Here is a 137186-nt window from a genome sequence, read left to right on the forward strand (position 1 = left end):
CACTGTTATCCAGTCATTCAACAGCTAGAAATTTTCCTGAAGAAATGGAAACATTTGTCTATACAAAGACTTACACAGGATGTTCATGGTAGATTTATTTGTTACTGCCCCAAACTGTAAGCAACTCAAATGTCCATCAACAGGTGAGTGGATAAACAAGTTGTCCTAGATCCATAAAATGGAATTCTACTATGCAATGAAAAGGAATGAATCCTGATAGAGGTATCAAAATGGATGAATCTCAAAATAATTGTACTGAATGAAAAAAGCCAGTAGGGAAAAAAATGCCACTGTATGATTTCATCTTTATAGAAATCCTAGAAAATGCAAATTAACCTATAAGTGACAAAGCAGATCCATTCTTGTAGGGACCAAATGGGAGGCAAGAGGGAGGGAGGCATTGCAATGAGGCATGAGGACACTTTTGGGTGATGCATATATTCATTATTTCAGTTGTGATGATGGTATCCCATAATAGAAAGGGAGGGAGGAATCCCTGTCTTTATTAAAGATCCCTACAAATCAGAGCCATAGTCCCACTAGATTGTGGGAAATTCAATCTCATCCAGTGCCAGCCTCACCCTGAGGGTTGTGCAAGAATCTAGGAGCTACCCCCAAACCAACCCTCTTGCCCACCCCCATCCCACCCAACCGCAAAGCATGGGATCTCCCTCCCCCAGAATCAGTCCTCTGTTCCCACCCTGTGAAGTTCAGCTCCACGGTGAAGGTCACTGGTCTTATTTACCAAATAGAATTTGTGGAAGATGCTAAGAACTGACAAATTCCCAGTAACTCTGGCAAGACCTTAGCTCCCAACTGTTCCTCTCCTTCCCAAATGCTAAACCCAGATTCAGCAAATCATAGCTCAGGGGCTCCCTGCATCCTCTCTAGATTAACACACCTCTGTTTCCCCAGACCTTGAGAATTTGAACAGTGTCTAATTATCTGAGCAAGGTGAATTCTGACTGATTTCCACAATCTACCTATGAACCTCTCAGTTCCTGGCTCCCTATAGAACATTCTGAGGCTCCTCTCACTTTGCAACATCTTAATACAGGCTTAAACTAATGGGGATTGAATGATTGTTCCTCTCTTTTCACAGTCTGCATGTGATGTTCCTTCTAAGCCCAGAAACATAAGTATCCTTCCCAGGAGGAAATCAGTCTCAGCAGGGGCCTGGGGACATGCCCCCAACCTGGAATACTGTCAGGGCAGGTGAGCTCAAGGCCCAGCCCTGGCCACCTCACACCCACCTGGCCCACTCTGTCACCTGTGTCTCCACAGGCTGATTCAGCTAAAAGGCACTTTTTACTCTGGGCTACCAGAGTCTCAGAGCCAAGGGACACACTAACAGAGTTTGCCCTGAAGGACATTTCTCAGCTTTTATAATGCTTCTGAAACCAGAGCCGCTGGCATTGAGGGTCCTTTAGTGCTTGTTTTTTACAGACCCAGCTCATCACAGTCCTGGCTTGAGGTTTCTTGATGTCTGTGCTTCTGCAGCTTCCTCCACTGCACACAGAAGGCAGTTATTTCCAGTTCTTCTGGGTCTGGGGAAGGTTGTCTCAAGCCCTGGAGGAGAGAGAGATTATTAAGTCCAGGAAGGATGTGGTGCTACTCTCCCAGTGTCAGCTGATTGGAGCACTTTCTTAGGGGATCCTGCTGGGTGAGGTTCTAGCCCTAATTTAAGAGAGATCATGGAATCATGTTTGGAGAGGTCCTCTGAGTCGGAGCCCACTCATTCTGAAAGGAGAAGCACAACAGAGCAAAGGGTCTTATGTTTGTCACCACTGAATGTTCTGAGCGTGAAACCAATTAAACATTTTCTCCACCCCATATTCTGCCTCCTTTTGGATCTCACTTAATGCAAACTATCCACTGGTCTTTGGCCAACAGCCTCCACAGAGACAGGACACAGGTGCACTCTGCAGCCCTCAGCCTCACTCTCAGGTTCTCTGGCATTTAAAAGGCCTGGAGATTGGGGTGTGGGGACTGGCCCTGCCTTGGGAGGTACATCAGGATCAGTAGGATACTCACTGTGGCCATGCCATCAGGGAGGAAGACGCAGTTCCACAGGGGCCAGGCCTCAGTTTCCTCTCAGCCTTCTTTATAGTCAAGAAGTTCTGGAACTTCTAGAAAAAATATGCGCACTTCCAAATGCTTTTCACTGAGTGTATCTATTCTATATACTCTTTGAGCTTAACTGGTATAAAGTTTCCTAAACTTGAAATGAAAATGTTCATTCTATATATACATGAGCAACTTTTTTCTGAATGCATCTCCTCTGACAAGAGAAACAAAAGCAAAAATGAACTCATCAAACTAAAAAGCTTCTGTACAGCAAAGGACACCATTAACAGAACAAAAAGGCAGCCTACAGTATGGGAGCATATATTTGTAAATGACGTATCCAAAAAGGGGTTAACATCCAAAATATATAAAGAACTCACATGCCTCAACACCCAAAAAGCAAATAACCCGATTAAAAAAATGGAGGATATGAACAGCCAATTCTCCAAAGAAGAAATTCAGATGGCCAAGAGGCACATGAAAAGATGCTCCACATCACTAATTATCAGGGAAATGCAAATTAAAACCACAATGAGATATCAACTCACACCAGTTAGTATGGCCAGTATTGAAAAGACTAAGAACAACAAATGCTGGCAAGGATGCAGAGAAAGGGGAACCCTCCTACACTGCTGGTGGGAATGTAAATTAGTTCAACCATTGTGGAAAGCAATATGGAGGTTCCTCAAAAAGCTCAAAATAGAAATACCATTTGACCCAGGAATTCCACTCCTGGGAATTTACCCTAAGAATGCAGGCACCCAATTTGAAAAAGACGTTTGCACTCTTATGTTTATCACAGCAGCACTATTTACAATAGCCAAGAAATGGAAACAACCTAAGTGTCCATCAGTAGATGAATGGATAAAGAAGATGTGGTACATATACACAATGGAATATTATTCAGCCATAAGAAGAAAACAAATCCTACCATTTGCAACAACATGGATGGAGCTAGAGGGTATTATGCTCAGTGAAATAAGCCAGGCGGAGAAAGACAAGTACCAGATGATTTCACTCATGTGTGGAGTATAAGAACAAAGAAAAACTGAAGGAACAAAACAGCAGCATAATCACGGAACCCAGGAATGGACTAACAATTACCAAAGGGAAAGGGACTGGGGAGGATGGGTGGGAAGGAGGGATAAGGGCAGGGAAAAAGAAAGGGGGCATGACGATTAGCATGTATAATGTGGGGGAGGGGGCATGGAGAGGGCTGTGCAACACAGAGAAAACAAGTATTGATTCTACAGCATCTTACTATGCTGATGGACAGTGACTGAAATTGGGACTGTGGGGGGGCTTGGTGAAGGGGGGAACCTACTAAACATAATGCTCTGCATGTAATTGTAGATCAATGAAAGCAAAATTTTTAAAATGGAGATAGTAGTAACTACATCAAAGGTTTGTTGTGTTAAATGAGATGAAATACAGAAAGAGCTCACTATGTCACCAGAGATTTAGAATGCTCAGTTCATATATTCATTCACCTAACAATAGCTGCTATCATTTTTACTTAGTGAATGTGTCCCTGAGAGAGTAATCCGCAATCAAGATACTAATTAAGTCAAGTTCCTGATCCTATAAAGAGAAGATTGGAATCTACGTGAAGGTAGACATTCTGCAAACCATCAAGTGAAGCCTCTTGACCAGCCTGTCCACTATCCTTGGTGACTTCAATCTAGACAACTTCTTTCCAACTTCTACATTATATTTCATTTTGATCTCATTCAATAACCAAAGAATGTAGGAGAGTGTGCACAAGTGACTCTGTTGCTCCAAAGAACAAGGCGCAATGAGCAAGAGGCTTATTTGAGCTCAAATCCTTAAACATAGAGTTGCCATATGTCCTAGTAATTCTACTCCTAAAGTGGAAAACATTTTCCCAAAGTGTGGAAAACATATATCTACACAATAACTTGCACATAGTTGTTCATAGCAGCATTACTCACAATAACCAAAAAGTGGAAAAACCCATATGTTTATTAACTGATGAATGGGTAAATAAAGTGTGGTGTATTTATACAATGGAATGTTATCCAGTCATAAAAAGGAATGAAGAACTGACACGTGCTACAACATGGTGAATCTCAGAAACAGGCTAAGTGAAAGAAGCCCATCATAGGCCACATATTGGATGATTTCATGTGTATGAAATGTCCAGAAGGGGCAAATCCACAGAGACAGAAGTAGATTAGAATTTTCCAAGGACTAAGAAGAGGGAATGGAGAGTGACTGGCTGCCAATGGGTAGGAGGTTTCTTAGGGTGATGAAAATGTTTTAAAATTGGATTGTACACTTTAAGAGAATGAATTATATGGTCTGTGTGAATATCTCAACAGAGCTGTTATAATTAACTAGGAAAAAGAGAGAGTGATGATTGAGTTCCCGGAAAGAAGAGTATAGAAAGGAATGAAGAAACAAACAGCATGACTGACTACAGTGAGCAAGGGGAGAATAGTAGGAGCTGAAGCTAAACAAGCAGACTAGGCCCTGTGGGGATTTGTAGGACATTAGCCTGCAAGCAAGAGAAGCCACTGAAGCCACGGGAGAACTGTGGTGGAGAGTTTGATTGATGAGTTGAGAATTGTGAAGCCTGCCTAGCTTCCTTTCCACTCTTTGTGTTCTACAAAATAGTCCTTCAAATATTCCAAGAATGTAGAAGAGGGTGCAGAAGCGGCTTCTGTTGCTCCAAAGAACTAGGACTAATGAGCAAAAGGCTTTTTTGAGCTCATGATCCCTTCCTCAGCTAATGAAGTCAAATCAAACACATAGATTCCATACTGAAAACAGTATGGCAGTTCCTCAAAATATTAAAAATTAAATTATCATATAATCCAACAATGCTACTTCTAGATGTATAACCAAAATAATGAAAAGCAGGGACTCCAACAGATAGGTGTACACTTGCATTCATCTCAGCGTCATTCACAGGAGCCAAAAGACAGAAGCAACCCAACTGTGACAGATGAAGGTATAAACAAAATAGGGCACATAAACATCATGGAATATTTTCAGTCTAGGAAGCTAATCTGAGACATGCTGCAACATGAATGAATCTTGAGGACTCAATGTTAAATGAAGTAAGCCAGCCACAGAAAGACAAATGCTATCCCATTCCACTTCAATGGGATTCCGAGAGTCATCAAAATCCTGGGCAGCAGATGTGTGTTCACAAGTCCGATGGCAGGCCCAAGTGGGCCAGTTGGGATGGGAAAGCACATCCATAAGGAAAGACCCAGAGATGCCAGATGAGACAAGAGAGTTTCTTGGGACTCATACAGGAAAACCAGGAGCACCAGCTGGAGGAGGCTGCCCATCACTAACACAGACGGGAGGGAACTACTTATATGGGGTGAGGGGCACCAACTACAGGAGTGCCAGGGGTGAGGGGACAGTGACTACATGTGTGCCAGGGGCAAGAGGACACAGACTACCTATGTGCCAGGGGTGAGGGTGTTGGGGAGGAACTCGGTTCAGAGTCACAGGGAAATCAGACAGAGTGAGACATGAAACCAAAGTCAGGAAGGCAAAGTAAATTTTATTTCACTCTGTATGGGGTAACAGAGTGGGCCTGCCTAAGATTAGACAGGCAAGCTGTTTACTGTGAGGATTCTTTTTATGGGGTTTTTGGCAGGGCAGAGACATCCTTGACTGACAGTCTTTGGCTTTTGGCCTTGGTGGCCTGGTTAATTGGTAAAAAGGAGACATGGGCAGCACTCTGATGTTTGCTGTGCCTGGTCTCTGATGTTTTCTTTATCTGGGGGAGTGTCTGTGCTTGGAAGCTTCTCATCTGGGAAGCTGTTTTTCATCTGGGGAGTGTCTGGACATTCCAAGTCACTCTTGGCCCTTGAAACTTCAACTAATTGACTCTGTGAGCCCTTTCTGCCTCTCTGTTTTTATCTGCTTAACTCTTTGAGTCCCTTTTAATGGGCTTTACTGGCTTTATTCTCTCTCCACCTAGCTCATATCTGTCTTTCTGCCTAACGAGGGGACAGCCACTACCTGCATGCTGGGGTGAAGAGGCAGAGACTAGTGTCAGCCAGGGGCAAGGAGACAGACGGTGTGCTTTGCGAGCAGAGCCCCAAGGAACACGACCTTGGTCAGGAGTCTGCGTCCCAAGGAGATGATTCTGTGGATAAGGGGCCCAGGCCATCCACAAACCCGACACTTAGCTCGCAGCTCCAGGGAGGGACTCTGTGGACCGACCGTTACAAGCGGCGGTGCCCGTTCCATGGGGGACCAGAGGGTGCAGGGCAGGGAGGGAGGCCAGTGAACGGGGATGAAAAGGTTGAAGAGCTGCATGGCGACGGAGTTTGTTCACTATGTATTGCTGGATGCGACTGCACCGCACGCCTGAAAAGAGTAAAACGTTCAGTTGTATTTTACACAACTAAACTCAAAACAGGACCCACAGCGCAGCACTGAAAGCCTGAGCGCGGAGACCGTGACCTGCAGCTCCGCGCTGGCGAGCGCCAGAATTCCCCCGGTCTGGGGGCCTTATTCTCCGTAGGTCGGTGGACCTTGGGGGAGAGAGGAATAAGGGTACGGAGGGTGAAGCAGGGGCAGCCCTGGCGCCCTGAGCCTCCGCCCCGCGGGCCCCACCGCCTCTCCCCACCAAGGTGGTGCAGTTCTTCCAAACCACGGGCCCCGGGGGGCGGGCTCCAAGGGGAAGACCGATCGCAAGGGCCCCTTTCCTGTGGTCCCGCTGTCCCGCCCCTCCGACTGGCGGGTTTCAAACCCACAGGGGCCAATGAGAGCAGGTGGACGCACACAAGGCTCGGCTTCAGCTGCGAGCGCGACCTTTGAAGAAAACTGTTGCTGAGGAGCAATGGAGAGGCCGCGGCCAGCCGCCGCCGCCGCTGCGGGTGAGTCCGCGGGCCCCTGGGTCCAGTCGGCGTCGGAGTGCGGCCGGGAGGGAAGGAGCCGCCGATGGCGCACTTTCGGCGGAAGAGGCCCTGCCGCCGCGGCGTCTTCAGCCCGGAGGCGGGCCGCCAGAGCGGGTTCGTGTGCTGTGCCGCTCGCCTCCCGGCGCCTTCCCTGCGCTTGCGCGGCGGCGCCGCCGAGACCGCCTGTCACCTCTCCGGGTACGCTTGCCCGGCTTCTCCAGAAGGAAGCCAAGCGTTCCTGCGGCCCGGATTTGTCTTCAGGCAGAGCCCTGGGTCCCAGGGCTGCGCCCCCCGCGAACTCTGACAGCTGCTCCGGGGCTGGTCTGACCCTAACGCCATCGCCTCTCCGGTCCGCCCGCGCCTGGGGGCTGACGGCTAAGGGTCCTGCGTTACCTGCCCTTCGGATGCGCCCGGGGCCCCTGCTGCCTGGCAGATTCCTCCAGCTCAGATGACCTGCCCCGAAATGCACGCGGTGTTTCCACAGCTCCAGTGGGAACCACTGTGGGCTCTGCTCCGGGTCCTGGGCGCTGTCCCGGCACTCACACCATTTTAGGAGTTTTGTTTTGTTTTGTTTTGGTTTTTCTACAGAAGTTACTTATTTTGTGTAACCAAATGCCATTCTTTCCTTTTTAAGTTATTCAGATCTAAGTTAAGAAAGTAAACTTCAGCAATAGAATAGTCACTCTCTTTTTTATTTTTTAAAGGATACATAACTCAATTCATTTAAAATTCATATTGGTATATAAGGTATCGTAGTGCTCACTTTTTTCACTAGGTTTCTCTCTGAGAATGACATTAGAAAGCATTAGAATCACAAAGATCTCCCTCTTGAAGATAATGACATATGCCAAAGGATCACATTTGTTTGAAAGCTTTCAAGAATACACAAATCCAAATGTGGCAAACTAACAGTAAAAAGGAGAAAGAATTTGAGTGTGATTGTAACTGAGAAATGTAAATCATGCCTAGAAGTAGGAAAACAATAACCAAAGGTAGGATCTCCATGACAGCTACAAAAGAGCATAAAGAGGGAATATTGTCAGTAGATCCAGCGCATTGTCTAGGCAATAGGTTGTTCGGACGCAGAAATCTCTTTGGAAATGAACTGCCATCCATCTGTTTCTGACGCAAAAATCTCTTTGGAGATGAACTGCCAATTATACAAGCTATGAATCCTCCGTCCCCATAGCCAATCTGTTGGAGGTGATCAGTTTGTTCTCTTTGGTTCCTGTCCCTACTGCGACAAAGAATTGAAGGGCAGAGACACAGTAGTGAAGCAGAATGAAAGTTATTTAAATATACTCTAAGGGAGGACCAAAGCCAAGGTAGATAAAGGCAGGTTTACTTGCTTATCTGGAGTAGGACAGAGAGAGTCAAGACTTATGCTTAAAGTCTGGAAGATAGAATGGAATAGCAAAGTGACAAAGACATCACTGAAAGAGCAGAGAGACAAAGTACAGTAAATTGAGCAGTAAAAAAGTCATTTGAAAATGCACACTTCAAGGAAGGGGAGTGTGGGCAATCCCAGAGAGGAGGAGGAGCACCCAAAGCCTGGGATTGTGTCTTCTAAGGCTTTCAAGAATGGGGCAAAGGTATAGGGGTCAGGGGTGTAGGCTTGTCAGGCAGTCTCATCTCATGATTCTATCTCTGGTGAGAAACAGTATGTCATTGCCTATAGCCAGTTTTCTAGGTTATTCTGTAGGACAAACCTTTTGTTCCTCTCTAAGTTAGTGGCTACCCCAAGTACTGGGAACACATTAGTTAAGACTGCATGCCTTGCTGTAAGAGAGTCGTTGGGTGAATCTAACTTCCCAATTCTCTTTCAAAAGTGGAAATTCAGCTTTAAGATAAGTCTCTCCTGTTAATATGCTAATCTCAACATTTTTTTAGGAAAATTTATCATAACGCTTGTCCTTTGTCTCTGCCCTATCTCACCTGCATTAGAGCAAGTCTCAAGGTCAGCCCAGATTCAGAGCATGTGGAATGAACTCACATTGAAAGGGTGTGAGTCCTTTCTAGCTCTCTGGCTTAAACGGATTAACTCCCTGAGTTCTTGGTGGGCCTCACTCTTTTCATCCCATTCATATAATTAGGTAGGAGCGAGTAAGCAGACAGACCCATTCCTCCGCCTTCCCGATCTCCGCCCCCTAAGCCCTGGCAACCATCCTGGGCGCTAGCTAGGTAGGGGCCGGCCACCGCAGCAGCTGCAGCGAGCGCGCGCCCGCGCCCGCGCCCGCCGCCAAGGTCTGCTCATACAGGTATCGCTCATACAGCTTCGCTCATACAGTGGTTTTCTTACGTCACAATCCAGAGGCTTCGGCGCGGGAGGGGCGGAGAGTCGGAGGAGGGAGCAGCGCGCTCTCATTGACTGCGGTCTCCCGCTATTGGTTGGTCGGCGAGGAGCGGGGTGTCCTTCGGTTCTGCGGTTCTGAGAGCGTTTCTCCAGCCACTCCAGAGGGCGGAGGAGGAGGAGGCTAGAGCGCGGCGGTGATTTTTTACAGAGGCGCACTGAAAAGGCTGGCGGGGCTCAAGAAACTGAGGGGTTAGGAACACACGTACAAGCCCCCTCCCCTCGGGGAGGGGACGAGCCCTGCCTGTCGTTGGTAAGGGGCTGCGGGCAGGGAAGGCTCCGCGGGTCGAAGCGGTTCTATGCCCACTGGTGGCTGGAACGTTTTGAGCACGGGGGCCCCTTTGAATTCTTAGCGTGGTATCTAACGTATTTCATTGATTTCTTCCTACTTAAGCGTATTTTTGTGATAGTTCCTTTTACAAATATCCGTAAAATGGAGAACGAGATTTTTACGCCCCTTGTGGAGCAGTTCATGACCAGCCCCTTGGTCACTTGGGTAAGTGGGGTGTTATTTATCGTATTATTTTGCTGCATTATTTGTGGCTGCAGAGATGGAGGTGGGCGTTCGTATCGTGATGATCGTTCTGTTCCAGGTTAAAACGTTTGGACCTCTGGTTGAAGGAAATGGTACCAACCTGGATGATTATGTGGCTTTGGTGGATGGGGTATTCTTGAACCAGGTCATGTTCCAAATGTAAGTGTCTTTTTCTTTTCTAGATAACTTGTTTTATTGAAAAATTGCATACTGTAAACTTAGAATTTATGTTTTAAGCTCCTGATTTGGTTCTTTGGCCAGAAAAATTCAAGTGGCTCAAGAATTGGACCTTGAAAGGAGCAAGAGTCTTACATGCCCAGCCCATTTATCATAATCCAGTAATTATACTTGTTAAAATTGTGAAGCTTAAGTTTTTCATTCTGCAAACCAAGTATTGTCATTTATTGTCTTCCGTGCTGAAATCCAAACCACACTGTAACCACTTTGATTAGTAGTAAAATGAGAGAGAGAATGAGAATAGTTTCCTAAGGGGAAAATACCTTTACTGTGAAGTTATGTATATTTGATGCAGAAATGTTTCTCATTAACCTCTGTGTCTAAAAATAAATGGCTCAAATTTTGAAACTGGTGAAGTAATAACACATTTTAGAAGCGAGAATTTCAAACAGTTCTGATTGGTGAGGACTGTTGCTGCAGCAAGTAATTTAAATGTGTAAAATGACCGAAGTCACATGTGATTTATTAGATTAATATTTGTGGGATTATTTTAAGGTACTCTTAGAGCTAAGTTTGACATGCAGGTTAGTGAAATCTTGGTGACAACTAGATAATGATTTAGTAGGAAAATCTTGGTCTTTTATGCTTATGATATTGGGTTCATATTAAGTAGGAATGTGTTTTTGAGATGTAATTGAATATCAAAATCATACTGGTAGCTGGACCAGTGAAATAAAACTCCATTTTATCATTTTAGTTAGTGTAGCATACATACATTCTAAATACATCACTATAGGTTCTCAAGCTGAATATTACAGTTATGTTCAAAATAACATGTATTTAGCTTTATTTCTTTTGAATAATGCTGATAACAAGAGTAATGTAGAGCTTTCAATTTCAGGAGATAATTATCTTTTACATATGTGGGAATTTAATGCATTTTAATAATTGTTACTAGACAATAAGTCTAATAGACTACATAAATTCTGTATTTTATTGGAAATTCTTTTTTAAATTTCTTTATTTAAAAGTGAGTAGAAGTCAAATCCATAAATAATTATTTCAGAGGCAACTTCTCAGTCTGTGTGCTCAAAGAGATTTGTGTTATTTTTCATGTATGTGTCAATCCTACAAGGATGTCTTATACTACTATGTTCTCCAAAAGTGTATAGGCAGCCAAAGAAATATATTCATTGCCTAAATGTGTGTGTATATTTTTTCTTAGAAAAAAGAAATGTGGACATTAGTTATTTAAAAGGATAGTGAATACTTTTTTGCCACCTCTCCTACTGTAACTATTTTTTATCTTTGAAATATCCCACTATTTCCTCAACAAAATGGTAGAATAATTTAATTGATTTCTGTTTTAGGTCATGCATTTCAGGAAGGGTAGCCATTACAGTAGATACTCAGATCTTGTTCCTCTGTCTTTTATTTTTAGACAAAAAATTTTTAATTTGTGTGCTGAACCCTAAAAAAGCAGGTGTGTTTACAAAAATAGGAAAACAATTTTCCACTTTAATGTTTTTTATTTGAATGATTCTTTTTCCAAGAAATACTTAGGTTTTTTTGAGTCCTATTTATAGTTACGAAGGTGCTAAAAACTGACACTTTAGCTTGTTTCCACTTTGAGTACAGTTCTATATTTTTTAAAAAAGTATATGTATATTTTGAAAGTAATGATATTCCAAAATAGTGGTTGTCAGGTTGTTTTTTGAGAGGACTAGCTCCATTCCAAACCTCAAATCTGCTTCTATTTTCAGTTTCACCTCCCATTTACTTTAGAAGTTTTTTCAGTGTCCTAATTCTGTTCTCAATGACCTATATAGATTAAAGGAAAAAAGTAAGAAGTATGCTTTCGCTTTAAAAAAATTTTTTGCTAAAATATGATCAACACAAATTTAGTTTAATGAATTATTTACCTAGTAAAGCAGCAACTTATACTTTGTTTTAAAAGCTGTATTTTGCTAGTTTTGAAGTCATTAAGATTTCGGTTAAATACTTTACTCAAATTAATATTTGATTTAATGTACTCTATTAAATGGTCAGTTGAAACTGCACCCAGAAACTTAATCTAAAAGTTAGCCTTAGTCTAAGTAATTTCTAGATTACATTTGGTTAGGTATTTTGTGAGTTTTCTTCATATTTCTTATGCTTGGATTGTTGAGTTTCTTAGGTCTATGAATTTATAGTTTATATCAAATTTGGAAAATTTTTTACCACTTCTTTAAATACATGAAGAATATGTGTAATATATTAACATATATTTAATATATATTTATGTAAGAATATATAAATGTGTGTGTGTGTGTGTGTGTGTGTGTGTGTGTGTGTGTGTGTGTGTGTGTGTTGACCCCCTTCTCCCTTTTGGAAGTCCAGTTAACTGTTTATCAGGCTGCTTGATGTTTATTGATGTTCTGTTCAAAGTTTTTTTTTGCAGTCTTTTCTGCTCTGTGTCATTTTGGATAATCTTGTTATGTGTCTAAATTAATTAGTATTTTTCTCAGTAATGTTTAATCTGCTGTTAATCCCATCCACCATATTTTTCGTTTCAGACATTCTAGTTTCATCTCTAGAAATTCAGTCTTTTTTTGTATCTTCCAGTTTCATAGCTTTCATGCTCTGTCTTTTCCCCAGTTCTTGCACTTGTGTAATACAGTTACAACTGTATTAGTGTTCATGTCCACAAATTCTGTCTGTGTCATTTCTGGGTTGGCTTTGATTTCTCTTCATTATGGATTAACTTTTCTTGCTTTTTCATACCTGGTACGTTTTGATAGGATGCCAGACATTTTGAATTTTACCTTGTTGGGTGCTAGATGTTTTATGTTTCATTAAATATTGAACTTTATTCTGGACAAAATTAAGTTACTTGGAAAGAATTTAATCTTTCAAGTCCTTGCTTCTAAATTGTGTTAGGCAGTACCATCTTGTCCCACTATAGTGGCAAAACCTTTCTGAGTACACTGGCTTGTGGGAACAGGAACTGTACCTGGACCTGTGTGAGCTCTGGGTGGTCTTCCCTCTCATCCTGTTTGGTGGTGCTGTTCTGCCCTATATACTGGTAAGTATTCAGCTGAAGGCTTGTTGGATACCTTCTGCAGGTCTCAGGATCTTCTGTGCGACTCTCTCCTCGTAGGCACTCTGCCTTGTATATGACAGTCACCTTGCTGTCTCTAGAGTAGAGTCTCTAGCATCTTCTTAACTCAGACCTCTCTTCTCTTCCTGGGTTCCCTATCCCTGTTTTGTGGCCTACAAATTCTTCCAAGGCAATAAGCTGGGGCAACTGTAGGACTCATCTTGTGTGTTTCTGTCTTACTACAAATCTACTATCCTTTGTTGCCTGATGTCCATTTAAAAAATGCTTCGTATTTTTTTATTAAGGTATCATTGATACACAATCTTATGAAGGTTTCACGTGAGCAACATTGTGGTTAGTAGATTCCCCCCATTATCAAGTCACCACCACATAACCCATTACAGTCACTGTCCATCAGCAAAGTAAGATGCTATAGAGTCACTACTTGTCTTCTCTGTGCTGTACTGCCTTCCCTGTGCCCCCCTACATTATGTGTGTTAATCATAATACCTTTTAATCCCCTTCTCCCTCCCTCCCCACCTGCTTCCCTTTGGTAAGTCTCTTCTTGGAGTCTGTGAGTCTCCTGTTGTTTCGTTCCTTCAGTTTTGCTTCGTTGTTATACTCCACAAATGAGGGGAATCATTTGGTACTTGTCTCTCTACGCCTGGCTTATTTCACTGAGCATAATACCCTCTAGCTCCATCCATGTTGCAAATGATAGGATTTGTTTTCTTCTTATGGCTGAATAATATTCCATTATGTATATGTTGCACATCTTCTTTATCTATTTGTCTACTGATGGACACTTAGTTTGCTTCCACATCTTGGCTATTGTAAATAGTGCTGCGATAAACATAGGGGTGCATATGTATTTTTGAATCTTGGATCTTGTTTTCTTCAGGTAAATTCCTAGAAATTCCTGGGTCAAATGGTATTTCTGCTGTTAGTTTTTTGAGGCAGCTCCATATTGCTTTACACAATGGTTGGACTAATTTACAGTCCCACCAGCAGTGTAGGAAGGTTCCCCATTCTTTGCATCTTTACCAGCGTTTGTTTTTCCTTGTCTTTTGGATGCTGGCCACCCTGACTGGTGTGAGGTGACAGCTCACTGTGGTTTTAATTTGCATTTCCCTGATAATTAGTGATGAAAATGCTTCATGTATTTTGGCTTTTATTTTCCAGTTGTTTTAGACAGAGGGGTAAATCTGGCTCCTGTTATTCTATCTTGGCCAGAAGTGGAAATCTGTTTATATAATTACAATTACATTTTTGCTGTGCCAATCTTGTATTCCTGCTTTCAAATGTAACATAAAGTTTTATTAGAGGAGCCTTATGATAGAATTTTTTTTCATTTAAATTGTTTAGAGTCAGAGTATTTGTTAACTTAGTGACTCTGGATTTGCCTTTTTGGACACAGAATTTCAGAGTAAAGAGTTGACTTATTCATACCAGTTTACTGTCTCTGCCTTATAATTTTAGAGTCTGTTCACGAGGTGGGACCTGGATTTCATTGAGTAGCTCCTTGACTCAAAGAATCTCTGTAAGAGCTTGTGACATGACATTAGTCCTCTTTAACTGATGGGAAAGGGAAGCTATTTAGAGATCTGGAATGATGGGCCAGCTCTACTGCATGCTGCAGGGCATTTTCCTTCTTCAGTGGAATGAAATCTTTTTTCTTCAGTGCTAGTTATCAGACATAGGGCTTGGGGAGAGGGAAGTGGAAATAGTCATCTTGTTTGAGACGTCATGCAGTTCTGTAATCAACTTTGAATACTACTTGCTGTGAATTGTTTAAGGAACTTGTGACATTGTAGTTAATTTTATAATCTTAGTTTAAAAAGGACGCTGTTCATATTACCTAAGCATTGAAAATATGGATGTTAGTGTTTTAAGTACTTATTAAAATTGTTAATAGTAGCATCAGATCAATATTTGGAATTACTCCCTATGGTTCAACCCCATTAGATAGCTATGGAGATCTATACTTGAAATACTTGATAATTGTGATTCTTGTTATGGCTTTTTTTCTTTTAGAATCTTGAGTTTGAAGGGGCCTTAGGAGTCACCTTCTATGAAAATAATTTTTAATTAAGCCCTTAACACATGGTTATCCAACTTTTGCTTAAGTATTTCCTGAGAAGAAGCTTCATAAAGAATACCTAAAGAAGCCATTTATCTAAAAGAAGAAGTTGAGAAATGTTCCTTAGTTCTGTCAGTGCTTAAGCTTAAAAAGTAGATTATGTTAACTTTATGATTGTAAGAACCGATATCTAGGTTATCTTACCAAGTATGGCATTGACTCTGAATGGTCGGTCACTCTCAGGTTTTCTCATTGGGCCTGACAGTTTTTGTTTAGTTCTGTTTTGTTTGCTGCTTCTTTAAATACACACTCATGATGTTGTTATCTTATTACCATTTTTTGTGATTTACTTCCCATATATTTCTTGGATGTGCCCCTGACTCCCTGACTTTGGACTAATTTAGTATCCCCTGATTGGTTTTCTTACCTTTGGGCTTGCCGCCTTTAAAGCTGTCTTCTCATCTGTGATTGTATGAAACTTTCTAAAACATTGATTTTATCATGTCACTCCTGTCTTTAAAACGGTTCAATAGCTTTTTTCTGCCTTCAGAATAAAACACATTTAAGCATCTAGACTCCTGAAATCTAGCTGCTGCCCAAATTCATAGTTTCATCTTTGTGTAGTACCACTCCTCAGTGTATGGCCTAAAATTGAGCAAATTTATAGTTCTCAAAGACCAGCTCTATTCTTACATCTCTGTGCTTTTCTACATACTGTTCCTTTCCCTAGAACACTTGCTTTAACCGATTCCTGCTTTATCATTGCTTTTCTGCCATTCCCTGTCTCATCCTAGGCTTAGAACTCCTTGTGCTTCTATAGGATCTGTGAATACTTTGGTGATAGCATTTATCTCACTGGGTTGCACTTCTTCATATGCTTGACTCTTCTGACTAACCTATACGTTTCTTGAACCCACTTTATCTTTCATCTCTCTATTCCTAGAATAGTGTTTGACATACACTGGTAAGGTCTTGATACACTTCTGTTGAATGAATCAGTAAGAGAGAGATGACATTGGGCTTTGAGTCAGACTTGGGTTCAGTTTTCACTGTGGCACTTGTACTGTGTGACCTTAAACAATATCCCCAAATCTCAGTTCCTACATCTGTAAGATGGAGGATGGTATTTCCTTCCGGAAGTAGACAAAATCTCTTCTGAGACAGGTATAGTAACTTCTGAGACAGTCTGTTGTGTAGACCACTGTATCCCCAGTGCTAGAAAATGTCATTATTATTATTATGGGCTATACCATACCTACCTATTTATGTTTCCTCAAATAAGTCATGATCATTCACAGCTTTGTTTTGTATGATCTCTGCTGGTGTCACCTCTTTATAGCTGTGTGGTCTGTAACAAGTTACTTCTCATTTTCCTCATTTATAAAGAGTAAAAAGAGAATCACAGAGTTATGAAAATCAAATAGAATAATATGAGCACAATGCTTAGCATATAGCAAGAGTTTAATAAATATTGGTTCTTGATATCCTTGTTTTATTTCTATTATGTGGCAATTTCTTAAAATAAGACAACAATGAAGTTTGCCACACTGACAGACTCTTCCTTTCGTGGCTGGTTTCCCTGGAGTGTGTTATGCTGTTTGATAGCGTTTCACCCACTGTGGAACATCTCTCGAAGCTGGAGTCAGTCCTCTCAAACTCCGCTGCTGCTTTATCAACTCAGTTTATGTAGTAGCCTAAACCGTTTGTTGTCATTTCAACAGTCTTCACAGCATCTTCGGCAGGAATGGATAGCATCTCAAGAAACCACTTTCTTTGCTCATCCACAAGACGGAAATCCTCATCCATTCAAGTTTTACCATGAGGTTGCAGCCATTCAGTCACATTTCCTGGCTCCACTTGTAATTCTAGTTCTCTTTCTATTTTTGTGACATCTGCAGTTACTTCCTCCTCAGAGTCTTGAACCCCTCAAAGTCATCCACGAAGGCTGGAATTAACTTCTTCCAAAGTCTGTTAATATTGACATTTTGAGCTCTCTCCACGAATCACAAATGTTCTTAATGGCATCTAAAATAGTGACTACTTTCCAGGTTTTCAGTTTACTTTGGCCAGATCCATCAAAGGAATCTATCTATGGCAGCTATAGCCTTATGAAATGTATTTCTTAAATAATAAGACTTGCAAGTCAGAATTACTCCTTGATCCATGGGCTGCAGAATGGCTGTTGTGTAAGCAGACATGCAAACACATTACTCTTGTTGCACATCTCCAGCAGAGCTGTTGGGTGAGCAGGTGCGTTGCCAATGAGCAGTAATGTTTTGAAAGGAATCTTTTTTCTGAGCGGTCAGTCTCAACAATGAGCCTGACATAAACAGATACGCTGTCATCCAGGCTTTGTTGTTCCGTATATGGAGAACAGGTAGAGTAGACTTAGCATAATTCTTAAGGGCCCTAGGGTTTCAGAATGGTCAATGAACACTGGCTTGAACTTCAAGTCACCAGCTGCATTACCCCCTAACAAGAGAGCCAGCCTGTCCTTTGAAGCTTTGAAGGCAGGCTTTGACTTCTCCTTTCTAGGTATGGAAGTCCCAGGTAGCAAGTTCTTCTGATACAAGGCTGTTTTGTTTACATAGAAAATCCACTGCTCAGTGCAGCACCTTCAAGAGTTGCCTTAGCCAGATCTTCTGGATAACTTGTTGCAGCTTCTGTGTCAGCACTTGCTGCTTCACCTGCACTTAGATGTGTTTTGGAGACAGCTTCCTTCTTAAAACCTTAAGAACCAACCTCTGCTAGCTTCAAACTTTTCTTCTGCCCCTTCCTTACCTCTATTGGCCTTTATAGAACTGAAGATAGTTAGGGCCTTGCTCTGGATGAGGCTTTGGCTTTAAGGAATGTGGTGGCTGGTTTGGTCTTCTATCCAGACCACTAAACCTTTCTCCAGATCAGCAGTAAGGCTGTTCCACTTTCTTTTCATCCATGGGTTAACCAGAGTAGCGCTTTTAATATCCTTCAAGGACTCTTCCTTTGCGTTCACAACCTGGCTAACTGGCGCCAGAGGCCTAGCTTTCAGCCTGCCTCTGTTGTTGACATGCCTTCCTCGCTAAGCTTAACCATTTCTACCTTTTGATTTAAAGTGAGAGATGTGCAACTCTCCTTTCACTTGAACACTTTAGAGCCCATCGTAGGGTCATTAACTGGCCTAATTTCAATATTGTTGTGTCTTGGGGAATGGGGAGGCCTGAGAACACAAAGAGAGATGGGTATGGCCGGTTGTTACAGCAATCAGAACATGCCCACTATTTATGGATTAAGTTTGCTGTCTTATATGGGTGTGTTTCTGATACCCCAAAACAATTACAGTAGTAGCCTTAAAGATCACTGACAAAGGTCACCACAGCATATATAATAAATGCTTTTGGAAATATTGTGCTGATAGACTTGACACAGGATTGCCACAAACCTTCAACTTGTAAAATACACAGTATCTATAATAAAGCCTAGCACAGTGAAACAAGATACTCCTATGTTCTTTTTATTCCTTATTTTATTCTTTTTTTTATTAAGGTATCATTGATATACAATCACATGAGCAAAACTGTGGATACTAGATTTCCCCCATTATCAACTCCCCACCACATACCCCATTAGAGTCACTGTCCATCAGCTTAGTAAGATGCTATAGAGTCACTACATGTCTTCTCTGTACTATACTGCCTTCCCCATGGCTCCCTTACATTATGAGTGCAAATCATAATGCACCTTAATCCCCTTATCCGTATCTTCCCACCCACCATTCGTTGCTAACCGTTCTTCCATTCTTGGGTTCTGTTGAGTCAGCTGCCGTTTTTTTCCTTCAGTTTTTGCTTTGTTGTTATACTCCACAGATGAGGGAAATCATTTGATACTTGTCTTTCTCCACCTGGCTTATATTTCACTGAGCATAATACCCTCTAGCTCTATCCATGTTGTTGCAGATGGTAGGATTTCTTTTCCTCTTATGGCTGAATAATACTCAATTGTGTATATGTACCACATCTTTATCCATTTATCTATAGATGAACCCTTAAGTTGCTTCCATTTCTTGGCTATAGTAAATAGTGCTGCAGTAAACATAGGGGTGCATATGTCTTTTTGAATTTGGTGCCCTGTATTCTTAGGGTAAATTCCTGGGAGTAGAATTCTTGGTGTATTTCTGCTATTAGTTTTTTGAGGAACCTCCATACCGCTTTCCACAATGGTTTCCTTCCCCAGATTGGGAAAGTTTTCAGCAATTATTTCTTCAAAGACACTTTCCCTTTTTCTCTCTCTTCTTCTGGTACCTCTATAATGCAAATATTGTTCCATTTGGATTGGTCAAAGAGTTCTCTTAATATTCTTTAATTCCTAGAGATCCTTTTTTTGCTCTGTGCCTCAGCTCTGTATTCCTGTTCTCTGATTTATATTCCATTTATTGGCTCCTCTATACCTCACCTACTATGCTTTTAAATCCCTCCATTATTTGTTTCATTTTCATTGCCTCCCTTCTCAATTCATCCCTTTCCTCTTAAATATTTTTCTGTAGCTCCATCAGCATGCCCATGAGTTTTTTTTTTAATTCTTTTTCAGGAAGATTGGTGATTTCAGTCTCACAGAGCCCTCTTTCTGGTGTTTGAATGGTTTTGGATTGAAAAAGGTTCCAGTTTAATCAAGTGAAAAGGGAATGTCAACAAAATGGGACAAATCCAAGTCATGTACTACTTCTTAGGATGCATTAAGAACACAAGATCTCTTATCTGTTTTTCTTGACACTGATATATAACCTGAACTTGAGTCAGACACAGACTAATCAGACAAATTCAATTGAAGAATGTTCTATGAAATAACTGGCTTGTAACCTTTTTAGGGGGGGTATCATTAATGTACATGAGCAGCATTATGGTTACTGGACCCCCCCCATTATCAAGTCCCCACCACATACCCCATTACAGTCACTGTCCATCAGCATAGTAAGATGCTATAGAATCACCACTTGTCTTCTCTGTGTTGTACTGCCTTCCCCGTGCTCCCCCTCTCCCACATTATGTGTGCTTCATTATGTGGAGAGAAAATGAGAATGAAGGGTAACATCTTACTTAATGTTTCAGATTTGTTTTGTAGGTCTTAGAAATGTCAGGTACATTTATATTAATTAGAAGCACAGAATACATGTCAAAGTAATCATTTGTCCTTTTTTGGATTCTCTGTTAATACAGCTGAATGCACAAATTAAAAAATGTATTATATGGTTATTTTTTGTCATCTATAGGCTGATAGGTGTATGTCAATATAATTGTAGCTTGAAACATTTAAAAATTTTTTCTTAATTTCTTTAATTTCTTGTTTTAGTAATCCTAAATTGGAGAGTCAGAGGGTCAATAAAAAAGTCAACAATGATGCCTCACTTAGAATTCATAATCTATCCATTTTGGTGAGACAGATAAAATTTTATTACCAGGTAAGTGGTCCCTTTTTTCATCTGTTAATTTCATAATTGCTTCATATCCATATTTTTGTGATATTTAGTATCAATCACATAATATATATTAAATTCTTATTATATACCAGATCTGGTCTTTTTGCTGGGGAGAGCAGGAATAATATAGTTTATTTCTTATGCAATGTTAAAAATACAAGCAAGCACTTCATAATCATCTAATTCCACAAATAATTGATAAATTTTTAAAACCAGTTCCCAGTTTCCTGAGAATTCACATAGTGTAACATTTTGCAGCTTACTTGAATTTGCCTTTGAAAAATGTACTTTCTGTCATCCTTTTTAAAACTTAAGTTGGTTGCATATTTCAGAGTTTAAATATGAGCATTTGTAAGGCTATCAGTATGCCTCTTAGAATTGCTATAGCTGCATCACACACATTTTGATGTTATATTTTTTAAAGTGTTTATGCATTTTCTAATTTTTGTTATGATTTCTTATTTTATTTAATGTTATTTGGAAATACGCTTTTAGATTCCAAACATTTGGTATTTTTCAAGCAGTCTTTTTGGTTTTATTTTTATCAAAGAATATAGTTTGTATGGTACTGATTTTCTCTTCTCTTTTTTTAGAGGCCTCTATAGTTTTATGGTGCTGATTTTCTCTTCTCTTTTTTTAGAGGCCACTCTCAAAATTTTACCTTTCATACTTAACATAGCAAAGGCCAAAATTAATCAAGATTTTTTCTCTTTGATAGAGTAGTACTATGACCTTTAAATGCTTTAAGTCCAGTCATTCCCCTGTGACTTTTAATGAGTTCTTTTCTTATACTTTCTTTTTTTGAACTCATAAATTAGATATTGAAAGTACTATTAAATACATAAAGTCAGTGTTTCTTTAGATCAAGCTCCATGTCTTCCTTTTTTCAGCATCTCCTGGTTTTCTTATGTATCTCAGGCCTGCCTTTGTATAAGTTTCTTACTGAAGCACATCCTTAAATGTTTGTTTAGAGAGAGCTTGTTGATAGTAAAGTTTCTAAGTGTTCATTTGTCCTGAGAATGTCTTTATTTTACCCTTGTTTGTGAAAGATAATTTTACTGGGTATGCAGTTCTTTGTTAATTTCTTTTCTCTCAGTGTTTTGTAGATTTTATTCTTCTATCTCTGGATTACTTTTTGTTTTGGAGAAGTCAGCTATAAGCATAATTTTTGTTTTAAGGTTAAATTTCTTATTTATCTCCATACTAGCTGCTAATATTCTCTCTTTTAAAGGCATCTTTCCTATTCTGTTAACCTCAACTCATTCAGATATTGATATTACATGTGTATTAGATTTTCTTACTTTCTAGTTTAATAAATGTCTTCCACATTTATTAAACTTTCTTTTACACTATGAGTCTTCTGCTTCATTGAGTATTTTTTTCAGGACTTTCTCTCCACTTTGCTAATTTGCCCTTTGTGTGTCAAAGCTTCTGTTTTATTCATTGGTTAAGTTTTGACTCTGAGTAACTGTATCTTTCATTCCTAGAAGCTGTGCTTGATTCTTTTTATGTCTGCTTTTTCGTTTTGTTTATTAGTCATTCTTTTTATTCCTTCCTGTATTTCCTCAGAATTTAAACATTTTTTGTTTTGGGTTTTATACCTGATAATTCCAAAAATCTAAAATCAGATCTGTGGGGGTCTGAATCTCACCTTTATTTCTGCTTGCTGTTTCTCAAGATGATGGTGGCAGTGGTGTGTATGTATGTTTTAATTGTGAGCTCATTTTGTGTGGGAAATTTATTTGTGGGAGCACAGTTTATACTTTGTCTGGATCAAAAATGCATTGCTTCAGAGAGGATTTATTTCTTTTTGTGTAGCCTACCCAGAACCACTTTTAATTTATTTTAAGCAACTTTGTGTTATTTTAGAAGCAACACTTGTATTCTGTAGAAAAATTTTTAAAAAAGTACAAAGTCCAAACACAGTTACAGTTACAGTGCCAGGAGACTGCCACTATTAGAACCTGCGTATTTGGGCTCCTGGATCTCTTTTTCTGCGTTTCTGTATATGTAAGTTATATATTTATGTGTTGACAATTTTTTTTAAGATTGGGACTACATTATTGCAAATCATTAGGGAAACAACCCTCCTCAGTCTGTACCAAAAGCCAAGAAAAATGATGTCTTCCTTGTCTTCCTTTGCAGAGTTCAGGTTTTTTATTTTGTTTTGTTTTAGCTGAGTATTATTTTTTTACTTTGTTGAGTTCACTCATATATTTCAAAAGATTTAAAAAAAATTATCCAGCATTTTTGAATTCCTTTCTAATGTCTAGCACTTATTGTTGCCAGAAATAAAAACCTGTTAGGTTTTTTTTTAAACTTTATTTAATAGTTGCCAATATTCTGGCTTTCATTTTCCTCCAGATTATTTGAGTGAATTAGGTTTTACAGTGTTATCTTTTGTTTTTTATTGTTTTTTCATATCATATGTCTAGATAGTTTAAACAAAAGACTAGATTAAGTGGTACAGTGACTTATCTTGACAACCTTTATCAGTTTTGTCCTTATTAGAGAAAGAAGCTGGATTTTTAGTTTCATACTATTTTTAGGGAGGTGGAAATTTCCCTTAAAAATTTCAGTGAAACTTTTTTTGGGGGAAAAGTCATAACATGGATGGGTTTAGAGGGTGTTATACTCAGTGAAAAACGCCAGGTGGAGAAAGACAAATACTATACAATTTCATTTATTTGTGGAGTATAAAAACAAAGCAAAACAGAAGCAACTAAATAGCGGTAGACGCAGACACAAAGAAGGGAATAGTGGTTACCAAGGGGGAAGGGTTGGGATGGGTGGTGGGGGAGGGTGAAGGGAATAAAGGGGCACAATAATTTGCAATCACAATACAAGCTGGTCATGGGGTTGGTAGTTCAGCATGGAGAATATAGCCAATGTTTCTGTAACATCTTACTATGTTGATAAATAGTAACTGCACTAGAGAGGGTGAGGATTTAACAATATGGGTAACTTTAACCACTGTGTTGTATATCTGAAACCAACATAAGATTATATGTCAACAATACTTGAATAAAAAAAAAGGCAAAGGAATTTCTGCATCAGAATCTTAAATCCATTGTCAATACAATCTACTTCTATATTGTATACTTAATGTTTTCTTTTAACAGTTTTATTGAGATAAAATTCATATACCATAATAATAACCCCTCTTTCTTGTCCAATTCAATAGTAAATTTACAGAGTTGTGCAAGCATCAACACAACCAATTTTAGGACATTTTTATCACTGCCTAAAACATTGTATCTATTAGCAGTCACTCTCCATTTCCACCAACCCTGCATACACATCTGCCACCATCCTTACCTGCCTCTACCACCACCACCCCAGCCTTAGGCAGCTGAGCTGTTTTGTTTCTGTAGTTTTCCCTATTCTGGATATTTCATAAAAATGGAATTATACACTGGTCTTTTGTTACTGACTTCTTTCACTTCACATAATGATTTCAAGGTTCATCGATGTCGTAGAATGTGGTAGTATTTAATTCTTTTTTATTAAACTACTACTTTCTTGTTCGTCTTCTCATGCCCAAGGCAACTGTTGAAGTTATCTTTGTATTAGTCATGTTAATCTAATGAATTTATAGCTGTAAAAAAATTTGATTTGAGGAAGAGAGAATTGTGAAATCTATCAGTTCAGCAGTTTAATGAAGTGGTTCTCAATGTAAGGTGATTTTATTCCCTGGGAGGCATTTAGTAATGACTGGAGATAGTTTGGGTTGTCACACTAGAGGTACTACTGATTTAATGGATAGAAGCCAGGAATGCACCTAAGCATCTTATAGTGCACAGGACAATTCTCCATAACTATGAATTATGCAGCCCAAAATATTAGTAGTGCCAATGTTGAGAAGCCAAATGTTAATAGTGCCAAGACGATACTATTATTTTTAGCAATTTGACTTGACTGTCAACTTTGTTTTAAACAGATCTAAGTTTTTCATTAACGTTTGCTGAACGACCAAGTTATACCCTTTTCATTAATCTAAGTTTGAATAGCAGTGGACTAAGTAAAGTCTGGAAGGGATCAAATATCTTAACATTTTGTCAATTTTGTTTAAGATGTTTAAAACACAAAATATTACCAAGGGTTGAATTTTCTTTTGTACCACTACAGTTTACCATACAATCTCTAGCCTGCCTCATGCTTCAGATTCTTAGATAAAATGTTTCTGAGGTACTTCTAAAGAAATAGGTTAACCATCTCATTTACATACTTAATTGACTTATTAAAATAATGTTTTATTCTCATGTTTATTGCCCAGACACACATGGCATGGTTTAATAGATGACAGGTTTCAAGTTAACGAAGTCTAAAATATTGCTGTTCTTACCATCTCTTAAATTACCCATCTCTTGGAAAAATCCAGTTTTCTACAAAAGTCTTTCTAAAAGTATTAATAATATTTTTTTATATCTTACACATCTCTCAGAAAAAGCATTTAAGGTAAAATATTTTAATACATTTTGATATTCTGACTCACAAAAGGAAAATGAATTTGGGTCGGTTAAAATTCACAAGATATGCTTCCAATTTTTTTTTAATGAGCTGGTAAGCATCAAGGTTACCTTGCAAAAAGGATTCCCAGGGTGACAGGAAACTTGACAGAATACTCTTAAGAAGATTGTTAGTGGGGAGAATTATTTACATAATAACAAAGGGTTTTGTTTCATGAAATGTAAATTACCTAAGAACTTTGTAATATGTAAAATTACCCAGGCAATCAAAACAAATCATGAATTTGATTATCAGAGACACAGTTTACAAGTAAAAATCTTAGTCCTTTTTTTTGAACTCTGTGGAGAGCTATTGTTTGGAATGACTGCACTGGCTGCAGTTTAAATAAGGACTAAAAGCAGTATGGTAGTGTTTCAGCCACCATTAAAATAATGATCTGAATCATTTCATGGTCAAAAAGAAAGAATACTTTACAATTAGGAAATTTAAATTTATTAGGAAGCTTTTGCATGATTGATGTATCTAATATTAAAAACAAAAACCAAGTCTAGTATGATTAATCTAGTTGTCAGAAAAATGATTTCTTTAAAGTTTTTTCTTTAACATCTATAACAAGCAACATTTGCAGTAATAATAAAACTCAGTAGTCGAGGAAATGAGACCCTTTGCTCTACAACAAATGCTTTATTTTTCATCATATTTTTGACACTTTGGTCAGATGTTCTTTCCCTTAATGCTATACATTTAATTTTTTTCTATAGTCTGCTAAAATTATGGTAACAATTTTAAATCTTTTCACTAGTAGTACAAATAAAAGGACAAATACAAATAGTATGAGATGTAATTATGTTCAAAATTTTAAAATAGATTTTAAGAGTCTCAAAGGAGAGACTGTCATTCCAGTATATTGTAGAAACTTTTAAAACCCATATTTAGTACTATAGAAGTGAACTTATAGTAATAATATTTTGCTTGGTGTGTGATTCAGGAAAGGAAAATAAGCTCAGACCTTTGCTAGCAATATCATTTGACTTCTTACTGTGAAGGAAGTGTTACAGATAACTTACAGGAAGAAGGAGAAGGCTAGTTTAAGTTATCTTTGAATAGTAGTTAAATAATGTCTGTGTTTGGCACAAACATGAAATAGCCTTTCTTACAATGGTTTAGTAGCATGAGCTTTAAAACACAGAAACTTGTAATGTATATTAATAAAGTTTTTAGGTGGTCAACTAAAAATTAGAGTAATATAACATTTTTTTTATAGAGAAATTATACAAAGCAACTAAAAGTAATAGAAATTAAATTACCTGTATTATGTTTCAAAGCACCTCTATTATTTTCCTATTAACATAGTTTCTGCTAGCTTTCTTGTCCTTTTTCTTTTTATAAAGTATTGCTATTCTCCAAATCTTTCTCAACTGTCTTCCTACCAGGGTAGAATTTCAACCTATTCAGTGAGTCAGCTTTAGTGGTCCTGGAAACACTCCAATTCTCTGTATTTGAATGCTTGCATACTTTTAAAAAACTACAACCTTCTTATCTTCACCTCCACCAACACTCCTCATTCTCTGCTTTGTTTTTATCCTTAGCAGTTATCAACAAAACCATTTACTTACTTATTTTCTGTCTACCCCTTTAGTAAATTTACTAATACATAAATTCCATGAACAAGGGTTTTGTTGGTTCATTGATGTATCTCCAGAGTCAAGAACAATGTCTGTCAGAAAATGAACATGCAATAAATATTTCTTAGATGAATGACTGTTCTGATTTTCTCAAAACTTTCTCCTTTTTCAATTGTATTGCTAAAATTCTTTTCTCTATACACTTTTTCTAAGTTTTTATCACTTTAGTAACCAATTCAAGAAGTATCTTTACTACTTCATGTACATGTATTATCCTTAACCCATCAACTAATTAGTTCCATCTACTTAAAATCATTTATCTTGAGCTCATTTATATATTATTTTTCCATTTGTTTAGCACCTTAATAATGAACATCTTTAGAACTAGGTGAAGTCTGGGGATGATACAATAGAGCTTTAACAATACCCATCAGTTTTTTTTAGCCTCTGATCTCTTATGTCTTGTATATTTTTTAATGTCACCTATAAGACTGCAATAAAGAAATAGGACTTTTTTTTACAAAAATGTAGCTAGAAACCTCTGAAGAACCAATAGAACGAAATACAAGATTTAGAATAAGTAGGGTTTCTAAAATTTGTATAATTTTTACCTGTCTTACCTAATATCAGTTGTTCAGAGATAACTTAAAATTAATACTTGAAAGTAAGTTAAAAGGTAGACCTTCCCCCCCACCAGTCTTCATCATAGTAACTTGCTACTTTTATATCACTTCCTACTCTTCCCAACAAAAGTCATACACATAATAAGTCATGGAGCTGATTTGAGCCTAGGCATTCTGGTTCTGCTTTACCAGAGTACTCTTTACTAATTCATTCAATTTCATTGCACTAGGGTACATTGTTAGATACAGAGAGGTAAGTTTGAATTTAGCAATTTACAAGAGCAATTTGCATCATCCAGATAAAATCGAACTTCATAGTGTAAAGGTCAGCTGTATTAACACATGATGTCATCGATGGTGCCCTATGGTGAAAGGATATATGAGATTGCTTTCATCTTTGTGGGGAGACTGAGCTAGCATGAGAGCATGGGTTAACATAGTAGGCAGGAAGTGGGGAGCCAGCTGAGGAAGAGGGTGGAGGAAAGAGAGTGGACCTTATTGAAGATTCCTAACCACTTTGGACAGTTCCCTCATAAAAGTGTAACAACATAGAAAAATACATAGTAATCAGTTACAGAATTGCCTTGGAAATGTAAGCTGATGTTTTCTAGCTGACTCATCAATTTTGACTGTTAACCCCCAAAAAAGTGGTGTGAATAAGAATTATCTTTTATCTTGGAAGGTGAGATAAAGCTTTTCTTCTGGTAATTCTGGTTCTGTTAAAAGTTAAAGCCTCTATGAGAATGAATTTGACTGTTCTTTGTTCAGGCTGAGACTATCTCCACTAAATGGGATATAGACAAAGCACTGATTACTTTTTATACGTATCTTTTCTTTATGATTTCTTTTAAATATCTACAGTGATAGTCCTGATAATTTTGCTTCCAGGCAAGGAAGCTAAAAATTAGAATGAATTAGAAATATATTCCTGTAAGTCCATTTAGCTGCTGCAGGCTTAGCTATAGCACATTCCCTATTGAGATAAATTGCTTTTAACTGGAAAATTCATTTATTAAATAGCAAATTCACTATAAATCTTTAGAGTAAGTGATTTTAGCAGTTTTTAATACTCTTAATATTCTTAATTGTACTTACCTAAATGATGCACATACTGAGTATACTTTTCTTTAAATGTATGTATATTTTTGGTGATATTTTTTTTAAAGAGCTAGTATATATAATGCTGGATAAAATTTTTTGAAACTTTCTAATACTTATCTATGAATAATTATAGATGAAAGATTAATTCTAATTAGCCACTGGTGTCTTGCCACACACTGGCTATAGGAAAATGCTTTAGTGGATCTAGAATTACACATCTTTCAAAAAACAACACAAATTAACTTTTCATGGTTATTATGCTTCCTCATCATAGTATTAAGAATGATTTAGAAAGAATTGAATACTTTCAAAAACTCATTCCTCAGTAACTAGTTATGATGTATTAGAAGCTAGATTGTAAAGACCCTTACAGTTATTTCTGTAATCTTGCAAAGAATCAGTGTCATCTATAGCCTAATTTATCCCAGATCCTTTGTAGCAAATCATTGTAATGGTTGTAATGACAGACACCATGTGTTCCTTTATTTCCTCAAAGGAAAGGTAGCATAAACAGAAGGTATGTACTTGATGTATTACCTAAAATGAGTAATTTGAAAGTGTTCAATTCTTTCTGAATCATCCTGACATCAAATTGTGCATATATTCTTGTCTAAAAATTTGACAGAAGTCAAAAAAAGATAAAACATCTGTTGTAGATAGAGGAGAAAAAAAAATTCACTGAGGAAGAGCTCACTTGCATGAAATGATCATAAGATAGAGTTTCAAATAAAGTAGCTTTCTTAATTTTATTTATTTTAGCTTTCTTAATTTTAATATCAGTTGACATTTTTAGTTCCCTCAGAGAGAAGTAACAAAAAGAGAGTACACATGATTGAACTTATATTGAAGAATGTTATTTAATTGTTTAACACCTAAAACTTAGATTTCCAAATTATAAATATTAGACCACTTCTACTTGGACACTTTTATTTTGTGGGCAATTGATATATAATTACTGTAGTCTATCTGATATTATCATCTTAGTTATTTAATACATTAACTTAAAGGTACAAAAGACTTAAGACCTCGGATATCTTTTTTCACATTTATTTTTTTTTAAGCTTTTAAATTGCAGTATAGCATACCTACAGAGAAGTGCACAAAAGTTAAGAAAAGTGTGGCTTACTGAGTCATTACCTAATCAGTATTACCCATATAACAACCTTTGGGTATCTTTTTTTACAGGAGACTTTGCAGCAGTTGATCATGATGTCATTGCCAAATGTCTTAGTCATTGGCAAAAATCCCTTTTCTGGTAAGTATTAAAATTAGTATAATGTGATAATAGAGTCCTCTCTTTATGCAATACTGTATGCTTACCAAGATCTTGTTTATTTACATTAACACACTAGGTCTTTTATGACTTTATAGGGAAAGTTGGAGGTGATAATCTGTTTTATAGAGAGAAAATAAACCTAGAATATTTGTAAGTTGTATATGGGATCAGATACACATTATACATTAAGTCCAGAGTTTCTTTTTTACTACCAAATTGATACTTTTTTGTGATGATTTTTAGTGTCTCATAATAAACAAAAATAGAAGATAATGTAGTTACAACCTTAGAAAAGTGATTTTGAAGTAATTTCTAGGTTGCTGTGTGTATATATACTCTCTACCATTGCCACATTTGTCTGAATCTAAAGTTTTACTGCCTGATAGGTTGTAATTTATATTAAACTTCTTCTGCATGGAAAGCTAAGAAGCAGTTTCTTGGATCATTTAATTTACTTTTTTGAGACTTTTCTGCCCTTTACCAGATTTTAAATGTGACATGTTCAGAGTTTTCATTTTGAACAGTTGGAGAAATTAGCAGTAACCACAGAGTTTCAACAAAGGACTTACTCTTCCTACAAGCTACGTGTAACCCAAATCAAGTATATTTTCCCCAAACCTCACCCCCACCCTCAGTCAAACAAACAAAAATAAAACCAAAAGAAATTTTAGAAAATGAAAAAAAAATTTATTTGGGGAAGGGTGATTAGGATGGTTCAGTGTGGCTAAGAAGGTAGGTCGTTTCATTTAAAAAGATTTTGACTTTATCTTGATCTTTTATAGAGGAATGTTGTTTAATTATTGCCCTGTGGTAAAATTTTGGGCCAAAGAAGTGACTTATTTTATCAGCTGAATGTTCTAAGAAAAATCTGATATGAATGCTGTTGGACAGTGAATGAACTCTCTAGTTCTATTACAGATCATTAACTTTTTCCAGCATTATTTATTTTACCAGTGTCCTTGTAACTCACTGCTTTTGAGGTTTTTGTCCTCATGAATCTACACAGTGGAAAGCCATGTAAATTTTATAGATAGATAAATCTGTATATAAGATATGTTTTAGAAAGAAAACACTAATAGACCTAAAAAAAGCCAGACCTGTTAGGAACCATTTTGGCTTTGTGACATATCCCTATATAAGCAGCTCTTCATTTGGTATGCTCGTGTGGTATAATTTATGGAAAAGTAGTGGATTTATAGTGACCATACTTTTTTGCACAGAGCCTGGCATTCTATTTTATCTATACTGCAGCCCTTTAAAAAACTGAGATCCTTGCCCATGTCTTCTGCTGTTACTTCGTTGTGCACATTCAGAGCTGCTTTTTAAAATTCTTCACTGTACTTTCAGACCTAATCCTTTGGTCAAATTATGACTCTTACTTCTAGAAGTGATTCTGCCAATACTAAGGAAGAGTGTTGAAGTGAAGTAAAATGTTGTACTTAGTAATTGTTTTTATTTCAGAACAAGGCACAGAAGAAGTTAAAAAGTTGCTTTTACTTTTACTGGGTTGTGCAGTTCAGGCAAGTTAAAATATTTCTTCATATTTTCATTTAAATAACTTTCTTATATGTTTTTTCAGGCTCTGGTTTCTAAAAGACTTACAGATAGGCCATTGGTTTTCAGTCTGTTAGAAAGTTTTAAATAGCTGTATAACCTCCCAAGGAGAATTTGGAGAAAAATACTTGTTTTGTTATCTAATTTCAAACTTTATATTATCAGATAGTCATAGCATTTAAAATCTTTGTTTTTTTTTATTCTGAGGCTTCTAATGGCCCCAAGTTTTTCAAATTTCCGTAGAAGTACCCTTAAAAACCTCCCCCAAAACATAATCCTTATGATTTAAACAGATGTATTTGTATTATAGAAAGGAAGCAGAATTAACAATTAAAAAGAGTCAGAATTATGAAAACTAATTTAGGAGTCTGAGTTATAATTATATCGCCCTTTTTGGTCAATGATTATAATAATAGAAACTGTGATTTATTGAATGCCTACTTTGTGTCAGATATAATACCTTACATAGGTTTTCTCATATTTTTCAGATAAGGAGACTGATATTTAGATAGGGTGATATTTAAGTTATCAAAATTAAGTCACTTGTGAGAGTCAAGAAGGGTTCTCTCAGCAATTACAGTGGAACTCCATGTGCATGTGTCACTGGGGCTATCCTGACAAGCCAAGGGGCCCCTTTGGGTTTAAGTTATATTGCTAGCAGGCCAAAGAGTTGAGATTCACTTCTGGTCTGACTTCAAAACCTATTATACTATGTTGATTTTCCTTTAATTTGCCGTTATTTGGATGAGTGATTACAATGTTACTTTAAACTATCTTTGTTCTTTGTGGAATAAAGTCATTTGTAAACAAATAAATAATGTGGCCACTAATGATTTTTTATTACATATGCCAGAAGTCATATATTCAAGAGTATTGACTTTTAGAGCTGACTACAGGACTATGTATTTTTATGTTATTAAAGCTTCATGATATGTAATGTATAGGTGTTTACTTCATAATTGACTAAATATGAAGTTGGATATAGTATTTATATTTATTGCTCTTCTTATTTGGCCACCAACTCTTGAGTTATAAACACAGCCGTTAATTATTTACATCCTTTCTGTACTCTATTTGCTTTAAAAATACTCTGTTGATGAATGTTATGTAAATTTAGGCAACACAGTGATGGCATAAATTTGGTTGTTATTTCTGGTTACTATGTGGTTGTTATTGCTGGTTGGTAAAATTAACAGTGAATAAAGCAGAACCAAGGACTTTTTTATGAACACTTTAGGGAAAGGTTCAATATTAAGGAAACCAATGTTATTACCATCTCTAAGAGTAACAAAGAAAGATTATGAAATCTTAACTGCTTCCCCCCTACCCTATCATTTTCTATAACTCACATAATAGTGTCCCAGATGCTGGAAAATGAAAAGGATGGCATGAAAATAACATTCTTTTTCTAATAAGCTAAAGCTTTAGGTAGGTTAACCTATGTAAACCAGAAGTCTCTTCTAGTTTCTTCTAGACTTAAGAAAATATTCCTTCTGTGTACTAATATATTGTATACCAATATATCGGTGATTTCCTAAAGAAATTTACAAATAATTTTTGACATTTGAATGACTATTGATACATACGTTTTAAAACAACTTCCTTCATTTTACTTTACTATTGAAATAGAGCACCTCTATGTAATGGGCAAATTTTTCTTAAAATTACTTAATAGCCATTCTAGAAATCATCAATTATAATGTCAGATATATACATTCCTTTTTATTAATGCACAGAACTACATGTGCATAGACGTACTCTTGTAAGGAGCCCACTTTCTAAAATAGTTTCCATTAGTGTCTGCATGTAATTAAAACAAGAAGATTTTCTAGTGATGTTAAAGTATTCTTAAATTTTTCTATTAATTTATTAGCTGGTGATGATTACCTGTACTTTAGACTCACTTAGCAGGGAAGGGCTTGTTAGGTAGTTGTTATTTCAAATCGTCATTGGAGAAAGGAAGAAGAATATTTGGGTATATTAAGGTTTAAGAGAAGGCACAAAGTGGGAAATTGTGTAAAAGAATAATTAAATATGCATTGGTGTGACGTAAATAAAGTAACCTAGAAAATAAAGGCAATTTTAAGATGTTTTGAGAGAGCAGGGCAGTGTGAAGGTAGGTTTTAAGGTTGACGGAAGGAGTTTATTAGCTTTATAATTTTTTTCCTAAACTTGAGAATAGTTTAAAGAGCCACTAAATGAAATGTATCAGCCACGTGAAAGTGTGACTCTTGGGAAGTATGAGTGGAGTCAGTGAAGAGTAATTTGTAGCACTATGTTTGGAAGATGCCTAGGACCCAAAGTAGCAAACGCATTTGAAAATAAAGAAAGAATAAATACAAGGAAGTTCATTTTTCATAGAAGGATAGATTTTACCAGTTGTAAAAAACAAAGCAAAGACTCAAAGAGACCATCATTCTAATCTTAACCTGTGTCAGCATCATTCAGAGTTTTTATAGAAATGAGGAGGTGGCAGGGTTGTCAGACCTTCGTCTTTGATGTGAAATGATGTAAACCAGTCATAGTATATATCTTATGTATTTGCAGTCATGGCAGAATTTTTTTTTTCACTTGAAAGTCCTTGAGACGCATCTGTTGTGCCAAAATGTCAGATCTACCAAGAAGTAAGGAAGAAAGGAAGGATCCAATTCTGAAAAAAATACTGTTATTTTTTCATTCTGTATTTTTAAAATGTTAATGATTTGGGTTTTTTTTTCCCCCAAATGTACACTATGTACCAGATGCTGTAGTTAGGAACAGGAACAGGGATTTTTTTTTAAAATACAAATCTCAGGGAGTTTAAATTTTAGAGACAGACCAAACAATAAACAGTACACGCTAATAATTACCATAATGCAAGATATATTGGTACACAGAAGGAATATTTTCTTAAGTCTGCTTGTGTAAGGGAACTTTCTTTTTTTCCAAAACTGAAATTCTATACCTACTGAATAGTAACTCCCCATCCCTTTTGCTCCCAGCCTTTAACAGCCACCATTCCACTTTCTGTCTCTATGAATTTGACTGCTCTAGGGCCTCACATAAGTAGAGTCCTATACTATCTGTCCTTTTATAGATGGACACTTAGTATAATCTCTTTAAGATTCACTCAATTTGTGAAATGTGTCATAATTTCCTTTTCAAGAGTAAATAGTATTCCATTGTACATATATACCACATTTTGTTTCTCCATTCATTGATGGACACTTGGGTTGCTTCTGTTTTTTGGCTACTGTGAATAACACTGCTATGAACATGGGTGCACAAATAGCACAAGCTCCTGCTTTCTATTCTTTTGCTATGTATTCAGAAGGAGAACTACTGTATCATATGGTAGTTCTGTTTGTAATTTTTTTAGCAACTGCTACTGTTTTCCATAGTATCTGTACCACTTCACATTCCCACCAATACACAAGGGTTCCAATTTCTCCACATCCTCTCCAACATTTATTATTTTCTGGGTTTTTTTTGTAATACCCATCTTTTAAGGAGAGAATTTTAGTTTCCCTATATTTCTTTTATTGTGGCTTATTTTTGGTGTTACTTAGATAGAACTATGATTTAGTGATTGGTGTTTTTATTATTGAAAGCACTATAATGTATTCCTTGCTTTATTATTTTCAGTATCTTGTTTTGGGTATTCCTTCCTCTATTTTAGTGTAATTTTTCCACATAAGCCTGTCTTCTTCCTTTAAGAAGTGAAAGCACTGAATATGAGGAATCTGAGGAATAATGTATTAAGAACTTAAACTTTCTGCTGGAAAAAAGTCAATTTTAGGGTTAATGCAATTCTCCTTCCCACACCTTGCCACCCAAATAACTTTTCTGTTCTTTTCCTGTTATTCCAGTGTCCATATCATATTCTTGGAATATCATGGTATTTTGCAGGCTTAGGAATCCGTTACTGTAATAATTAGAAGTAACTTTAGTGCTCATAACCCTTGAAGAGCTTTATATACAGGCAAAATAGAGCTTACTTTTAAGTGGAAAAAATTTGCTGATGATTATTCAGTCTTCACCAGAGTCTTTATAGCTGAAAGTGAAACTACTTTTATGTCTTTTTTTAACATCAGACTTTTTTATGCTCTTGAGCTAGGCTTGTTTGTACAATAGCCACTGAACATGTAGCTATTTAAATTAAAATTAACTACAGTCAAATAAAATTAAAATTCAATTTCTCAGAAATGTAGCACTAGCTACATTTTAAAACTCAGTAACCACATGTAGCTAGTAATTACAGTATGTGACAACACTGGTATAAAACATGGTCTGATGATTTAACTTCAAAGTTTGAATCTTCTCTCATTCTCTTTTCCATCTTTTAATAGTCTTTCTTTTTTCTATCCTTCAAGATCCTATAAACTTCATTCTGTATTCTTGAAGAAAACCTATTTATAAAGCATTTTCAGAATTTTTACAACATTTAAAACATTTACAGTTTGAATAAAGATGAAGTTTAGTAGAAATTGTAGGTATTTTAAGGGTAAAGGAAGAATTCTTACTGATTTGTGTTGATACTGTGTTAGAGGTTGAGCTCCTAAAGATAGTTTAAGTAAAGAAACAATGGCTATGGGACTTAGAAAAGGGAAGTTATATGTGTTTGGTTTAAACTGAAGTCAAAGATATGACAGTTGAATTGGAGGACCCTTCAATGATTCAGTCTTAACCATGCCATTTTATATGCTCATTGGCTCAGAAACTATGCATAGGTCAACATTTTTGGAAGCATTAAATTTAAAAATTGGGGTTATCATACCTAAAAAGTTAGTTTTTATGTATGCTACAAATGTACTATCAGAAAGTCATTCTTAATTATTTTCATTAGGCCTGTCAAATATAATTTACCGGACAAAAATATTCTTGTTTTAAAAATCCATGATTTTCATCCCCATTTCCCCCAAACTTCTGACTTTCTAGTCACAGCTGGGAAATGTACATTCCTAGTAACTTAATTTTAAATATTATTATATCATCCTAATAATTGTGTTTTTACAACATAGATATAGAACTTTTTGCACTGATGGGAGGGAATGTGTTTGATTAAGCTGAATTGTGTGGCAATAGAAACAGAATGTTATGATTTGATGTGATGTGTAGAGTATAAATCAGAACCTTGCTAAATTTCTTGATCAGAGAGCCAGTTTTTCTTTTTTGAGTATATTGTCTTCACTAGTAGTTCAGAAATTGGCTCAGGAGATGCAGCTAAGCTAGACAAGGCAATGCTGTCTACTTTGTATGCACTTCTCATTTGGTAACTGTAAGAATACAGTTATACTAGCAGTTGGATTGCAGTGGAAGAGATGCGGACAGGAGGCAGAGATTAAGATGCATGTTAAATCTTTATTCAATACTGACTGCAAAGAAAGGGATTACATTTGCATTGTAATATTTTTTATTTTTTTAAAGCTTTCTAAAAGTTACACAATAAAGAATACTGCCTTTATTCTGCTTGATATATATTTACTTATATATATATGCATTCTTAAATTTTGCCCCTGGTAACTTTATGTAATGGTAGAAACAAATTAAACATTTGTTGTATTACCTTATAAATGTTGAACTGGGCCTCAGAAGTAGGTCTTTTATTAAGATTGATAGGATGAAGATGTGAGAATGAATTATAAACTTGAAATAAAAATTGCTTGAATTTTTTTCCAAGAAGAAAGGATGTGTTGTTTGATGATAGCCAAAGACTGAACATTTGGGCTGTATTCCGAATTCTGCCAGTGACTCACTGTGTTTTTTGGCAGTAACCCACTCTCCCTGAAACAAGTTCTTGATTCTTTACTTCTGTTTGTAACGTTAGCATAATAATAATACTGCATTGACCTCAGATAGGTTGTGTAATGGTTTCCCACTTTAGAACTTGCCAGCATAAAAATAGTATGGATTTTCAGTGACTTGCTTTTTAAATAAATATTTCTGCATTCTTATCTTTTTATTAGGTAAGTATATTAGAGACCATTTAAATACAAAGTAAAACAAACCCTCATTGTACTGTTCAAAACATAGCTAGGCTTTTTGACCTGATGAGTTTTAGTTAAAGCATATCAATGACTTTACCTGTTAAGTGTGAATGATGGTTTTATTCATTTCTTTTAGTGTCAGAAAAAAGAAGAATTTATTGGAAGAATTCAAAGCTTAAATTTTGACACAAAAGCAGCAGTTGCTGCACATATTCAAGAGGTAATATAACCTGCATACAATTTTATGTACTTTTTATGAAGCCTGTGGTGTATTTGAATATGTCCCAAAATACTCAAAGAATAAGCATGAACACATGAAGGTCAAATACTGATGAACTCTGCTTTTAGGCATATTGTTTTCTTCTTGTCAGAAATAGTTTCTTAACTGAATTATCTTATATATGGCACAGTGCTTAACTACAGATGTACTGTGGTAGGGACATAGGCACAAAGTGTTAATTTGATGAAGTGTATGTCTTTGTTAGCACAGAGTGAGTAATGTAGTAAATGGAAGCAGCAGAAAGTGGATCACTTCCTGTAATTCAAAACTAAAGTGAGGTAAGGTAAGATAACCTTAGTATTATGTTCTTCAGTGCTTTTCTTTTGAATGAATAGTCAGCATAATTTTTGTTGAAAATATTACTTGAATAATAAATTCCTTAGTGATTTGTAGTATCCATATAAAACTTAAATCTAGGACATACTGTGCAATGTCAAATAATTAAAGTTAAGATAATTCATCTTAAAGTTAAGATGGATTTTAAAAGCTGCCATTTCCGCCTCTATCCAGTGATAGGCTTTTAATCTTGCATGCTTAACAAGACTTTAGAACTAGAGCATATGAGATTTCCCATGTTAAGTAGAAAAAGAACTGAAAAGGGAGAGGAACAAATTTTTAAATGGTGAAAGTCAGTGGTAGTGTTTAAAAATGTTATCTAAATGACTTTGTATTCCATCTATCATCTTTTCTCATAGTTAACATTCACAGAGCCCAGCTTTCTTGTCTGTAATATTGTTGTCACCAGTAAGCATATTAGTACTCTATAAAATACAGTTTTGTTGGTATTGGTTTATGTATGTGTGTATATATATGCACATACATATATGTTTGTTTATGCTAGCTTTGTGGTTTGTATTTTATTTTGAATAAATGCTAAATATTGCAAGTTATGAAATTTGCCACCATTCTTGAAAGTGTTATTCTTTCTGTTTATTATGAGTGTTAAAGGAAAATATTAGAATCATGGTGAGAAATGGAAAGAAATAAGTATTTTACTTATATAGCTTTTCCATTCTTAAAAATACTTTTCATACTTTAATATATAAGTATGAATTTTATAATATAAATATGAATACATAAATATGAATATTATATTTCTCAACAAATATTGTACTAAAATGAAACCAGTTTTGAAGTATTAGCCATTTTTTAATTGTTTAATTGGTTTGCCTTCCTAAAGGTCATCAATAATCAGGACAATGTGTTTAATCTTCAGTGGATGGAAGAGACTGATATGTCTCAGGAGGAACTAGAACCACTCTTGAAAAATATGGCATTTCATCTCAAAAGACTTATAGATGAAAGAGATGAACATTCAGAGGTTTGTGGATTTCTTTCAGTATATTATAAAAGTTGCTTTCCAAAAAAGAAAAAAGTAGCTTCAGAGAGTTTTTAGAATTGATACTCTGTTCCTTAGGGGCAGTAATAAAGTACTGTATATCTTTTTTTGTGCAACACAGGAGCTAATCATAATGCCCCCTTTCTTTTTCCCCCCCCCTGATCTCTTCCTTCCCACCCAGTCCCTTTCCCTTTGGTAACTGTTAGTCCATTCTTGGGTTCTGTGATTCTGTGATTCTGCTGCAATTTTGTTCCTTCAGTTTTTTCTTTGTTCTTATACTTCACATAAGAGTGAAATCATTTGGTACTTGTCTTTCTCCACCTGGCTTATTTCACTGAGCATAATACCCTCCAGCTCCATCCATATTGTTGCAAATGGTAGGATTTGTTTTCTTCTTATGGCTGAATAATATTCCATTATATACCACCTCTTCTTTATCCATTCATCTACTGATGGACACTTAGGTTGCTTCCATTTCTTGGCTATTGTAAATAGTGCTGCGATAAACATAGGGGTGCATATGTCTTTTTCAAACTGGGCCGCTGCATTCTTAGGGTAAATTCCTAGAAGTGGAATTCCTGGGACAAATGGTATTTCTATTTTGAGCATTTTGAGGAACCTCCATACTGCTTTCCACAATCGTTGAACTAGTTTACATTCCCAGAGAGTACTTTCCTTTTTAAGGAGAACAAAATTACACAGATTTTTTTGCCTGCACACTCTGAAAGCAGCTTATAATTTTTAGAGGAGTCTAGACTTTGTGGCAAATGATGGTGAGTAATGTTTTCTTAATAGCTGACCAGAGTACTCTGCCTTTCAGGAGAATGTGTCGCTTTGATCAGATGTTCTGTTTACATGGGAGAGGCAGTTTTGAACTTATTTATAGAAAATTTTATCACTCGTGGGACTAATAAAAGACTACATCAAAGAAATTCCTAACAATTTTTATTTTCTGAACCAAAACTCTGTGTTGCTATACAGTGTATTTATTTCTGATAAGAATTTTCAGTTTTATTTGGACATTAAAAGAGAAAAAGTATAGGAAATAAGTAAATATTTTAGAGCAACAACTAAATTTAAAAAAAAACTAAGACATTGAGACTGAAGAAAGAAAACAGTGAACTAAAAAGTATCCTGAATATATGTCAAACTTATTCTGAGGTACTCAGGTCATTTCATTTTCAATCTGAATTTTGAATCATATTTACTGTATGTGTGTATATATATATATATATATATACTGAATATACTGTATAGTCTTTTAATATTAGTGCATTTTACTGCTTTATCAATTCTCTAGAACATTCTTCTATTTTTATTTCAGGGTATTAAAAGTATTTTGATAAGGTGTCCTCCAACTTCTGAGGAATTATTTCCAAAAATCTATACTTTAGTTTCATGTAACTGGTGGATATGTATAAATTGACCTCACATGAAATGATTAATATGGGGTGAAGGAAGACATTATTTTTGGAGAAATGTGAAAAAAATACTTGTCATTACATGATCTGTGTCAAAATATAAAAACATAGAGTGATGAAAAATCTTTTAAAATCTATTATCTTGACTGATTAAGGAACATTTTAAATGAATTTGTTTTTCTAACAAGAAAAAAGAAGTCACATTCTCATATCACGTATCTGGAAAGCTTGTTTAAACCCAGTTTTCTGGGGTAAAATTTTTTCAATTCGGGTTGCCAGTGGACTAATTAGAAAAGATAATTTAAGATAATTGTGAAAAACATTAGACAAATGTAAATATAATTCTTTATCATTCTTTTGGATTCAATCAAGCTGTTTAGATTTTTCCTTTAAGTTTTTTTGACTTTTTTCTCCGAAATATTTCATTAATAAAAATTTTATGTAAAAAGCAACATAGAAAAAAGTTATATATGTCACACTGATAACACCAGCAAAGATGGAATAAGGAAAGAAAGAGTAACTACCATATTTATATCATTTTTGGGAACACTTCAAAGTACGAAAAGCATTATGCTAATTTTTAAGTACAAAGAAGGCTTATAAAATAGACTTAAAACTTATCAATAAAAATCTGCATATCAAAGATTTTCAAGGCCTTTCTGTGTGCATAGCACCATGTAGAAAGAAAAGTGGAACTGCCAAGTGTTAGAAATAGGGTGTTACAGATTTGGCCCATTTCAGCTTGTAGGACCACCTCCTCTTTCTCAAGGGGAAAGCCTCAGTCAAGTTGAAGAGAGTCATAGGGTTCACCAGAGAGACCTTATGCTCCTTGTCTGTGCCATCCTTATCCTCTAGCACCACACTGAAGGAGCAGAGTGGAATTTGCAGTAACAGCTTGAGCTGTAGCACTAGTGCTGGAGGCATAATCTTTGCTCCTGTCCTGCTGACATGCCTACCAGCTCCAGCACTGTGAGGTATCAAAGATCCAGGCCATGCTGTGCTTGCTGTAGCATTCCCAGCTGCAGCCAGAAGTGGTTTCCAGCTATGGGTGTGGACACTGTGAGGACCCTCCTTTTCTGATAAAACTGATCCAGGAGTCAGAAAACTGCTATTCTGACACCCACATTGACATTCATGGCTGTACACGTGGGCTCTGTGCCAGACCAAGCCAGGTTGGACTGACAGACTTGGTCAGGGATACCCTGTAGTTCATAGCCAATAATGGAGAAGGTCTGTAGCAGTAGGACCCACAGGTGGGGTCTGTAATTATGGCTGTTGCTGGGGCACTTTATGTTACCATTCTCTGGAGAGTTGAGTTTCTGCTAGTGTGTCTTCCTTGCAAATACCCTTCTTCTTGGCCCTGTTCTGAACTGTGTACTGAATCTTGAAACTTCAAGTGGTCTCCTTGAAACTTCAAGTCTGGGAGGATGCCTTTCAGAATAACATCAGTTAAAATGTTGTCTGATGTGGTTGTTCCCTCAGGAGTCTCCCTGGACACATGGACTGTCAGTTTATTTGGTTGCATTAGTGGGCATTTGATTCTAGGAGGTTCCATATGAACACAAGAGACTGGTCGACAGCTCCTCCCTATCCATACACATGACTGCTTCCACTTAAATATATTTCAACAAATAAATATTGAAGGTCTACTCCATACTCTATACAAACCTATAATGTGTGTACCCTGGTGAGCAGTAGTTGTCTCACTGGGAGTTAAAATAGGCACCATCTATGCACTTAAGAACCCTACATTTGCAGGCATGGCATGAGTGAGACGTCACTTTTCAGTCAGTATTGGCAACTACAAGCTGCCCACTGGGGATGCTCTCTCTGTTTAGAACAGAGAGCCCTTTTCTTCTGTTCTAATTGATCTTTTGTCTTAATTGTCTCTTCAATCTAGAAAGTATAGTTTGGTCATCCTGTTTTTAATTACTCTTCACTTTTTTATTCTTACTGCTGTAGAACAAGTATCTTTTTAATCATCTCCTTTTATTAAGAACCAAATAGGAGAGCTTAATAAATTTAAGATCTCTTTATTATTGCTGTTTATTTTTTTGCCAAGCTTTGTGTTACAAGTTTATCCAATACTGTCTTATCAATTCTATGCAATAGCCCCATTTTATAGATGAGGATATTCAAACTCAGAGAAGTTAAATAACTTGCCGAGTCTAATTCCAATGCTTGTGTTCCTAACCATTATAATACCTTTGCCTAAATCCACCTTAACCTAAAACATATCTTTGATTATTTTCCTTAATGATGAGTGCTATAAGTAGAATTATTAGGTCACCTGAATTTTGTTCTCAGCCTTGATATATCTTTTTGTGTTCATTCTAATATATTAGTAAGCCCCTGCTTTTTGCAAGATCTTGTACTAAGAGTGCGTTGGAGCAACAAACTAACTTTCAAAAAGAAGCATAGATTGTTACAATCAAATAGGGAAGTTATTTTAATAAAATAATTGACTGTAATAAAATTTTAAAAGTGATAATTACCAAATGAGACATCTATCTAAATACTGTAGGAATTTAAAGAAAGAAGATGTGATTTGCAACTGCTAGTAGAATGTCTAGGGTCAGAAGGATGAGAAGCAACTTATGAAATTAAAGTTATGCTTTAATACCATTTCCTCTCAGATTTTTTTGAAATGTTTGGAAGGAAGCTTTGAGCTCAAGAAACTGTCACTATTAGAAGTCAAAATGCTATGTAATCTTAGTTGAAAATACTTCTGGATACTCTTAATTCTTAGTACCAGGTTTCTTTCTTTTTTTTATTTTTAAAAAAGAGTTTGCTGTCCATAGTTCTTTTGTACTCTGTTGGCATCTGGAAGCTCTCAATAATCTCTATTTCACTACTTAACCAAGTTCAAATGTACTATATGTCTTCAGTACTTCTCTTGAGTTTTCCATTTTGTGAGTCATTTAGTTAAGTAATTATGAACAACTCTTTTTGTGCCCACTACTATGCTGGATAAGGACATTTGCCAGGAACTGAGCAAGATTTCCACTAAAATAATTGATGGGCATTACAAAGAACATAATTGAAAATGGATGTCGTGATCTGTATCAGTGCTGTGTAGTTTTTTGTTTTTGTTTTTCTTATAGAGTTCTTTATCATCTTGGAGCAAGAATAGAAAAACTAATGATAGAAAAATAACATAGTGTTTTAGTCAAACTTTAATTTTAATTCCTGTTAACTACCATTAGATATGTGACTTTGGTTATTTAATCTATATGAACCTCAGTTTCTTTATATGTACAGACATAATATCTCAATTGCAGACTATAATACTGAATGAGCTCTTATAGGAAAATCCCCTAGCTAAAAGTTCTCTAAATATTCATTCCCTTTTATTTGTTCCCCAATGTGATTCAGTCAAAGAATGGAATGATAGTATTAAATTCAAAAGTAAGGGAGATACTTAGGGGCTAAATTGTAGTTTCAGGCTAAGTAGGAACTCTAGAGTAAAAGAATAATCTTTTTGAGTGGGTAAAAAGCAGGGAATTGAGTGATTAAAGGTTTAGGATAGATACATTGACTTGGGAGTAATCCTAGTAGGAAACATGGCACAAAAGGGGAATGGTTCTCTCATGGAGAAACCTCTATTTATTGAATAGCGAGTGGATGTGGAGTTGTAGAGAGAAAAGGGACTGGGAAGCCGCACTCTGTGGTTTATTAGTAGGCATACTGGAATCTGTAAAAGCAATAGTTGGACAGACCTTGATTCAGGTGCTGAAAAAAAAAATCCAAAGGATAAAGAAATGGATTGTGATGACTGGTTAAAAAAAGAAGAAAAGTAATGATTCAGTGAGGGCATTATAAGACTTGGTGATGAGAAACAAAGTGAGGATTGTGATTTCATGGCCCCAAGGTGGTATTCCCACCCATTCTGGAGCAGGACAGTTGAAGTTGCTGTTGAAGACAATTTCTGTTTGCCTGCGAAGTTTGAAAGAAAACCTGAGAAGTTAGTTTAGAATAAAGAGAGTTTTCAAAAAGAGGAAAATTAGAGGAGAATATGATTGAATGAAGTACATGTAGGTTAAATAGCCCTTTAAAGTTCAGGTCTAGGATAAGTAGAAGGAGATTGGTGTCCCATAGAGGGTCTTTAGACAAAGAAAGAAAAGTAGCACTGACATGGGAAGCAGATTGGACCAGTACTGTAAGAGGAGAGCATAGGATATGGAGTCAAGAGACTGGCCTAGAGTCTTGGCATTGCTTGCTACTAGCTTGTGTGATCATAAGCAAATCAATTTCTGTGACTCACTTAACTTACTTGCAGAATTAAGAAATTGAACTAAACTTCTGAGGTCTTATTAGGTCCCTGTCAGGCCCCTGTTAGGTCAGTTCTAGAGCATTGTCCAGTTCTGCAGTGATGGTAAGATTGTATTTCTGCTCTGTGCAGTACGGTAACCACTTGTTATATATGGCCATTATTCACTTGAAAGGTGGCTAGTATGACAAGGAAGGAACCTTGTTTTTAACTTGAGAACATTTTAATTAAATAGCTACTTGTGCTATTGGCTACAATATTGGCCAGGACAGTTGTAGACCTATCACTCTTGGGTTAATTTTTTTTCTATGTCATTTTCCTATGCCTTTCCAACATTGCTATCGGAATAGTTACTTTTATCACAATTGATTTCTTAAAAGAACTAGGAAGGAAAGAAATAGTAGGTTGTCTTCTAGTATTGTCAACTAAATAGCTTATCCATGAACTGTTGAGTGAAACTTTTAAAAATGAGACCTACATATCACAAAGTTAAGATATTTTTTGACCAATAAGTTGTTTTTCATATTGTAGTACAGTACTACATGCAGTGAATCATGTTGATGTTCTCATAACCTCGAATACTAAAAGTGAATCTGTGTTTATTTCTGTATTTCCTTAGACTATCATAGAACTCTCTGAAGAGCAAGATGGTCTTTACTTTCTACCCCATGCCTCTTCATTTGCACAGTCACCCTGTGGTTCTCCAGGCATGAAGCAAACGGAAAGTCGACAACTGGCAGATGCTAAATCCAAGATAAGAAGGCTTAGGGAGGAATTGTAAGTTGCTGATTTTCAAGTTTCATTGAATTTATATGGTCACAGAGTTGAGCTAAGTAATGTTTATAGACCTATGGCATATACAGCAATGGTTCCTTCCCATTAACTAGCCTGTGTCAGAGTTTTACTAGTATTTGTCAAAATGAGAAAAATAAGGAAACTGGCATAAGGATTCCTAATGCTTAATCTTACCAGTCTAAAGTATGTCCTTTATTCTGGATTTTTGTCCTTCCTGTCTTTCTAGTTTTAAAATATCCTTTCATTTATAAAATAATGTTCCTCCTTGGCATTTTGGGGTCTTCTTAATTCTTTTTATTTTAACATCCCTTGAAATCCAAAATACTAGCATCCACCAAATCAGATCAACAAGTCTAGCTCTTAAAATTAATGTTATAAAAGACTGAATTGTTAGCATAAAGTATTACAAAAAATTATATTGTGTCTGTATTCTCTGCACTGAGTAACGGAAATGCTTGAGTCATGTACTTAGAAATGGTAAATACTCAGATTGGTTAGTGCTCATGAAATTATATTTATTTAATCTTCAAAGATCATTATAGAAAAGTCAGTATAAATGTCACATAAGCATTCCTTGGTGAAGAAAATGTCGAGGCATACCTCATTCTATTGTTCTTTAATTGCGTACTTGGCTTTACTGCGCTCACAGATACTGCTTTCTTTACAAATTGAAGGTTTGTGGCAATCCTGTGTCAAGTAAGTCTATCGGTGCCATTTTCCAAAAGCATTTGCTCACTTCATGTTTGTGTCACATTTTGGAAATTCTCACAATATTTCAACTTTTTCATTATTGTTAAGTTCGTTACAGTGATCTGTGATCGCTGATCTTTAAGGCTACTGTAATTGTTTTGGGGTATCACAAACACACCCCAAAGTTAATCCATAAGTGTTGTGCATGTTCTGATTGCTCTAACAACCAGCCATTCCCGTCTCTCTCCATGTTCTCGGGCCTCCCCATTCCCCGAGACACAACAATATTGAAATTAGGCCAGTTAATGACCCTACGATGGGCTCTAAAGTGTCCAAGTGAAAGGAAGAGTTGCACATCTCCCACTTTAAATCAAAAGGTAGAAATGGTTAAGCTTAGCGAGGAAGGCACATCAACAACCGAGGCAGGCTGAAAGCTAGGCCTCTGGCGCCAGTTAGCCAGGTTGTGAACGCAAAGGAAGAGTTCTTGAAGGATATTAAAAGCGCTACTCTGGTTAACCCATGGGTGAAAAGAAAGTGGAGCAGCCTTACTGCTGATCTGGAGAAATGTTTAGTGGTCTGGATAGAAGACCAAACCAGCCACCACATTCCTTAAAGCCAAAGCCTCATCCAGAGAAAGGCCCTAACTATCTTCAGTTCTATAAAGGCCGACAGAGGTAAGGAAGGGGCAGAAGAAAAGTTTGAAGCTAGCAGAGGTTGGTTCTTAAGGTTTTAAGAAGGAAGCTGTCTCCAAAACACATCTAGGTGCAGGTGAAGCAGCAAGTGCTGGTGCAGAAGCTGCAACAAGTTATCCAGAAGATCTGGCTAAGGCAACTCTTGAAGGTGCTGCACTGAGCAGTGGATTTTCTATGTAAACAAAACAGCCTTGTATCAGAAGAGCTTGCCACCTGGGACTTCCATACCTAGAAAGGAGAAGTCAAAGCCTGCCTTCAAAGCTTCAAAGGACAGGCTGGCTCTCTTGTTAGGGGGTAATGCAGCTGGTGACTTGAAGTTCAAGCCAGTGTTCATTGACCATTCTGAAACCCTAGGGCCCTTAAGAATTATGCTAAGTCTACTCTACCTGTTCTCCATATACGGAACAACAAAGCCTGGATGACAGCGTATCTGTTTATGTCAGGCTCATTGTTGAGACTGACCGCTCAGAAAAAAGATTCCTTTCAAAACATTACTGCTCATTGGCAACGCACCTGCTCACCCAACAGCTCTGCTGGAGATGTGCAACAAGAGTAATGTGTTTGCATGTCTGCTTACACAACAACCATTCTGCAGCCCATGGATCAAGGAGTAATTCTGACTTGCAAGTCTTATTATTTAAGAAATACATTTCATAAGGCTATAGCTGCCATAGATAGATTCCTTTGATGGATCTGGCCAAAGTAAACTGAAAACCTGGAAAGTAGTCACTATTTTAGATGCCATTAAGAACATTTGTGATTCGTGGAGAGAGCTCAAAATGTCAATATTAACAGACTTTGGAAGAAGTTAATTCCAGCCTTCGTGGATGACTTTGAGGGGTTCAAGACTCTGAGGAGGAAGTAACTGCAGATGTCACAAAAATAGAAAGAGAACTAGAATTACAAGTGGAGCCAGGAAATGTGACTGAATGGCTGCAACCTCATGGTAAAACTTGAATGGATGAGGATTTCCGTCTTGTGGATGAGCAAAGAAAGTGGTTTCTTGAGATGCTATCCATTCCTGCTGAAGATGCTGTGAAGATTGTTGAAATGACAACAAACGGTTTAGACTACGACATAAACTGAGTTGATAAAGCAGCAGCGGAGTTTGAGAGGACTGACTCCAGCTTCGAGAGATGTTCCACGGTGGGTGAAATGCTATCAAACAGCATAACACGCTCCAGAGAAACCAGCCACGAAAGGAAGAGTCTGTCAGTGTGGACAACTTCATTGTTGTTTTAAGAAGTTGCCCCAGCCAGCCCAACCTTCAGCAAGCACCACCCTGAGCAGTCAGCAGCCAGCACCATGGAGGCAAGAGACTCCACCAGCAAAAAGATGATAACTTGCTGAAAACTCGGGTGATGGTTAGCATTTTTTAGCAATAAGTATTTTAAAGTTAACATATGTATATATTTTTAGACATAATGCTATTGCACACTTTTAACTACATTGTAGTGTAAACCTGACTTTTACATGCATTGGGAAAGCAAGAAATTCATTTGACTTGCCTTTTTGTGATATTCACTTTATTGTGATATTTGCTTAATTGGGGTGGTTTGGAACCCCAGACCACCCCAAATAAAATTGAGAGTCTCATATGCTGGTGGAAAAATGTAAATGAGGATTTTAAGTGAGTAAATAAATGTGCCAGATATAACAGGTATTCCCAGTAACTAACATTTTTTCCAAATGCCATATTTGTTATTCTTTGAAAATGCATTCCTTCATGGATTTCTTCTATTAACATTAGTTTTATGTATTTTTCTTGGGACAGATCTTTAAAAGTGATAAGGTATGGGAATCATGGTAGGTAAAAATAGTTCAGGTTGCCTTATACCTAATGGAAATAAATAATTGTAATGAGAACATGCAATGGATAGCATAATTACTTATGGGTAGTACATTGTAATATAATTGCTTTTGATTTATTAATATACAGAATAAAAGAATAATTTATTAATTGGATGGAAGAATACATAATTCCTTATAAATTTCACCATTTGCATTAGTTAACATCAAAAACTTCATTTTTTTCTTCTCTTTTTTATTGAAACATAGTTGACATACAGTATTATATTGTTTTCAATTATACAACACAGTGATTCAACAGTTACTCACATTGTTAAATCCTCACCCCAACTAATGCAGTTACTATCTGTCAACATAGAAAGATTTTACAGAATCATTGACTGTATTCTCCATGGTGCACTTCATCCCTGCAACCAACTTACATTATGATTTAGATTTTGTGCCTCATTATCTCTTTTACCTACCGGTCCTAACCCCGCCCCCATGGTAATTACCAGTCACTTCTCAGTTATCAAAGACTTTCTTTAATAATTTTCTCTGCTTCCTTGTATCTCATGCATTCAGAGTTTTTCTTTCACACAAATTATGTATTTTTTAAATAGATTTATTGAGATATAATGCACAAATCAGAAAATTCATGTTTCTAATGTATACAATTCAGTGATTTTTATGTAATTCATTGAGCTGGGCAACCATCACATACCATCTAATATCAAGTAATTTTTAACACCACACAAATAAACTGCATACTCATTAGCAGCCGTTCCCTGTCCCTTTTGCCCAAGGCTCTTGGGAACCATTAATCGACTTTCTAGTCCATGAATTTGCCTATTCCGGACATTTCATATAAATGAAATTATATATTATGTGGCCTTTTGTTACTGGCTTCTTTCACTTAGCATAATGTTGTCAAGGTTCGTCCTCATTCTAGTATGTTTCAGTACTTCATTCATTTTTATGGCTGAATAATATTCCATTACATGGATATATCATATTTTAGTTATCCATTTATGAGTTCTACATTTGGATTGTTTCTCCTTTTTGGCTTTATAAAACAATGTTACTATGATCATTCATATCCAAGTCTGTATGTGGGCATTTGTTTTCATTTATTTTGGTGGCTGTATACCAAGAAGGAGAAATGCTGTGTTATATGGTAGCTCTATGTTTAGCCTTTTGAGGAACTGTCAGACTGTCTGCACTATTTTACATTTGCACCAGCAATGTCTGAGGGCCTTGGTTTTTCCGTATCCTCACCAATACTAATTATTATATTCCTTTTTGGTTACAGCCATGCTAGTAAGTGTGAAGTGATACCTCACTGTGGTTTTGACTTGCATTTCCCTGACGGCTAATGATGTGGAGCATCTTTTCCTGTGCTTATTGGTCATATGTGTGTCATCTTTGGAGAAATGTTTATTCAGTTCCTTTGCCCATTTTTAAATTGACTTTTGAGATAAACTTTTAATCAGTGAAGTTACATGAAACTGGAGTTATGTAAGAAGTCCATGTAGCCTGCAGTTGAAACCTAAAGAACTGTTGGTCATTTCTGACTTGGTAGCAAAAAGGGAGGGTGTAAAGAAGTTTTCATAGAGATAGTCACATTTCAGCTTTATTAGACATTAACTATGTTGAAAAAGCTTATTTGGGTGTTGTGAGCAGAAGGTGAAGTTGAAGAATTTCAATACAATTTAAGGAGGGCAATGGCAAGAAGTGAAGTTGAAAATGATGGAGTGAATACCAATGGAATATTATTCAGCCATAAAAAGAAAAGAAATTGTACTATTTGCAACAACATGGATGGAGCTCGAGGGTATTTTTCTCAGTGAAATAAGCCAGGCAGAGAAAGACAAGTATCAAATGATTTCACTCATCTGTGGAGTATAACAATAAAACAAAACTGAAGGAACAAAACAGCAGCAGACTCACAGACTCCAAGAAGGGACTAGCAGTTACCAAAGGGAAGGGGTTGGGGTGGAGAGAGTGGGAGAAGGGGATTAAGGGGCATTATGATTAACACACATAATGTAGTCGGGGGCACGGGGAAGGCAGTATAGCCAGAGAAGACAAGTAATGACTCTATAGCATCTTACTATGCTGATAGACAGTGACTGCAATGGGGTCAGGGCAGGGGGACTTGATAATATGGGTGAATGTTGAAACCACAATGTTATTCATGTGAAACCTTCATAAGATTGTGTATCAATGATACATTAATTAAAAAAGAGGTAGGAAGGGAAGGAAAGGAAGGAAATGATGGAGGGAATACATTGAGGGTCATATATGTAGTACTCAGAAGTTCAAACTTTAAATAGCAGGGACCAATTGAAGATTTTTTGTGTAGGAGTATAATATGATCCGATTTGTGTTTTACTAAAAACATACTAGTCTTAATAACTGACTCTTAGTGAATTTTTAGACTAAAAAATTCTGTTGACAATGTGAAGCTCGACTGAAGGGCAGTCCAGGCATATAGTGTGGGTCTGATGCAAAGCTGTAACAGTGAAGTTATAGAGGAGGTAAGGGAGAAGGCAGGATCTTAGGTATAATTCCTGGTTTCTTACAATTGGTTTCTGTTGGGATGGTGATGCCATTTACTCAGATGGGGAACATAAGAGGGAAGAAGAATATTAAGGTAAAAGACAAATTTAGTTTTTGACATTTTCAGTTTGAGGTACCTTTGATATATCTCCATGGAGATGATCCCTGGATGATTAGTTCAAATTCAGAATAGAGAGTTGGAATTATTAAGATATACCTGATGCAGAATAAAAGCAGCATTGTACATAGGAGTTGAACCTTGGGAGTGGTATGACTGCCCGAGAAGACTGTGATCTGAAGAACACAATATAAAGGTGTTTAAGTGGTTAAGGGCAGACTTCACCATTTTTTAGCCACATTACTGTGTTTCTTCACACATATTATTCAACCATATTATAGATGTATTCATACATATGCATTACTCTATCTCTTCATAAAAATGAAACTTCTAATATGTACCCTGGAGAGAGGCTGCCTGTAGCCTATGATCAAGTGCATGAACTTGAGAGGCATTCTGCCTGAGTGGGAATCCTGGCCCACCACTTAACTGAGTGACTACGGCCAAGTTACTTAATCTCTCTAAGATCAGTTTCTGTCCCGACCTGCAGGACTATCAATGGGGGTCGACGACCTGGAGGAGGGAATTGGGAAAAAAAAAAATGGGGCAAGGGACACAAAGAACGACCAGCAAGACAGGATGTCTGATCAAGCTGGCACAGTTTATAGTTTGTGTATTGTTTATACAGGTTAGCAAGTAAGGGGTGGGTCAGGAGATAATTGGACCTTAGGTGGCGCCCGCGGGGAGGTGTAGAGGGGTGATTGGGTCTTGGTTGGCGCCAGTGGGAACGGAGGACCCGGAAGTGAAGCGGGGAGTTTGCCATTTTGGGGGTGGGGGCCCTTGGGAGGGAGGTTTTAAGGGAGGGGCTTTCCCCTGGGGCAGAGGGTGTTTCTTGATTAACAAAGGACAGAAAAAGCACATGTTGCAAGGTAACCTAGCCACTAGCTCTAACGTAGGAGTTCACTAAATGCATTTCTTAGTAATAGGGGAAAACTTGTTTCTAACGTGTGGATGGATTCATTGTTGCTGACTTTACAGGAAAGACTTTACTCAAACGTTGCTGTTGTCTTAAGGCTTTTGTGACCGAGTCTGCCTAAAGGCCCACAGGTTTGCTCCCAACGTTTCCTAGCCTATTAAGTAGGAATAATAATTGTGCCTATTGTAAGGTTGTTGTGTGAGGTAAATTGTCAAGTGAACAGTGTCTAGTACATTAGTGCTCAATAAATGTAAGCTGCTATCACTGCTACTGTTTCTTTAGAGGGCGCTTGTGAGGATTAAGTGCTTGGCAAAGTGAAAAGTGCTTAACCAAAGTGGTTGGTACAGATAATTCGAGTTTGATAATTTTGGCCAAAAGATGGGCACAAAACATGAAATCAGTGAAAGGGCTAGAGTTAATGTGTAGAGGAGTAGAGACACCTGAGTGTGGAGTCAGGAAGTCAAAGGAGAGTGTTTTAAGGAAAAGAATGGAGTTGATTATATTAAATTCTGCTAAAAGATCCAAAAATAATCCATTGGATTTGGCAGTAAGGAAGTGATCAGCTCTTGAAAAACAGTGTCAGTGGGGAAGTGTGGATGAAAGCCTCATTGCTATAGATAGTCAAATGAGTGCAGAAAGAAATGATTATTGAGGCTGGAAATCCTGGATAAGTCTTGGAAAAATTATTTAAATTAATATTCCACATAAACCTAATTGAATTTCAGATGGATTAAAGAGCTAAATGTAAAAAATTAAATAATGATGAAAGAACCAAAAAAAATATGGAAATATATATATATATATATATATATATATATATATATATATATATATATATATATATATATATATTTGTCCTCTAGGTAGGGGATATCTTTTCACAAAGCAAAAGAATTGGTTGCTCTTTTTTTTTTTGATATACAGTCTTATATTAGCTTCAGGTATACACTACAGTGGTTCAACAGTTACCCATATTAAATCCTCACCCACACTAGTACAGCTACTATCTGTCAACATAGGAAGATGTTACAGAATCATTGGCTATATTCTCCATGTTGTATTAATATCCCCAGGACCAACTTACATTATGATTGAGAGTTTTTGTGCTGCTTTATCCCCCTCACACTCCCCACCCACCCACTCCAATGCCACCCCCATAGTAAACACCAGTCCCTTCTCAGTGTCTATGACACTACTGCTGTTTTGTTCATTCTGTGCTTTGTATTTATATTCCACAAATAAGTGAAATCGTATGGTATTTGTCTTTCTCCATCCAGTTTATTTCACTGAGCATAATACTCTATAGCTCCATCCATGTTGTTGCAAATGGGAAGATTACTTTTCTTTTTATGGCTGAATAATATTCCATTGTGTATATGTACCACGTACTCTTTATCCATTCATCTGTTGATGAATACTTAGGTTGCTTCCATATCTTGGCCATTGTAAATAATACAGCAATAAATGGGTGCATATGTCTTTTTGGATCAAGGATTTTGTTGATTCAAAATTCCTAGGGTAAATTCCTAGATGTGGAATTACTTTGTTGATAGGTGTTTCTATTTCTAATTTTTTGAAGAAACTCCACGCTGCTTTGCACAGTAGCTGCACCAATTGACATTCCCATCAACAGTGTAGGAGGCATCCCATTTCTTCACATCCTCACCAACACTTATTTCTTGTCTTTCGGATAGTGGCCCTTCTGCTGGTGTGAGGTGATACCTCATCGTGGTTTTGATTTACATTTCCCTGATGATTAGTGATGTAAAACATCTTTTCATGTGCCTGTTTGCCATCTGTATTTCTTCTTCTTTGGAGAAATGTCTGTTTTGGTCCTCCACCCATTTTGTAATGAGGTTATGTTTTTTTTGTGTGTTTAGGTGTATGAGCTCTTTATGTATTTTGGATATTAACCCCTTATTAGATAAATCATTTACAGATATATTCTCCCATACTGTAGGTCACTTCTTTCTTCTGCCGATAGTGTCCTTCGCTGTACAGAAGCTTTTTCATCTGATGTAGTTCTGCTTGTTCATTTTCAATTTTGTTTCCCTTGCCTGAAGGGATGTGTCCAGGAAAAAATTGCTTATATTTATGTTCAAGAGATTTTTGCCTTTGTTTTCTTCAAAGAGTATCACAGTTTCATACCTTATATTCAGGTCTTTGATCCATTTTGAATTTACTGTTGTGTATGAAGTTTGGCAGTAATCCAGTTTCATTCTATTGTATGAGGCTGTCTTTCCCCCATTGTATATTCATGGCTCCTTTATGGTATATTAATTGACCGTATATTTGTGGGTTTATATCTGGGCTCTCTATTCTGTTCCACTGGTCTGTGGCTCTGTTCTTGTGCCAGTACCAAATTGTCTTGATTACTGTGGCTTTGTAGTAGAGCTTGAAGTCAGGGAGCGTAATCCCCCCAGCTTTGTTCTTGTTTCTCAGGATTGCTTTGGCTCTTCACTGTCTTTTGTGGTTCCATATGTGTTTTAGAACTAGTTGTTCTAGTTCACTGTAAAATGCTGTTGGTATTTTGATAGGAATTGCATTGAATCTGTAGATTCCTTTGGGCAAGATTGTCATTTTGACTACATTCTTCCTATCTATGAGCACGGGATAGATTTCCACTTATTTGTGTCTTTAATTTCTCTCATGAGTGTTTTAGAGTCTAGGTCTTTCACTTCCTTGGTAAGGTTTATTCCTAGATATTTTATTCTTTTCAATGCAATTATAAATGGAATTGTTTTCCTGATTTCTCTTTTGGCTAGTTCATTGTTAGTATATAGGAGTGTAACAGATTTCTGTCTGTTAATTTTATGTTCTGCAACTTTGCTGAATCCAGTTATTAGTTCTAGTAGTTTTTTCATGGATTCTTTAGGGTTTTCTATTTATAATATGTCATCTGGAAATAGTGACTTTAATTTTGAAATATTTATCAAGATGATTTGTGATCTGTTTCATTTAGCCCTCTTTCTGGTGTCTTAATCTGTTGTTTTGTTTGGAACATAGTTCTCTGTGTCCTCATTTTGTCAGGGTTCTGTGTTTTTTCTTTTGTAGTAGATGGATCTGTTATGCTTCCTGATGTAGAGAGTAAAGGCTTTATAAAGAAGGTGTCTTGTGGTGCCCAGAAGCTCAGGACTCTTTCCTCTCAAGTGCCTACTTGTCCTTTCCTGTGGAGCCCCAGCTGCTTTTGGTGGGCAATGGGTGGGGTTGCCTTCCTGTATGGCTTCTGGCCATGGTTTATCTCAGTCTGCTGAGGCCCAGCAGTTTTCCTCAGCCAGGCCTATGTGATCAGACCAGTGGTTTCTGCTGGGATTGTTGTGGGCAGGGCTGCCCTCCACCTGCCCTGCAGCAATGGTGCGGCTGCTGCCTTAACAGGGTGTGTCGAGTGGTTTCAGGGGTAGTCGTACTATGTCAGGGTGTGGGCAGTGTCAAATCACCTGGTTGTGGAGTGCAGGGGTGCTCAGCAGTGGCTTAGTTGTGTGATTGGAGGGTGTGGGGCATGTAGCAGCTGTGGTGGGGTGCTGCGGTGCTGGGAGGGGTGTAGGTGTGCTGAGTCAGTTAGTCCAGTGGTGGGTGTGTGGGGTTATGCAGGTGAACAGTGGGAGCGAGGTGTGCAGTGGGAGCCCATATCAGCAGTGGAGGCAGCTGGTCATGCTGCCATGGCACACAGCTGCTAGAGCTGCGAGTCCTGTGGGTGCTCTCTAGCAACAGTGGGGCACCATTACCCAGCTTGGCCACCCTTGGGGAGGAAGATACTCTCATATCTGGCTCCTGCAGGCACCTCCCCAGTTGGGCTGAAACAGGGCTGTGAAAGCTGGGAGAGTCTCCCTCTGCCTGCCAGGCAGCAAGGTCCATGGTGCTGGGCTGAGTGGGCTGTCGCATTGGTGGGGTACAGGAAGGCACTTCAGAGTGAGGCCAGCAAAGAGAATGGCATATCTAGGGTTCCCATGTGTGCCCAAGCTGTTGGGCCAAGGGAGTGTTAGGGAGGTGTTGTCCACCTGCCCTTCCTCCTGCAGAGATACCTCCATCCAGCCCTTGCTCCTCTGGCTCCCCTCCCACTGCTGGCAGGTTTTTCAAACTGCTGCCTCTGCTTTTGGGCCTCAGCAGGACAAATGGAGCATGTCTGTCCTCCACAGGTGGCTGGTATCTCATCTCTCAGAGTATTCCAGCTGTCCCTGGTGTCTGCTCCCTCTAATCAGCTGAACACAGTGCAGTGTGGACTCGTGTCCCCAGAGCAGATCTCCAGGGCCAGGTGTGCAGAGTTCCTGGGCACCTGTCCCCTCCCTGCTCTGTTCCTCTTCCTCCTGCCCGTGGGCTGGGACGGGTGAAGGGCTTGGGTCCCACTCCATTGGTGCTCTGCCACTTTACCCTTTTCTGTGTGGTCTTCTCTTCTCCCCCGGGTGTAGATGGTCTGTTCTGCAGTCTTCAGTTCATTTTGGGGTTTAATTGGATTTGCTGTAGTTGCTTCGTGTGTGTGTGTGTGTGTGTGTGTGTGTGTGTAGATGTCTGTCTTGCCTTCCTGCTCCTCCATATTGAGCCTCCCCTCCTGGTTGCTCTATTTTTATAAAAAATATTAAATATATAGACATCCAGAAAGAAACGAGTAAAATTAAAACATTTGAATATTAATCATAAAGATAAACATAGAACTTTCATATGACCTAGATACTGTGCCTAGGTGTGTTCCCTCAGAATTGAAAACAGGGACTCAGAACAGGTATTTGTTATGCCTGTGTTCGTTGCCGCGTTCCTCCCGATAGCCAAAAGGTGGAAACAAGCCAAGTGTCCATGTACAGATGGATTCATAAACAAAATGTGCTATAAGCATATGAGAGAATATTATTCAGCCAAAAAAGGATGAAATTCTCTTATCTGCTACACCATGAATGAGCTCTGAAAACAATTTGCTAAGTCAGATAAGACAGATACAAAGGATAAATATTGTATGATTCCACTTAAATGAATGATCTTTAATAGGTAAATTTAGAGAAGCAGAATGTACTTTAGAGGTAAGGGGTTGGAATGGGAGAGTTATTGCTTAATGGTTTCAAAATTGGGATGATGATGATGTTTTTGGGAATAAATAGTGGTGATAATTTAACAAAATTGTAAATATAATTAATACCCCTGAATCATATATTTGAAATGGTTAAAATTACAATTTTATGTTATATATATAATATATATATTGAAAGGAAAGGATCAACACACAGCAGCAATTCACCGGAGAATTCCGCTTTATTAGGGAAAGGTGCTGGGTTATATAGGAAGGGGCATGAATTGATTGAGGTGTCACTTCTACGGGGCTGTTGGCTGTTGGCTAGGTGCTGGGATTGGGAGGGGGGCGAGAGGTGATTGGGCTTCAGGTGGCGCTGGCGGGAACCAAGGACCCCGAAGAGAAGCTGGAAATTTGCCATCTTACTGGTGGGGGCCCTTCATTCCCCCCTTTCTCCTCTATGGGGTTGGGGACGTTGCTGTCTCTCTGGCTGCTTCCTGCTGAACAGGGGCGGAGAAGGGAGTGAGGGCTTGAGGATTGGGAGGAAAGGGTTGATAGGACTCCCCACAGTAAGGATGAGTAGATGTGGACTTCTTCAGGTTGGAAATCAATGAAGGTTCCCTGTAACCATAGGTTGAGGACCTGTTGATTCCAATGATGCCAAGAGGATATGGGTGTCAGGAGCCAGGCGTGTGCAGCCATTGTTTCCAGGAACAGTTTCCAGCGGAGAGAGGGGTCCATCTCAGCGTGTGGTGAGGAGGTCACGTGAGGGTGAGGGATCTTCTGTGGCCAGAAGCTGATAGTTCCTGAGTAAAAGCTGGTTGAAAGCTTGATTAGAGATTTTTCCGACTTGGGATTTGATGAACTTTATTATACAGGGTAAGAAGAGACAGGCAAGAAGAATGATTATTATGGGGCCTGCAATGGGCCAGAGCCAGGTGAGGAGCGGGTTTGTTAGTATTGTAGAGAATGGGTTGGAATTGGAAGCAGAGTGAAGGCTGGAGGCAAGGTCAGTGAGTTTGGTGATGTCAGTTTCTACAATGCCGGATTTGTTGATGTAATAGCAGCACTCTTCCCGGAGGAAGACGCAGGTGCCGCCCTTCTCGGCTGTAAGCAGATCTAGGGCCTGCCGGTTTTGAAGGGTGACCTTTGCTAGCGAAGTGACCTGTCTTTGGAGAGAGGCTAGGGAATTGGCAGTGGATATCAGGGCTCCCTCAAGTTTGGTGTTGAGATCTCTAACTGCCCATAGAGACTGACCCAAGGCTTCTCCCGAAAACCCTGCTCCAATGGCTGAGGTGATCCAAGAGATACCGACCATGATGGGAAGGAAAGCAGCTCTTTTTGTGCGTGAGGGCAAGGGAGGTTGGAGCTCAAGAAATTCTGCCATGCTGTCAAGTGTAAGCTGTGGGATTAGGATGATGAGAATGCAGGGTGTATCAGAGTTGAGAGGCAGTGAGTTGAAAAGACTGCCATTACACTAAAAGAAGTGTCCTGGTTGTGTGAAAGTCTTAAAGCCGGAGGTAGGGGTGTAGATAGAGAGGCAGTGAAGTGCGCCGGAGGGGGGTGGAGTTGGGCCTACACAGTGGTGGATGGTGAGATTATCTGCGTATTCTGGTTCCCATAGGGGTATGTCTGCCAGGGGGCAGAGGGGTTGTCTTTCTGCATGGAAGGAGTAGTTGGAAATATTAAGGGGCACGGCGGCCAGCAGTGGGCGCTGTAGTGATGCGTACAAGAAACAATTAGCGGTGTTAAGGGTGTGGTAGAGAAAGATGGTGGTGTCCTGAATGAGCTGTAACGAAGAGTAGGAGAAATGGGAAGAGGGGCAGGGATAAGAAGATGAAGAGGCGCCGTCAAGAGTTTGGATAATGACTTTTTCGGAATGTCTGATATCTGATGCAACTTGAGAGATCTGGGAATGAGAGGGAACATACTTTCGAGAGATATGAAGGGTACCGTGGGGGGTCAAGGATCCCCCATAGTAAACTGAGGCTGTGACCCCAGCAGCCCATCGAGAGTCCCAGGGATCTGGGATCGATGAGGAGAATGAGCTGTTGGGATATTTTATGAAACAGTTGGAGGAGTAATACTGTGGATATGGAGAGTTACCCATGTAGTGAATGGCGCAAGACCAGTAGGGACATCCCCCATAGGTGTCTGGCCATTGCCTGCAATAGGCTTGTTTTTGGTCATAGAGGAAGCAGAGGTAGGGAGAATAAAGGTAGCTGCTAGTGAACACTTCGGTGGAGGGAGGAAAGTGGAGGTATAAAGGCTCAGAGCAGCTTTTCAGAGGGCAGTCTGGTGTGGCAATGAGGGCAGTAACTTTTGTTTAATGCTGTGTGTAAGTCTCTCTGAGGCTGGGGTGGTGGAGAAGACAATTGGAATGAGGAAAAAAAGCGAGAGAGCAGTAAAGGAGGAAAAAGTCATGATTCGCGTATGGATGGCAAAGGGGGTGAATGGGATTTTGGAGGAAAGAGGACAGTAAGGTGAGGAGTCTGGAGGGAGGGAGAGTCTGTAAACTTTTGTAGGTTAAGAGATCTTTTAGGTGATGTGGGGACAGAATGGTAAGGGGTGCCCTGAATGTCAGTTTATGAGCTTCTTTCTGCAAGAGCTGTCTAGTGGCTAATGCTCGTAGGCAGGTGGCCCATCCCTGAACTGTGGGGTCTAATTGCTTGGAGAGATAAGCTACTGCGGCAAAGGATGGGCCATAAGATTGGCTTAGGACTCCTAGAGCTTGACTGGACCTCTCATGAATGTATAATGAGAAGGCCTTCGACAAATCAGGAAGATGGAGAGCTGGTGCTTCCACAAGGGCTTGACGGAGCTTAATGAAGGAGTGTTGGGGTGAGGAGGATAATGGTTTTTTAGGGGGGCTCTTGCTGAGGTCGTATAGGGGTCTTGCCAACAGGGAGCAGGGAGAAGTTAGGGATCTATGCTCTAAAATATCTAGCCAGGCCTAGAAAGGAAAGGATTTCTGTCTTGGTTTTGGGAACGGGCAGGTCAGAGAGGAGTCATTTTCTGTCTAAGGTAATGGACTTTCTTTGTTGAGATAGAAGGAATCTGAGGTAAGTGACAGGAGGGGAAGGGATTTGAGCTTTGACGGGGGATACTTGGTAACTTCTGGAAGCTAGAAGGTTAAGTAGGGAGGCAGTGTCAAGTTGAGACTGTTCCCATGAGAGACTGCAGAGTAGAAGATTGTCCATGTATTATAATAAGGTGGACTTGGAGTGATCATGATGAAACTGTTTGAGGTTCTGAGCTAGGACCTGTCTAAAAATATGGGGACTATCTCGGAAGCTTTGTGGCAAAACTGTCCAAGTGAGTTGTTCAGAATGTCTTGTGTATGGGTCCGTCCAGGTGAAGATGAAAAAATCTTGGGAGCAGGGGTCTAGAGGGATAGAAAAATGGGTCCTTGAGATCTAGGACTGAGAAGTGGGATGCTGAGGCAGGGATCTGCGATAAAAGGCTGTATGGATTTGGAACTAAGGGATGGATAGGGACAACGGCTATGTTGATGAGGCAAAGGTCTTGGACAAGGCGTAAAGATCCATTGGTTTTTTTAACAGCTAATATGGGGGTATTAAATGGGGAGTGAGTGGGTCTGAGGTAATTTTTGTTTAAGAGATCTTGAATGATGGGTTGGAGGCCTATGAGGGCTGAAGTGGTTAGGGGGTATTGGGCCTGACAGATATACTGAGAGGGGTCACATAATTTGATAGAGGCAGGGGGACATAGGGGCTTGTAATGTCCCAAACTTTGGGATTTACAGGGTGTATGAGGGCAGAACCGGAGCTTTCATTGGGTAGAGGGGGGTCGTCGGCTATGAGGGCTGTCAGAAAGGGAGTACTGGGGGCTGTGGGAGTGGATATAGTTATGGAAACATGGAGGAGAGAAAGGATGTCCCATCCTAGTAAAGGGATGGGACACTGGGGCATAACCAGGAAGGAGTGGGAGAAAGGTATGGGATTGTCTTGGATTGTACATAAAAGGGGGGGGGGTTTAATGGGAAAATCTGTTTACTTCTTACCCCGTCTATAGGAGTAATGGCTGGCGTGGTAGGGCCCCGGTATTCTCGCAAGACTGAGAAGGTGGCTCCTGTATCTAGGAGGAAGGAGATGGGGCAACCGTCTACTATTAAAGTAACCCTGGGCTCCTGTTTGGTGATGGAAATGGTCGGGCAAGAAGCCCCCGGGCCCCGTCAATCTTCTTCTGCCAGCCCCACTATGGCGGGCTTAGGATGGGGGTTGTTCGTCCAGCCTCCCCTTTGGGTGCTTGGGCAATCAGACCCCCAGTGACCCTATTTGTGGCATCTGGGGCATGGGGTGGTAGGAGATCTGGGGGAAGGGCACGCCCTTGACCAATGTTCCTCTTTTCCTCACTTGAAACAAGCTCCTGGGGAGGGGGCTTGTTTGTAGAGGGGCGCCCAGGTTGTGGTTTTATCAGCTGAGCCAACATTTGGAAATTGGCCTGATCAGCCTTTTGTTTATGGCGTTCTTTCTCCTCCTCCCACTTATGGAAGACTTTAAAGGCCACTGTTAGGATCTCAGTCTGTGGGGTAGCGGGGCCCTGTTCTAACTTTTTGAGTTTAGCTTTAATGTCGGGGTAGCGTTGAGCTAGGAAGTATGTCATGAGCTAGGAAGGACATGTTTTCCTTCAGGTGTTTCTGGGTCTAGGCTGGTATACTGTAATGGGGCTTGAGTGAGTCTGTCTAAGACCTCGGGGGGCGTTTCATCTCTCTTTTGAATTATGTCTTGGAGCTTTTGAAAATTGACTACTTTACGAGCTGCCTTTTTCAGACCTGCTATTAAGCAGGAGGCAAAAATATCTCGAGAGCAGAGACCTACGGTGGTGTTATAATCCCAGTGTGGGTCTTGTTCGGGGATAGCAGTGGGGCTAGGGGAATAGGTGGGGTCAGTCCTGTGGGTTTCGGTAGCGTGCATTTGGGCGAAGTCCCAAACTCGTCTACGCTCTTCAGGGAGGAGAGTATTGACCAGGAGCATGAAAATGTCATGATGCATGAGGCTGTAAGACTGGAGGGTCCATTGAAACTCTCTGATGTATGTCGTGGGATCAGTGGAAAAGGAACCTAGGCATTTCTCTAGTTGGGCTAAATCTCCTAAATGCCTTTGGATCCTGCTACCTCCTGGAGGGGGGCAATAATTTTGGGAGGCTCTAGGGACCAAGTCTGAGGGGGACTGAAGGGTTCTGGCTCAGTCTGTGGGGGAGTGACGCGGTCTAGCTGCGCCTATTCAAGCAAGTCCTGAAGTGTGGAAGGGGGCAAAGAAAATAAAGAAAGATAGAATCAGACCCATGTGTTGCCAGCCTGCAGCCCAGCTGCTTGCCTTTGCTGCTTTAGTTGGGCTTGAACTCATGACTCTGAGGTTAAGAGTCCCATGCTCTACTAACTGAGCTACAGCAGGGCTCCAGTTAATTGCTTATGGAATGCGTAAACAGAATGTTCTTTATTCTCCATTCCTGCCACATCGGCAAGTGGGGGAAGGGCATAGCTAGAAGCAGGGGTGGTGTTTCTACACATCTTCAAGGTCTCCCTATTTTCAGAGTGAGGAGTCTTGGCTCGTCTTTGAGGACAAGATATGTTTTTGTGGACAGATAACTTCCAAGGACTGCACCGGTTGTTCTCTAGCTTGTGCTTCCCATGCTGCGTTCAGACATGGGGGAAGGTGCTTTCCCATTCTCCCTACAAACATGTGAGCAGACAAAGGCGGTCCCTAACAGGGGAGAAATAGGTGATGAGGGCAAAGACGGAGGAGGCCCCTGGGACCTAGTTAAAGGGGGGGCTGAAAGGCTCGGGCTTAATCTGCAGGGGACGAAGGCGGAGGAGGTGAGATGGGGAGGAGATGGTGGGGGAGGAAGGGAGAAGGGCTGTTGTAGGAGAAGAAGGGGAAGGGAGTGAACGGGAGGCTTCTGCGGGGGCAGCGGCTTGCAGGCTAGGAGAACTTGGGAGGGGGCGGGGAGAGGAGGAGGCGGAAAGCTTCGATATAGGGAATCTCCTTCCATTTTCTCAGGCGCTGGCAGTAGTTAAAGAGATTGCGAGTGATGTTAGGATCAAGAGTTCCCCCTGCAGGCCATTGGTTATTGTCTAGGGGGTATGTCGGCCAATCTTGGGAGCAATATTTACGGAGAAGTTTTGGTTTTATATCAGGCGTCAGGGAGAGGGTAGCCAGATGCTTAAGCAGGCATTCAAGAGGTGAACTTTCAGGGAGGGATGAGGAGGCTCCCATGGCTAAAGGACAGAGAAGGAGACAAACAGGGGAAGACGAACGGAGATCCTCGGACTGGAAGCAGACCCCAAGGAGACAAAGGGCGTCCCCGATGATCCTTGGTGGTCTTCGGAAACTCATACACGAGTCGGAATTTCTTAGGAAGTGTGGGTCATCACCCAGACTTCCTAAGAAGGCAGAGTGCCGGAGTCACGAGGTACCTAGCACTAGGAGTTTTCGGCAGACAGAACAGATTTCGGCAGACGGAGCAGAAGGAGGAGGGGGCGGGGAAAGGGAGCGTTCTCATCCGCAAAGGAGTCACTTCGTTTATGGCTGTCGGAGGGGGTGCCTGAGAGTCTGCCACAGCCGTGAAGGCCTGAGGCAGGGATTTATGGCTTTCGGAGGAGGGGCCTGAGGGTCCAGCCGTGAAGGCCTGAGGCGGGGAGAGTTCCCTCCTCATGCCCGAGCGTCAGGGCCTTGCCGGACGATCACGGTCAATGGCACTGCGATAGCTTGGGGAAGAGTGGCCCACTCCCGGGGGAAAACTTACCTAAAGGCCAGAGAGGAGTGGTGAGTGTGATGAGCCAGCGCCAGAAAAAGAGGACAAGGGCAAGCTGCTGGTGGTCTCGGGGGGAAGATGGGGCCCAGTTGGGGTGTCCCATCTCCCGGATTTTGGCACCAATGAAAGGAAAGGATCGACACACAGCAGCAATTCACCGGAGAATTCCGCTTTATTAGGGAAAGGTGCTGGGTTATATAGGAAGGGGCATGAATTGATTGAGGTGTCACTTCTACGGGGCTGGTGGCTGTTGGCTAGGTGCTGGGATTGGGAGGGGAGCGAGAGGTGATTGGGCTTCAGGTGGCGCCGGCGGGAACCGAGAACCCCCCCCCGCCCAAGAGAAGCCAGAAGGTTGCCATCTTACTGGTGGGGGCCCTTCATATATAGCCACAATAAAAAAATTCTTAATTTTTAAAAAGCATTCAACAACAACAACAAAAAAAGCATTCAACAAACTATAAAGAAATATTTGTAAGAAAGATCTTATCAATCACAAAAGTAATAGCTTTTTTTCAGTTAAAAGACTTAAAACAATAGCTTTTTATCAGAAGAAATTTTAGTGGCATAAAAGACAGCACAGTGATTCTTTCTTTGTATTCAAATAAATACAACTTACAACAATATCAGCACTTTTCAGTTGTTAAATTTTGTCACATATAGGCATTTTTATCCTCTGCTGGGTGTATTAGAAATTGGTAATGACCTTTCTGAAGATCATTTTGACAGTATATATCAAAAACTTTCAAACCTGTAATGTGTTTTTAGAAATCTGGAATATGTAGGTTTTATGTATAATTTTATTCACCAGACCATTATTCATTACAGTGAAAAATGGAATCCACTTAAATAAATTATAGTTTCTCTATCAAAGGGAATATTTCTCCATTAAAAATTATTGTTTTAAAAAAATGTATTGGTATGAGGGGATGTCAACAACAGATTGTTTTTTTACAATAAACATTTACCCTTTATAAAAATTGAAATACAGTTCATATACATGAACATTTTATTAAGGAACAGATGGCGGAAAGCCTCTCCCAGTTCCACCAACCCCTGGGAGTTTCAGTTGCTGCTCTGGACTCCCACAGACCCCAGTGCCTCCCCTATCACAGCACCAGTCACATTGTGTCTCCAGACAAACTGTAGGTTCAGCAAGGGCAGAGCCTTTGCTTCACCCATGTGACTATCCAACCCACAGGAACTTGGGAAATGCTTTCTCAAGGACCCAGATGCCTGGTTCCCTTACCTTCCTGCCTCTGCACTGTTGTCCCTGGATTGTCTTTTCTTTCTATCTCAGCCCATGCAACTCTGTTTTTATTGTGCAAGTCCTAGCACAGATGCCAGCTTCCCCGGGATGTCCTTCCTGACAAACTGATGCTGTGACTTGTCTCCCTATAAAGCTTCAAGCTCTCACTGCTTCTACCACCAACTTGCCACTTTCACATAAGCTCTCCAGCTTGGTACCTTTAGGTTTTTTGCTTGTTTTGTTGGATACTTCTTTTCTTTTCATGTTACATTCCCAGTGAAATTTTGTTTTCTAGTGAGGCTGTTGACATTTGCCAACATTTATCATTAGGGAAAGCTAGTTCCTTTAGACAGGTATGCATAGCATGTGGAACATGGTATGTACATGTAAAATCATGCTATTTGTTTCCTGTCTACTTCAGAAATGGATTTTAAAATGAAATAAGGTCGTAAATTTAGTTAATGGTATTGTACCAATGCCATATCCCTGCTTTTGATAATATACTGCCAATATATAAAATGTCACCATTGAGGAAAGCTGTATGAAGGGTACATGAGAACAGGTACTATTTTTGCAATTTCCCTTAAGTCTATAACTATTTCAAAATAAAAATTCCTATGAAAACGATTTGAGGCTGATTAAAAATATAAAACCACATTAAGTATTACAATAATATGTAGATTAGACAGGACATACAGATTTGGCTGTGCAAGCTTATTTATTAAGTTTTGTAATATTAAAAGACTGCTAACAACCTAAGTGTATGACTATTGGTGATTGTTTTTTGAGAACAGCACCATATAGAAATGGATTGATGGTATTTATGTATTATGCTTTTTCTTGTATGTATTGTTTTGTGAAAGTTTTTCCAATATCCTGTTGAGTTAAAAATATCAAATGATAAGAAAAAAAAAGAACAGGTGGTGGAAAAGTAGAGATAATGAGTGGAGACTTTATTTATGAGCGTGGCCTTGAAGCAGAGATAGAAAGTGGGAGGTAGAAGTAAAGCAATTTAAAGAGAAAAAAAAATAGCAGAAATTTGCAGATGTTTATAGACTACAGGGAAGAAACCAATAGAGATATAAAGATTTTAGGAATCTGTGTGGCAGTGTATGATTTCCTTTAGGCCATTGACTATGTTGAAAATAGTTTGGAGAACCTTGTAAGTCTCAGACCCGGATAGTATTGCCTTGCATGAAAACTCTTCCAGCTTATTTGTTTTTGACTACGCAGAGGAAGAGAGCGAGAAGGGAAGTGAGAATGGAGGTTGGCAGGAAGGGTGAAGAGAGAGAAACTACCTTGTGAACTAGGAGGGCATTAATCCCTGAGGTTATTAGCCTTTGGAAAACTTTAAGGGGTAGTTTGATTAATGACATCCGATCACAAATTCCCAATGCCCATTTCTTTCTCTTTCTCCCCTTGGTTGGGGTTATGGCTAATGCTGTGTTCAACTAGATATTTAGTAATAATAATAATATGTTTGTATTAAGGCAGATGATGATCATAGTTTTCAAAAGCAGTAAGCTTATTATATAATAAATATTTTTTGCATTTAAGAGATGAAAATACTGAAGAGTTATTGGACTGCAAAGAAGAACTTGAGCAAATGGAAATAGAATTAAAAAGGCTGCAACAAGAGGTTTGTACCTGTAACTTTTATTATGTAGGACTGCTAAGTAACTGGGAATTAATTTTTCTCCTTATAATTTATAAATTTTACTTTAATGAATTATGAGGTTGCTGATGCTTAAAGAAAAAATGTGATGACTTTTCAGTGTCTCTCTTCACAAATGCTAGAGCCAAGATTAGAAATCAAGGTCTTTGGACTTTTCTTTTTTCTACGTCAGTGTTACTCCAACCTCACTAAGATTCAGAGGAGCCTCTTAGGCCGAGGGCAGTTCCAAGTTTCTCTTTTATGTGCATTTGACTTCAGTGGGCTTGGAAGCTGGAGCACCTGTAACCTGTGCTGGTTATATGTGTCTCCTTAGGTCTCTGCTCTTTGTTGGTGCTTTATGTTAACTTATATATGATAGAATGTTTTTTGCTTTTTCACTTTTTTCTTACTAAGATAAAAATTTTTTACTTTAAAAAAACTATTTTTAGTTTACTAAAGCTTTGTGTTTTTTAATCTTGAACCAAGATTGTTTAAGAGTTCACTTATTTTAATAACTATAAGATTTCATTTCCATTTGGAGGTAGTGCTTGAAGTCTTCTTTAACCATAAACGGTAGGACTGTGGTAAGCTGGACAATTATTTCTTTCCCTTACCCTAACGTGCCATTTTAAATTGAGAGAATATTCTACTTGCAGGATCATAAACTGAAACCTTGCTAGATGAATGACACTGGGAATCATGATATTTATTTCTAAATATGCTGTGGTTGTTTCTACTTTTGGTAGCACAATTCTTTATGTATGTTCTGTCTAAAACAGTGATTCTCAATCTTTTTGATCTCAAGACTCTTTTCCACTCTTGAAAATCAATAAGGATGTTTAATGTGGATTGTATCTACTGGTATTTACTATACTTGAAATTAAAACTTAAAATAACTAAATATTAATTCATTCAAAAAGAATATACAACCCATTCTATGCTAAAATTTATGTTAACCAAATAACCATATTCCCCCTTCTCCCCAAATTAAGAAGACTGGTACTTTTACATTTTTGCAAAATCTTTAATGCCTGGCTTAATTGAAGACTACCAGATTCTCATATCTGTTTTGTGTATTGAGTCTCTTAAGATTTCACATGCTATGTAGTCTCTGGAAAAACTCCACTGCACTCTTGTGAGAGAATGAGAGCAAAAGGGCAAATAATGTTTTAGTATTATTTTGAAAATAGTTTTCAACTCAACTCCCTGAAAGGGTTTCAAGGACCCACAGATGTCCCTGGATCACACTGTGGTAACTGCTGTTCTTATAAAAGGTTGAATTTTAATTTGCCTGAAATGACATTAAGATATGCAATACTAAGCATTCCCTTGGAAGTATTAAAAAAAACTCAGCAGAATTTTGTTAGATTACCTGGATAGAAACATTGTTTTTCCAAAGTAAGTAATGATGAATTTTAGTAATACAGTTTGCCTCTTCTGTGTTCTTACCCTGTATTTTAAACTTAACTTTTTCACCTTAGGTTAATTATAAATGATTATGTTAAGTAGAAGTGCACTTATTTTAAAATATCCTGAATACTTTTTATATTCCTATATATAACATTACATAAAAATTTGTGTTAAGTAGAGGTTCACTTATTTAAAAATATCCTGAATATTTTCATATTCCTAATACAGAATACTACAGAAAAATTGTATGTAAGTGTAAGTTTGTATATTTATATCTAAAAAAGGTATTTTAAAATACTTTTTATTCTTGGTTTTAAAAAACCTTTTATCTCTTCATTTAAAAAAAAACAACTTGAGATATATAATTTACATACCATAAAATTCACACTTTTAAAGTATACAATTTTTTTATTATTTAGTAAATTCATCAAGTTGTGCAACCAAAGGTTATCAATTTGAAAATAGAAAACAATATTAAGATATTAATATTTATTTATATTTAGAACATGAACTTACTTTCGGATGCTCGTTCTGCAAGAATGTACCGAGATGAATTAGATGCACTTCAGGAGAAGGCAGTCAGACTCGATCAGCTGGAAAGTGAAGTCAGCAGATATAAAGAAAGGCTGCATGATACTGAATTTTATAAGGCAAGAGTTGAGGTATGTTGCATAATTTAAGCCACTCACAATTTTTTTCTTTGAAATTGTTGCGATTTTTCAAAGTGCATTTCAAATGCACTTAGTAAATGTAAGAAACTCTTGAAATGTTGACAAACTGTAAATACTTCCAGGTGTTTATTTTATGATGGGTGAGCATATCACTTAGACTTGTAAAAAGGGTTTGGGGACATAACTAATTTCATTGAATTCTCTGGGGTTCTTCTTTCATTCCTTTATTTTGCATTATAGGTAGGGAAGACTTGAGTCCTCTCATAGTCAAAATAAAGTGTGTATCTCTATTAATTCAAACATGTTCCTAGAAGTGAAAGCAAAACGTGTCTCTCTTTGCTGCTCAATGCAGAATACTAAAGTGGGATCAGTGAAGGCTCTCTCAACACATGCTCACGCTCCTTCCCTTTCTCTCCCTCCCCTCTGAATATTTTTCTTACTTAATGGTTGTGCTTCAGTGTTATGTGAAGTTGAGTTTGACAGCTAGAATTTGACAGTGCTTGCTTCTGCATTATTTTTTCTTTTTTTAGTTTCTTCATTGTAAATGGGAGAATTTGGTTCACTTTCATTATGGGGATAAGGAAGCTGTATGCAAATTCAAGAAGTGAAAATACTATAAGTGAAAGTAGTTAGAAACTAGTTCATTCCTGGTGACATAGATTCAGAAGTCCTTGACAAAATATAAGCATGCTGAATTAAAAAATAAAAAAATCATTCATCATGACCACCTGTGGTTTATTCTAGAGATGCAAGGATGGTTCATTATCTTCAGTCAGTGTGATACACCACATTAACATAAAGAAGGATACAATCCATCAATAGATGCAGAAAATATATTTGACAAAATTCATTCATTCATTATAAAAACTCTCAACAAATTGGGTATAGAGGGAATGTAGCTCAACATAATAAAGGCCATATATGACATACAGCTAGCATGAAAATAGTGAAAAGCTGAAAAAATCTTTCCTTCAAAGATCAGGAATGAGACAAGGATGCCCACTCTTACCACTTTTTTCATGGTATTGCAAGTCCTAGCTACAGCAATCAGACAAGAAAATGAAAAAACAAAAGGCATCCAAATTAGTAAGGAAGAGGTTAAATTGTCACTATTTGCAGATGATATGATACTTTATATAGAAACCCAAAAGACTCTACCAAGAAACGATTAGAATTTCTATATACTAATAATGAAACCTGTTGCATTTCTATATGCTAATAATGAACTAGCAGAAAGAGAAATGAAGAAAACCCATTTACAGTTGTATCAAAAAGAATTAAATATCCAGGAATAAATTTAACCAAAGAGATGAAAGTTCTCTGAGAACTGTAAGACATTGAAAAAAAAAATTGATGATGACAAATAAATGAACAGATAGACCATGCTTATGGATTGGAAGAATGAATATTTTTACTACCATACTACCCAAAGCAATCTACAGATTCAGTACAATCCCTGTCAAAGTAACAATGGCTTATTTTCACTGAACTAGAACAAATAATCCTACACTTTGTGTGGAACCACAAAAGACCCTGAATGTCCAAAGCATTCTTGAAAAAGAAGAACAAAGCAGGAGTTATCATGCTCCCTGATTTCAAATTATAGTACAAAGATACAGTATTCAATGGTATAAGCACAAAAACAGACACACAGATTAATGGAACAGAATAGAGAACCCAGAAATAAACTCATGCTTATGGGTTAATTTATATATATTGACAAAGGAATCAAGAATATACAATGGGGAAAAGAGTCTTTTTAATGAAGGGTGTTAGGAATACTGGACAGCTACATGCACAAGAATGAAATTGGACTACTTTCTTACCCCGTACACAAAAGTAAACTCAAAATGAATTAAAAGCCTAAACGTAAGACCTAAAATCATAAAACTTCTAAAAGAAAACAGGCAGTAAACTCGTGGACACAGGCCTAAAAACCCTCTGTACAGCAAAGGAAACTCAACAAAATGAAAAGATAGTCTATTGAATGGGAGAATGTATTTTCAGATTAAATTTCCAATAAGGCATTAATATCCAAAAGATATAAAGAATTTATACAACTCAATACCCAAAACACAAATAGTCCAATTAAGGAGTAGGCAGAGAAACTGAATAGACATTTTTCCAAAGAAGACATGCAGATGGCCAACAACACTAATCATCAGGGAAATGCAGTTCGGAACCACAATGAGATATCACCTCATGCTAGGCAGAGTGGCTAGTGTCAGAAAGATAAGGGTTGGTGAGGATGTGGAGAAAAGGGAACTGTCACCGTGCACTGTTGGTAGAAATGTAAAATGGTGCAGCCACTATGGAAAACAGTATGGAGGTTCCTTAAGAAATTAAAAATGCCACACAACCAAGTAATTCCACTTTAGGGTATTTACCCAAAGAAAACAAAAATACTAATTTGAAAAGATGTATGTGCCCCAATGTATACCCTAGTATTATTTACAGTAACCAAGATATGGAAGCAACCTAAATGTCTATTTATACATGAATGGATAAAAAAGAAGTGGTATGTATACACACTGGAATATAACTCAGTCTTAAAAAAGAATGAACTCTTGCCTTTGACAACAGCATGGATGGGCCTAGAGGATATGCTAAGCTGGAGAAAGACAAATGCCATATGATTGCACTTGCATATGGAATCTAACAAAACAACACAAATAAGGCTATAAACAAGGAGAGCAAACTTGTGGGGCCATAGATGATGGAGGTGGGGGAGAATGGATGAAATAGGTGAAGGAGATAAAGAGGTACAAACTTTCCAATTTTAAAATAATATGTCATGGACATGAAAAGAACAGCATAGGGAATGTAGTCAGTAATACTATAACAGCTTTCTCTGATGACAGTAATCACACTGTGGTGAGCATTTCATAACGTATATAATTGTCAAATCATCATCATACACCTGAAATTAATATAGTATTGTAATCAACTAACTTCAATAAAAAAATTTTTTTAAGTAGTTAGGACATTTACCAGTAAGTAGATCTAGTGGACTTCAGAAATAGGGTGCATATTAATTCTTCAACAGTTATTGAAATGCATGTATGCATGGCACTGCTAAGGAATCTTTAGATACTTTACGATCTATAAATGCCACCATTTTAATATAGTTTCTCTTGACTTTAGTTTATATACTGCAGACATTATGTAAGTCTTATATTTTACTCAAAAACCCCAAACCATATACTTTCAAGGTATAGTTTAAGTAGAGAGAAGTCTTTAAATCTATTTCAGTAAATAAATAAAGCCCTGGTTCTATTGAGATTGTGTCTTAAATATTTGAAAGACTACTTATACGTAGTTCCTTATCCTTATGATTAAGGAATTTAAATATATCCTGATAATTTCATGTGAAATTATAATAGTATTACTCATTCTAATGTAAGTACTGAGATTTTGTTTGCATAATAGTTTAAATTCTGGGGGAAAATATGAAACCAAGAAAACACCAGCTGTATTTATATTCCTCAGCGCTTTACTCTTGCACAGAATTGTTGGTGAAGACAGCTTAATGTCTTATTTTACAATAAAGAATTTTTATGTGTCAGAGTTAGAAAATTTAACAGATATTAACCCATTTGTTGTAAATAAAGCCTATTTGAAATGCTTTTAGGAATTAAAAGAAGACAATCAAGTTTTATTTGAAACAAAAACCATGTTGGAGGACCAATTAGAACGCACACGAGCTCGTTCTGATAAATTGCATGAATTAGAAAAAGAGAATTTACAACTAAAAGCTAAACTGCATGATATGGAAATGGTAAGTATTTTAAGGTAACATGGCCTCTAAGAAAAAAAATACAAGCTTCTTCTAATTTCGTTGTAATGACAAGGATGGCTAGTGCCCTTGAGGCTTTAACAGAGAACTAGCTAAATAAATTATATATAAATAAATTACATATAAATTTTATATAAATACCAGAGTGGTAGAATTTTATGCTCCTTCAAAATTATTATTTATTAAATTTTATCTTCTACTTTTCCAAAAACCCTAAGAAGCTATTGTGTAAACATGCCTTTAAAAATACAGAAATAAAACTATTTGCTAAAATTTAGCATTGGGTAGGAAATTATTTATTATACTACTAAAATGGTATATTCATATGAAGAAATTTTCAGTGGCCCAGAGATTACTTTTTAAGGATGTCAGACACCTGCTCAGTGTAATGACTAGTAGTAATGATTGTAACCAACTATTACCTTCAAACTGTCAAAAATTTTAAGGAACTCAAAATTTATCCTCATATTGTTCAGTTTCTGATAAATAAGAGTAATAATAAAATATTAGCTTGAAATTGTACAGTTTCTTAGCTTCTTTTCTCTGTCTCCTCCCTGCCAATGAAAAAGGAACGTGATATGGATAGAAAAAAGATAGAAGAATTAATAGAAGAAAATATGACTTTGGAAATGGCACAAAAACAGAGTATGGATGAATTATTACATCTTGGATGGGAGCTGGAACAACTATCCAGAACTAGTGAACTTTCTGAAGGTATTCCCTATATCGTTTTAATTAAAATGATGAGTGAATAAATGAAGTCATATTTATGCTTACATTTCTGGATATTTTATTGCAGTTTTATATTCCCTGCCTGGAGATGTCTCTCTAGATATGATATCTAGAGTAATTTTAATTACCACATTCCTGGATCTGGTCCTTATCTTTACATGTCTTACAACTCAACTTAATAAGTGCAGTGACAGATTTGATCAGTTGATTAGGCATTATTTCATGTTAATATCACAGGAAGCTGGAATACCAGTTTATTAATTTATTTTGCAAAAGATAGCCATCTACTGGATAGTACAGAAAAGTCATACTTAGCTGGTCAACCTGTTCTTTGACTAGAGGCAAACCTAAGTAGAAAGTCAAAATGCAGAGAAAAGATTCTTAGGAGAATATGTAGCCAGATTTATAAAAGCAAGTTAAGGATCTTAATGGCTATTTTCATCAATATATGTAATCAGCAATTTGGGATTATACCTACCAACCAGTCCAGCCCAGCTATACCCTGGAGATGATGAAAGACCCTTAGATAAATTTTTAACTTTTGACTCTTTTTCATAGGCTCCATATTGACTTGTCCTCTTGCTTAAGCTGAGCATATACATATATTTATTTAGCTTTGAGAATGCTACTACTGCTATGTTTATTGAAATTACATCTAGGTCACATTTATTTGAATTAGACTGGTTCCATAATTCCTCAGTTAATCAGTATTAGATTATTTCACCTGCTTTCCTTCCTTTTGCATATATTTTAATAAGCATCTACCATGTGTAAAATACAGGCTGAAGATACAGTGGTGACATAGATATAAGGTCTGAGAAAGCTTATAGTCTGGTGCAAACAGAGTAATTACTTTCACAGATGATTTGTCATATTTATTACCATTAGGCTTTTCCTAATCTTATACTTGAGAACCCAATTCCAAATTCTAGGAATTCCCTTTGTCGTAAGTGATAATATTCAGCCAGTGAACTTGCTGAGATGCGTTTCTTAAAATACCTGTGAAACATTTTTTATTGTATTCCTTACAAATTGTTACAAGGAAAGCAATTCAGACTTAAATGTTTTCTATACTAAAGTAGTTAAAATTACAGTTTTCTCATCTGTTTAGTGAGAACAATAACAGTGAATACCTTGTAGGGCTGTTGTGAAGATTGAATTTATTAATACTTATGATGCCCCTAAAATAGTGCTTGGTAAATAGTAAGCATTTGAATGTTTATAATTATCATTATATCATCGTCATCATCCTTACTTGGGGTTATAGACCTGCAAATCCATTCTAATGGGTTGTAGTTTGGTTTTTTAAGTTATACAAGGGACTTTCTTTATAGAAAATTTGGAAAAAATATAAAATGTGGAAAAATATAAAGCGAGAAATTAAAGAAACTAATACTTTCTTAAGTCACTTTTACATTTCACAAAATTTGCTTCCAGAATTTTTTTTACACATGCATGGATATTTTAGACATTATCAGATCAGTGTGTATACAATTCAGGTTCTTTTTCACCTAGGATTATAACATGGGTAGATCCCCATGTTGTTAAAAATATGTTGTAAGTATCCTTTTAATCCTTCAGTGTCTGACCTGAAACTTCTTTCAAACACAGTTACTGTATTAAAAGTATTGCTAAGGTATATTGTATTAATAGCTTAATCTTGTTTAATTGAAATGCATGACTACAAATCATGAACTAGAGTTTTAGGAAAGAAGACTTGGACAACTAATGGAATTTTAGAAGTGAGTGACTCCCTAGTACATCAACTTTTAAAAGATTAATAATATGCAGGCTAGAATAAAAGCTAGATAGAAGAACCGAGGCTTTCTTTGCTTAAAATATAAGGGATAGTCTATCATACCCAATTTGGAAAGAATGTATGCTTGTGGGGATATTATTTTGTGTGTTCATATTTCTTTACTTTTTATGATGGAGAATTTCAATATACACAAAAGTAGACAGACCTAGAAATGCCCTCCTATACTTCTGTTGCCTTTCCTGAAATAGAGAACTTTAAAATAAATTATAGGTGTCATATTTTATTTGTAAACCCTAATATTTTTATATCATCAAAGTAAATATTTTTGCTTAATTAACAGATTAAATGAGTCTGCTGCAGGGTTACTTAAAAGTAACTATTTTAGCTTACCAAAGAGGATCATTTACAGAACTAGAAACTGAATTTTCTTAATTTAAAAAATGTAATGCTCAAATCTGTTTAGATTTTTTTCTTTGGCAAAGTGAAGTACATATTGCTCTTTACACTTAGGTTTACTAGGGATTCTTCATTTAGAGAAAGACTTTTTCAAGGTGACCAGTGTATGCTGTCTTTCCTTTTTCAGAATCAGATTAGGATATTTTAACCCAAACTGTCCTTTAATTTTTGAAGGTGTGGGGATAGGATATGTTTTATACTTCTTACTTGAATCAAACAATGACTCCAGGAGAGAGCGCACAGGGTAATAACTATATTTTGCGCAAGTAACCTAAGACTCATTGAACTTAAAGTGGCTGGGACATTGTCAAGTAGTTGATTTCTCATGGAATGAGAGCTGAAACTCTAGTCTCTTCAGTGTAAATTTTGTACTTTTTTTCCCCACTAGAATGCTTGTGGATGCATTGAAAATTCAAGATTTACCTGTCTTTAATATGTTATTTTTTGTGTGTGTATATCTTGTATCACTGTAGAAAATTTTATAAAGTTCAGGACCAGGTGATATAGTACATTTATACTCAACAATTTAAATAGTAAAGAGTAAACACAGATTTACCAAATATATATTTTTCAATATTTTAGCACCACAAAAATCTTTGGGCCATGAGGTGAATGAATTGACATCAAGTAGGTCATTGAAATTAGAAATGGACAACCAGAGTTTGACAAAAACTGTAGAAGAACATGGCAGTAGTATGGATTCTGCAGAAGGTAACACTTCCAAAGCCCTGAAAGTTGAGAAAGAAAATCAAAGACTAAATAAAAAGGTAAGTACAAATTAATTTTTAATGTAATGTCAGAAAAATATATGTAAAAGTATCAATTAATAGCACTGTCATAGAGTACTTATTTTCCAGTTTTTAATGTACTCTCATTTTTTTAACTTACTATGAAAATTTTCAGACACATAAATGTGAAGTAATGAACTCTTGTATTTATTATTCAGCTTTAACAATTATGTCTTACCTCTACCCTGTCTACTCTCCCTACAAGCACTAGATGATTTTGAAATAAGTCCTAGACTTGGTATAATTTCACCAATAAGTATCTCAGTATATATTGCTAAAAAGTAAGGAATTTTTTCAAAAAACAAGAACAGTGACATTATCACACTTAAAAAATTAATGGGTTTTGGTCAGTATTTCAGTTTCTCCAAATCTGTTATGATTTTTTTAACATTTTGTTGTAATCTAAATCCAAGTAAGATGAATATGTTCAATCAAAAAAGACTCTTAAGTCTTTTTTTAGTGTATAGATTTATTCTTTTTTCCTAGCAGTTTTCTCTTGAAAAAAACCAGGATTTTTGTCTAACTATACCCCACAATCTAGATTTTGCTCCTTGCATCCTTTTTGTGTCACTTAGCAAGTTCTTTTGTCTCCTGTATTTCTTGTTTAATCTGTAGGCATAATCAGGTTCAAACTGAGTTTTTAGTAAGAATATTCATAAGGAGTATATTTCAATCAAGGGGCACATTGATTGATTGGTTGTCTCTCTCTCTTTTTGTGATGTTAGTTGTCATGGTAATCATATGCTTGGATCCCTTAATCAAAGTTTCAAAATTTTGATATTCTTAATTTGGTAGCTAGATTATTTCTTAAAGAAAAACTTTCTCTAAATTATTGGTTTAAACAAAAATCAATCATTGGTTACTCTGAGGAATAGCTCAATGGAAAAAGCAGGATGAATGTTTGATTCTTTCCCTTTATTTACAAGTTTCCAAGTAAGGAATTAGTTCTCTCATATCCTGAGATAATGAATGAGTTTGTCTGTCTTACTGTCATTATGAACTCATGGATTTAAAATATTTGAAGTGTTTCATTCCACTGCATTTACATTTGTTACTGTCATAACTCTTTAAAATGGTTCCTTAATCCTTAGGACATGACCTTAGCACTCCTTGTAAGCTACCTTGCTTTCTGCCATGACAAAATGTTCTAGGCTCCTCTTAAATATTTTCTGGCCTGAGACCTGTAAACAGTCATTTCTCCAAAAAGCCTTTGTTCCTTTCAGTGGTAAATGGTTTAGAGACCACAATTTAGGCATTACAAAACCTGAATTTTAATAAGGCTTGGTTGAATCAGAAATATCCAATTGTGTGATAGATCCAAGTAACTTATTTTTGCATATCTTTCTGCATACACTCATACACACACATTTTATATAAGTAGAATCATGTCATAGGAACACACATGATGTTTTCTTTCAGGAACACCTGTCATCACATTTTTTCCCCCAAATGTGCTTTCAATTTGTTTCCAGTTCTTGGTCACTGGGAACAGTATTACAATAAATACTCTTACACATATGTCTTTACAAATTAGTTTTTATTTCTATATGTAGTCAACCATGTCTAGTTTTCCCTTTGATAGATTCTGGGTTTCTAGACTTGGTTATGAAAATCTCCCCACCCTTACAATAGTGGTTTTGAACTATAGATTCATCAGAATCATTGTAAAGACTTGTTCAAACAGATTGCTGAGCCCCCTGCCCAGAGTTTCTGATTTGGTAGGTCACGGGTAAGGGCTGAGAGTTCTTATTAATAGGAAATTCTTAGGCGATGCTCATCTTGTTGTTTTGGAACCATGCTTTGAGAACCACTGCCTTAGGTAATGTGAAAAGACTCCTTGATTTTCTTTAAAAATTTTTACTCATTTAAAACATTTTTTATATCTTTAATCCATTAACCAATTAATAAGCATTTGACAACCAATATAGTGTTAAAGTGTAGGAGTAGCCATTTAGTATTTGGAAGTTTAATTTTGGTTGTCATTATAGTTGGATCTGGAAATTATAATTTGATTTTGAAATTAGCTTTGCAGTCTAATTTGTAAATTCTTAGTGATTCTAGCAATTTCTGATAAAGTCATTGCATGAAAGATGTCTTGTAAACTGAATGTTTCACTTGAATTTCACTGACGTAAAACAAGTGTAATTGAATACCTGTTATCCATATATTTCAATCTGTAAAGGTAGAACCATTAGTTATTAATAGCTAAAAGCTTCCTGAACATGGAAATTAATGTTGACTTGAGTTCCTGGATTGGATAAGATTTGCAACTTGATGCTTTCGAGATAATATGGGAAGACTTTTTTCCATGTGAGATTATCTTCCATTGATGTTAAGGTTAAAGTAGAAAAATTAAACTTCCTGTACATAAAATGATCAAAATTCTTAGAATTCTTAACTATTTAAATAAATTTCCTATTAGCAATGTATTTAACTTATTGAAGTTATTTAAAAATGTATGCAAACAAAATGTCATAGAACATCAAAGGGAAATATTTTAGAATTTTTTAGATTTTCAAGTAACTACGGTTTTACATAATTTTCTGTCATATTTTAGGAAAGTTGAAGGGAAAGCTTAAAATTTTTTAAATTGCCATTATGCTTAATTATCTTCTGGTGTAAAATTTTGCCATACCTGTGCGTTAAAGTATCTGTGGAAGAGGCCTACAGATTCTGAAGTCCCTGAGTAGAGGCGGAGGGAAACACCCCTGTACTCTACCCTCACTGAGAAGGGAGAATTGGTGGTAGCAACATTTCTGGGTACTTTCACATTCGCTTTCAAGTGTTGATTGGTCATTCTCATTTTATGCTTGAGTAAACTAGATAGATTGAAAGACTTCCTATTTTAAAATTTCTATTTACTTTTTAGAAGTAAAATGATTTGTTTTATATTATATAGGTATAGTCCTCAGGCCACCTATAAGAATACAGATTTCCATAGAGCTACAGAACAAAAATTCTATAGCCAACCATGAATCTGTACTTCTGTAAGTTCTTAAGGGATTGTTTAACATCCTGAATTTTGAGAACCAGTACATTAGGCCATGATATAAATTGGATGGATTAGTTCAGATGTTCCAGGGGATTTTGTTATTTTGATGTTCGCAAATTAGAATTCTTTTGGGGAATGAATACACACATACATACATATACACCCATATATATATATACACACACACACACATGTAAAATAGAGCAATATTTCCTGAAGACTAATTATATATACATGGCAAAATTTATTTAATTAAAGACTTATCGAAGAAATCCAAGTAATATGTGTGTATATTTCACCAGTATTCATATTTGACATTAAAAATGTAACTATATATAGCTAAAGGTCATTTTGAGTAATATTGAATACATTATAAACTCCTGAAAGACATGAGCTTTCAAATGCATAGCTTTCAAAATCTTCCTTTACAGTTACAATCCCTAGAAAAAGAGAATTCCCAACTTGACGAGGAAGACTTAGAACTGCAAAAGAATGTGGAATCTTTGAAGTGTGCAAGCATGAAAATGGCTCAGCTACAACTAGAAAATAAAGAACTGGGAAGTGAAAAAGAACAGCTTAAGAAGGGTTTAGAGCTCATGAAAGCAACTTTGAAGAAAACAGAATGCTTGGAAGTTAGCTACCAGGGTTTAGATACCAAAAATCAAAGGCTACAGAAAGATCTAGAAAACAGTAAGAAGAAAATTCAGCAATTAGAGAATGACATTCAATTCTTAGAGATGGAAAATCAAACATTGCAAAAAAACCTAAAAGAGTTAAAAGTATCTAGCAAAAGACTAGAACAGTTAGAGAAAGAAAATAAGTCATTAGAGCAAGAGACTTCTCAACTAGAAAAGGATAAGAAACAATTGGAGAAGGAAAATAAGAGACTCCGACAACAAACAGAAATAAAAGATACTACATTAGAAGAAAATAATGTGAAAATTGGAAATTTGGAAAAAGAAAATAAAACCCTCTTCAAAGAGATTGGTGTTTATAAAGAATCCTACATCCATCTGAAAGAATTAGTGAAAGAGAATAAGGAGCTCATGAAAAGAGCATCTATTGAAATAAAAACTTTGGTTACATTACAAGAGGTAAATATAACTACTTAGATTTAAGACAAATATTTTATGTATTTTTAACTCAAGGCTTTTTTTTATTGGAACCATTAGTGATTTGCATCATCTGGTTCAAAGTTGAAATTTGGAATTAAAACTATAGTTTACAAGTTTCCTTCTTTTCTTAAACTAAGAAGTAAATATGAATTGTTTTTTTTAAAGAAGTTGTGGTAATAAGGCTTCCATGTGATATCTGACTTATTACATTATAATGTTATACTTCTGTTTCAAAATAATATTAAAATATTTGATCAAGACTAATACTGAATGCTAAGTAAAATAGGAAGCATGGTAGCTACTACTTATTGAATGTTAACTAAGTACCAAGTACTGAGCTAAGGACTTCATTAGTTGTATTTCTGTATATTTGTGTAATTTTTATGAGCAGTTCTTTATAGTTATTCTCTTCATTAGATTAGGAAACTGAGGTTCAGGATCACAGCTAATAAATGGCAGAATCAGATTGCTGGATTCAAACCCAGACCTTAAAAATTCCAAAGTCTTATAAATTTTAACCTCTAACCTAGAGAATGCAAATCAGGTTTAACTTAAAAATCAACACTGAACAATTGGCAGTTGCTTAAATCTATGTGTTGAAAATAATTTTGAGATTTATAATGGTAGGTTGGTAATAGGTCCTATGAAAAATGGTTGGTGTATATTTGGAAGATAGCATGCTTGGCTCTTTTTTGCTTTCCCTATTCTATACTATATATATGATAATCCTCTAAGTTCCTTAAGCACTCTGGCAGAAAATCATATTGGGAAGTCTTCATTTCTGCTGAAGAGGCATTGAGAGAGACCACTATTAGCCTTTTGTTTTATTCTGTGTTCTACAGTCTAATAGACAGACATCAGGTTCTTATGCCTGAACTTCTAAGAATGCCCCCTAGTTCTTCAGATGAATATCTTAAGCCTTTTCCACTGGGACAGAGGTTTTTGGGGTGGGAGTGAATGTTGTATCCAACATACATTCATAAGAAGAAATATGCACTGAAGTTCTTGCTCATTATTAAAAAGTGAATGGATGTGTATACTTTTTCCCCAAGTTCTCAAACCTAAGGTATGTATTCAAAAGTAAAGGATTTCACCTTTTAGTTTGAACACTATAAAGTTAAAAAGAAGTACTAGCAAAAAAAAACAACACTGTTTAAATCAGTTTATATTTGTTGCTTAACTGCTTTTTAATGATAAAGGAAAAGTTCAACAACAAGATTTCTGTCTGTCTTGGTTTGAATTTCATTGTTCCATTTGGATTGGTCAAAAGTTCTCTCAATATTCTTTCATTCTTAGAGATCCTTTTTTCTCTCTGTGCCTCAGCTTCTTTGTATTCCTCTTCTCAAATTTCTATTTAATTTATCATCTCCACTGTATCTAATCTGCTTTTAAAACCCTCCATTGTATTCCTTAATGATTGGATATCTGACTGAAATGTTTTCCTGAGTTCTTGGATATTTTTTTGTACCTCCATTTGCATGTTTATGATTTTTATATTGAAATCTCTTTTCTGGAAGATTGATGAGATTGGTTTCATTTGACTCTCTTTCTGGTGTTTGTATGATTTTGGTTTGAACCAGGTTTCTTTGACATTTTATATTTGTATGTGGCACCCTCTAGTGCCCAGAAGCTCTACTCTCTGGAGCTGCTCAGCCCCTGAAGCATTGTTGGGAGTTGCAAGGGAGCGGTGTTGGTGCTTGTGGGGAGGAAAGAGCTGTTTCCTGTTTCCCAGCTGCTATGCCTGTCTCCACTGCCAGAACCAGGGAACTGAGCACACAGGTGCAAGCCTCTATGCTTTGCGATTGTAGTTGCTGTAGGCGGGCTTCCCTCTGGCTGGCCTGATACCATGGCAGGGGCTGCCGGTTTGTGAGCCAGGGGTGGGCTGGCCAGGAGGATGGCGTAGCAGGCTGCATGTCACAATGGGGGTACTTGGAATGCATATCCAGCCAGGGGGATGGAGCACCTGAAGATCCTGAAAGCTCCAAACCTGCTGGGCAGAGTGTGTCCAGACAATTTTGTCTACCTGTCCTTTCTCCTGAGCAGTAAGCTCTGTGCCATCCTTGCCCCTTTAGCAGCCCTCTCACTGTTAGGAAGTCTCTCAGACTGCCTGTCTTTCTTTTGTCCCAGAGCAGCTGGATATGGATCACTGTTTTCCATAAGCCGCTGGAATCAGTCTCTCCAGGTATTCCACCTGTCTTAGCTTTCCAACTCCACTAATCACGAGAACACCATGAAATGTAGGTTTGTGCTCCTAGAGCAGATCTACAGAGCTAGGTGTTCAGCAGTCCCAGGCCTCCAGTCCCTCCCTGCTCCGTTTCTCTTCCTCCTGCCAGTGAGCTGGGGTGAGGCAAGTACTTGGGTCCCGCCAGGTCACAGCTTTGGTACGTTACCCTGTTCCATGAGGTCTGTTCTTTTCTCCACGTGAATGCAATCTGGCACAGCCTTCTTTCCTGTTGCTTTCTCAGAATTAGTTGTATTAATTATATTTTCATATTGTATGTGGTTTTAGGAGGAGGCATCTGTCTCACCTCTCACTTCACCATCTTTAATCCTTTCCCTAAACTTTTGAATTTACTGGAATGTGTCTGCCCTGACCTTGATTCTTAAATGAGCATCATTCATTCATTCAGCAAATGCACAGCAGCTTCTGTTCTGGGTGGGGTCCTGGGGCCCTGACCAACTATGGATAAAGTGAAGGTTCCTGTGGCCAGGATTCTCACCTGACCCTGGTTGAGGTGGAAATTATTATCCTTATTATATAGATGAAGTCATTGAAACTAAGAAAATAAAATAAGTTGTCCAGTTTTCATAGCTACTTAAATAGAGGGCCATAGATTTGAATTGAATTTTCAGACTGTGTGTTAAACAGTTTTGAAGAAAGCTATGCTTTTGGAACTAGATAATTTATTATATGTTAAAACCCAGTGTTCATCAGAATTAAGGAAATATATGGGTAGAACACAGAACCCAGCACTCTAGCTGTCATCTCTAAAATAAATCATTCATGTTATGGTCAATGTGTAACCATCTAATTGCTCAAATAGTAGAAGTCTCGAGTCTTTGTGAAGTACTCTATTTTTCAGATGTTTTGGGTGATTTATGTTGAATTTAAATGTTGGTATTTTAAAAAATAAATGTTTGTTTTAAACAGTTGCTGAGTCAACTCAAAGGAAATTTAGAAGAAGAAAATCGACATCTGCTAGATCAAATTCAGACATTAATGCTACAGAACAGAAAACTATTGGAACAAAATATGGAAAGCAAGGATCTTTTTCATGTTGAACAAAGACAGTACATGTAGGTACCAAATAATTTTGCACTCTGAAATATTATGCGTGATTTCATCATTGCCATACCCAGTGGCAGAGAAACTCAATGCTAATTTTTCCTGATTTTTGACATTATTATTTCAATATATACTTTTTTGAATGCTTATGCTTCACACATTATGTTAGGAACCAGAAGTACAAGGTTTATATATGTGGGTTCTGCTCTTAAAGAACAAGTAATATAAAGGAAGCAATACAAATCATTGCTATAATGGAGGTATGTGTAGGAGGTCATAGAAATAGAGCAAACATAGTAAAAAGGGGTACCTTAGTCTGGGAGAGGCAAGGAGGACTTTACAGAGATGGTTGAGTGATCTGAGACTTAAAAGTTCAATATGAGCTCACCTGAGGAGGTAGACCAGGCCAAGAGAGCAAAAAATGTAAAAACACGAAGTATGTTATAGTATGGTGTAAGATCTAAAAAGAAATTGATATTGCCTGGAGCAAAACTGAGAAAGGAGGAACACCGGAATAGTGGCTAAATACTCAGGGGCCACTTCTCAAAGGCTTCTCTATGCCATACAAAGGAGTCCCTGAAAAATTTGAACAGGAGAATAATATGATGGAATTTGTATTTTTTTTAAACCACCGATAACATTTTTCTAGAGTATGAATTTGAGCTTTGAGAATAGGGATTAGTAAATTTTAAGAAGGCTGTTGCAGTGATCTATTGAAAAATCACAAGCAGTTGTAAGTTGAGATCAAATACAAAGATAGATATGAGAGAGAGAACTGACAGGACTAAATTGGATCTGTTGAGAATAGAGGAATCTGGTAAAATCAGGGATTTTAACCTGGGCATCTCAGTGAATTAATTTTCTTAGTATTAAACCATGATTCACCTTTACTAAATTTTTCTCTTCCCCTTGTTCCCGAAATGAGCAGCACCATAGTATAATAGAAATAGCATAGATTTTTTGTTATGATACCCATCCTAACATGTAATTTTTGTTGTTATAGTGAGAAGTTAAATGAATTAAGAAGACAAAAAGAGAAACTAGAAGAAAAAATAATGGATCAGTACAAATTTTCTGACCCATCTCCTCCTAGAAGGTACCATTAGCCAAATTTATTCATTCATAGTTTGACAAAAAAAGTTAAGATATCTAATTTTATGAAGGATTTATATGTTGAATTTTAGGCTGATAAGATTTTTTAAACTATTAGGAGAGGCAACTGGATTACTCTGAAAATGAGGAAATTGATGAAGTCTAAGAAAGATATTAATCGGGAACATCAGAAATCTCTAACATTAACACCTACCTGCTCAGACTCCAGTGAAGGATTTCTTCAACTCCCCCATCAAGATAGTCAAGTCAGTTCTTCAGCAGGTTCAGACTCTTTAGAACATGGCCAAACTTTGGGGACCAAGAAAAGAAGCAGTGAGTGTTCAAATTCTTTAAATATTTGTGATTTCTAGTCTGATTTAGAATCATTTCTAAAGATTCCTCCTAAATATCTTCGACAGTCCTTTGGGATAATAGTCTGATGAATCATTTCTTTTTAATGCCATGTAATTATAAAATGCATTGCACACTGCAATACTGCATAACCACATGATTTGCGATATTGTGTGTTTAGGGATATACTATACACAAAGATGCCATCATTTGGCCAGGGAGGGAAAATAGTATAGAAAGAACATTGAAATAAGAGCCAGAATACTTCTGCCAGTTTCTAGTTCTGCTAATACAAGGCAAGCCTTTTTTACCTTTGTGTCACACTTCATAGGGTGATTATGAGGTGTGAAGTATTTGTAAGAGGTCATTTTTATAATTCTTTATAACTAAATAGATAATAAGGCATTTTATAATGAGGTTTTATTCTGATACACTGATGGTGTCAAATTGGAACAAAGTTACATTGGGGGGTAGCAAAGAGAAATAGATATAAATTTGAAGAGAATGTTACTCAGTGGTTTAGAATTAATTGAAGGTTATAAGAATTGAGTGGTTGGTAAATGATAATTAAAATTAAATAGATGTGGTGATAGAAGTTTGTGTATAAACTTGTGATTTCATTTTTTTAAATTACAAAAGCAGAAGTACACGTCATAATGTATCACATATAATTCATAGTCTTTATATTTCTTTCCTAGTGTGCTTAGCTAAACAGCAAGAGCAAAGGAAAGGCCTGAGGAAGCATATTTTAAAAGAGAAAAAAATGTAGTGTTAGGCCTTTTGAACATGTCCAAGAAGTTGACCACTAGCAATGGTCTTACAATATGTGAAGAGGGTACTTTGCATCCATTCACACTATCCCCAAAGTCACTAAATAAAAAATATGTATTTATATGTATATAAATGTAGTATGTATGTTTGTATAATTTATATACTTATAAACATATATATTATATAGAATAATAGTGAAATTATATACATATTATATATAGTAAGTATATGAAATAAATAGGCAAAAACAGCTATAGCTAATACTTCCCCCCAAGATAGACTTTCCTTATGGGCAGCTCTCAAAACACTCAAAATTAACTATAGCCTTGGGGGAATTATCTCTGAGAAGAGTATTTTTTAGGGTAAAGGAGATTTAGACATTCATTATAGGATATGTTTCAGAATGCACCTATATCACTCTAAAAATCCATGTGTAAGGAACAAAAACCATCATATAATTCATATGTACATGTCTACATATATGCATAATGTGTGTTATGCATACATGTTTGTATTCATCTCAAGAAAATGATTTAATTCCATACCCCGTGTGTGTGTGTGTGTGTGTGTGTGTGTGTGTGTGTGTGTGTGTGTGTGTGTGTGTGTGTGTGTGTCTCAAGAAAGTAGCTTAATTCTTTACCCCCACATAAGATTATTGTTAACTGGGTCTTTTGCTAGTCTTGTTAGCAAATGTACATGAAACCTGAATATTGTAGAGAGATCAAGTTTTCCTTAAAAGGATACCAGGTAATTCAACTTTTTCTGCCACCTTTTGAAATAAAATACCTAACATCTTATTAAATAAGAGATGGTAATGGACGCATTTAATTTTTTTGATCAAAGATACTTAAATGCAGATATGAGAACATACACAAGAAAAGCACAATCATTTTTGAGGGTATCTTGTTTGTTTTAAATATAAATTTGTCATTCCTTTACATTTCCAGAATAAGAATCAGAAGGAAGTAATATTCTCCTTTCCTGCAGTTGTTCAGTTTTAGAAGTTTTAAAAGAAACACAAAATCCAACAATGCTAACATTCCCTTAATTTCAGTATGGTTTGGGAAAAGAACATTGTATATCTACAAACTAACTGCCATGAAAGGGATCACATTCCACCACTGGCATACTTAAAACTCCTTTTATCCAGTCCATTGGGAAAGTGTCTGTCTGTCAGTAAAGCAGTCTTTGGAAAACAGTTGAAAACAGAAAAAGTGTCTTAACAAGACACCATGTGCATGCTGCAACCACTCAGCTTTGTTTTAGCTAAATGTCCATTTTTGCTTTCAGTTCATTTCTTTTTAATCATTGATAACAGCTGTGTTTACCAATCTAGTAGAGAAATAGTTCAGATTGAAAGTTTAAATGAATCATGACCATTCCTAATAGCAGTCAAATAAGTTAAAAAGCTGTATGTGGATTGCATTTTCCTTGATGAATGATATTTGTCGGTTTGTCAAAGAGCTTTAATTATTTACAAGATGACAGCAAGCCCCAAGAAAGAGCATAGTTACTAAGGCTGTGTACAGTATGCTTTTAAGACTTTATGCAGGTTGTTTCCCTAGCTCCTAAATTGCAGTTCCAAAAGATGTTATAACTTTTTGTATTCAAATCTGATAAAATGTAGTTTATGAATGTTGTTAGTGACTCTAGTGAACATTTTTATTTGTATGCTGTTGACACCTATGTATAACCCTAATTTTCATTCACAAAATTTTTTAGAAGTTACCCAATTTTTAAATAAACTCATTCAGAAAGTCCTTCAGAATATCTAATGTTATAATGCATATTTCTCTGTCATTTTTGCTTGCTTTAGGTTGCTTCCTTATCTATTAGCTTATATATTAAGTGCTAGCATTTATTACTACTGTCAGAATACTTTTCTCTTCCGCCAGTCAACCTTTTGCAAAATGACATTAATATAATTACTAATGTTATCTTTTGAAAGATTTTGCTCAAACGAGTATATATTTCCATGGTGCTGATAAAAATACACCAGAATTCAGTTTAAACCAAGAATCACCTATTTTCTGCAGTAGAGTTTAATAATGAAAGTCCTTAATGAAAATATTAAAAGTTTCTTTAGACTGTTTTAATCATCCCTGGGCACCCCAGTTATGGTTGATATATTTTACTAAAATGCTCCTGTACAGAATTTGTATTTTCCTAAATTATGTTTTTTCCAGAATTAAGCCTTATAATTTAAAAAGTAGAAAAAAATAAAGGATTGAAAAGCCTTTAGATATCTTCATAATGTATGCTTTGTGGGCCACCAATAGCCCTAATTTAAAGGTAAACCTTTACAACTTAATTAGGAAAACTTTTCCTTCCATAAGTGACTCTACTCATTAAGTTCCTGTATTGATAGGACTCTAGCCAATCCAAGCTTTCAAATATATTGTTCCTTATCATTATCTTCAGTGTTTTTCCAATTAAAGTATCAAAGGACATATTTCATATTTCATTATCACTCAGCAGCAAGAGAATAATAGCTTTAGTATAGCATACATAGCTGAAACTCAAACATTCATTTCTGTCCTTAATTTCAACATTTAACTCCCATATGTTCTCCCTTTTTTCTGTTTCTGTTTTTTCTCATGCTCTGACATTAAAGTGGTTGCACTGAGAAGACTGCCCTTTTTGAGGAACAGACCGAAGAAAGACAAAAATGAAGACCTACCATCGTTCCATGTGTAAGACTTTATGACAGTTCAGCTTCTTTCAAATGATTACACTGGCTTCCATTACTAATATTTCACTAACCTTTCTCTGGACTGTGCCAATTTTCTTATTTTGCAAAGTGCGGTCTTCATCTAATAAAAAGGAGCTGGAAGAATATTTTTTTAAAACTGGCACTGAATTTGCATTATATGTGTGCTCAGATACATGTATGTGCATATATTTAGTCATACATGTAATATAAATTTCCAGTGCTTTCTAAGAGTTGGCAGGAAAAAAAACACCTTTAATTATATGCCATAGAGATTTTTTCCCAAATAAATTTGCTTAAAAAACCTTCAGTGTTAGGAATTTATTTCCTTAATGAACAAAATTAAATAAATAAATAAATAAATTAAATGGCTTGTAACTCTTGAAAATGTTTGTCATTCTTTATATAATAATACTCTGGTTTTTCTAAGTTGAATTGGTAATTATATAATCACATTAAATGTCTGTCACTTTGGATATCATCTCTTTCAGGTTTTTACTGAGTGGTATACTTTATCATTATCTTCAGTGTTTTTCCAAGTATTTTAAAGTATCAAAGGACATATTTCATATTTCCATGTGTAAGACATTATGACAGTTCAGCTTCTTTCAAATGACTACACTGGCTTGCCAAACTAAATTATTAACAACAGCTAATGCATAACAGCTAAATGCATAAGTGAATAATTTCTTCAGTAACCTGCTCTGACCAAGGACTCTATCATTTTCAGTGATGATGCTGTATAAGAACTGCCCTGTATCTTACCTTTATTCATTCCATTTTTGTCACCATACAACCACACTATGAAGGCTTCTAATTATATTGCACATTACTGCACAAAAGCATGACAGTTGTACAGAGTAAAATTCCTTTTCCTCTCTTTAAAGGGGGTGCAAGTGGGAAAAAAATACTCATTGAAATTCATCAAGCTTTGGCCTATTCATTTCATTCAGCTAGATGTATATCATAATTAGAATGACATTGTGGTCATAGTTTTTGGTGTTCATTTGCATTAAGCCATAAACAAAAACCAGATCATTTATAATACAAAATAGAAATAAGAGCATATACATTAACCATGCTGATTCATTTGCTTTCATTTGCATCCCAGCCATGAATGACCTGGTGCAGTCCATGGTCCTAGCAGGAGGACAGTGGACAGGTAGTACTGAACATTTGGAGGTTCCTGATGATATTTCAACGGGTAAAAGGAGAAAAGAATTGGGAGCTATGGCCTTCTCTACTACAGCCATCAACTTTTCAACTGTCAACTCTTCTACAGGCTTCAGATGCAAGCAGTTGTCTAATAATTAAATATAGGCCATCTGCTATTTGCACTGTGGTGTAACTATTGGCAACAGGAATTTTAATTTGATTTGCCTGTGTATAATTTTGATAGCAGCAACCCAAAATAATTATCAAAACAATCTGGATTTTATTTGAAATCATTTCAAAAATTTAAAACATCATACAAATAACCGAAATCTTTCCTAGGCTTTTCATAATAAACAGCTAATGAGCTAACAAGCAAAGGAAAAGGTAAACCAAGTAAAGAGTGAGAAAAGGAGAAATACAAGCTTTAAAAAAAGCCTAAAACACTCCAACTTCTAGCACAGAGAACCATGTAGAACAACCCACGCTCTAGCTTTGCTTTGCAGGGTCATGGGAGATTGTCTCATTGCTTCTTGTGTTTTCACTAAGTGAGTCAACTCTCCTCAGAGCTATTCTGTCTTGCACCTAGTTCCAGTTTCTGGTTGAATCCATGAAATGTGTTAAATCAAGATGTATTATCTATGACTGAAAAGAATTTCCATATTCTGCATAAATAATTTTATAATGGCTTTTTTTTTTTTTTGCTTAGAAATATTTTTTATCCATTTTGCTATTTTATGTAGATACTACATCCTCTGAAGATGTAAGTCCACAAGGTATTAGTGATGATTCTAGTACAGGATCAAGAGTTCATGGTAAGATACAAACTTTATGTAGAGAGTTCTTATCATGTACAGAATGGGAATGCTAAGGCTTGCATTGTACTGGTGAATGTGGCACTGCCAGCAAGCATGTTTTCTCTAACTTATATCATATAGCTACCTCTGCCATTTCTTAAAACCTAATACTTTGTTTTGCCCCTTTTAAGGTGATTGCTTCATCTAAATATTCTCTATTTTAGTCAAGGTCATTCACAAGTGTAATTTTGTGGCTATTTTGGTATAAGATTAAAGTTATGAGTGATATATTTTACCATTGGTTCAAAAAATACTTGGTAACCGATGAACTTTAAGAAACCACATTTTCTGCAATGTTGAGTGTCTGATTTTTAAGTTTCTATTTGGAGAATATCTTGCCAAACTAAATTATTAACAATAAGTGGATAAGATGTTAAAGGAATTTCATATGTAAGCAGGACTTTAAGAAATAGGATAGAGCCATGTTAACTGCAGTTGTTTCCCTTGTGTGGATAGGAATACAGGACATTAACAGTGCAGGTGCTCATGTTCCTCCTGTTCGTGGCATCTCTGCCATGTGCAGGGTACCTTGTGTGATCCCTTGTAAGTGACCTAATCACTAGCACTTTTCTGTGGGTGACATGTCATCCTGGTCAACTAAAACAGTCTTTGTGGCCATCTAGAAATCATTTCCAAATCTAAATATACACTTTATCTTCTTTTCTTTGAATCTTAACTATTGTTTCAGAAGTATCCTCTTCTCAAGTGTCTATCTGGAAATGCCTGTGCTCTCTAATCTCTAAGATTCAACTTTCTGTGGGCATGTTCAGCCTGTGAACGTATGCATGATTGCTTCCGGACAGCATTCTGTGATCAGAATGTAGAGTTCAGTGGCATTAGCTGGAAGTTTTATCACACTGTCTCCTGATTTTTTCATTTAGCTTCAAGACCAGCCAGCCTTGACAGTAGCCAAACATCCACTAGCAATAGCAGTAATAATGCTTCACTCCATGAGGTCAAAGGTATGCTGTAGGTGAATTTATTAATATGCTCCATCCATTGCCAGATTTAAAAGTGGGAGACTGATGAAGTTTCTGGAGTAAAGTATGAAATCCAAATCATGTACTCATCACATTGTAATACAAATGTATTTCAATGTATACAAATGTAAAAACAGGAGCAGTTATTGTGGTTTCCATATTTCATCTTCACAGATAAAATTTTTTTTATTATAATCTTTACTTCAAAAATATAGATAGGTCCTCATTTTACTTTTGTCTTTGTCATGAAAATGGTTGTCCTCATGCATGAACATGGAACACATTACACAAGTCTTTTAGAGATACTTAATAGCTTAATTTATCCACAAATAAGGGGAAATTTTTTAACTTGAGAAGACATTTGTGTCTAACAAGAGCTAAATGGATGCATATAGCTCATATAAAGAATTATTTCAAGATACTTTCCCTTAATTTTTTAACAAGCATTCCAACATAATATTTTTATATGTTAATGTCTGGAAACCTTGACTAATATCTTTTTCCTTAAAGGTATACTGCCTATTCAGATTATAGAATTGTTTAATGGATTATAAAGGTTGGTTAAAGTAGTTGTTCCCTGTAGTCCAGAATTGTCAAATTTTAGTGAATACATTCATTCTGTTGCTTTTTGTATCATAAAATGATTTTGTCTCAGTTGTAATTTTATCATTAATGCTATATGTGTTGTAATGCTCTGAAAAATCTGATTTCAAGGAGGGAAAATGTTTTCATTTTTATAGTCGTGTTCTTATATCCAGTACAGAAATGTAGTCTGAAAATATAAAGAAGTATTTTTCTGATTTGAAAATTTAAGGAAATCATATTTCTATAAAATGTTACATAACTTACACCAAATCTTTCATGGCCCACTTTACTCTCTGTGACTAGGACACCGTGAAAAGGCAGATTTTTCTATCTTAATACTGTATATACATAGTTCACTTTTGATCAAAATGAATCACGATTCTTAAGGAATGGCATAAACTATAGGGTGCTTTTTCCAGAACTCCTAATTTGCGTTCTCTACAGTTGTGCAACTTCAATTGATCTTTTAAGGTTATGTAGCCACTATACCAACAGTGGAAAGCAGAAAAAATCAGATAATTCAGATATTAAGTAAAAACTAAGTACTCCATATTTGGTTTTTGTATTTTTACTGGAATTATCTAAGTAAATCATCATGTCTCCATTTGACTTTCCTTATATAACTGCCATTTAAATTTAAAAATTTATTTAAGGTTATTCCTGTAGCGTGAACAAAGAAGCCTTCAAAGAAAGAAGAGACTTCATAGTGAGGCAGAGAATTAGCATTTTTAGCATTTAAAAGTTTAGATCTTAACATTTCTGAAATAATTTAAAATTCATATAATCATGTTTTCAAAATTGTGAGGTGTTTTATAATTATTTGAACCTGAATTTTTAAAAATGTATTATTCATTTATTTATTCATTCATTCATTCATTAAACATACCGAGTGCTTGTTTTGTATGTTTAGGCTCTGGGTAAGGTGATGAAAGCAAACTTTGCTCTTGTGAAGCTTATAATATTTGTCAATTTGACAAAATAAGCAGGCTATGGTAGACTGAATGAAAGATTCATATGGCTTAAGCATTTCTAAACAAAGCTTGAAAGTCAGTTTGGCTATTCATAAAAATTTAGTCAGTAAATGTTATTACTTACATAGATTTTATCTGATTTCTATTATTAAACTCTAAATGCATCATTTACTCCCAAAGCAGATACAGATACTACCCAAAGCAGGCCACAAAGCCACAGCAGTGGAGAATTTAGCCTGCTTCATGACCATGAGGCTTGGTCCAGCAGTGGTAGCAGTCCAATCCAGCACTTGAAAAACAAGCCAGATCAAGTTCAAAACTGGTTCCCCTGGAAGTGAAGTTGTTACTCTGCAACAGTTTTTAGAAGAAAGCAACAAGCTTACCTCAATACAGGTTAGTTTTATCTATGATTACGTTACTTTAGAAGGACACTACGGTTAAATTTCTGTGATCAAACTTTAGAGCTTTTCTTTTTAAAGGATTGCTTAGAGATACTGATGATTTTTTATCATACAGTCTAATGTATCAGGAAAGTAAAAATATGGCTGTATTCACTAATCTGCTTTGATTTTTTTTTAGCAGATAAAGTCCTCAAGAAAATCTTTTAGATGAAGTAATGAAAAGTTTGTCTGTATCTTCTGACTTTTTGGGAAAAAACAAACCAGTTAGCTGTGGTCTAGCCAGGTCAGCAAGTGGGAAATCTCCAGGAGACTTCTATGATAGACAGACAACTAATTCTGAACAATTTGTAAGACCTGGTCCTCAAAAGACTGAAGATACTTATTTCATTTCATTAGTTCTCCAGGAAAACCTACACTAGGCACATAAGGAAAGATAAAATTAGTAAAAGAAACTTCTCTGTCACGACAATCAAAAGATAGTAATCCTTATGTCACTTACCTCGCGCAAGCAGTGTGATCTCTACTGCTGAAGGAACTACTCGAAGGACAAGCATCCGTGATTTTCTGACCAAGGACAGTAGACTGCCTATGTCAGTTGATTCACCACCAGCTACTGCTGATAGCAGCATCACTGCAGCATCCAGTGAGTACCGTTTACATCAGGGGTCCTCTAGTGCACTTCACAGTCCAACATATGCTGTGGGTTCTTGTGCACAAAATGATTTAGCTACACATAAGCCAGTGTCTATATGCCCAGGCTGGAAACCCAAGAACAGAAAGGTCACATTTTTCGAACCAAACTTTCACCACTATTAATATGACTAATTTTGCATTTGGAATATCAGCTAAAGATAGCACAGAGTCATTTACTGGGGCTCATCCATCTCAGCCATTTGTATCCCTGAATACAGAATCAGTTAGCAACATAAGTGATCACCTTCTAGGCCAGTCCCCAGAGTAACTGATCAGGCTTCTGCCTCCTTGGATAAAGCTGCAGAAAAAGGTAATGAACAGTTGTCTGGTAATCAGAACCCTAGTAACAGTAACCCACAGTCTTCTGTAGACAGAAGTAATCTTATCAATCCTGCATGCCTCTATCCTAGTGACACAGAAGCTACATTGTTGGTCTCTGAGGATAATCACACTGTCTGGTATGATTATGGTTGCATATGATCAAAACCACATAATATAAACTGATGTCATTTGACATATACTACACTTCTCTAATCTGATTTGAAGAGCTGCTGTATAAAACTATCATTTGGCTAGGTTTATATTTTCAGTTTTAAATTGTGGCATAGTGCTCAGTTGTACATGATGGCATGTATACGAACATGAATGTGTAACCCCACCAAAGCCTGCATGAATAATTAATTGCATTGTGCACACTGTCTGCATGACCTTAAAAACCTTAACAATATATGCTCCTCTTTCACATTTCTTGTCACCTGATAAGAGAGTACTTTGATACCTAGAAGCATGTTAAAATAGCTGCATGCTGTAATTACCAAGACGGCATTTTCAAGTCTCATTTACTTTGTTACTTGAAAAAAAAAATGCTCCTTTTTTTCCCTCCCTCTCTTTAGCTTTCCTTCTTCCCCTCCCACCCACTTTTCCACTCATTCCTTTTCCAGAATGTGCACTTCATATTGCACATGGATGGTATTAGTAAGGGGAAAAATAGGAAAAAGGTGCCATTTTCTTTTGCTATTTAACTATGCCTTCTGCCCTGCTGTTTTATTTTCAAAGAAATAGTTAATAACTCAGTTAACACTTTGTGTAGCAAATATTTACTGCCCATATTTATAAAATTGTTGAGATTTAAAACGTTGTTAATGCTCATAAATTCAGTATAACTATTTAAAAAACCATCAAATTCAAATGTGACCTATACAATGACTAGGAGCATTTGTATTAGTTTTATTTCTTCTCTGCACTTTTCTCCATCCGATAATATAAGAGCTCAAGTACTATCTTACCTTCTAGACAACTTTTTTATTTGGAATCAGTTAACACAATAGTTTTTCCATTACTTTTTGTATGTAGAGTCAAAGAAATAAACCAAATCATACTGAATGTGTTGGAAATTTGCATTTTTACTTCTCTTCAAAAAGAGTAGCAAGTTAAAAAGTGATGAAGATTGTTACTTCTGTAATTCTATAATTAATTTATAATTAAATTATACATGTCCTTAAAAAAGAATTTTCTAAAATGAGTATATTGTGCTAAAATAAAATGTAAGATTAGAATTTGTAACCATTTAAGCGAAGTATATTTTTGGTAGAACAAATTTGGAACTAATAATAAGTACAAACTTTTAGTTAAACAAAAAAAAAACCCCATGTAAGATAGAAAAAATATTTACTGACTCTGACTCCATTGTCATAAGCTTTAGATTATCTTGCTGTGGTCATAGCATGTTTAAAGCAAAATCAGCTAAACTTGAATGTCTAACTCCCAGAGTAAAACAAAACACCTCCAAAACCCTATAACCTGATTCACTTACTTCTGGAGGAGTTTGTCTTAGAATGTTTTAGCCATTTTGATTCAGCCTAAATATTACTGGTAATAACTCAGGCTGGCATCTGGAAGGAATATATAACTTTCTAAATGGGAAGGAAATTATTATTTTATACATGTTAAATTATTATGGTTATTAATTGAGCCAAAGCAAATAGAATCTCATAAATCTTTGGTTAATGAAATTTGTATCCTTTGCAAATTAAGCCATCCCCTTGTACTTACAAAAGATTAATTCAGGGGCTAGGCCCCTTCCATTTGTATCTTTGACTACACTCTTTTTTCCATAACCAGCTATTACTGAAAATGGTAGTGCAGGTGATCAAATAAAATAAGAAAATTTTCATATTTCTATTTTCTAGCACCACCTATTTTCTACTTGAGTATTCTGTATGCTTTATTGTCAGTTGTTTCACAGCCAATCTTAACCTTTCAAATGTTTTTGGTATTCCTTTTCTTTTTTTATAACCTAATAATAAAGCTAAATGGTAAATGTAGGTGAGATTAGATCAGGACCATATAGGATACAAATGTAAAAATTGGTGTTATTTCTTTTCCACATAGTCAAATTATTTCACAACCATTTCAGCTTTTTAGACACTACAAATGTAGCCCTACATTAAACTTAAAATATTAAACTTATTTATGCAAAACACATTGAGAGATCATGTGCTATTATATTAAAAACTATGTGATTATTTTATAAAGTTAGATTTTAAAAGAACACCAAAAATAGAAATACTGTTTGACCTAGGAATTCCACCCGTAGTAATTTACCCAAAGAAAACAATATCCCTGCTTCAAAAATACATGTACACCCCTATGTTTATCACAGCACTATTTACAATAGCCAAGAAATGGAAGCAACCTAAGTGTCCATCAGGTAGATGAATGGATAAAGAAGATGTGGTACATATACACAATGGAATATTTTTAACCATAAAAGGAAAACAAATCCTACCATTTGCAATAACATGGATGTAACTAGAGGGTATTATGTTCAGTGAAATAAGCCAGGTGGAAAAAGACAGTGCCAAATGATTTCAGTCATTTGTGGAGTGTAACAACAAAGCAAAACTGAAGGAACAAAACAGCAGTAGACTCAGACTCCAAGAAGGCGCTAGTGATTACCAAAGGGGAGGGGTCTGGGGAGGGTGGGTGGGAAGGGAGGGATAAGGGGATTAAGGGGCATTATAATGAGCACTATATAGGGAGGTCATGGAAAGCAGTATAGCACAGAGAAGACACATAATGACTCTATAGCATCTTACTATGCTCATGGACAGTGACTATACTGGAGTGAGAGGGAATTGATAATATGGGTGAATGTTGAAACCACAATGTTGTTCATGTGAAACCTTCATAAAATTGTATATCATTGATACCTTAATTTAAAAAATTGGGGGAGGTTTGGGGGAGAATTCTGCATAGAGTCTCCATCTTTTCTGGCACTAGTCTCACTATTAAAAAATGATCCTTTGGCTTTCCCTTTATCATTTCCCTTTAAGTGTACATTTCCCCAGAGAACTCTGTGGGATGGAGGGTGTGCATATTCCTGGGCCCTCAGCCAGCAGCACTGCCAGTGCCCAAGTCCAATGTAAATCAGAAAGCTGAAGTGTTCGGAAAGAAAATGGGGGTGAGCAAGTGGTAACCACTCTCCTGACCTTGGGGTAACTGTTCCAGTGAAGCACAATGTACTTCATCCCCAGAATGAACTATATTTTACCTTAGTCAGAAAACCAGGATCTCCTGAAACTTCTCTGAAGGCTTCAAGGCCAGCCATTCCTGGTGATTCTGCCTGGTGAATTGGGCCAGGGTTGGGAGAAGAGACAGGACAACGAAAAGTGAGTCTCAGGTGTGGTGGGGGCTGCTGGGTGTGGCCTGAATATCCGTCCTCCTCTACCCCTCCTCACATCCAGAATGAAAAAATGAGACCCTATGTGGCCCCGCCATGGATTTAGGAGCCAGGAGTGCCCCACAGATCTACTCGAGAAGGAATTTCTAAAAGGCTTTTGGGACCATTCTATCTCTTCCTTTTTCCACATAGTCCATAAAGGGACTTCTTTTATTTATTTTTTCAATGAGGTTAAACAATGCTTAACTAAATTTAATCAAGAAGAGAGCAAGATAATTAGAACAGGTGATTGAAGCTGGCCCCTAAAAGCCAGGGGAATGTAGCTCCCTTCCCCTGCAGGCTATTGCTGACTCTGAATGGCTATCCTTCAGCAGGTTGTAGCTCTGTTACTTCTTCTTTGGGGGATTTAAACAAATGTAAGTGGTTCCTTCAGCTCATCCTCCTGGAAGCTTAATGAGTCCTTGATTTTACTAAATTGCTGCTTTACTAAATCTGGCAAAATATCTTCCCTGGTGGAATAAGACAAAACCTTAGTGACTGAGCCCCAAAAAGGAGGGGCAGTGAGAAGAAAGGCAAACTCATGATACACCCAGATAGGGAAAGAAGAGAGCATGTGAAAATGCAAAGTGCCCAACATACTGAGCACGGCCCTTCCTGGGGGCTGCCGCAGGCTGTCCCTGCTCCGGCAGGGCAGCAGCTGGGGCCCTGTTTCCACACAGTACCCAGTTCTCTCACCACCACAGCCATGTACCACTATGCATTCTCTCCTCCCCAGCTCTGAGCCATCAGGAGCACCTCCTTCGCCATCTCCTGGGGAATCTGGGTGATTGTGTTCCCACCGTCTGTGCTGCCTTCCTCCCAGAGAGGCTGGTGCAGCTCAGTGTGTAGCCAGGCTGGACAGCGGAAGTAGCTGGAAGGTGTGCTGTGGCCCTGCTGTGTAAAGGGACAGGGTAGAAATGACATTCCTGATGCTCGGACCTTTAGACTTTACAGTGCGATGTTAATGGCCTTTTAATCATTTTTAAACAAGGGTGGAAATCAAGAAGTTTTCCTGATACCTCTTATGCAAGCAGCTCTTTGACAACCTTCTCCAAATAGGAGGAAGAGGAAACAGTGAAACCCTATTTCTCTGTGCTCCACTCAGCCAGTACTTGCATAAACTAAAATCTGCCATACTCAGGTCCCAGGGAAGTTAAAATACCAGTTTCTTTCCCACTGTGAATTTTCAGGCTTTATATGGGAGAAGGGAGAAAGTATAGCTTCTTGAAGAAATTCAGGAATCATAGAATGTTGTAACTTTGGGAACCCAAACACTTTCACATCAATTATTGTATATGAAAAAACTTTACAGCTCTGTATGAATGATTATGATTTTCCCCTCATTACCTTGATTGTTATTTTCTAGGAAGAAAAAGACATCCTGACATCCAGAAGTGGGTAGGGCACTCCACTCCACCCCTCCCATGAGGGGGTTGCCCCAACTTTGAACCTCCTCTGCACCTGTAGGCTGTCTTTAGCATCCTCGCAAGAATTGAAAACCACTGATCGCACACCTGCAATGCATCAGAAACTGCTCAGCTTGAAGGATCTAAAGGCAAGTGAGACACAGTCCTTGGACTTCTTAGTAGCCAAGTGTTTAGGCTCCTGTGTGGGTGCATACTGAGAAATCACCTGGCTTTGCTATCACTTTTGTGTTAGTTCTTCAATTAAAAGTCCCCTGCCTTCTGAAAACTGTTTGTTGGCCTTGTTTTGGAGAGCTGGAGTGTCCCCTGAATGTTAAAGCCTTTTCTGGAGAGGGACCAAATTACACTGACTCCCAGCAGGCTGCCCAGATGGTACAAAGAAGGGGAGAGAAGTCAACTGTCACTAAGACTCAACCGCAGTGACCGAAAACAAGGGAGAAAAAGGCAAAGAAGCAATTTGGTGGTCCTTGAGCCAAGGGTTAGGAAACTAGGAAATACTCCTTTCAACTCAGGTCTCATATTCCACTCTCAGGGACCTTAAGTACCCAAAGCTAGAAGTGTCTCCAGGCTCTTCAGTGGTGAAAGAGGCCTAGGATTTTTGTTAGTGATTCCTATAGCTGGAATGAAGAAGTCCAGGCTGTGACGGACAAGTGCCTGGAAGATGCATGAGCCCCTTTGCAAGTCAGGTCCTCCCTCAGCAGGCTCTGGCAGGTGCTCAGGGATGGAGGTGCTGCTCTCGGCTGTCTGGGGGCTGGGTCTCTGCCCCCCAGGAGTCCCAAGGAGTGGGGTGGTGGAGCAGACACACCACAGATGTGATTCTCCCTTCTCCTTCTCCACATGCCCTCACACCTGGGGATGGGCCCTCAAAGTGGAGTCATTGTTCCTGTTGTTTTTCAAACTGCCATTATGTGCCTGGAAGGACAGTGCTTCCCAGGGCGGGAACCTTGGCATGCAGGTCCTTGCTCTTCATCCAGAGGAACCAGCCTGCAATGGGGAGGTGACAGCCCTGCAGGGACAGGAGTGGTGCTGGGGGCTGGCCCAGCAGGCTGTTGCCATCCTGGGGCCAGCTGATCTGGGCGGCTAGCTTCACCTGCCCTGCCAGCAGCTGTGTGAAATACTCCTTCACACAGGATTTGTGAAGGTTTGTCTGACAGGTTATGGCAGGAGGTTTGGGGGAGCAGGGAATGATAAGGGCAGAGTGTGTTGTCAGTGAGCTCAGTGGCATTAAGTGGGAGTCAGAAGACCCTATGGAGAAACAGATGAGGGCCTCCCACAGGCTGTCTGAATTCATGAGACTAGGAGCTAGGCTCACCCCAGAAGAAGCTAGAGTCTGAGCACAGAGGAATTAGGCTGTAGGGACGAGACCTGTGCCTGCTCTCCTCCCAGCGGCTTTGGGAACACAGCACCTCCTCGTGGAAATGATTTTTTAGTGAGCAAAATGAAGTAAGGAGCAATGGGGTGGAGACACACGGTCTGGTCAGCTCTATCTTGGGAGAAGGCCCAGAGAAGGGCTTGGAAGGGTCTGTGCAGCCAAGCGTAAGGTCACAAAGGGGCTGGATCAGGTTGTGCATAAAACACTGGGCTGAGCACATCTCAGGCCCTCCAACCTATTATATTTCCCACTGGCTTTGGTTACAGTCAGTGTAAGTAAATAAATGTTCGGGCCCCACAATGCCTTGGCTATCCTGTGTCTGATGCCCTAGAAGGAAACGACTGTGTGTGGAAGGTGTTCAACAGATTCAGCTTCCTTCTAATAAATCTTTCTTTTGCCTACAGTGATTCAGATTGGATTCTGGCCATTTGCAAATAAAGGAACCCTGATTGCAGCAGGGAGGTAACATCACTGAGGTCAAGGCGGCATGAAGCAGTCTGATTCCAGAGGAGTGCTGTCAGTCAGGCGAGCTACTGTCACTTGGGGGAGTAGGAAGACTTCACCGAGGTCCATAACTGTAGCCACGACTTGCAGGACACTTACTATACGCCTGGCAAATCCAAGTACTTTACTCAAATGCGCTCCTTAATCCTCCACCAGGAAAGTGTCAGTGTTCCCATTTTCTAGAGTAGAATTTTGACATCCAAAATAGGTGGGAAGCTTCTCTGAGGTCTCAGAGCCAGGAAATGGTAGCGTCAGGTGCAGCCCAGGCAGTGTGATTCCTGGTTTCAGACTCAACAGCAGCACAGTGCTGCCTGCCAGATGGGAATTGCATACATGGGCACCAAGGCAGCTTTTTCTGGAAACTGGCAGTGGGTTTTGGTGGCGTCAGGGCAGGGGAGGAAAGATACTGACTTCCTACTGTGTCCAGGTCTGCTGCCCCTGCCCAAGTGATGGCTGGATTGGCAGTGCAGGTCCCGCTAAGCTCCCTGGGCTGTCTCTTGGGGTGACACTTTGAGAACCCATGTTGCCCACTGCAGCTGCTCCTGAAGCTCCTCCCCATGGTGGAGCTGGGACTGGGCAGGGTCCTGTCTATCACTGGGCTTCAAGCACTGTGTCAGGGGTCTCCAGGCTTTGGTGTGACCACCTTTCCAGGCCTGGAGCTGGGCCACAGCATGGTGGGCCTTGGCTGTCTGCTCCCACTGCAGCCAGTCCAGGATGTGCATTCCCCTCTCCTCTGGGTGCTCTCAGAGCACAGGGACCCTCTGAGCCACCTTTCTGGTGAGGACAAGAATGTCCTCCAGAGCCACAAGAAAGTCTTTCTGGCAGGACTCTGACTTCTGATCTCCTGCCACAATTCCCTGCACAGCTTGGATGCCAGACACCATTCTTTCCAGGGAGCTCTCTGGCCCCATTTGGGGGTCTTTGCAGGCAAAGAACCTTGGGAAGAAGGCATCTAGGAAGGCAGATTCACAGTCTGCACTGATGCTGCTGAGGTGGCTGGTCAGGGCCTTGGCTCAAAGGGTGAGCTCCAAGCAGAGAAGTTCAAAGCATGTGGACCAGCTGGGAGATGGCTTGGGGGAGGAGCCCAGGATCTGTGCCACATCCAGCAGGACATCCGTGAGCACATGTACTTCCCTGCGCAGAAGGGAGACCTCACCCTTTACTTGGATATTCCCGCACAGTAGGCCCGACAGCCTGGCAGCCTCTGAGAAACATGAGTTGCCTGAGCCAGCCCTTCCTGCAGCCTCTGCTGGTCCTTCACGGCCTGTCTCAGGGGCAGTAGGAAGAGGCCTTCTAGCCTGCTGAGCAAGCACTGGAGCAGGTCTTGGACAGCCACTAACCACAGAAGACAGCTGTTCTCAATGCTCTCCTCCCACAACTCGTGGAAGCCACCAGAGGCCAGAGCTATGTCCAAACACTGCTTAGCATGGGTTTCCACCTCCTCCAGTCTGCCTCGCATTTGTAAATGTGCTTCTCGATGCCCAGTTGAATTACGGTCCTTGTTACCCACAGGCTCACTTTTGGCTGCTCGTTGAACCATTGAGGCTAAATTCCGCTGCACCTCCATGAACACAGCCATGCTCCCTGGAAGATCAGATTCTGGGTCGTGACAAGATAGCTGTTGACATAGAGGGTACCAGTCACCAGCCATGGCTACCAAAGCCTGCCTGGTTTCCCTGGTTCTCCCAGACAGCTGGAGAGCCATTTCCAGAAGCCTATCAATTCTGGCAGTTATGCAGTGTGCCCTTGCTAGGTCAATAATAGAAGATGCCAGTGTTGGTCTTTCTTGGAGTCCAGTCATCCTCTCTAACCCCCGTAGTCCCTCCCCAGCCAGGGTGTCTTGAGCCGCATCCACATTCTGCTCCTGCAGGCTGGTGCTAGCTGAGATCACTGCCTGGTGGCTCTGGCTCTCTCTAGCAAGGGTGTGTTTGCTGGTGGCAGGGCATGGCGTGGTCCCCCCATGTGGAATCAAGTGGTGGGAAAGAATGTCGCTCCATGGAGAGGTGGTACCTGGGTCCCTTTTCCCCAACTCAAACACCGCCTGGTGTTTCAGTGCTGGAGCTGTGGAGTTCTGGAGGCTGGAGAGAATGAAGTTAAGTCTGTGTTTTGGCAATGCTACACCTTCGGGCTTGGTCCTGAAGGGGGCTGAGGATATCTGCGTGCTTAGTCCTGTCCAGCCGCTGCTGGATGCGCCGAGCCGAATAGATCCCATGTTTGGCCAAGGTTAGAACTGCATCTGTGCCCAGAGGGCTGTGCCCACCTGAACCACTGGGCAGCAGCCCTCACCTCAGGCCCAGGGAAGACTGCTGCAGCTGCTGGGTGAGGGCTCTCAGGCCGTTCCGGAAAATGTGAACTCGGTGTTGGTCCAAATACCTACCTGCTCACCACCCGCATTATGTGTGAGGCCTGACCCTGTAAGTGTGCCACGAGCCGGGGAAGCTCTCCGGACTCTCCACCTCTCACCGCCCATGCTCGGTCATTTCCTGAACGGACCCGCTCAGGAACTCGGGACTGTGGAGAAATCGTCCAGACAGGCCAGGAGGCGCTCCTATGCCCTGGCGCACGGCCGCAGCAGCGCCCCGAGGGCGCCAGGGCCCCAGTCCAGACCAGGCCAGGGGCTCGGGGACCGAGGCCCGCCGCGGAGGCCTGTCCATCGCGGCCCGTTTGCGGCCGGGGGCAGCAAAGCGCGGTCCAACGAGCCTCTCTGAGCACCTGGTCGCGGTAAGGGGCAGGGAGGGGCTGCAGAGTTTGCGGTGGGGTGCGGGGCCTGGGCCTGGCGCGGGCAGCCGGCGGGGGACATCGCCGCTTGGAGGGGGATCTGGCCTGCCGGGGACCCGGCGCCCCAGCCCCGCGCACTCCAAAGGCAGGACCTGCCGGGGCAGCTGCACTTTCAGAGCCACAGCGACCGCCCCACCGCCTCCCACCCGTCCCATCCCCTAACGCCCGAGGCCGAGACCGTGTCACGTCAGGCCGGTGGAAGAAGGTCACCTACGGCTAACGTGGACAGAAAATACTTGGCTTAGTTGAAAATATACACCTCGTAAATGGGAGCCGCGACCAACGTGGAGCCCTGTTGGGGGTCGGAGGGCCCACCTGCAGTCCAGAACAGGACCAACGAGGTCAGGAAAGGGTGCTGAGGGGCACTTAGGAAGGCCTTCCTGTGGGGTGAGGAGGATGCGGCCTCCGGATGGCCGGTCCGGGAAGTGCCTTTGAAGTCCTTCCCGGCTCTGCCCGTTTGGACGGCTCTCGGCCCCCAGTGCACGGCTGGTGCCCAGACACTTCCAGGAACCTGCCCTTCTTTCCCCTCCTCCTCTCAAGCCCAGGCCACGCTCTCTGGCTTTGCCTCTTCCAATTTTCCTTTAATGAAGATCTGTTAAATCACAAATCCACCCCCACTCAATTATCCACCCTACTAAAGTTTTAATGATAACCATTCATTGATAGTTTTGATAATATTTAAGGCATATAGATTCTAACAGAGAGCAATGTTGCAACCTAAAAGAGTTGTGCCATATGGTAGAATGTCAGGATGGAAAATGGGGAGTGTTTGGAAGCCGAGGGGTTGTCCCGGCCCCCTGAAGGGGACCCTGCCAGCTGTGGGCCAAAGCAGTAGAGCTTTCATTTCAGAGCCACGTTTGCCAATAGTCTGAGACTTGCAGAGGTTTCAGTAGACGCTCCCTCCTAGCTCCAGGCCACCAGCTGGAATGAACCCTTCAGTGACACCATTTTATTAAGGGGCCACACGTGGGCTTAGGATCCTAGACCATAACTCAGTATGTCAGTACCTGGCTCGCCATGGCAGCTCCCACATTCAGCATTGGTTAAATTGGTAATGAGCTCTGGCAGAAACGTAGGCAGGTTTCTCCCTCTCGGGCAGGTGTCCATTGTGGGAATGACTGGCCACCCCCATGCTTCCCAGCAATGAGCTCTGTTGAGACCAGCCAGCCAGCTCTGCCTGAATCAGCCTCAGAATCTGCTGAGCTGTGATCACTAGCTCCTCCCGGAGGCTCTGACACTCCGGCTGAAGATGGAGCTTCTGGGCTACCAGCATGATGTTCCTTCCAGCCAGGATCAGAGACCCGGCAACAGGCCCCATTTCCTCCTCAGAGTCTCCTGCCAGCCAGGACGGATACATCTTCAGTCAGCATTTACCAACCCATCATGAGTGTAACGTTTCAAAAAAGGAACATATTCGTAAGGAAATTAGGAGACCTGGACTTTACAGAGCACTGTGAAGCCATTAAAATGGTAACACAGGTCTATATGTACAGTGATAAACGCCTCTCCAAAACATGGTGTTGAGTAAATAAAGTCAAATTACAGAATAGCATGTACAGAAAGATCTCATTTGTTTTCAGTTTGTGCAGATCTACCTGGAGAATTGTCTAGAAGGATAATGAGCAAACTGCTTTTATCTTTCTGGTGTTTTAAAATTTGCTTTGTTCCCTTTTGAATTGGTCTAATTTTCCCTGCAATGAGCCCATATAATTACTACAAAGAACAAAAACCTCTTTTTATACAAAGGAAATATCTAGAACCTCATTTCAATCCATATTATCAAGAGGAGAGGTTTTGTATAACAAAAAACAGTTTCCATGAACATGGATGTCCACAGCAACTGTTTTGTGATTGCAAACATTTCTTTTTCAATAATAATCCCTAACCCCACAAAACAAAACAAAAGAAGTCCTCCTCTGGCCCCCTTGTAATGGTTATTCTTTGCAAATAAGGCTGAGCTCTGTGCCTCTGGAATTGAAGGCTGGGAAGACACAGGAATGCCAGCTGGAGTAACCACTGAGAAGCTCCTCTCAGCTCTTGGTCCCTTACCGACTGGCAGCCCATTTCAAAGACCCTCATCCCTTCCTGCCCCAAACATCACAACCACCCTCATGTGAAATACCCGCTGAGCTCCATGTATGCAGAATCACACCAGAACAACCCAGCTCAGCAAAATGGCAAAACCCTGAAAGGGGAGGCAGGGAAGGATGGGCGACAGCTCTCCTTCCCTTATTTTACTTTTAACTCCCTGTGGAGAATTTTCACATCAGCTGTGGTGGACATGCAGGCTGCTGAGCCCATACATATGACTTGCCACATTTGGGCAGCTGTTCAGTTGCAGAGCTGGGCCCTCATCCATGCAGCCTAACTTCCTGAGTTTTTGCATTTCTCAACTTTAACAGGAGGGGAGAGAAGCAAAGCTGTCAAGGATCAGGTCTGTGTGTGTGAAATGAGGTGGGGAAGCCCAGTGTTGATGCAGTGCACCAGCTACCTCCTCATATGACCACGCGGGTCCCGCCCAAATGAATCTACTGATGACCCCCTGTCTCCTCCCTCTTCCTTGAGACTTTTGGAACATTTTTCAGTCTTCCTCTCTCCCCTCATTCCCATCCCTATTTTTAGAGATTGTTAATGTTCATTCGAAGCCACAATTAGAATTTCCCTTAGCATTCCGTCTTCTCTACCAAGAATTTTGAGTTAATCCTTCTAAGATACTAGCTATGGTCCTTTACAAAGTTCTTTTCTTCATCTTCCTGTATCTTGAGGTCTTGATTTCTGTTTGTGGGTTAGTGTTATTTGCCAATATTTTTCTTGAGTTTTCATGATTTCTTGAGTTGGGATACATGGTGATATAGTCACTAAATGCTTGCATATCAGCATCTATATCCTTCCTCTTACCACGTTAATGACAAGCTCCCTGGGTAGAACATTCTTAGTAGCAGGCCTTTCCTCTCAGCACTACAGAGATTTGATTCCAGCACCTTCTGGCCCCAGAGTCACAGGTGAGAAATCTGAGGCCAATCTATCTGATACCAGTGTGATTTTCTTTTTTTTGAGTCTGTAGTTTTTCTTTTTTTCTTTTGGTATCATTAATATACAATTATACAATTACATGAGCAACAATGTGGTTACTAGCTTACCCCCATTATCAAGTCTCCACCACATACCCCATTACAGTCACTGTCCATAAGCATAGTAAGATGCTATAGAAACACTACTTGTCTTCTCTGTGCTATACTGCCTTCCCCGTACCCCACTACACATTATGTGTGCTAATCGTAATACCCCTTTTTGCCCCCTTCTCCCTCCCTTCCCACCCATCCTCCCCAGTCCCTTTCCCTTTGGTAACTGTTAGTTCATTCTTGTGTTCTGTGAGTCTGCTGCTGTTTTGTTCCTTCAGTTTTTTCTTTGTTCTTATACTCCACAGATGAGTGAAATCATTTGGTACATGTCTTGCTCCACCTGGCTTATTTCACTGAGCATAATACCCTCTAGCTCCATCCACGTTGCTGCAAATGGCAGGATTTGTTTTCTTCTTATGGCTGAATAATATTCCATTGTGTGTATGTACCACATCTTTACCCATTCATCTACTGATGGACACTTAGGTTGCTTCCATTTCTTGGCTATTGTAAATAGTGCTGCCATAAACATAGGGGTGCATCTGTCTTTTTCAAACTGGGCTGCTGCATTCTTAGGGTAAATTCCTAGGAGTGGAATTCCTGGGTCCAATGGTATTTCTATTTTGAGTTTTTTGAGGAAACTCCATATAGCATTCCACAATGGTTGAACTAGCTAACATTCCCACCAGCAGTGTAGGTGGGTTCCCCTTTCTCTACAACCTCGCCAACATTTGTTGTTGTTTGTCTTTTGGATGGTGGCCATCCTAACTGGTGTGAGGTGATATCTCATTGTGGTTTTAATTTGCATTTCTTTGATGATTAGTGATGTGGAGCATCTTTTCATATGCCTGTTGGCCATCTGGATTTCTTCTTTGGAGAAGTGTCTATTCATATCCTCTGCCCATTTTTTAATGATTTTCTTTTATAAGTAATTTGTTTTTCTTTTGTCTGAAAGGACTTAGAGTCCAGGACTTTTACAGACTTATGCTTTATGTATATCTTTCCTCCACAGTCTCACATAGAACCCAGTTTTTATGTACAGATTTGGGTCATTAATTGACTCAGAGAAAATGTCTTCTATTATTTAATTATTGTCTCTCCTCAATCTCTTCATTTTTCTTCTTTTAGAAGCCCCAGTATTTGCAAACTGGATCTCCTGGGTCTGTCCTTCTAGTCTACTGTTTTTCATGCATTTCTCTATTTTTTCGGGTTTACTCTGTGGTTCAAATTACATTGTTGGCTTAATCTTCAGATCACTAATTTGAGTCATCATTGTAAACATTCTCAAATGTTTGTTTCAAGCCATGAGGGTATCAGACTACACTTCTCACTAAAAATGCTTATAAAAGATGGATAAAGTATTTTCAAAAACCCAGATATTTTAAGGTGCAGATATTTAGAGAGCAGCCAAGGAGGCAGGCCTTACTCCTGAGTAACACAGGCAAAAAGGCAGAAAAGCCATGTAAAAAAGTGGCAACTACTCTACCGCTTCAGTGGTCTCACGATGATGAGTACACACAAAGCAGACTTTGGGTCTTGTCGATGTGGAGGGAACCTGATGAAGACCCCAGGATTTTCACTGAGACCCCAAGAGACTACACCTTAGGAGGAGGAACAAAGGTTGCCAAGAAATAGGCAACCTCTTACAAAGCCTGAAATCAGTCTGGAATCATCTCAAGACTTTGATTGGGTAAGTGTGACCTCTCTTTAACTGCCCACCAAAATAAATTAAGTTCTCTCCAGAAGGAGACAATATTATCTAGAAGCACTACAATTTTGTACACATAATATACTGTATTCAGTGTTTTAAAATTGAAAGTTAAAGGTGGCATCTCATATTATTTAGGTCAATATACTGTATAATAAACAGTGCTGAGACATCGAGTAACCATCTGGAAAATATAAGGTGAGATGCCTTATCTCAAAACCATACACAAGACTGAACTCTGAATGGATTAGGGAATCTAAATGTAAAATCAAAACCGTACAAGTACTAGAAGAGAACATGAATGAATTGATCTTTAATCTTGATAGAGAGAAACCTTTGTAACTATGACTCAAAATCCAAAGGCGATAAAAGAATAGTTTGATAAATTTAATTACATAAAAACTTTTACGTTTTTATAATTAGATGTTATTTAAAAAGTGAAAAGACCTACAGGAAACTGGGAGAAGATACTTGTAATATATATGACAAAGGGCTAATAAACTTATTCAATGTTTATAAACCTAATAATATAACTTTTCCCTGTACACTTTGCTTTTTAGCACTTAATATGACCTAACATATACTACAAAAAACTAATAACCTAATATATATTTCAATATATTCAATATATATTTCAACCCAGCAATCTCACTACTAGAAATCTACCCTGTCCAACAATATGAAAGTATATAGGCACAAGGTTACTCACTGCATCATTGTTCATGATTTCAAATATTGGAAACAACTGAAGTGCCCATTCACAGGACAGTGGTTGAATAAATTATGGTGTATTCACACAAACAATGGAATATTATGCAACTGTATACAAAAAAGTAAGGAAAATTTCTAAGAAATGATATGTGTGATTGCCAAGATATATTATATTGTTAAGTAAAATAATCAAAGTGCATAACAATGTCTGTAGTATGCTATCCTTAATGTAAAAAAGAAGATATAAGAAAATAAATGGGTTAAAATCAACCATGTGGGGAAACACCAAAATGAAATATGAAAAGTAACAAAGGAACCTAACTAACTACTACAGTTGTCAGGATTCTAAGATGGCTCAAAGCTTCTCAACCATTGGTGTACATGGCCCCCTACAGTGGCCTCCCCTTAAGTGTGTGTGTGGGACCTATGAATAGGACAGGATGTCACTCTACAGTTACATTATATTGCATGGAAAAGGGGATTTTTTTCACATGTAATTAAGGTCCTTAATCAGTTGGCTTGAGTTAATCAAGGGGGCATTATCTTGGGTGGGCCTTACCAAATCAGGTAAGCCCTTAAAAGAGGGGATCAGTCCTTCTGGAAAAGATAGATTTGAGGCAGCAGAGACACTCTCCTGTTGGCCTTGAAGAAGCAAATTGCCACATGTGGAGAGGGCCATGTGTCAGGGCCTCAGTTCTACAAACTGCATTTTGCCAAGCCAGTGAGCTTAGAGTGGGAAACCCAGCCTCAGATGAGATCGCAGCCCCAGCTGACATGTGAGACATGCATGTCAGCCAGCCTGGCAAGACTCAGAGCAGGGGATCAGCTGCTTCTCAAGCCCAGACTCCTGACCCACAGACCCCATAGACAGTAAATAAGTGCTGTTTTAAGCTGTTGTCACTTGTAATGCAGCAAAAGACAACTAATACAATTACAAGTGGATAACATAACAACACTGAAGGGGATGGTAAAGAAAAGAACTAAACTAAATACCTTTGGAGAACAGTATTTTTCCTGGATAGGTCTGGCTAAAAACAGTAAGAACTGCATACAAACATTGCCCTCTAGTTAGCCAATCTGTTTCACATATGGTTGCAGTTTAAGTCTGCAACTCCTCTACTGAGATTTGATGGTTCTTTAAATGTTTTTGATATAAGTTCTTTACCAGATACAGGCTTTATAAATATTTTATCCCAGTCTCCAGCTTGTTTTTTCATTCTCTTAGTGGGTGTCACTTGAGGAGCACAAGTTTTTTTTTATTTCTTGATAAGGTCCAATATGTTCTTTTATGGATCAAACTTTAGGTATTGTATCTAAGAAATCTGTTCTTAACCCAAGACTTCAAAACTTTTTTTACCCTATGTTTACTTTGGGAATTTCTATAGATTTAGGATTTATATTTAGGTCTGTGATCCATTTTGAGTTAATTTATATATATGACCTAAGTTCAGTTTTTGGTATATGAACATCCAATTTTTTCTAGTTTGTTACTGTTTGTTGAGAAACCAAAGTTCCTCCACTGATTTGCCTTTACACCTTTGTAAAATATCAGTACTAATTTATAGAGTCTAAAAAGTCAAGGATTCATGTTGCAATGAACAAATTCATTTATAGTGTAGGCCAATAAGAAAATAATTTTGAAATGCATAACTGCAAGTAGAAGAGAAATCACACAGTATTTACTATAGTGCAATTATGCTAGAAATCAAGGGAAAAAAAGATAACTTGAAGATGAGCAACTGTGTGGTCCAGGAGAGACTGCAGCTGGAAGTGGAGGGGACAGATCAGTGAAACCACCATCTTTCCCGGAGCTTCTGTGATGCTTATGCCAACGGTGCAGGTCACCGGCCCAGGGTTACTGTTCACCTGGATTCTGAGGCAGATGGTGCCCTCCGGGCATGTGCACCCAGGGACCCTTCCCTGTGTACCAACCAGTATAGCCATTATGTATATACACACACACAGATCCATGCATATGCATGTGTATATGTGTACATGGATAGCTATACTTACACAGATATTTCTTTATATGAATGATAAAAAAGAAAAGGGAGAGATGGGGGAGAAAAGAGGATGAGCAGAGGGAGTGGGAAGGAGAGAGAGAGAAATATCTGGAATCAATATGTAACCAAGTGTTCAAAGCAGTTATCTCTGGGTTGTAGGTTTATGGGTTGTTTTCTTCCTCATCTCATTCATGTTTTTGAAATGTTCATCATATGTTACATTTTTTAGCAATAGGAAACATACTTGTGTAGGCCTCTGTGGGGTCTTCCCCAAAGCCCCATTTGGCTGCCAACACTAATCTGCTGAGCAGCAAGTTCCTTCTGGCCTCCTGAGAGTTTACCCAGCAGAGAGAAATGCCGGGATTTGCCAGCCGAACACTTAGCTCGTTTTGTGCTGATGGTTTTCCATCTGGCCCTTCCCAAGCACTGCTTACGGAGCTGTCCTAAAAGCCAGTGGAGCTAAACCAAAGTCAGAATATGAATCATTTACAGTATTGCCCCAGAGGATGGGCTGGACCATTTCTCATGGTGATGAGCATGGACAATTCTCTTTATAAATAATTTACTTGCCAGGGACAGACAATGCAGAAAGGGTGTTTATTCTGAAACAGATAAAGAGAACATTTAACTTCTCTCAAAATTTAGTGTGCCTTTTTTTTGTGGTTACAAAATGCATTGTGTGAGAAAACATAGGATGTACAAAAATGTATTAAATTAGTATAAAATCACTGTTCTCAAACTCCTAAGCAAATTATAAATACTTTGACAAGTTTCCATGAATTTTTTTACATAATTGGGGTCACATCATGTACAGTTCCCCAGCTTCCGATTTTGTGTGTGTGTGTTAAAATATATATAACAAAGATTTACCATCTTACCCTTTGTGTAAACATCACCACCATCCATCTCAAGAACTTCTGTCATCTTCTCAAACTAAAAACTCTATGCCCATTAAATGGTAACTTCCCATCTCCCCTCACAACCATTCTTCTTTTTATCTCTATGAATTTGGTTACTGTAGAGACCTCATATAAGAAGAATCACACGGTACCTGTCTTTTTTGTGACTGGCTTATTTCACTTAGCATTAAGTCCTCAAGGTTCAGCCATGTTTAGCAGGTGTCAGAATTTCCTTCCTTTTTAAGACTGGATAATATTCCACGGTAAGTGTACAACATTTTGTTTATTCATTCATCTATTATGGGCATGGATAGCTTTCACCTTTGGTTATTGTGAAAAATGCGGCTATGATATGGATGTACTATGAACATCAATGTACAAATATCTGAGTCTTCGCTTACAATTCTTTTGGATATACATGCACAAGTGGAATTGCTGAGTATCTGGTAATCTATTCTTAATTTTTTGAGGACTTGTTTATAGTTTTGAACTCTCTCTGTTACTAATTCACCTAATTTTTGAGCATGAGTCTTTTTTCAACAATATTTTTGTAATGCTTTGCTCAGGTCACAGGCCAAAATTGATGTGTCTGTAGCCTGAGCTCTTTTAAGAAGCTCTGGAAAGACTTTGCTTCCAGCTCAATTTTGGCCTGTGAGACCCAAGACAGAGGAACCAGCTAAGCCCACTGACTTCTAACCTACAATACTGTGAGAGAAAAAGTTTGTGTTGTTTTAGCCCTCTAAGTTTGTGTTACAGCAGTGAAAGGAGATGAATACATGCCCCCTCAGTCTCCCATTCATTAGAATAGGTGCTGAGACTCTGTCATGACCCTTGACATTTTATGAAGAGTACAAGCCAGATATTTCTAGAAAGTCCCTCAATTTGGGTTTTATATTTTATAAACAGATTTGAGTTATGCATTTGGGGAATTGATTCCACAGAGAGGGGTTGTGTTCTCAGTGCATCACATTGGCAGGCACATGATGTTTTTGTCTCAACAATGTTAACTTTGATCGCTTGGGTAGGGTGACATCTGCCAGGCTTCTCCTCTGGGAAGCTACTAGTTTGCCCTTTGTAATTAATAAATGCTTTGCAGAAGATACCTGGAGGCAGTATAATCATCCTGTTCCTCATTAAACTTTTGCCCACCAGTTTTAGCACCCACTGAAGGCCCTTGCCTGGAACAGTTATTGTGACAGTTGTGTGCTCTGTCAGTTTTAATTCTAGCTCCATGTTAGCTTTAAACATTTGTTTGGTAGCCTACTTCCCCAAGTGAAGCAATGCTGTAACTTTTCCCCCTAATAAACAAATGTTCAACAACTGTTCATACATTTTAAGTATCTATTTTGTATTTATGATCACCAAAAGGTTGTGTCATCATTTACTAAACTAGGACATTTAGCTTGTTTCTACTTGTTCACAATTTTAAATTATATCACCACAAACGTCCTTAGGAATACATCTTGACTCAGAGTTATGACTATTTCCTTTCCACAGGTACATATTTTCTAAAGTCTTGGATCTGTATTACCAAATTACCCTCTAAAACACCAATTTTCATTTTTATCAGGAGTATTTGAGGTGACCCATTTCTGCCAGTGATGAATATTATCATTACCCTTAATCTTTGGAGGTATGTTGAGCTGGAAAAATAGTATCTTACCATTTGAATTTTTAGTTTGTAGTTTGCTGAATTTTTGGTAAAAGAATTATTGAATATTAGTAAGATTGAATATATTTTTCATATTGTAAAGTTCATTTTTATTTCTTCTTCATTTGAACACAGAGGGACTAGCTCCTGCACCTATATGAAGTTTGGGGCACCGACTAGAAAAATGTAAAGCTTCTATTGTAGTATTCGACTTTCATTTATAGAGTCTGGTTTTGTTATAATAAGGCCCTTTTGTATTAACGCTGGAACTGGAATTTAATATGGAAATAATTTGCATGCAGGTTTACTAATAAAGAATCAGGCCCAGTGCACTGACATGAAGATTATATTTACACAACTCTATAAATTCTTGTCTTTATAATAAAAAGTAATACATTTTATAAAAATTGATCTAGAAACCTTTTGATGGGACATACAACTGCCTCTTAGTGGAAAAAGCTAATTCTGAAATGTTTCTCTATTGAAATTACATCCCACCTAATAAATAACAACAATAAAAAGTAGGTTTGCTTTACATTTTACCAATTTATTTTCACACCTGACTTCTTTCCAAAAGCACTTAAAGAGACTATAATAAGGCTCTAGTTTCACTTTTCTGCAAATTTGTTAGAGTATAGGTCTTGAGGTGTTTGAAATGATTACCTTTTGACAACTTGCACAAACTCTTCACTAGCGTAAGCCAGTTCCTCCACCATCTTCTCCAAAGAGGCAAATACTTCATTGTCTGTGTCATTCCTGTCCATTGATATGATCAAATGGCAAAGGAGAACAATCATTGGCAAGGGGATTCTCTCATGGCCTTATTCTGTATCAAGGAGCTGATGTCTTCCAGGAGGAAAGACTCCGTGTCTTCTATTCTGTGACCAGAACTGTGACATGGTCCTAGCCCACGCCACTGACATGTTTAATATTTCTCTGACTTGATATTTGCCCAACTTTACCTCTACAATGAGAAAAAAAGCTATAACATACTAAAGAGATAAATGGGGGTAAATTTCATCCTACGGAGATAAATGGGTGCCTGCATCATTTTCAGGACCTTACAAGTATAGAATATGTTGTGGCTTACCAGCAACATTTGAAAAGGGGGGATAAGCAGACATGAGAGAGGTTCAGGAAGGGAAAAAGGGTGGAAAATGACAAACTGTATGAAATGGAGACATTGCAAGAAATAGTTGATTTAATTTTGAAGACATGACTGAGCTGGGAGACAGAGAAAATTATTTCTGGGCAGGAGTAGGACTGAGTTCTAACCAAAGACCTTCTAACATTTGGATTTCAGAAATGCTATGGACCAGTAATACCTGTGTGCCTCCCATTTGCTTCTCTTTGAACACGGGTAGAGAGGTTATCCTAAGCCTGCACCCCACCATGGTATGTTGGGTGTGGGGGGAAGGCTGATGTCTTTCCCTTTAATTTCACAAGTGCACAGATGGAGAGGAACTGTGCTTATGGAGCTGTAGTTAAGAAACTATACCTGAAGTGCCTCGACTACACCTAGAACTGATTTAGATGAGGGGATGCTGGACTTGAGCTGATGCTATAATGAGATGAGACTTTGGGGGCTCTTGCTAGGGTGTGGGTGTATTTCCACATGGGAGGGACATGAATCATTGGAGACCAGAGTGCAAGCTATGGTAGGCAGCCTTTCAAGGTGGCCCCAGTGATTCCCGATTCCTGGTATCCAGGCCCCTTGAGGGTAGGCTGGAGCTACACCTTACTTCTGATGAGCAGAATATGGCAAAAATGATGGAATATCACTTCCAAGATTAAGTTACAAAGGACTCTGACTTCCATCTGCTAACTGTCTTGCCCTGTCACTTGCTCACTTTGATGAGACCAGCTGCCATGTTGTAAGCTGCCCTATGGCGAGGCCTATGTGGTAAGAAACCAAGGGAGGCCTCTAGCCAACAGCTTTTGAGGACTGGAAGCTGAAGTCCAACAGCCCATGGGCAGGCTGAACCTGGCCAAGGACCATGAGCAAGTGCTTAGAAGCAGGTCAGACCCAGCCCATCAAGGCCCCTCAGATCACTGCAGCCTGCTGACCCCTGGGTTGCAGTCTTGTGAAGGAAATGGAGCCTGAGGACCCAGCTAGGTTGTGTCCAGATACCTGACCCAAAGAAACTAAGATACAAATGGTAGTGTCTTAAGCCACTGTATTTGGGGTAATTTGTTCTGCATCAATAGATACAGTGTGTAACAAATTACCCCAAACACAGTGGCTTGAAACTGTAACCATTTATTACCTCACAGAGCTTCTGAAGGTCCTAAGGTGGCAGCTTAGCTGGGTGGTTCTGGTTCAGGGCCTCCTACAAAGTCAAGGTATCTGCCAGAGCTGCAGTCCCTTCAAGGCTCAACTAGGGCCAGTGGATTCACTTTCAAGCTCACTCAGATGGTTATTAGCAAGCTCGGCTTTTGGCCAGAGGCTTCAGCTCCTATGACATGGACTTTCCTGCTCACAGCAGAGCAGCTGGCTTCCCACGCAGCAGGCAATCCCATATTTTTATAATCTCTCCTTGGAAGTGACACACATCACTTCTGCCTATCACAGTGGTCCCACAAACAAAACAGTATAATGTGGGAGGAGACTATGCAAGGATATCAACACTAGGAGGCAGGGATCACTGGGGGACATCATGGAGGCTGGTTACCAGACTTCTATGTCCATTTCTCTTCCCTTTACATTTTTTATCTGAGAACAAGGCCACCTTGCCAGAGACTTGTTTTCCAGGCTCCTGTTTAGCTAGGCTTGGCCATGTGCCTACGTTTTGACCAAAGGCACAAGCGTGGAACTAATTCATGTGACTTTGGGGTCATGCCCCACTGCTAACAGGGAGTCCAGTTCTGTGCCGGCTTTTCCCACCATCCACTCTCACCTTCAGAAGACACCCACACTGTGCTTCTCAGGGATGCTGGCCCCTCCTCACCAGTACTTTCTTATCTCGGCAATAAATGGAGTGTTCTTTCGAAGTCTTTGTCCCTAGTTGTGGCATCTCTACTTCACTTAATATGGGCCATTTATTTTCCCAGCTCCCAGAGCCTCTCAGCAGCATACTGGGGATCTCTTTGGAACTCTTGGCAGGGTGTTGAACCCTAAAGTATGTGAAAGATGCCCCTGGTATGAGAAACTCTTCCTTTTCCAGTCTTAGATTTTGACCCACCTTGACCCACATCAGGATCCACTCCAGGGGCACATTTCTGGTTCCTCCTAGTACCTTTTAGTCAGGTCCTGTGGCTCCTCTTCATATATTTTCTCCCTTCCTCAGCAGGCTCAACACCTCCCCAGGTGGATCGGACTGAGGGTCTGCCCTAGTTAATGGTCTTGTGGCCAGGGATGGAGAAGATGTCAGATCACCTTTCTTTAGGAGAAGCCTGTCTAATTGGGGCTGACCCCTAAAAACCTGTTGAGAGCTAGGCTGTGTGTCTGGAGATGCTGATGGGTATTTCTCCCCCATGGTGAGGGCGTTGTGGATAGAGCCAGAAATGGCAGAGGAGTTGTTGACGGATGGAGACAGCGGAACCAAGTCCTGAAGACATTGCTTAAACCCTCGGATCCAGGCAAAATGTCCCCCAACACACTTGTTTTGCTTAGACCATTTTGATTGCATTTAGGAAGCCTAACTGATGCACCTGGGAACTCCATCCATCTGGGGTGGGGACCTTCCCTTCTACATAGCCACCAGTGACCAACATGTCCTGCATACAGAGACAGAGGAAGGAGCAACAGAATCCTGGCCTGCTGCCTGAATTATGTTTTAAAAATTGTGGTACCTAGTATTTTTACCATAGTGGATTACAGGATCCATTTTAAATAGATAACCCACATAATGTATTTAAGATGAACTCTGTGGACGAAACATTCTAACACATCAAAATGTACCAAACCATTCCAGATTAAAAAGAGTTTAAAACATTAGGAAAAGGGGGATTAATTATTCCTGCTTCTGAATATGCCTAGAAGTCAGCCGACACCATCTACACCATGAGCATAAATTGTAAAATCCAGGATCCATCTTTGGTTGACGATCACAAGAGTGTAACCACCCACACGTAACTCGCAGTGGGGAGAACTGGACGTTTTTGCTTAGAAGGCACTTTTCACTCTCTAAGCCAAAGAACAGATGACTGGATTCATTCTAAATGTAAGAAATGCAGTTCTGTTTCTTAACCAGCACCAGGAATGGATTTTCATCCACACTACTGCTCAAGACCATGGCATCTCCCAGCAGTTGTTAGTTGACTCCAGTACTGACATCACAGGCAGGATTGCTAACAAGCAAACTTAATAATTTACGCATGGAGCTACTGAAGAGGACTGTTTCTGCAGTACTGAAGGTTCTGCCTACTCACAGGAATAAGAACCAGATTAGAGTATGAGAAAGATGCTAAATATTTTCATCAATCCACTCATAAAAATAGCATTCAGCTATGAGCCTTCAGACAGGTTTGTTGTGAAAAACTGAAAGCAAATTAGGTAGTAGGACTAATGAAGGCAGATGATGAATCACTGAGCAGCCTAATCAGCTTGGCTTGCTTCTAGTTCCTTTGTGTGGACTCACAAGAATTTGCTGAGGGAATGTTCAGGCTGTTTCATGAGAACAAGAAAAGGATGGGGGCTTGAACTAGAGAAAAATAGATTTATGTTTATATAAGGTGTGTACTGTGTTCCAGATATTTTCCCATATATCATTTCACTTATCGTATAGAACACATTTACTTAGGGAAGTATTACTAACTTCCCTTTATAAGTGAAGAAACTGGAGATTGGGATGTATGCATGGTGCCAAAGATGAACAAAATTGCCCCAAACAACCACTTCAGCACTCTGGAAATTGAACAATGGCATGTGTAGATAAAGTGAAGGTTCCTGTGGCCAGGATTCTCACCTGGCCCTGGTTGGCTTGCTCACTACACACATGTGGGCAATACGTCGTTATTGACTCTATGTAAAGAGCTCCACCTGGTGCTCTGGGCAACATGGTGACATGGCTGCAGGGCTGCAGGAGAGCAGAGAGGAGACTGAGGTGGTGGCAGCACCGAGGACAGAGACTGAGACGGCTGCGGGGGCAGAGGCCCAGAAGCAGAAACCCACGTGCTGCATGCAGACTCACTGAGTGGACAGGATTCTAGTGACTGACCTGCCACCGTGAGAATGAAGTTAGGTATAACCTTTCACCCCAAGAACGTTCCACTGTCATTTCTTTGGTCTCACTGAATCCACAGTGAACTTGCCTGGGACTGAAACCCATTGGCAAGACAGCATGCAACAATCTGAAATGTGTTTATGCTTGAGCACCTGCTGGACTTTGTGGAAATACACTCCATCATAGTCCAGGGCTAATCCCATCTATCCCACCAAAAGAGAGTTTGTCCAAGAGGAGAAGCCAATGAAGTCCAGCAACTTCTCTACAGTTACTGAGACTCACTGTGGGGAAATGGAAGTTCCTATGGCCAGGATCTTCATCTGACCCTAAACTACTTGATGATGTAATTGACCTTCTGCTAGGTGATTGCTTCCACACCTGTAGGCAATAAGCTATTATTGGCTGAGTTACTATGTAGAGAGCTCTGCCCAGTGCTCTGAGTGGAGGCAGAGATGAAGGAGGATTGCAGACTGATTCTAGAGCTCCACCGGGAGAATAAAGCTGGATATAAACCCTATTTCCCCAAGAACATTTCATTGTCATTTGTCAGTCTCACTGAGTCCATAGTGAACTTCCCCAGTGCTGCAACCTTCAGGAAAGATGCGCACTCAGTTCAGAGCAGTGGATGATGCCCACAGCCAGAATCACTGTCAGTGAGTGATTTCCCAGAGACAGGAGAGTGGGGGAGGGCCAAGGGCTCATCTTTACTAGCTTGTATTGAGTTTGCTATTGGGGTTGTGATTGGAGTAAGCATGTTTCTGGCTGATGCTGTACACAGGTGTAGCAGAGACTAATAATGATGAATTTATCATATGTGAATATAACTCAGTGTAGGTTTTTGGTTTTTTTTTTAAAGTTGGAAAGGCTGAAAGATCAAAAGGGGAAATGAGATTACCCAAAGATCAGTAACTACAGGGTGCCACCCTGCACCTAAACTGGAGAAAGAAAAGGAGAAGTGTTTCCAACACCCACAATCACCCTACTGCCCCAAGAATAGAAAGAACAAGACTGTTCCCTTCATCATCTCCAGTCTATTGCCAGGGCCTGCCCACTAACAGAACCTAAAATCAGAAACCACCTGAAAAGAAATTCTAGGAAATGTGCTTCCAGCCACTGGGATGCACAAGAGCACACAAAGGGTAAGAACAGACACCTGATGAGAGCACCTAGGAGATAGTTCTTTCTCTTGCTAAAAAACTTTATTTTGAAATAATCACGAATTTATAAAAAATTGCAAACAAAGTGTACTGGGAAGTTGTTTATACTCTTTTCTAATTTTCCCCAAAGGTAACATCTTACATAACTGTATCGTGCATAAGTGTAACATCAAACCCAGGAAACTGACATTGGCATGATTCACAGAGCTTATTCAGATTTCATCAGTTTTACTTATTTCCCTTTTAGAGATCTCTAAGGTGAAGCAAAAAAAAAAAAATGCAAGTGGTAATCCGAATAGTATTTCAGGCATTTCCCCTCAGATTTTTACCTTGAGCCTTGCTTTGTGGTGGAACAAGATGCTTCAACTGAGCTGCAGCCGGCAGTCCAGACAGGCGACGAGGTACTCGGCCCGGAGGAACAGGGCTCTGGTGGGTGTTGGAGTGGAGGCTTGGAACAGCAGTGAGAATTTCAGCAGGATCACTGAGCAGACAATGTAAGAGCCGATCCTTAGCCCTACCCCAGGTCTGGGAGCTCTAGGAAGAGGCAGTCTTTCCATTTTAGTAGAGCCATTTGGGGCACTTATACAGTCTTTCCAAGTCTGGGAGCGCGTTGGGCAGCACAGCCCAGAGAAGGGTGGGATTCACCCTGAGGAGCAGCTGCAGGCTGGGGAGCTGTGGAGAATGAGACGTGGAAAGGAAAGCAACCTCTGGGGACTGCCAGGAATACCTGAGCGGCGGGAGATTCCACAGGAGGCAGCATCTCCAGTCATGTACATGAGGGAATGAGCTAATAAAGCCTTTGTGTCAATAACTGATGTGTCCTTAGAGATACCCAAAGTCGTGCGAGCTTCAGGGAGACACTGGGTAGAGGAAGATGTAGCCTTTGGCCTTTCCTCTGGTCAATACAGATGGGACTGTTTCTTGCTAGATCTGTTTCCAAACTGATTTCTTCTAAAATTTCCCTGATGATTTTCCCCTCTCTCAAATGCCTCTTGTATTCCTGTCTCCTTAGCATCTCTAGTTACTATAGTCTTGCCGGAGGGGGCAAATTATCTTAAACTTATTGATATTTTTATTTGTAATTTTTCTCTGTTCCCTTTGAGCATGCTTAATATTACCGACTGAACTGCAAATTGCTTGGGTTCTGCGATCGTGTTCTTTGCCACTGTTGCCCTAGCACTGCTGGAGTGGGCTTTAGAATCAGGAGACATGGGACCAATCCCGGAGCAAGCCGCTTGACCTCTGGAGCCTCATTGTCTCCTTTGTAAAATGAGTTGACAATAATGGAACCTTACAACTAACTGGATTCATTATGAACATTATTAGGATTAATTGAAAAAGTGTGTAAAATGCCTGGCACATATCTGCTGAATGATAATAATAGAATTGTAATTACTAGTAGAAGTTTTAAACAAAGGAGCATTGTAAGACTCTACTTACTCACCAGGTCCTCTTAAGGTTTGGCACAGAAAAAAGGATATGTGATTTGGCATCTAAAGACCTTGATTAAATTCCTGATCTGTCAAGACTTAAGAAAACTCACTTCACCTTCTTAACTTCAGTTTCTACATCTGTAAAATAGAAATCATATCTGCCCTTCAATCTTTTTAGGAGTATGTGAAGATCTAATGAAAAACGTGCAAATAAACTATATCTATATCGGGGTCACTTTACTGAAGTCTCTCCTTCAGGAGAAGGGAGATAACATCAGCCACAGAACTTTTATGAACAGTTTATTAATGGATACCATGAAGCTGACATGTGATCAACCAGGGATTTCAGAAAAACATAGGGACTCTACACTGTGTGAAGACACTGAAATAAATTGTGAAAATATGGCATTCTCTCCTATAACGGGCCCATTAATTAACTAAGTGAGTCAGGAAATGGGAAGATCAAAATAGCCATTAATTATGCAGAAAAGAACAGAGAAATATAGCCTTACCTTGAATCTGTTCTCATGGACCATCTGCTGGTCACAATCCAATGAGATCCACAGCTCAACAGAGCTATAAGCCAAAGACCCAGATACAGGGGTGGCTTCACTGAGCTGGACAAGCCAAACAGCCTCATGTGGAAGAAAGGGTAGGAGTGGGAAGCACAGACTGCATAGGGAGAGCTCATGGAGAAAGCTGATATAGAAAAGACCTATATTGCCCATAAACACTAGTCCAGTATGATATGCAAGAAGAGTCTGCTGAAATCAGCTTGCTGAAGAAAAACTGAAGGGGCATTTTTGTTTAAACTCTTCCTTTATGTGAGAGATCATCTTATTGTTTAACTTCTAGATTGTAAAAACACATTTTTTATCACTTGTTCACGACTAGAACATTTTTTTTCCTTCCAAAGATACTTATTACCTGCCATGGGACAGGCTGGGGAAATGGTGACCAGTAAGGTGAAACAACACTGGCCTTGACCTTGTGATCCAGCGAATGTAAGCACTGAGGTTCTCTGGGGGTAGGAGAGGTGGGTGGGCATTCTTCCTGGGGACCAGGGGGTCAAAAGGCTCCATTGCAGATGAAGCAGTTCTGTGTTTAAGGGCAGCCAAGAGCTCAGGCTGAAGAAATAGTTAAGTCTTTTATTCAGCATGATTGTGAGGTAGAAAATGCTGGCTCATTAAAGGCTTGATTAATATAGGACCTTTATGATCCATCAGGTACATGGTTCACCAGCTTTGGAAGGGTTAATAGACATTCCACATTAAAGTCCATCTGACCCACTTTCACTGGGCCTTGATGATGATAGAGATACTCCAGAGACATTGGCTGAAGGACTGTGGTAAATGCGGCAGGGAAGATAAAATGGGAAGACTTAATAAAAGACTGAATTTGAAATTTGAGGATGCTGGTTTCAGCAAGCCATTGCAGTTTTTGATGTATGGATACTTGTGATGACTGCTGTGTTTTAGAAAGATTAATTTGGTAATGATGTTCACGGGAGACTGGAGAGGTAAAGGGGCTAAAACAAGAACAGCTAGAAGGCAGATGCAGTCACCAACAACGAAAGAAAAACAATTGTGAGCTGTTTGGGAGTCCAAGTAGAGGACACAAAGAGCAGAAGAGAAGAAAAGGTAGATGGGGATTTTGAAGCTTGCTTCTTAGGAGCATGACCCTTAGGCTCATGTAAGAAAAGTCTTTGCTTCACAGGCTCCCAGGCTGGCCCCTCTAGCCATGTCTCTCCCTGTGGGATGAGGCATTTGTGAGGCCAAGGCAATATGGTCATCCAAAAGCTGTAACCCTCCCCTCTCCATGCTGGCTAGGGTACCTGAGACCCAGAACTCACTGTGCAAATAGCCCAGCTCATGTCCTGGGCCTACACAGGCTTCTTCGCTGGGCACATGTTCCCAAGGGCCAATGGCATGGCTGCTGTGTGCACCCCTAGGCCTGGGAAGTGGCCAAAAGGCAGCTGATTGTGGGGGTGCTGGGGGAGTGGATGGAGCTTGGATTTCTTGGCTGCTGTCCCTGTGCCTGCAAGCATGACCCCTCACAGGGCAGGATGGGGCAGGGGTGAGGAGAAACCAGGCAGGCAGAGGCCCGGGGCATCTCTTCCAGTACTACCAAGTTCTGGCATGGAACTCCTATGAGTCTGCGATTCTAAAAATCCTGACCTTCCAGTTCATCCTTATAAATGTATATTTGTAATGTATGAAGATAAACATTTTATTTAGCAGCTTATTAGCTTGGCTTAAAACTTAAAAATATTTAGATACATAGTAGACATTTAGACATACAGCTTCCATTTGTACGCTTGCCCTTCAGCTATGAGATGTGGGTCTGCTTTTTTTAGCCAAACATATTCCTTATTTAGTTTCTCAGGGTGACTCTTCTCTAGATCTTCTCTTTGCTGAGGGTTTGTCTCTTGGATTGTCCCTTAAAATATCTAGATCAGTTCCTTGTTAATTGGCTTGCCAGTTATTAATTTGTAATTCCTTATAATACCAAATGAGTCATTTGTCAGATATGTATGTGTATGTACACACATACACACAACCACATATATATACATCAGGCATCGTATCTTACTCCATAGCTTTCCTTTTTATTCTCTTGATAGTGTCTTTTGATGAGTGAAAGTTCTTAATTTTAAGGTTGCCAATTCATCATTTTTTTCCTTCTCCAATTCCTAGAGATTGTTGTCCTCTTTAGGGAATCTTCACCTAATGTAAGATCATGAAGATTTTTCTCCTGTTTTCTTTTAAAAACTTTATTGCTTTACCTTTCACATTTAAATGCATAAGAGCACCATGAATCTGCAACTGACCTTTGTGTGTGGTAGAGATCAAGATGAATTTTGTTCTTTTCTAAATGGATACCCATTGACACACCTCTATTTATCAAAAGTCCATCCTTTCTCCTATTGATCTGCCATGTCACCTTTGTTATGAACCAAATGACTATGTGTGTATGAGTCTCTTTTCATCAGCCTATTTGTCTCTTGTGCCAAAACCATACTTTCTTAATTAATATAGCTTAAATACTACAACTTTTATAGGTCTTGGTATCCGGTAGTATAAGTCCTCCAACTTTCTTCTTCAAGGTTGCTTTTGCTATTCTTGGTCCTTTGTATTTCTGTATAAATTTTAGAATTGCCTCATGAATTTCCACGAAAAGTTCTGCAGATATTTTGTTTGAGATTGCAGTGAATCTGTAACATCAATTTAGCAAGAATCCACAGCTAAACAACTTTTAGTTTTCCAATCATGAGCATGGTATATTCTTCCTTTTATTAAGTGCTTTAAAAAATTCTCTAAATACCATTTGTAGTTTTCAGTATAGAGGTACACAATTTTCATTAGATAGTCGCATGTACTTGAGATTTCTTGATGCTATTGTAAATTGTATTTTCTTAAAATTTTACTTTGTTGTTGATATATAGAAGTACAGTTGGTGTTTTCTGTATTTGCATTGTGTCTAGTAACTTTGCTATATTCAATTATTCATCTAATTATAGATTCCTTAGTATTTACTATGTATACAACTATGTCATTTAAAAAAATAACAGTTCTTTTTAAAATCTTGCTTTACTAAACTGGGTCTTTAATGCTATTGTAAATGGAATTCTTTCCTTAATTTCCTTTATGGATTGTTCATAATTACTGTATAGAAATGCAACTGATTTTTGTGTGTTTATTTTGTGTCTGCAACTTTGCTCAATTTATTAGTTCTAAATGTGTATGTGTGTGTGTTTAATCTTTAGGGTTTCCTACATGAAAGAGCATGTCATCTGTGAACAAAGATAATTTTATTACTTCACACTAATTTTTAATATTAAACCACCCTTGCAAAGAACACCACTTGTTATGAAGTATTATCCTTTATAGCTATATATTGTAGGGTTATATTTGCTAATATTTTCTTTAGAATTTTTACATTTATCTAGAATTTTACATCTACGTTCATAAAAAGGACTGATTTATAATTTTCCTTCTATGCAATGCCCTTGTCAGGTTTTTAAATCAAGGTTATACTGGCCTAACCTAATGAAGTAGTAGGACATGTTCTCTCCTATTCTATTATCTGGAAGGGTTTCTGTATGACTTTCTAAAAAATGTTTTGAAGAATTTGAAGTAAAGCTATTTGATCCTGTACCTTTCATTGTGGGAACAATTTTAGTAAAGAAAGTCCACCCCTCTACATACACACACATTTCAGTCAGATTCAAAAATTATAATGAACACACAATAAAATCCATCCATTTTACGAGTTCTACTAGTTTTGACAAATGCATAGTTATGTAACTACCACCATAATGAAGATACAGAACAGTTCCATCAATCCCCCATCCCCAAGTTTCCTTCTTCCCTTTTGTATTCAGCCCCTTCTCCCCTCAGATCCTGGCAAGTACTAACTGTTTTCTGTAGTTTTCCTTTTTCCAGAATTAAATCTCTTTCATTGATCTGGGATTATTCAGGTTTTGTATCTCTGTCAGTTTTGGTAAACTGGATTTTTCTAGGAATTTCGGTGTTCTGATCCAGCTTGCCCTATTCATTCACAACAATTACTTGTCGTATCTTACCCTCTTTAATGTCTTCAGGATCTCTAGCAATGTTCCCTTTTCATTTTAATACTGGTTATTTGTGCTTCCTTTCATTTTTCTTTATCAGTCTTCAATGCTTAACAGTTTACATAATCTCTTTTTGAAAAAAAAAACCTTTTGGCTTTGTTGATTTCTTTATTGTTCCTTTTTTTTTTAATTGAAGGGTAGTTGACACACAGTATTACATTAGTTTCAGGTGTACAACACAGTGATTCAACATTTATATACATGATAATTCTAGCTACCAGCTATCACCATACAAAGTTCTTACAATATTTTGACTATATTCCTTATGCTATACATTACATCCTGGTTACTTATTTATTTTACAATTGGAAGTCTGTACTTTTTTTGTTGTTTGTGTTTTGAGAGAGCATCTCTCATATTTATTGATCAAATGGTTAACAACAATAAAATCCTGTATAGGTGGGTCAATGCTCAATGCACAATCATTAATCCACCCCAAGCCAAATTTTCGTCAGTCTCCAATCTTTTGAAGCATAACGAACAAGTTCTTACATGGTGAACAAATTCTTACATAGTGAATAAGTTCTTACATGGTGAACAGTACAAGGGCAGTCATCACAGAAACTTTCGGTTTTGATCATGCATTATGAACTATAAACAATCCATTCAAATATGAATATTCGTTTGATTTTTATACTTGATTTATATGTGGATACCCCATTTCTCTCTTATTATTTTTAATAAAATGCTGAAGTGGTAGGTAGATGCAAGATAAAGAAAACATACTTTAGTGTTGTGAGAGAGCAAATGTAGATAATCAGGTGTGTGCCTGTAGACTATGTGTTAATCCAAGCTAGACAAGGGCAACAAAACATCCACGGATGCAGAAGATTTCTCTCAAAACAGGGGGGGTGAGGTTCTAAGCCTCACCTCTGTTGATCCCCAATTTCTCATCTGATGGCTCCCCTGCGACTGTGCCTGTATTAGGTTGTTCCTCCCTTGAGAAATCTTACCCGTCTCTGGCTAACCAGTCATCTTCCAGGGCCATACAGGGAAATGTAAAGTTGGTAAGTGAGAGAGAAGCCTTACTGTTTGAAAAGGTTAGCTTTTTACTTCTTTGCAGATTTATGCCCTGTGGCTTCTATGCCCAGCATTTGTCTTGAGGTATCTTTACCACTTGGAAGAATTATGATGCTCGGTAAATTTGATATGAGGCACGGATTCTATTTAAGGGTTGTAATTAGGAAGGAAGAAGAAAAGCTATAGAGGTAGCAGACGGAAGAAAACATGGGAAGACTGATTATTTCTTTGACATATCTTCTTGTAGAGTAACTTCAGCATGTATAGATTTTAAACTACTAATTAAATTGCGCACACACATTGACATAAAAGGAGTACAGTTACATAACCAAAGCAGACCTATAATTACCAGCCATCTCCAGTGAAACCAAGAAAACCAGTTAGGCACCTTAGGCATTTGTGAAAACTTATCTATGATATGGTGGATATTGTCCAACTGTACTTGAACAGTCTGAGAGAAATCAGACAAATTAAAACAACCCATTCTCGGGACTGTTCACATCCCATATGTTCTTTTAACAGTAGATAGTCTGTAGTTGTAAGATTTTGGAGCGCTACAATTTGCACTTCTCCTAATTCTTGGTTGAGTTCCCACAGTATAGATCCAGTCAAATTTGTTGTTTTACTGTATGCACAGGCCAGCTTAGATATCTCCTTCTTCATTCCCATGGCAAGTCCAGGAACCGGTGGGATGAGTGCAGCTACAGCTGTAGCAGCGCGTGGATCTTTGTTGGGGTGTTTTGATGATCATTTTCTCGTATGAGTCTTCCAGAGAGTGCTGATGTTGGAAGTTCTTTTTCATATCGTATCTTAGTTCGTTTTCTGGGTAGCCAAATTAGGCTTTGATCCTCTGTAGAAACACAAACAGACCCTTTGCCTACACTTTTATATGCCCTTTATACCATTGTGTAGAACTCATTGGAGGTCACCACACAGGAACTGCTTTTTTTTTTAAGAGAAAGGAATATTATCAGAAAAATATACCTCCATACCCGATCATCTGACACCCTTTAAGTGGTCAAAATTAAGGATATTTAAAGCATGCATTCATTGTTGATTTACAGTTAGTTTTATCCTATCAGGGAGTAATCCCCCTTTTCTTTCTTTCTTTTTTTTTTTGTTATCATTAATCTACACTTACATGATGAATATTATGTTTACTAGGCTCTCCCCTATAACAGGACCCCCTATAAACCCCTTCACAGTCACTGTCCATCAGCATAGCAAAATGTTGTAGAATCACTACTTGTCTTCTCTGTTGTACAGCCCTCCCTCCCCTTTCTCCCTCCCCACCCATGCATGCTAATCTTAATACCCTCCTTCTTCTTCCCCCCCTTTTATCCCTCCCTACCCACCCATCCTCCCCAGTCCCTTTCCCTTTGGAACCTGTTAGTCCATTCTTGGGTTCTGTGATTCTGCTGCTGTTTTGTTCCTTCAGTTTTTCCTTTGTTCTTATACTCCACAGATGAGTGAAATCATTTGGTATTTCTCTTTCTCCACTTGGCTTATTTCACTGAGCATAATACCCTCCAGCTCCATCCATGTTGCTGCAAATGGTAGGATTTGCCCTCTTCTTATGGCTGAGTTGTATTGCATTGTGTATATGTACCACATCTTCTTTATCCATTCATCTATCAATGGACATTCAGGTTGCTTCCAATTCTTGGCTATTGTAAATAGTGCTGCGATAAACATAGGGGTGCATCTGTCTTTCTCAAACTTGATGGCTGCGTTCTTAGGGTAAATTCCTAGGAGTGGAATTCCTGGGTCAAATGGTAAGTCTGTTTTGAGCATTTTGATGTACCTCCATACTGCTTTCCACAATGGTTGAACTAATTTACATTCCGATCAGCAGTGTAGGAAGGTTCCCCTTTCTCCACAGCCTTGCCAACATTTGTTGTTATTTGTCTTTTGGATGGCAGCCATCCTTACTGCTGTGAGGTGATACCTCATTATAGTTTTAATTTCCATTTCTCTGATAATTAGTGATGTGGAGCATCTTTTCATGTGTCTGTTGGCCATCTGTATTTCTTTTTTGGAGAACTGTCTGTTCAGTTCCTCTGCCCATTTTTTAATTGGGTTATTTGTCTTTTGTTTGTTGAGGCATGTGAGCTTTTTATATTCTGGATGTCAAGCCTTTATCAGATCTGTCATTTTCGAATATATTCTCCCATACTGTAGGGTTCCTTTTTGTCCTATTGATGGTGTCTTTTGCTGTACAGAAGCTTTTCAGCTTAATATAGTCCCACTTGTTCATTTTTGCTGTTGTTTTCCTTGCCCGGAGAGATATGTTCAAGAAGAGGTCACTCATGTTTATGTCTAAAAGGTTTTTGCCTATGTTTTTTTCCAAGAGTTTAATGGTTTCATGACTTACATTCAGGTCTTTGATCCATTTTGAGTTTACTTTTGTATACGGGGTTAGACAATGGTCCAGTTTCATTCTCTTACATGCAGCTGTCCAGTTTTGCCAGCACCATCTGTTGAAGAGACTGTCATTTCGCCATTGTATGTCCATGGCTCCTTTATCAAATATTAATTGACCATATATGTCTGGGTTAATGTCTGGATTCTCTAGTCTGTTCCATTGGTCTATGGCTCTGTTCTTGTGCCAGTACCAAATTGTCTTGATTACTATGGCTTTATAGTAGAGCTTGAAGTTGAGGAGTGAGATCCCCCCTACTTTATTCTTCTTTCTCAGGATTGCTTTGGCTATTCAGGGCCTTTGGTGTTTCCATATGAATTTTTGAATTATTTGTTCCAGTTTATTGAAGAATGTTGCTGGTAGTTTCATAGGGATTGCATCAAATCTGTATATTGCTTTGGGCAGGATGGTCATTTTGACGATATTAATTCTTCCTAGCCATGAGCATGGGATCAGTTTCCATCTGTTAGTGTCCCCTGTAATTTCTCTTAAGAGTGACTTGTAGTTTTCAGAGTATAAGTCTTTCATTTCTTTGGTTAGGTTTATTCCTAGGTATTTTTTTTTTGATGCAATTGTGAATAGAGTTGTTTTCCTGATTTCTCTTTCTGTTGGTTCATTGTTAGTGTATAGGAAAGCCACAGATTTCTGTGTGTTAATTTTGTATCCTGCAACTTTGCTGTATTCCGATATCAGTTCTAGTAGTTTTGGAGTGGAGTCTTTAGGGTTTTTTATGTACAGTATCATGTCATCTGCAAATAATGACAGTTTAACTTCTTCTTTACCAATCTGTATTCCTTGTAATTTTTGGTTTTATCTGATTGCCGTGGCTAGGACCTCCAGTACTATGTAAAATAACAGTGGGGAGAGTGGGCATCCCTGTCTAGTTCCCCATCTCAGAGGAAAAGCTTTCAGCTTCTCGCTGTTCAGTATAATGTTGGCTGTGCGTTTATCATATATGGCCTTTATTATGTTGAGGTCCTTGCCCTCTATTCCCATTTTGCTGAGAGTTTTTATCATGAATGGATGTTGAACTTTGTCAAATGCTTTTTCAGCATCTATGGAGATGATTATGTGGTTTTTGTCTTTCTTTTTGTTGATGTGGTGGATGATGTTGATGGACTTTCGAATGTTCTACCATCCTTGCATCCCTGGGATGAATTCCACTTGGTCATGGTGTACGATCCTTTTGATGTATTTTTGAATTCGGTTTGCTAATATTTTGTTGAGTATTTTTGCATCTACGCTCATCAGGGATATTGGTCTGTAGTTTTCTTTTTTGGTGGGGTCTTTGCCTGGTTTTGGTATTACAGTGATGCTAGCTTCATAGAATGAGTTTGGGAGTATCCCCTCCTCTTCTATTTTTTGGAAAACTTTAAGGAGAATGGGTATTATGTCTTCCCTGTAGGTCTGATAAAATTCCGAGGTGAATCTATCTGGCCCGGGGGTTTTGTTCTTTAGTATTTTTTTGATTACCACTTCAATTTCGTTGCTGGTAATTGATCTGTTTAGATTTTCTGTTTCTTTCTGGGTCAGTCTTGGAAGGTTGTATTTTTTTAGGAAGTTGTCCATTTCTCCTAGGTTTCCCAGCTTGTTAGCATATAGGTTTTCATAGTATTCTCTAATAATTCTTTGTATTTCTGTGGGGTCCGTCGTGATTTTTCCTTTCTCGTTTCTGATACTGTTGATTTGTGTTGACTCTCTTTTCCTCTTAATAAGTCTGGCTTGAGGCTTATCTATTTTGTTTATTTTCTCAAAGAACCAGCTCTTGGTTTCATTGATTTTTGCTATTGTTTTATTCTTCTCAATTTTATTTATTTCTTCTCTGATCTTTATAATGTCCCTCCTTCTGCTGACCTTAGGCCTCATTTGTTCTTTTTCCAATTTCGATAATTGTGACATTAGACTATTCATTTGGCATTGTTCTTCCTTTTTTAAATATGCCTGGATTGCTATATACTTTCCTCTTAAGACTGCTTTTGCTGTGTCTCACAGTAGTTGGGGCTTTGTGTTGTTGTTGTCGTTTGTTTCCAAATATTGCTGGATCTCCATTTTGATTTGGTCATTGATCCACTGATTGTTTAGGAGCGTGCTGTTAAGCCTCCATGTGTTTGTGAGCCTTTTTGCTTTCTTTGTACAGTTTATTTCTAATTTTATGCCTTTGTGGTCTGAAAAGTTGGTTGGTAGGATTTCAATCTTTTGGAATTTACTGAGGCTCTTTTTGTGGCCTAGTATGTGGTCTATTCTGGAGATTGTTCCATGTGCGCTTGAGAAGAATGTGTATCCTGTTGCTTTTGGATGTAGAGTTCTGTAGATGTCTATTACGTCCATCTGTTCTAGTGTGTTGTTCAGTGCCTCTGTATCCTTACTTATTTTCTGTCTGGTGGATCTGTCCTTTGGAGTGAGTGGTGTGTTGAAGTCTCCTAGAATGAATGCATTGCATTCTATTTCCTCCTTTAATTCTGTTAGTATTTGTTTCAGGTATGTTGGTGCTCCTGTATTGGGTGCATATATATTTATAATGGTTATATCCTCTTGTAGGACTGAGCCCTTTATCATTATATAATGTCCTTCTTTATCTTTTGTTACTTTATTTTGAAGTCTGTTTTGTCTGATACCAGAATTGCAACACCTGCTTTCTTCTCTCTGTTGTTTGCATGAAATATCTTTTTCCATCCCTTGACTTTAAGTCTGTGCGTGTCTTTGGGTTTGAGGTGAGTCTCATGTAAGCAGCATATGGATGGATCTTGCTTTTTTATCCATTCTATTACTCTGTGTCTTTTGATTGGTGCATTCAGTCCATTTACATTTAGGGTGATTATTGAAAGGTATGTACTCATTGCCATTGCAGGCTTTAAGTTTGTGGTTACCAAAGGTTCAGGGTTAGCTTCTATACTATCTTACTGTCTCACTTGACTCGCTTGTTGAGCTATTATAAACACGGTCTGATGATTCTTTATTTCTCTCCCTTCTTACTCCTCCTCATCCCTTCTTCATATGTTGGGTGTTTTGTTCTGTGCTCTTTTTAGGAGTGCCCCCATCTAGAGCAGTCCCTGTAGGATGCCCTGTAGAGGTGGTTTGTGGGAGGCAAATTCCCTCAACTTTTGCTTGTCTGGGAATTGTTTAATCCCTCCTTCATATTTAAATGATATTCGTGCTGGATACAGCAGTCTTGGTTCGAGGCCCTTTTGTTTCATTGCATTAAGTATATCATGCCATTCTCTTCTGGCCTGTAGGGTTTCTGTTGAGAAGTCTGATGATAGCCTGATGGGTTTTCCTTTGTAGGTAACCTTTTTTTTTCTCTCTGGCTGCCTTTAATACTTTGTCCTTGTCTTTGATCTTTGCCATTATAATTATTATGTGTCTTGGTGTTGCCCTCCTTGGATCCCTTGTCATGGGAGTTCTGTGTACCTCTGTGGTCTCAGAGGCCATTTCTTCCCCTAGTTTGGGGAAGTTTCCGGCAATTATTTCTTTAAAGACACTTTCTATCCCTTTTTCTCTCTCTTCTTCTTCTGGTACCCCTATAATGCGGATATTGTTCCATTTCAATTGGTCACTCAGCTCTCTTATAATTCTTTCATTCCTGGAGATCCTTTTATCTCTCTCTGCATCAGCTTCTCTGCGTTCCTGTTCTGTTTTCTAGTCCATTAATGGTCTCTTGCATCTCGTCCATTCTGTTTTGAAGTCCTTCCAGAGCTTGTTTTTTTTCTGTATTCTCCTTCCTTAGTTCTTGCATATTTCTCTGCAAGTCCATCAGCATGGTTTTGACTTTTGTTTTGAATTCTTTTTCAGGAAGACTGGTTAAATCTATCTCCCCAGGTTCCTTCTCAGGGGAAGATGTAGCAGATGCCGAAGCTGTCTGGGTTAGTCTTGTCTGGATCATATTTTTTTGCCTTTTCATGTTGACAGGTGCTATTGACTGTCGGCTGGGAGGGCCAAACTTTTCACTTGCTACTGGCCTTTCTTTACTGGGACAACTGCGACCCCTAGTGGCTTGTTTTGGGTAATTGCGTGTAGACTGGGTCTTTGTGTCTTGCCCAGCCGATATGGAGGAAGCTCCCTTTCTGAGGGCTGGGCCTGCTTTAGGCTGCTTCTCTGCTTTCGCAGTGCCCAGAGGGGTAATGGACTGGGGGGCTGTTTGGCTGTTTACGTCCGTGAGGAGTCTCAGAGCTGTTGCCCAGGGTGTTAGTGCGCCCAGTTTTCCCTGTAATTTCCAGCCACTGGGCTGTGACCTGTGTTTTTTCCATCCAGCTGTTACGTCCCTGTCCCTTTAAGACTTTCAAAAAGCACTCGCTTTTCTGTCACAGGGGCATCAGCTTCAGAACCTGCTCAGAGGTCTTACTGCCCTGTTTCCCTAGTTGCCAGCCCTCCACGCATGCACTGTGTCTGTGCTCTGGTGCGGGTAGCTGGGCTGGGTGTTTAGCAGTCCTGGGCTCCCTCTTTCTCCCGCCAGGAGCTGGGGGGAGGTGTGCCCGGGTCCCGCCGGGCCAGGGGTTGTATCTTACCCCTTTCACCAGGCACTGGGTTCTCGCAGGTGTGGGTGTAGTCTGGCTGTTGTCCTGTGTCTTCTGGTCTCTCTTTTAGGATTAGTTGTAATTGTTGTTTTTTCAAAAATATATATGTTTTTGGGAGGAGATTCCCACTGTCCTCACGCCACCATGTTGGCTCCACCTATTGTTCCTTTTTTTAAAGCTTATTTCTTATTATTTCTTTTCATTACTTACTTTGGGTTTGATTTGTTATTTTTTTTCTGGTTTCATGAGATGGAAGCTTAAATAATTAATTTCTAGTCTTTCTTCTTGTTCTAACACATGAAATTTAGACTGTAAATTTTCATTTAAGCACTGTTTTAGCTGTTTCTACCAGTTTTGATATACTGTATCTTTATCACCCCATTTAAAAAATATTTTTTCAAAAAAAAAAAAAGGCAGTTCCTGTGTGGTGACCTCCAATAAGTTCTTCACAATGGTATAAAGGGCATATCAAAGTGTGGGCAAAGGGTCTGTTTGTGTTTCTACAGAGGATCAAAGCCTAATTTGGCTACCCAGAAAATGAACTAAGATACGATATGAAGAAGAAGTTCCAACATCAACATACTCTGGAAGAGTCATTCCAGAAGATGATCATCAAAAAACTTCAACAAAGATCCTGGCGCTGTTGCAGTTGTAGCTGCATTCATCCCACCGGTTCCTGGAATTGCCATTGGAATGAAGAAGGAGATATCTAAGCTGGCCTGTGCATACAGTAATACAACAAATTTGACTGGATCTATACTGTTGGAACTCAACCAAGAATTAATAGAAGTGCAAGTTGCAGCACTCCAAAATCTTGAGACTACAGACTATCTACTGTTAAAAGAACATATGGGATGTGAACAGTTCCCAGGAATGTGTTGTTTTAATTTGTCTGATTTTTCTCAAACTATTCAAATTCAGTTAGACAATATCCATCATATCATAGATAAGTTTTCACAAATGCTTAGGGTGCCTAACTGGTTTTCTTGGTTTCACTGGAGATGGTTGGTAATTGTAGGTTTGCTTTGGTTATGTAACTGTATTCCTATTATGTTATTGTGTGTGTGCAATTTAATTAGTAGTTTAAACCTATACATGCTTAAGTTACTCTACAAGAAGATATGTCAAAGAAATAATCTTCCCATGTTTTCTTCTGTCTGCTACTTCTATAGCTTTTCTTCTTCCTTCCTAATTACAACCCTTAAATAGAATTCGTGCCTCATATCGAATTTACCGAGTATCATAATTCTTCCAAGTGGTAAAGATACCTCGAGACAAATGGTGGGCATAGAAGCCACAGGGCATAAATCTGCAAAGAAGTAAAAAGCTAACCTTTTCAAACAATAAGGCTTCTCTCTCACTTACCAACTTTACATTTCCCTGTATGGCCCTGGAAGATGACTGGTTAGCCAGAGACGGGTAAGATTCCTCAAGGGAGGAACAACCTAAGACAGGCACAGTCGCAGGGGAGCCATCAGGTGAGAAATTGGGGATCAACAGAGGTGAGGCTTAGAACCTCACCCCCTGTTTTGAGAGAAATCTTCTGCATCCGTGGATGTTTCGTTGCCCTTGTCTAGCTTGGATTAATACTTAGTCTATAGGCACACACCTGATCATCTACATTTGTCCTCTTACAGCACTAAACTATGTTTTCTACCTTTATCTTGCATCTACCTACCACTTCAGCATTTTATTAAAAATAAAAAATAAGAAGAGGAAGAGGAAGAGGAAGAGGAAGAAGAAGAAGAAGAAGAAGAAGGGAGAAATGTGGGATTCACATATAAATCAAGTATAAAAATCAAATATTCATATTTGACCTGATTGTTTAGTTCATAATGTATGAACAAAACCGAAAGTTTCTGTGATGAATGCCCTTGTACTGTTCACCATGTAAGAACTTATTCACTATGTAAGAATTCGTTCACCATGTAAGAACTTGTTCATTATGCTTTAGAAGATTGGAGACTGACGAGAATTAGGCTTGGGGTGGATCAATGATTGTGCATTGAATCCCCTATACAGAATTTTATTGTTGTTAACAACCATTTGATCAATAAATATGAGAGATGCACTCTCAAAAAAATATATATTTTTTCATTCTGTTGTGATTTCTTCATTGACTCATAGGCTATTTAGAAATGTGTAACTTAATTTCCTAGCAGCTTAATTCCACTGTAGTCAGAGAAAGCGCACAGAATTATTTCATCCTTTGAAATCTGTTGAGGCTTGCTTTATAACCCAGCTAATAATGAGTCTTGGTACATTTCTTACATCTTTTTGTTCCACCATTGTTATTGACTGTGTATCCTGCCTCCAGAGGAAGGAGAAGGTATGCCCATATTCTACAGTCCAGACTAGGAAGATATGCACATTGTTTCATTTGTATTATGTTGGCAAAACCATGTTCACATGCCACATGGCCAGGCCTAATGCAAAGGGAGCTGGGAAGCTGAATTCTCAGACAGGGTCCTCCCTCTGTAAAATAGCAAGAAAGCTGCATGGTGTCCTACACAACCTTCCAGCTACACAACTCCAGTTGGGGGCTTATGGAGGTAGAGACCTTCCCCCCTCTACATTCTCTGTAGCTCTGGTAGAAAAA

At 38.5% G+C, this 137186-nt stretch overlaps 2 protein-coding genes and 2 pseudogenes across 2 annotated transcripts; 1 reads left to right on the plus strand and 3 right to left on the minus strand.

Annotated features, from left to right (window-relative positions):
• Nucleotides 1-5588: 5588 nt before the first annotated feature.
• LOC118967651 (uncharacterized) lies at nucleotides 5589-9321 on the minus strand. Its single transcript, XM_073215599.1, has 4 exons — nucleotides 9256-9321; nucleotides 7720-7828; nucleotides 6813-7538; nucleotides 5589-6423 (listed from the first exon to the last, which is right to left on the minus strand). Exons 1-4 carry the CDS (start codon nucleotides 9319-9321, stop codon nucleotides 6239-6241), a joined length of 1086 nt encoding a protein of 361 aa, XP_073071700.1. The 3' UTR covers nucleotides 5589-6238.
• On the plus strand, nucleotides 7462-103087 carry LOC108401295 (girdin-like). Its single transcript, XM_073240992.1, is given in 26 exon segments — nucleotides 7462-9559; nucleotides 9701-9802; nucleotides 9900-10000; nucleotides 20500-20608; nucleotides 29631-29700; nucleotides 31183-31241; nucleotides 37378-37461; nucleotides 38702-38842; nucleotides 45171-45328; nucleotides 66689-66770; nucleotides 68699-68857; nucleotides 72498-72644; nucleotides 73232-73376; nucleotides 76192-76376; nucleotides 79821-80483; nucleotides 83656-83801; nucleotides 84794-84886; nucleotides 85001-85215; nucleotides 88619-88661; nucleotides 88663-88697; nucleotides 91605-91685; nucleotides 93440-93652; nucleotides 93839-94303; nucleotides 97912-98024; nucleotides 99441-99629; nucleotides 101275-103087. Coding segments are annotated over 21 exon segments (2937 nt in total). The 5' UTR covers nucleotides 7462-9559; nucleotides 9701-9739; the 3' UTR covers nucleotides 93598-93652; nucleotides 93839-94303; nucleotides 97912-98024; nucleotides 99441-99629; nucleotides 101275-103087.
• LOC118969073 (sushi repeat-containing protein SRPX pseudogene) lies at nucleotides 40892-42043 on the minus strand (annotated as a pseudogene).
• LOC118969075 (uncharacterized) lies at nucleotides 101851-105916 on the minus strand (annotated as a pseudogene).
• Between the last annotated feature and the right edge of the window lie 31270 nt (nucleotides 105917-137186).

This window comes from Manis javanica, chromosome 1 (genome assembly GCF_040802235.1).
Source record: "Manis javanica isolate MJ-LG chromosome 1, MJ_LKY, whole genome shotgun sequence".
NCBI classification, from domain to species: domain Eukaryota; kingdom Metazoa; phylum Chordata; class Mammalia; order Pholidota; family Manidae; genus Manis; species Manis javanica.

Coding starts and splice junctions, on each gene's coding strand:
- LOC118967651 (XM_073215599.1), bottom strand. CDS start 9,321: ATGAGAGCGCGCTGCTCCCTCCTCCGACTCTCCGCCCCTCCCGCGCCG. Junction 7,539..7,719: donor AGAGAAACCTAGTGAAAAAA/GTGAGCACTACG, acceptor TAACTTCTGTAG/AAAAACCAAAACAAAACAAA. Junction 6,424..6,812: donor ACCTGCTCTCATTGGCCCCT/GTGGGTTTGAAA, acceptor TACTCTTTTCAG/GCGTGCGGTGCAGTCGCATC.